This window comes from Melozone crissalis, unplaced genomic scaffold (genome assembly GCF_028551555.1).
Source record: "Melozone crissalis strain CALT ecotype California unplaced genomic scaffold, PUWL_Pcris_2 ptg000023l_1, whole genome shotgun sequence".
Lineage (NCBI taxonomy): Eukaryota > Metazoa > Chordata > Aves > Passeriformes > Passerellidae > Melozone > Melozone crissalis.
Window position 1 is genome coordinate 11,217,245 of NW_026535801.1, and position 142,698 is coordinate 11,359,942.

The 142,698-nt window shown below is 42.0% G+C and overlaps 4 protein-coding genes across 9 annotated transcripts; 2 read left to right on the forward strand and 2 right to left on the reverse strand.

The window, feature by feature from the left end:
• The first annotated feature begins 1,136 nt into the window (after positions 1–1,136).
• Positions 1,137–20,632, forward strand: CUNH2orf88 (chromosome unknown C2orf88 homolog). 4 transcript variants are annotated; one of them, XM_054277995.1, is made up of 4 exons: positions 1,137–1,178; positions 2,291–2,365; positions 13,651–13,723; positions 17,731–20,632. In XM_054277995.1, exon 4 carries the CDS (start codon positions 17,890–17,892, stop codon positions 18,151–18,153), a length of 264 nt encoding a protein of 87 aa, XP_054133970.1. In that variant the 5' UTR covers positions 1,137–1,178; positions 2,291–2,365; positions 13,651–13,723; positions 17,731–17,889; the 3' UTR covers positions 18,154–20,632. The 4 variants fall into 4 exon arrangements, with proteins under 4 accessions (XP_054133970.1, XP_054133973.1, XP_054133971.1 ...); XM_054277996.1 differs by lacking the exons at positions 1,137–1,178; positions 2,291–2,365 and adding an exon at positions 8,526–8,671; XM_054277998.1 differs by lacking the exons at positions 1,137–1,178; positions 2,291–2,365; positions 13,651–13,723 and adding an exon at positions 8,446–8,497.
• Positions 20,633–21,623: 991 nt separating this feature from the next.
• On the reverse strand, positions 21,624–59,502 carry HIBCH (3-hydroxyisobutyryl-CoA hydrolase). Its single transcript, XM_054278006.1, has 14 exons — positions 59,428–59,502; positions 58,511–58,553; positions 57,571–57,711; positions 56,598–56,682; positions 55,716–55,796; positions 53,712–53,764; positions 41,184–41,262; positions 36,830–36,975; positions 36,152–36,238; positions 34,936–34,994; positions 34,128–34,209; positions 29,531–29,650; positions 28,353–28,386; positions 21,624–23,496 (listed from the first exon to the last, which is right to left on the reverse strand). Exons 1-14 carry the CDS (start codon positions 59,457–59,459, stop codon positions 23,381–23,383), a joined length of 1,158 nt encoding a protein of 385 aa, XP_054133981.1. The 5' UTR covers positions 59,460–59,502; the 3' UTR covers positions 21,624–23,380.
• Positions 59,503–78,364: 18,862 nt separating this feature from the next.
• On the forward strand, positions 78,365–106,085 carry MFSD6 (major facilitator superfamily domain containing 6). 3 transcript variants are annotated; one of them, XM_054278000.1, is made up of 8 exons: positions 78,365–78,457; positions 86,477–88,073; positions 93,102–93,199; positions 98,688–98,849; positions 99,411–99,509; positions 101,249–101,529; positions 103,653–103,671; positions 103,892–103,980. In XM_054278000.1, the coding sequence occupies exons 2-8, from the start codon at positions 86,530–86,532 to the stop codon at positions 103,900–103,902; spliced, it is 2,214 nt and encodes a 737-aa protein (XP_054133975.1). In that variant the 5' UTR covers positions 78,365–78,457; positions 86,477–86,529; the 3' UTR covers positions 103,903–103,980. The 3 variants fall into 3 exon arrangements, with proteins under 3 accessions (XP_054133975.1, XP_054133976.1, XP_054133974.1); XM_054278001.1 differs by having other exon boundaries at positions 103,648–103,671; positions 103,892–103,940; XM_054277999.1 differs by lacking the exon at positions 103,653–103,671 and having other exon boundaries at positions 103,892–106,085.
• Positions 106,086–108,427: 2,342 nt separating this feature from the next.
• Positions 108,428–121,184, reverse strand: NEMP2 (nuclear envelope integral membrane protein 2). Its single transcript, XM_054278007.1, has 9 exons — positions 121,109–121,184; positions 118,697–118,812; positions 117,020–117,248; positions 116,774–116,846; positions 115,681–115,774; positions 114,879–114,993; positions 113,989–114,214; positions 111,579–111,755; positions 108,428–109,555 (listed from the first exon to the last, which is right to left on the reverse strand). The coding sequence occupies exons 2-9, from the start codon at positions 118,784–118,786 to the stop codon at positions 109,327–109,329; spliced, it is 1,233 nt and encodes a 410-aa protein (XP_054133982.1). The 5' UTR covers positions 118,787–118,812; positions 121,109–121,184; the 3' UTR covers positions 108,428–109,326.
• Positions 121,185–142,698: the final 21,514 nt, after the last annotated feature.

The following is a 142,698-nucleotide window of genomic DNA, read 5'->3' on the forward strand; positions in this document are numbered from 1 at the left end:
ACTCTTAGCCAAGCTGGGATGAAATAATGTGGTGGGTTAAGTTCAGTTAACAGCCACACACCCACCTGCCTGCTCATGCCCTCCCATCTCCCGCTGGATCTAAAGAAAGGAGGAGGAGGAAAGATTTATGGATGGACATAAAGATAGGCAGGTGCAGCCAAAGCAAGCTGTGAAAGCAAAGCAGAGGAGGAGGAAAAGGAAGTTGTTGTTGCTCATAATAATGTTGATCTCAGTGTGAAAATTGGAGATGCAGACGTGGGTACAACATTGCTCTGAAACACATGGCTTCCCTACATTAAGTACATTAATGTCCACAGATGTCACAAAATTGGTGGGAGCAGGGTTTTAGTGTCACTGCTCTGCTGATCCACAACCTCGCCTGCAGTGATGTCTGTCTTTATCTCTGCTGGGAGGCCATTTCCTGTTTAATAATTAATTTTAGTATAATTTTGGAGTGGGAACACCAACAGTGATTTTTATTTTGGAGAAGGAATTGTTATGGCAAGATTAAGCCTTAAGTTCCTCTTACTTCTCTGTACTGTTTCCTTTTGTATGGCAGTTTTTGTTCAGCTACTGCTTTGTTGCTGCCCTCAGGGCTCTTTGTTTTAGGCGTGTCAGCGACCATATTTCAATGTGATTCTTGCCTTTTTCCAGTTAATATCTGACTGCCACAAAGCTCTGATTTTCAGTGCAGAAAGAGGGTGGCTTTGTTTGCAGCTCCTTGTTGCAGGGAAGCCTGATCTGGTGTTGTATTGCAGTGCACATCCTAAAGTTTAAGTTTATTCTAGGAGACATCTAAATGCAAAGCATTTACCCACTTTCTCTCAGACCAGCTTCTCAGCTGACTGTAATTCTGGTGGGTGGCTTTTCAGTCACAAATCTCTTTTGATCCTCTTTGCAATATTCTAATGCCTCATGTTTGGTTAATCCTCTTGCTGTGCTGCTGCCTGGGTTTTCCAGGGCTGCAGTTTGCATGTCTGCCTAGGCTTCATGCCTTGGTGCTGTTAGGTACTGATAAAAAATGAAGTAAAAGAGGTCTTGCATATAAATCAGGAATATTCTGTGGCTGATATACTTCCTTATTTGAAAAAAACGTGAATAAGATTTGGTATTTATTCTATCTATTTCTGTTTTCCAGCCCTGCACATGGGATAGGGATGGTCTCTGCTGAGCAGGAGGTAAGTGCCTGAGTTTGTACCACAGGCTGGTGTAAAGCACACCAGGGCTGCTGCTGGGCCCTGGGTGTGCACTTTGCCTCTCATAGCCAGTGCATGCTCAGGCTCACTGCTGACCTCCTGCCAAACACAATCTGCAGTTCCATAAACTGAACAAAAGCTGTAGCTGCCTCTTCCCCAGACAGAGCTCCCAGGGGGGGAGGTTATTGCTGCTCTTTCTGTTTTGCTCCACAGTGAAGGTGCAGGGCTGCTGTGGTGATTAGCACCCAGTTTCTGTGGACAGCACAGAAGGAGCCATCATGCAGAAAGGTTTCTTAGGGAAAAACAACCCCAGTTCTTGCTGTGGCCTCGAGATCACCCGAGGCCACTGTGAGCAGGGGAGCAGGCTGCACTCCTCTGGCAGGGCAGAGCCCAGGTTGGGCTCACTGCAATCTCCCCCTGCTGGAAGAAATTCCCCTCTTCTGGAAAACTGTCATCTCCAATCAGAATTAATTCTCAATTTCTTGTCTGCTTCTGGATTCCTTGGGTGTCTTTGCTCTGAGGTAACTCAGAGACACTGACCTCACTGCCCTTGGGGAGAGTTTGGAGAGTCCCAGGGAGTCAGCACCACTATCCATTGCAGGACACAAAACCTGGAAAGCCCCAAGAGCAAAAATTTAATTTTAAAGATTCCTAAATTTGCCCAAGTAGATTTCCATTAAAAATTTTCTAATAATTTCTGGATTAATTACACAAATTGAGACAACGGGATCTAACAACTATTACATTCAGTTGGATAAACATTTGTGCTGTGTAGAAATGTGTCATTTATTTTAATCCTCTTCTTGATTAGCTTAGAAGCTTCCCAGCCTAAATCATTCTGTGATTCTGGTTTCTTCTTTTTTACTTTGATGCTAATTATAGGTTATTCTATGGGAGAATATGTGGGCATTTTTTCTATCTCATTTTTTTGAGCAGAGTGCCTTTTATAGTGCAACTTTGTCATAATTCTCTTCTTAGCACATTTTTAAGCATCTAAGCATCTGAGATAAATTCTAAGTAGATAATGTTGGGGTTTTTTCCTGGAAAATTTTGCAAATACGGTGACTTAAGCAGTTCTAAATATCTTTGCACAGGTGTTGCTGAGTGGATGAAATGAATTTCTGCAACTCAGCCCCTGTCCAATGAAGTCCTGCAGGACACACTGAAGTGTAAGTACATGAGTGAAACTGAGCATGTTCTTCAAATTCTGCTGCTAAATGAGGTATTTTATCATTAAAAAGAAAAAAAACGAAAGAAAACCAAGTCCTTCCCCAAATGACTCATTGTGATAATCACAAAGTGCTGGGAGTTCTTTAATGGGTACAGAGTTCAGTGTACACACTGATTTTGTGTTTTTCCTTTGAGTTATAACAGTATATGCACATCCAGCCAACACCAAAAGAAGTAAAACTAATAGCAATGTGTTAAACTTATTTTAAATATTCAGGATCTCTTCATACAAGAAAGTGTAATTAGACTTTACCTTTATATTCTATTGTATTTTAACTTAAATGTAAAAGCTATCAAACCTTTTTTTGAGAGCAGGAGGATGGGGCATTCCAAAAATAATCATGATCTAGAAATCAATGTTGTGCCCTAAGGTTTGGAGCAGTCATGCAATCCCCACTGTCATGTACTTTTGGTAGTAACAGAGTTGAAAACTAGGGCAGCACTGAGGGACTGCCATGGCATGTGCTGGGGCTTCCTGCAATCATATTTGTCCTTACTTTTCATCAACTTGGTTGCAAACACCAAGGAAATATTTTTAAGAGAATAAAAGCTCTGAGAAAAGACTTTGGTAAATCTTGGTTGTGTGTAGAACAGCAAGAGCAGCTGAGGGTGGTGTATAATGAGAGAAGAATTAGGCAAAAAAAAGAAAAATCCATAGCTGAGGAAAAGAACACCTTTCCCATGCACAAAGTTTTTGAAAATAGAGCCTTTATTTACATAGTGGTTCCTTAGTCTATAATGCTGTGTTGCAGTGACCTTCTTTGCATCATGGGCTTGATTCTGAAACTACCAAAGCACTTATTAGAAGGTATTCACAGCACATCAGGTACAACTTCAAGACTTTTGGATTATTGGGAGGTTTTAGTCAATAACAAAAATTTTCAGGGCTTTATACCTCTTTATACTTTATATTGATTCTTGTCAGACTGTGCAACATTTTCCAACCCATGCAGTTGGTAGATTACTGCATGTAAAAATAGATTTGGTAAAGTCACCACGTGGGATGCTGTGGGCATGCTGGGGGAGCTCCTGGGGCAGAGAGTGCTTGTCATGGCTTCCCTTTAACTCCTCAGCTGAATTAGAAATATGTGCCTCAGTAGTTAAAAAATGCATTGAGAAACAGAGCAAGTGTTTCAGCCAGTGACCTCTGACTAGGGATTGAATTGGTGGTTGGATTTGGATAAATTAATGGAGTTTTGTGGTCCTTTTTTGAATGCCACATCAGTGGGTTGTCAGTGGGTTCTTAAATGAACTTAAGCACTGCTTGGGAAAAATGGTTGATTGTGTTTTCTCTGCTTTCTGTTGGAAAGGCAGGGAGAATCTGACCCAGCAGCTGTGGTGAGCAGGACTGATGGACTGAGCATCTGAGCAGCACCTTGGCAAAACCTGAGCAGGTGCTACTGCTGCCAACCACACAGCTCAGGTCAGAAGATGTGGAAGAAAGCTGGGGTTACTGGAAATTGGGCACAATTTACAGGTGATATGGGAGGGAGCTGAGGCAGAAGTGCATGTGAGTAGTCCAGAAATGAGAGTAGGGTATTGTGGGTGTGTGAGACAGAGAAGAGGAATTGAAGGCTTGGAGAGGGGTTCACAGATGTGGAGGAACTGTGAAGGGTAGCAAGGGCAGGAACTGTGAAATTGTGTCAGAGGGAGAGAAATCAGATTTCATTTATTCTGTTACCCTTGGACAAACTCATTAAAACTTTGCCATCTGGTGCAGAGGTTGTTAAGTGACAAATTTTGACCCAAAAGAAGTAGGTTAGCAGTTTCTTACCCAGGTTCCTCTGAAGCTTCAGCAGAGCTGAACCATCCAGTCTGGGTACCATTCCAGCAGTTCCAGTGCTAACACCATTCCCTGACTTCTGTGGTTCAGTTTGCACCAGTTTCCCTCATGGCAGCTGGATTGGTGCTGCATTCACATCACTCTGGGGCGAACATGTGCACACAAAGCAGGGCATGCCAAGAATTTAGAGAGTTTGGGCAATATTATAGGAAAAACTAGCAAACTTCAATCAGCAAATAACGAATAAAAATAGCTAATAAAATAAATACCAGGTTTTATGACAGCAAAAAGTCAAACTTGCTTTAAAACTATTTCTTCTGAAGGGGAGAGTGCCTTCCTAACCCCTACAGGAAAATGCTTTCACTGGAATTTGGGAGAAGGGTGCAAGAGGCAGCATTATCTGGCAAATTGAGTTGCAGGAAAGGCTTTGATGCCTGTGCCCTCCCAAGCTAGTCCATGCCCAGCAGGGATTCCTGCACCCTGGTGCAGGGTGGGGACCTTGAAGCCCCATAGCCCCACTCCTTGGGCAACTGCTGCACCTCTGAGGCCTCCATGTTGAGGGCTGGGGCACCTCAGATTTGGGTATTGTGGTTTTCAACATCACAGCACCCATGTCTGGCCTCAGCCTTGCACACTGAAAAGCTTTACCAGCTAAATATTTCATTGACTGCCTAGCCTGTGCCTGGCTGTAGTCATTTCAAATGGATGCTCTGCATTTAAAAACACTGACTGCTTTGCCTCAGCCCAACATAATCAGCTGTCTTGCAAACTCGAAAGGTAATGAAATATTAAATCTGTTTTGACACCCAGAAATAAATATGGGCTCGAGATTCTTGTCACATGTATCTCCCTCTGTTAGCTCCCTGTCCCTGCCACATGACACTGAGGTGCTGCTGCTCAGGCCAAGGCTTGTTGTTGGGTGGTGGCACAGGAGATGAGCAGTGCACTAGACCAGACTGTTATTTATTGGGATGCAGTGAAGTGATCCAGGCAGGCACCAGCTGTGCCTGCAGCCTGTGGAATGTCTGCCCCACGGCACCAAGTTGCTCAGTGGGAGCTGCATTAATTTAAAAGCTGAAGATAAAAGTAGAAACTTGCATTAGAAACCAGGCTAGAATAATAAAGACCACAGTAGGCATAAGCCTATACAAAGATATTTATCATTTAGTTACAAAATTGTTGTTTAAAAACAGGATGTAGTTTAAAAGTCACTGTTGTAGCAATACCACTGTGTTAATGCAAGGTGACTGTGCCTTTCCAGTACTTGGTCTTGTTTTAATTCTCATGGCCAGGAGTTTATTTGATTTTCTCCTCTGGCCACCTATAGATGAGCTAAAACAGATTTGCACAAGATCTGCCCAGGTCCCAAGTCAATGCTCCTTGAAATCAGAGGGCACAGTGTCGCCAGCTTTAACAGGTTTTGGGTCAAGCTCCTCAGACCTGCCCCTGCAAACCCTTGCAGCCCCTGCTGAGTGCCCAAGGGGCTTAATCCTGCCTGGGCAACTTGTCACTTAAAAATCACACCTGTAAGGACCTGGGAACTGCTGCTAGGGTTGAGCTTTGGTCTCCTGTTGCACCCCAGCCCCAGAAACTCTGCCTTTGGTCTCTAAGGGAGCATGGTTCCCATTAGAGCTAGATGAAATGACACAGCACACACAGTGTGTACAAACCCTGCATCCAGCACTTGGCAGCACAACGCTTTCTCCAGGCCCCAAGGCAGTAATTAGTAAAAGATGAGGGGTTTTTAATTCACAGGTGGACTGTTTGCAAGTAATGAGTGCAATATTGTGTGCTGTTGTTGGGTGGTCACAACAGCTGTGGCAGCAGTGCTTTTGTACAAGGAGCTGCTGGATTTTGTTTGTGGTGTGTGCAGGGGTGGCTGCCTGCTCCTTGTCCCCCAGCTTTCCAGGCTAGGGAGGGTTTCCCAGCCACTGGAGGAGCAGAGGGATGTTGTTCTTATTTTTGTGTACCTGTCCATCCCCTGGCTCTGCCTGCCCTGCACAGCCCCTCCAGCATGCAATGGATAATCTGTGAGTAGCAGCTACAGTTACAGTGGTGCTTCCCTTGATGAATGTTACCAGTGCAGTGTTTTCTTTGGCTTTGAAAGCACTGCAAGAAATTCCTTGGCAAGGCAATGACTGACTGGAAATGTGTTAGAAACCTACTTGACAGCTGGAGACCTGCTTGGCAATGATCATTGAGGTGCTGCAGTGTGCCCAGGAGCAGGCAACAGAGCTGGGTGAAGGGGCTGAGGGAGCTGGGGGTGTCCAGCCTGGAGAAAAGCAGGCTCAGAGGAGATCTTATTGCTCCCTAAAACTACATGAAAGGAGGGTGCAGTGAGATGGCTTGGCCTCTTCTCCCAAATAACAGCAACAGATCCAGGGGAAATGGCCTCAGGTCGTGCCAGGAGAGGTTTAGGTTGGATATTAGAAAAAATTTCTTCATCAAAGGGATGGCCAAGCATTGTAACAATCTGCCCAGGGCAGTGGTGGAGGCACCATCCCTGGAGGTATTGAAAAGCTGCATAGGTGTGGCACTAAGGGACATGTTTTTGGGATGTGGTGGACAAGGCAGTGCCAGGTTATCAGTTGGACTTGATGACCCTGGAGGTCCTTTCCAATCTAAATGATTCTCTGATTCTATAAAACCTGCCTAAATAGATGGGAGACCTAGCCAGAGCCCAGCACAGGCACTGAAAGTGAGCGCTGACTGCAGTGAGGGGCTCGAGCACAGTGCCCAGCCCTGCAGCATCCCTGGCTTTTAGCCTGTTGCTGTAGGACAAGCCAGGGCCAGCATGAGCCTTGTGTCCCCAGGCTTGTCCCCATCAGGGCCAGGGGACTCCTGTGAGTCCTGGGGTGCTGTTTGCCAGCCCCAGCCAGATGTGAGCTCTGTGACAGCCTCCCAGAGGGGATGCCCAGGCATGCTCATGTGTATTGTACAGTAGTTTGGATGTCAAGAACTCCCCAAAAGCAGGAATGCTTTACCCAGGGTATCTGTGTGCAGCCTCTCTTACGAAATAGTTTTCATTTTTAGCATAGCTTTTATTTTTGAAAAATTGAAAATGCTATTTTAGTTTGCTCAGCTTTCATTCTGGAAGCTTTCCTTTGGAATGGGGATGTTTCCTAAAAAGCTTTGGTATAATGAATACTTCTCGGTGCTGGTACATTATTTGATGCTGTCTGACTGGATAAAATCAGAGAAGCATTACCCAGGCCTCTCCCCCAGTCTTTTCCACTGTTTTCTTTGCTTTAAAGCTCGCCAGTCCTTGGTGCTCAATGTGTTCTGGCACCTCAGAGCTGTCCCAGGGCTGAGGGGAACACGCAGTGGTGATGGCCCTAAGCTTTTATATGGCAACTCCATTCTTTGAACATCTTTTCCACATATCACAGAACTGTTAGGGTTGTTGGAAGGGGCCTCTGGAGAGCATCCAGCCTCCTGCCAAGGCAGGGTCACCTGGAGCAGGGGCACAGGAATGCACCCAGGTGGGTTTGGAATGTGTCTGGAGAAGCAGACTCTTCCACCTCACTGGGAAACTGTTCCAGTGCTCTGGCACCCTCAGTGTAAAGTTCTTCCTCATGTTGAGGTAGAACTTGTTGTGTTTTAGTTTGTGGCCACTGCTTCTCACCCTGTTGCTGGGCATCACTGGAAAGAGTCTGGCACCATCCTCTTGGCAGCTGCCTTTGAGTTATTTATATGTAATGATGAGATCCGCTCTCCATCTCTTCTCCTCTAGACTAAACTGGTCCAGCTCCCGCAGTCTCTCCTTGTGAGAGAGTGCTCCAGATCCCTCATCGTCTCTGTGCCCTCTGCTGGACCCTCTCCAGCAGCTCCTGGTGTTTTCTGTACCGAGGAGCCCAGACCTGGACGCAGCGCTCCAGATGTGCCTCACTAGGGCCGAGTAGAGAGGGAGGAGGATTTAAAGGAGGAGAAGCCAATGAGCGGCGCCTTTCCTGCCTGGGTGATTTTCCCCTTTTCCCTTATTTTAAATGGCAGGGCCGGTGCCGGCGCTGGGGCGGGGCGGGAGCTCCGAGGCCGGGGCCGCTCGGGGGCTGCGGGCCGGGCTCAGGTGCCGGCGGGGGCCGGGTCGGGGCCGCGGCACCGCCGCTCCCGGCTCGGCGGCGCTCCCGCCCCCGGCCCCGCCCGGCCCCGCCGCCGCCGCCCCGGGGAGGGCGGGGAGCGCCCGGCGGAGCGGCGGGAGCGGCGGCGGGCGCGGGGCCCTCCCGGCGCTACCTGTGCGAGCGCCGCGGGGCCGGGCGGGGCCGGGAGCGCTCCGGCATGGACTTTGACGGTGGGTTTGCGTCTTTGCCGTGCAGGAGCCCGCAGGAGGCGGCGGCGTCGGTGGGACGAGGGCCGGATCCCGCGGGCACCGCCGGAGGAAGGGGCAGCCCGGCGGCCGGGGACCGTGCGCGGCGGGGCCACGCTTCCAGCACGCTGCTCGCACGGACACCGCCCCGCCGCGCCGGTATGTGCCCGGCTCCATCGGCCCGAGCCGCGCCGGGGCCGGGAGGGAGCGGGGATGCGCGGCCGCACCCGCGGGGCCGTGGGCAGCGCTGGCCTCGGGGAGAGGGGAGACGGAGCCGGGCTCTGAGCTGGGGTCTGCCCGGACAGCCGGCGGTGCTGCTGTCCTGCTCCTCCCGTCCTCTCGCTGCGAGGTGCCGGCCGCCGACTCCTCCGAACTGAGCAAAGCGAAGGTGCCGCTCCCGCTGGGCACCCTGAGGAAAGGTGGTGCTACGGACAGCAGTGAGACAGATGCGGAGTGGGAAGGTGAACGGCGTGGCTGGTTCTCTCCAGGCGCTGTTCCTGCTGTGGGAAAGACGTGAGGCTGCTGTGTTTGCCGGCCGAGGTGATGTGAGGGTCTGTCAGCCCCTGCTTTGCCATGAGCATCTTTCCAGGCTTCCACACTGACTCTTATACAGAGCAGGTTATCTTCATTTGGCGTGTTATAAAATACAGATTTAATAATGCAGGACTCATCATGGTAAAAATTCTTAAACATTTAGAAATATTTTATGCTTTCTCATAGTTCAGTAAGTAGCAGTCCAAATTAGGTTTCTAAATATAGTAATTTTAAAAAAGGAAAAAATGTAGAGATTTATCCTGTAGGCTTAACAAAGTGGCATTTTTAACCTTCAACTACATACAAATTAGTTTTCTTGTGAACATCGCGTTCTGCTGGGCACGTTCTTGCTTTAAAATCACCTTGGTTGGTACAAGTTGCCCGAGGGGTTGGGCAGAGCCTCGGGACGCTCCTGTCCCTGGGGACAAGGTGTTTCCGTGGGCAGGGTCCGGGGGACAGGGCTGTGCGGGCGCGGCTGCCTCGCCTGGCTCCCGGCCCTTCCCGCTGCCAGGCGCGAAGGCGGCAATGCTGGGAGCAGGAGCTGGCACATCAGGAGGGGTGGAATTCAAGGAACCAAATACCGGGGGAGAGCCGTGAGACAGAGTGGTTTTTAAGGCTGACATAGTTCTTTGTTGCAATTTGGGGCAGCTTTTGTGCAGCTGGAGCATCTGGTTGTTTGCTCCTCACTTTGTCCTCTTACTCCTCAGTTTGTGTGAGTCAGTAGTAATATAGTTGTGATTTAAAATGTGGGGCTGTGTTTTCCTGTGCCTTCTTATGTGAGATGTGGAAAGATGGCTTTCCTGGTGCATTCCTAATTCCCATTTCCCTTTTTATAATGGGCTTCTGGAGATTAAAGAGCAGAATGGGCTTGTGTGCTGCCTTTATTGTGCTCTTCTGTGGTTCATCTTGGGCAGATCTTGACCGTCTCCTTCCTTCTGACTTTCATTTGTGTTACTCCAGCGGAGCCTTCAGCTTCCTGAGGGTGTCACAAAGGCAGGCAGTGTCCCTCATTCATACCTTATGCTCTGCAGCTCCATATGTTCGTGGTTGAATCTTGTGACAGCCGCTACAATAAAGCCCGACCCTGTCAGCCTGAGACACCGATCGGCTGCTCTCGCCGCTGCTGCTGCTCCTCAGCTCCTGCTGGCAGGATCCCCAGGCTGGGCAGCAGCCAGCAAGAGCTGCAGGAGGGGCTTTTCTTGCTCGTAAGGATTTGTGCATCCCTTTTCATTGTCTGCAGCTCTGTCTCTGCCAGGCACCTGTGGAGGACAGTGATGCACTTTTACAAACCAGGCTGGATCCTGAGCCTTAGTCTCAGAGTTAACAGCTCAATGTCTCAATGTGGTCCTGAAGACGACTGTTGGTAGGGAGGCTGTGACTGCATAATGGAGTTGTTGGGATGAAGTTTTGTGGTATATGTAGGAAAATTCCTGTTTCCACTCTAGTTGGTTACAGTGTTGCAGCACTGTAATAAACCAAGAGGCTGCTCTGTCTGGGCCCAGGGCTTTGCCTTACAGCAGTCTGACCTCAGTGTAGGACTTGGCCAGTGTCTCTGACACCTTTGCTGGTGTGCTTTGTGATTTCCCCTGCTGTGGGGATGGTCTCTAGACTGTGGATTTGCAGCTAGTACAGATAGGAAGGGCTGATAATTACAAGAGCTGTGGGCTTTGCTGAAAGAAGTGTTGGACCTGCATCCTCTGGTGTGATGCAGGGCAAGGAAAAAGCTGTACCTATAGATCAAAAACTTTATATCTGTTTCTGCTATTTTGTTTCTGTTCACTTACCAGTTTTGAGCATTATTTTGCATTTGGGATCTTGGAGAATTTTGGATCTCCTCTATCACTATTAGCTTTCCCTTCCAAAGGCATTCCTCTATAGTTTCTGTAGTTGGGTTCCTTAAACCTTGACTAAACTTCCTGCAGATGGAGTTTCTGAGAAGCCTTGAATCTTCTTCATGCCCTTTCTTCTCCAGCCTCACTCCAAGGCCTTTCTTGGTAAGGAAATCCATTGGTTCACTGTTACCCACCTAGAAAGCAGGCTTCCATCAATGGTAGGCATCCTTCTCCTGCTCCTGTGGGGGTAGTTAAATTAATGTTCCCTCTTGTCCATGGCAGAGTCTGTACTGGTGCATGCATGTGTTCTGAGAAATTGGGGAAAATCCATCAATACATTGTAAGCATTTCTGTCCAAATTTGGACTGACAGCAGCCTATACAGCTGTTTGGACAAGCAGCTGAGGTAAAATATGAACAGAACCTGTAAGAGGCTTTTAGCATCCTGTTCTCCCATGGCCTTTGGGCTGCCCCCTGAGCTGTGTTGCTGGGCAGAGGCACTCACACTGTGTGTGCAGCTCTGGTGAATAAACTGCTGCACTGGAGGGAGGATTTCAGGACAGGCCAACTGGGTACAGTTTTACTTTCATGAAATTAGACAGCTACCAAGCACACAGTGTTCTTTGCTTTTAACAAGACTTCTTCTTCCTGCATGAGGAATAACACTGTGGCTGCTGAGGGCTGTACCTACTGGCATTGCTGTTCTCTGAACTACTGGTATTTTCACTCAAAGGCTTCTTTTGGTGTTTCATCTTGGTTTGCTGCTCCCAAAGCTTGGGTAAGATTGCTAGAATAGGGCAGAAAGCACTTGTTTTTGTTCCTGGTTTCTGTGGTTGTGTGTCTTGGAGAGGGGTCAGACTGTTTCTTGATTTTGTGGGGGCTTTTGCCTTTTTTAATTTTTATTTTAAGTCAGTACTAGTTTTAGATTTCCAGAGTTTCTCAGCATAAAAACTCACATTGACACAGCTGTACTATTTAGCAGCAAAAACACCCCACTTGCACTGTGCATGTAAATCACAAAGTGAAGTAAAAAGAAACATTTTCTTCTCTCTTGTTTTTCCCTCTAGTTTGAAGATTTTCATGTTCCTTAACTGCATTGCTAAAGTGCTTGAGAGATGAAATTTGACATGGAAATTGCTTCCATTAAGTAACTCAGTACTGTGACAAAGGAGTTTGTAGGCAGGTGGGGCTCAGTCTCTTCTCTCAGGTAACAAGCAATAGATCCAGACAAAATTACCTCAGGTTGTGCCAGGAGAGGTTTAGTTTGGGTGTTAGCAAAGATTCTTCACTGAGAGGATGCCCAGGATGTGCAGATGTGGCCCTTAGGGACGAGTTTCAGCTGTGGCCGTGGCACTGCTGGGATAATGGATAGGACTTGATCTGAAAGGCTTTTCCAACCAAACCAAATTTATGATTCTGTGATCAGCTGTTCTCTCATTGAAAAAACTGTTAAAGTAAACTAGAAGTCTGCCTGATTTGGAAAAGCAAATGTATTATTCTCCCATTCATTTAGAAACTGGCTTAGAAGCCTGGAAAGGCTTTATCAATTCTGGCCATGGAGAGGGAAAAACCCAAGCCTTTGAAATTCCAGGACTTTCCTTGAGATAACCAGGAAACTTTCCCTTCCATGCTAATCCTGCACAGCAGTTGTTTGCAGTTGCTGCATGCAGCCTTTTCCAATCTGTAGCTCTTATCTCTTGTTGGCACTAAGCGACAGGAGAGGGAGGGGATGGCTCTGAGAGCAATGAGAGCTCCATTTCTGCTTTTCATGTCCTGAGCTGTTTTGGGATATTTGGGTATCAGTGATTGCCTGAGGCAGCAGAATCTTTGGTATTGTGTTTGTCTTAAAGTAACTGTAGCTGTTTAAACCTTCCTTTTCCTATGATGAGTTGTTCTAATAAACGTCAGGCAGTGCATCTCCTGTGTAGGATTTGCAGGAAGCTGGATGTTCAGGAGAGCAGAACTGAAGGCCTGGTGGGTTGGACTGCTCTGGGAGCCTCTGCCTGGGGCTGCTTTGCACAGGGAGCTCAGAGTCCTGCAGGGATGGAGGGGATGCTGTGCACTGAGTGAATGATTCATGCCTTTGCCAGTTGTGTGCTGCTGCTCTGCTCACAGCTGAGAGGATCCAAGCTGAGCCCACCTTGGTAGGGAGAGGGGTGTCCTGGGTTCCTCTCTGTAATACATGGAGGGTATCAATATTTAGAGTGATTGGGTGCAGTTCAGAGGTGCAGATGCAGGTAGGTCACCTGCCCAAACTCCAGCTTTGAATAGCTTTGTTCCAGACTTTATTGTTTCCATGCTAATGGCACCACTGTCATTGTCTGATTGTTCTCCCTGAGTCCTTGGATGATCCAGGTCTCAGTAGAAGCTTTGAGAGGGAGAAGGGAAAACAGGAGGGAACTTTTGAGGTTAGGCAACAGATGGGGCACAGTACCCTTCCCATATCCTTGCTGAAATCCCCCTGACCTGGCCTTGCTGTGGGAGGAGGTTGGCATCCTAGAGATGGTCAGGAGCCACTTGCCCAAGCAGTGGCCCCACTCTGAGCCCAGCATTAGGTGCTGTGTATAAATTGTTGCAGCCTGTCATTCAATCTAATTTATTAAGTGCTGTATCATCCTTTTACCTTTGTCAAAGTCAAGTTCTGAGTTCTGGGAGAAAAGGCAGGCAGCCTTGTGCAAGGCCAGCACCACAGATTCATCACCTTGCTGGTGAATATTGTGCACCCCTGACACCCTGGAGGGTGCTAAGCTCTGTTCCTGGGTTCCCTTTGCAGAGTCCCAGACGTGAAGCTGTCTGTGCTCTCCTGGGGACGAGGGGACAACCTGTTAGAAGCAGACGTGGTTCTGGTAAGTGGCACTCTGAGCTTCTCCTGCAGAATCCCAGGGGAAAGCTGAAAGGCTCCCTGCTGGAGGAGGAATCACATTTGAACCAAAAAGTTTGGCTCTGTCACAGCAGGAATTACTTGCTGCCTTCAGCTAGGCAAGGCTGCACATTTTGAAGCTGTTTTGAAAACTTTGGCTTATTTTTAATCTGGTGACTGTTGTAACATAAAGTGTTCCAGAAAGCAGTTTCCTATAGCGTTAGATTGAACTTCAAGGTTTTTTCCTGAGGTTCTCATGGAATGAAAACGTGTAGATGACAGCAGGAACTTACCTGCTTATGATGGCTACAGATGTTGCATAACAGCAAAACACTTGCTCTTCTGCCTGTTTTCATCTTATGCTGGTGTATTCCAGAGGCCAGTGAAACCCTTAATTTTTGATATTGCACATTTACCTTTCTTCAGTTATTTTCATTGAGTATTTTAATGCTTTTTAAAATCCTATTTATTTTTTTAAATGGCAGTTATGTGATTAATGCTTTTTTCCTCTATTTCATATTGTCTAATAGTGAATTGCAGGCATCCTTTCACCATTTTTTTTGTTTCCTTCAGTAGTTAGAAATGAATTTACCTTGGCAGGAAACACTTTGCCAGGCTGGCAAAGAGACTGCTTAGCCCTAGTGTGCCTGCTGAGTTCAGCTACCACCCCCTCAAAATTTTCTCTCTCCTAGTATTACCACAGTAAATAAAGTATTAGGTGAAAAAACCTCTGAACTTATCCTTGGGAACTTCCAATTCCAATATGGAATTGATTGTTTTCAAGACTTCCATTAAAGTCATACACAGTGTTGTGCTGAAGTTAAATGAAGCATTTAAAAACATTTTGACTGCGCACCCAGTAAAATGGAGCACAACTAGTAGCCTGTATTTTTCAGATGAATAAATCAGCATTTCACCTACTGTAAAATCTGTCTCTAAAAGGAGAAGATGAGTTCTGGTTTCTGATGGTGCTGCTTTAGCTCCTGCTTGAGGGTGAGCAGAGCAAGCAGAGCTCGCTGACCCTGGCTCCAGCTAAGCCCAGCGGCTTTGTCACGTGAGGAGCTGCAGAGCTCTTGGCCTGAGCCCCAAACCATCCCTGCAGGGATGTCTGAGGCACAGCTGGGCACAGAGCAGGGCTTGGGCACTGACAGAAGCAGGCTCCTGTCACACAGTTTGGCCTTGTGCAGTTACAGGATGCAGCAGGGAGTAAAATGAGCTGCTCTGATTTGTTGGGTTTTTCCCTCTCAGGGTATGAGTGTTGTGAGGAAAGGTAGAGATGTTAAAATCTGTCAGAACTTAACACTCTGGAGATGAGTTAGGCAGAGAGGATTTAAACAGCATTTCACCATGTGTGTGCAGGCAAGGGCTGTCAGCAAAACAAGGAAGCAGCCAGAAGGTTGAGGGCAGCTTCATTTGCAATTATTTCTGTGCCAGCAATTATTAACTCCAGTAGACCAGGCACTGTAACACTCCCTTCAGTGGCTTGGAAAGTACTGAGCTCTGTAAAGAATGAAATGAGCAACAGGCAAGAATTTAAACTAGGGTCCATAACTTGGCTTTGAAGCTCAGCTCATTTGGAACAGTTGAATTGTATTGTGAATTGCCTTGCTGTCTGCAAGCTTTAAAGCCACTTGTCCTCTGTGTAGGACAGTCTCAGGAACGTTTGGCTTGGCCCAGGTGAAGAGGCAGAGGTGGTGAGTTCTGCAGAGGAAGATGCTCACCTCAGGGAATTTCTCCCTACCTGCTTTAAGGAGAAGTTTATCCTCCCTCTACTCCCATTCTGTCCTTTCCATTAGACACTAACTCATCTGCTGGTGTCCCCTAACAGAAATCTCCAGCTGCACACGGGAAGCATTAAAGCAATGATAAAATCCTAACTAAAGATAGCTTCTATTTAACAAACCTCCATTAAAAAACTTCAAAAAAAAAAACCCAAAAAGGAAAACTATAGCTCCAGACTTGGATAAAAACATCCAAATCTGAAAAGTCTATTTTAAGGAAAGTGTCAAGGATAAACTCTGATAAAAATACACTGCAGCTGTGTATTACCTTGGCTGGATCAAGACTGCAGCTTTCAGGCATCAGCAGTGCTGGGTGGTACCTGCTGCCAGTGATTCTTTACCATGTTCTTGGATCTACATATTTGTCCAGAAAAGCAAGTGGAAGTGATTAGTATTAATGTTTTATTGATGGTAAATATTGAAATTAGACATGCACAAGATATTACTATTAAAGCTTTGAATTATTCAGCTGCCTGAATTGCTTTCAGGCCTCTCTTTGGCCTCTGGTCTGGAGGCATGGTAAGTTTGATCAGTGTATGTTATGGATAGACATGGGTATAGACATAGAAATAAATGTAGTTTTTTGTGTAATAAGGGAATCCTGCTGTTAACTCATCTAATAACAAGTTATCCATCCAGTCTTTACACATTTAACGATGAGATATTGGAATAAAAATCTGATAGCTTGGCTCTCCTCTGTGTTGGGTAAAACTGCAAGTAGAGGTCAGCCCTTGGCAGCAGGGTTTGTGTTCCAGGCCTGTGGACTACAGTGCCTGTCCCAGAGCACTGGGCACGTGCTGCACAGGTCAGTGTGCACAAAGAGACTCACTGAACTGCACTGAGCTGGTCTGCAAACCTTCCTCTGCAGTGCTGAAATGTCCTGCTACACAGCTGAAGGTGTGGCACTGTTTGTGTGGACCTGGTGGTTTCTGGAGCCCTTTAGGGCTGACTTCCCGCCAGGAGTGCCAGCCACTCCTCCTGTGCTGCACTTCAGCCCTACAAACAGGTAGCAGTGGTTTTTATGAAGCAGCAAAGAGAGGACAGGAGCTTGTCCCAGGGATCTGGTTTTCCTGAGGCAACTGCTAGACTGGGGAAGTCCCATCCTACCTGTGAAGCACCATTTGCCTGCAAATGGGATTGATTTCCTCTGCAAATATTTGACTGTGATCAGGTTACTGGATTGGAGCCCCTATTTCCTCCAGTGTATAAAGGAAATAAATAAGGCTTAACATCTTTGCCATGATTGTGTTTTCAAAGGCTATTTACAAAAAATCTTTAACTTTGGCTGACCTTAGTGCAACGTCATTGGGTGAAGCTGCAGGGAACAGTTGGTTTCTGTGCTGTGCAGTCTTTATTTTGGCTGGCAGTCTGTTAACTCTGATAAGTGGGTAAGCGCATGCCAGGCAAAGTCAGGCGTAGCGTGAGATTCTGCTTTGCCTGAGAGGAAGTAGCCCCAGAAACAGCTTTGTAGGCCAGTAAACAAAAACCCATATTTGGAGTTGACCAATTCTGGATCTTGAGGGCTCGAAAAGGACTCTGCCAGGTGTTTTGTTGGTCACTGTCCCTTCTCTGGGTGTAAAGTCGTCCTGCTCTAGTGAGAATGGTGCTCTGGCTCTGTTGGAACTGCCTTGATCACAGCAGGCTGCTGCTGCTTTGCCTACCCTCTCCAGGGAAAAAACAAAACCAGCTCTTGTTCCTTGTGAATACCTTCTGGTGGCTGCCCTGCTCCAGCCTCCTTCAGCAACAGCAGAATGACACTGGGAATTAGTGTCATTGCGCCCAGAGGGCGTGTGACAGCCATGACATTGGACTCTGGCTATGGTGGTTGTGTGGTGCTGCTCTGGGGTGGTTTTGGTGTTTATTTCCAGCAGCACCAGTCCCTGGAGAGAAACAGCATTTGTTTGCACTTTCAGGAGAAAGGTAATGCATTGTCAGCTTGGAAGAAACAGACTTTATCGTTTTTTATAAGATTTTACATTCCTAGATGGCCTACATCCCGTAGTGGGAATTGCATTCAAAGGCAGCGTGAATTCAGGTCAAACTTTGCCTACTTGTAGTAGATGGATGTTACCGATAAAAACATTTTACGCACGCTGGGCAGAGATTTACTTAAGCCGCTTCTCCAAGCGCCTGTAGTGAATTTACGTTTCCTTTGAGCTCACTGAGAACGGTAACGTATTTATTGCCTTTATATGAAACACTGTTTTGACAGATTTCCTCGGAAGAAGCACAAAAGGAGATGTCCTGTTCTTTGAAAATAACTGGAGCCACCGGCAAGAAGCAGCGACGCCGCACCGAACAAGGGAACCGCTTCCAGGTTATCCCACCATGCTGCTGAACTGACTTTTGCAGCTGCACTTTCCAATGTACCATGGGATGCATCAAATCCAAGGCTGCCTTCCAAGGTTCCAACGCCGTGCAGGATGAGCGGATCGGGGCGGGCGGCGAGGGCTGTGCCGGAGAGAAGTCGTCGCTGCTGGCGGTGCAGGCGGAGGAGAAGGGCCCCTCGAGCGCCGCCGTGCTGGACTACGCGCACCGGCTCTCCCGGGAGATCCTGGAGCAGGCGGTCAAACAGTGGGCGGTGACCGAGAGCAAGTACAGCGACATCCCCTTCATCGAGAGCGACGTGCCCTGAGCCTCCTGCCAGCACAGCCCCTGCTGTCCCCTGGGCACCGCCGTGGGGAGGCGCCTGCAGGGAGAGCCTGAGAAATCTGCCTTTCAGCCTAGATTGCTAACAAACCACTTGGATCGCGGTAGAACCTGTCCATCAAGTGTCATTCCTTGTCAGCCATGTGTTGAGTGTACTCTGTCTTTGTACATGTTGGGTGTGAGCAGAAATCAGCGTTAGAAGGAGGATGAGAAGACTGTGGCTGCCCTGCACCTCTGCAAGCACTGCCACAGAGGGGAAAACGTGGATTATTTCTGTGTTCTGCATAAAAGATCAGTGGTCTGTCTGTAGGTGAGATGAACTCTCTGTGCTTGGTGATTTGTCTGCATTTTCCTAAGGTGAAATCAAGGTGTGCATGTAGCAAAGGTTACTGCTATCATAAATTTTTTACTTTTGATTCTGTGACCTAACCAAATCTGTAAAATCACAAAATGATGAAGGTGATGGGAGGCGCTTTGCAAACCCCAGTAGTATTCAGGAAGCCATTTGGATGATGATGCTCTTCACCTTCCATTGAAGTGAACCAGTGAGAAACGTGCCAGTGTCAATAAGCAGTGCATTATCATCAACAGATGCTTCTGTAAATGCTTGAGAGCTTGTCTCTAAAACCCTGCAGTAAGATAGGTTAATGACATCTGGTGCTGTGTTCAGACCAAAGCTGTTTGGTTTTTTGGTTTTGTTTGGGGTTTTTTGTGTTAGGGTGCCGGTTTGGAAGGATGTGGTTTTGTTGTTTTACTGTAACCCAGAGAGATGTGCAAACACTGCTGCTGGTAACTGGTGAAAGGAACCTTCAGAGGTGTGGCAGTGCTTTAGGACAGTTTGCTTCACGGCAGCTCTGCCTGCATTACACTGCAATTCCACTCTGTAGCACCACCCTTGGGATAGGACACCTTCCTTCAGCTTCTGCAGGCTGCTGCTTCCCCACGGGAAAAGCTGTCCATGGCAGTGCCAGCAGGAGCCACAGGAGCCCCAGCCCTGAGCAGTGCCCTGAGTGCAGAGTTGGGGACCAAGCCTTAGGCCCAAAGCTCAGGGGCTGCATTTCTCCCCAGTGCATCCCCACACAGCTCCCTGCTTGCCCAGGGCTCACAGCCGGACCCACTGCACTCACAGTGCACCACACACACACCAGGACACCGATGGATTGTAGCATTCATCCCAAAGGTACAATGTTGCTGATGCTTTATACAAAGTGAAGGCCTTCTAACAGCTTGGCTTTTACCACTTGTTCGTCCCTTTCTCTGTGATGCCCAGTTTAAAAGACGTAGTTCTTTTTCCTAGATCAAAATGTTTTCCATTTTGTTTTCATTTTATAGAGAAATGCTTTCCATACTGGCTAAAGCTGTTACTATTTTTACAAGGTACACATAGTTCTAGTAAATGATCCAAAGCATGATTTTTCAAGCAATGGGAAGCAAGCAGAAAGAGGGCAATGTCAAATGCTGTAGAAAGACAGTCCATGAATTGAGCTCTTTTGCAAATGTTGTGACACAAACTTAGGTATTTGAAATTCACCTATATGGGGAAGTGGTTTTATCAGGAATGGAGGGTGAAAAATGCTTCTGTGTGACACAGCACAAGGCTGCCATTAAATCCCAGTGACCAGACTGGATTCCCAGTGACCTGCCATTAAGGCTGTTCTCAGGCTTTTGCTGGAAAAGGGAACAAAATCAGCTTATGCTGGCATGTCGTGCTCTTTGAAGTTACGTAGTTGTCTTCAAAGCCATTTGCAAAGTGGGACTAAGGTTTTATGGTTCACTTAAATTCTCCTGATAAGTGACACTCCTTCAAATTCTACAGCACATATTTGATCATACTGTTTACTCTAAAATACCTCCATATATTAGTGGAAGTTAGAAAGCAAAGCCCAAACACTGATCAAGTCAGTACATATCAATTGGATATTGCTTAACCTCAGTATTAAAAAATATTAATATTCTTATTAGAGCTAAAATAAAGCTTTAATACAAAAAAGAAAAAAAAGGGCCAAACTTTCTAACACGAGTGTGGGCTTGAGAATGTGAACAGTGCTAACCACAGTAATTCAAATTAAAAAGCCAAAGCTGCACAGCCATTGTTGGCCAGGCAGGTGAGGGGCAGGCAGAAAGCTGCACTCGCTGTCAGAGCACCCTGAGGTGGGTCTGCCCTGGCCCTTGTACAAGGCACTCACAGACAGTGAGGTGCTGCAGTGCTTCCTGTTGCCACGTCTCAAATCCTTCCTCTGGGTGTAGCCTTAGCACCTGACACTCTTCAGGAATATCAGATGCCCTTTGGAGAGCAGTTCCCAGCTGGCAGGCTGCCACTGCACAGTCCAACAGCAGGCAGAGAGTGTTACAGCACAGCTGAGGTTCCACCAGAGCATCCCCTGTGACCAACACTTGGCATTTCCCAGAGGAGGGGTCACCCAGGCACCCTGAACGTGCCCCTGGGGCTGCTGCCCTGTGGGGTGGCTGCTCCCCGTGGGGTGGCTGCCCTGCCTGCCCCACAGCTGCCCCCGGGGTGACTCAGCACCAACTGCTTGGTGGCCCAGCCAGTCCCTCACCTGCAGCCACCAACCTCGGCCCTCGCTGGTGCCTGAAGATTTCAGCAGCTCCAGAGTGGCCCAAGTGCAATTCCAGCTGCTTTAGGATGCTTTCCATGACACTGGCACTCCAGTTCCAGCTGCTTTAGGATGCTTTCCATGACACTGGCACTTCAGGGAAGTGCAGCAAATGGAAAGCAAACAACAGGGAGACGGCTTCTCACCAGGAAAATCACCTCTTTTACAGGATGCTGTCCTTATAAATAATACACTTACCCTTAATAGAAAATAAATCTGTTCAGTGCTACAGTCTGGTAAGAGATGGAGGGAGACAACTCCCCAGAGCTCTGCTGTATGTACATTTAATAGGCACAATACTAATACATTGTAAAAATAAAGACTTCTTCACAAAAATAAATTTATGCTAAGCTGTGCTAGAGTTTTAGAGCCACTGACAGTGGGTTTCCAGCTAAGTTACCTTTGATTCTTTGATTTCATTTTGTGTAATAAAGGCACTCCAGTTTGGGATTGGCATACTCTGCAAAACTGTTTACTTCTATTTAGGAGTTAAAAATACATTTGCTTTATATTTTCTCCAGGAAACAAGATTAATCTGAGTGGGTATGATGTGACTGACTTGGTATTCTAATAATGGTTCAAAATACATTAACTGCAGCACAACTTTGTACAGTTGACGTTTCTGGACTAAGGCACATCAGTATTCCCAAATAAAACACACTACAATATATTTTTACAATATTTTTTGTGGAAAATATTTTCTTGTGGACCAAATAAAATTCAACTTACCATCTGCTTGTATGCCTTTTATTTGAAAAAAACACAGGATTGCAAAGATTGGACAGGATCTTGTTACCTTGAGCTTGGGACAATTCCTGTTCACATGAATTCTGGAAGCATCTGAACATGCAAGTCAAAGTTTATTAACTCAAAAGTATGTTCTTCCTAAGATCTTGTACAATCAGAGCAGGCATCATCCCTGCTCCCTGGGAATTACTGTGGTTTTCATTTAATATAGTTGGCTGAATATTGCTCCTTTTATACAAAAATAGTGGAATTATTAAGATAACCAATCTTTAAAAAATAAATTAAAAATAGCAATTGTTTATGAATGTAAAACATATAAAAATTTGAAATAATACAGGGGGAGCACTTCTTATGGGACCAGCTTGAGGTAGAAAGTCTTGTGACACTTTCAGACTTACCTAGAGGTTTTAATGAAATCTCAATTACTTTTGGAACTAAACTCAAGGACAGTCCCATAACAAGTATGTCCACAGTAACATAAACTCACAGCTGAAATTTTAATAATTTTATCTTATGAGACTCTAGTGCCAAAGCAAGGTGCCATTTTTTCTTGACTTAGCTCTCCATTTGCTCACCTCTGATTTTTTGACAGTCACTTTTGGCAGTTGAATTTCCTGGGCTTTGTTTCCAGGCACCAGCTCCTAGAAAGGAAGGAGCCTTAAGCCATTGCAGACCATTGCTGTTGGTCATAAAAACTGCCCAATGTTGAAAACTCCACAATGGTTCTGCTGCAGCTCTGAATTTTTCATTCCCCACTGCTGACTATGGTATTTGAACAGAAGTTTTCTTTCTTTGTTCTTCAGAGAAGCCAAAATTTGTACTTGTGACCTGCCTGTATGTGTAGAAGTAAGCAGAAAGAAACACTGCTATGTGCTCTGATGAAGTATAAAAAAGAAGGTGTAATGTTGAAGAAAGATTAGTAGCTGTCTGTATACAAAAGAAAAAATAATTTCCCTCCCACAAATACTTGTATCAAGGGGTTCTGGTTCTGTTGTGTAACTTCATGTCTTATCAGCATCAGAACCCCACCACCTTGAATGCACTGGAAATTGCTGCTTGGTGTTCACAGCAAGGTCTGAGGCGCTTGTTTCTTCACCACTGTAAGACCAAGAAAAGCCAGCAATTTTCTGAAATGGTGAAATACTGATTATGCAGTTGAATCAGACATAATGACATTTTAAAAAGTGGGCTATGCAAGCGAAGAGAAGTGTGCTTCAGGCTCTGGCAAGATTATCACATTTGAAACAATGTTTACATCACACAGCAAGGCTGAAAAATTACAAGTGTTTAATCAATAGAACAATTTCTTGTTCTCAGACTAATAATATATCAGTCTGAGCTTTTATTTAAAAGGATATTTAACACCATGGATTCTGTCTTGCATTTTCCTTTGTAGCTCTGACTGCATTAAAGGTTTAACCATATTTTATTTTCACTGTACACAGAAGAATCTGTAGCACAATCCCAATTTACCAGATCAGTGACAAAGCAAAGAACACAAAAGGTCCCTTTACTTTCTGCTTATTAGGTCACCCCTTAAACTGTGCTCTTTTGCCCAAGGGCTCCTCCTAAACTAAGAGTTGATGCAAAAAATTAAATGTTAATCACTCTGTAAAGCAGTAAAAATAACAATTTGCCTTGAAGTGATTTTTCCCATTATTAACCAGAGATACAGATATTTTCTCATTACAGAGAATGTTCCTGAATGCAAAAAAAAAAAAAAAAAAAAGAAAGAAAAATAGACTTGTGAATCTCAGCTAGCTAAAAAGTTTTGTCCAAATTGATCACACTGCAGTTAATTTTGGCATCACAGAATTAAGCAGATAGGTAAGATGCCAATAGCTTTGTTCTTTACAGCTTGAGATCATCGTTTCCCAGTGGTTTAAAACAATTGTCCACAAATTCATCGCTGACTTCTTCCAGAGCAGCTGGCTTCCATTTGGGGGACTGGTCCTTGTCAATCAGCACTGCCAGGGGAACAGAGAAACACCAAAGTTACTCATGCACTTCCTCCAATTAAAGTGACTTAAGATTGCAGCAAGACAGATCACTGCAGTGATTCCATGGGGGAGACAAATCTGTGTGCTCTGGAGAAGGCAGTTCCTGTAACACGGATCTTTCTACTCTAATCAAAGTTCCTGAGTTGTGACCTGCCCAGAGATGTCCCTGTCACAAGGAACAGTGAATCCCTTCAGAGCAGCCCAAGATTTGAAGGACCAGCCCTGAAATGAGTAGTTTGGTCAGACCTGCCACTCGTGGCTGACTTGCACTTCATGGGAGCCTGCAAATGGCGCTTCACAGTGCTGCTTTTGGACAAGGCTTTCACACCTCTGTGCAAAATCTGACTCTGGGGAGAGTACAGGAGATGACTCAGTGGTGCTAAGTGCCTAAAGCTAATTTAAACACATCACATTAATAATGAAATAACTCACGAGGAGAGAGTAAAGCAGGGTGTCTTTGTGGGAGCTGAGGGTGTTTATTTGTAAATACTGACAGCTGCTGAGGCATGGGTACATTTAACTGTGACAATCTGTATCACCTCAGTACACAGACTTTATGCTGCAGCCTGGGAAATAGAGCACTGGAGATAAAAACCACCACTGAGTGAATCACATGTAAAAGGCTAACAAGAAAATGCCAATTCCCAAAGAACATTCCCTGTGTCACAGGAATGTTGAAGGCATGTCAGCAATGGCTGCATTAGCAAACAGTAAAACAAGAGGGAGTTAATTTGTGTGTAAAAATTACCAGTATTAATGGAATTCCAGAGCACCCTTCCAAGCACCTTTCAGGCTTAAAGAAACCCATAAAGGTGCTACTGAAAATGTGACATTTATATCATTTAAAGAAGAACAGCTGCAAGAACTGTGGCTCCCAAGGATGTACTGATTACCAATTCCCTTCAGATGAGTGAGATCAGCACCCAATTTGGAGATGCACCTGTGGCCTGGGGGAGGCTTCTGACCAACACAGCCCACAGCATATAAGAGAGGATGGGCAGGAAGAGGGGGTACATTTCTAATTTCTCTCCTGAGAGTGGCTTTTATTTGTTTGCTTTTTGACAAAGAGTTTAGAAGAGGCTGGTTCTAAAGGCAGGTGAACTTACACTCACAGATATTTCCAAGAATAACAACTATTTTTGGGTAAGTTGCTATGCTTTTCTAAATGAGTTTGTTCTTACTGAGTGAACTAGAAATATCCAAGATGAGGAGTGTGTAAGGGGGTGGAATGTTGTGTTCAGTGAAAAGAGTACTTACCTAGAGACTGTGCTTATCGAAAAAACAGGCCTTGTGGTCTGCCCACCAACTTGTAGTAAAAAAAATGTGACCTGACAACTTCTCTTTAACTTTTCTGTCTTTAGCCAATGGTTGAAAATGGCTAGAAAATACACACAATTCAAATGACAACTGCACTAATTAATATTTCTGTAGCTGAAGATACACAGGCATACATCCCCACAGAGAAAGGCAAAGCAGAGCCCTGCACCTATTTCCTTGTAAACAGAGAACTAAGGACTCCTTAGAAACAAATTGTAAAAGGTAATCCATTACATGGGAAACTGCAATTCCACTGAAAACAGAATCCATGAGGACAGTTCTGTACAAGAAAAGTCCTGTAAAAGAGTGCTTTTACTGTGATGTTCAACTGGGTAGCTTACTGAAAAGCTGTGATCTTGCAGGGTATTTCTGAACACAGTGAAAACACTGATTGGCTTGGGTGAAAAGATGTAATTATCCCAAATCAGCTATGTTTATTCCGTTTTAATAAAAATTATCTACAGATTTTCTTCAATTTTAGTTGAAGTTCAGAGTCTAATTGTTATCTACAAGAGTCAACATTGACTTGAGATGGTTTAAATTAAAGAGGAAAATGTGTCCATGTGTTAGTACAGCTTCCCCTCTGTCTATTCAAGTTCATCTTCCTGTTTGGATCTGTGGCCAGTTTTACTCTGGAGGATAAACTCAATGCTCCTAATGGTCTTTCTAGTGGAGTCTTTAATCTTGCATGAGTCAAAATATTTGTTTTCTAGTAGAACCATGAAAATATTCCCTTTCTGCACTGACCTCTTTACATTTTGCATCTCTCCAGCCTGAGATCAATCATTGAGAAAACAGAAATTCTGAAGACTTCTAAGGTAGGCTAAGAGACTTCATTATGATAAAAGTAACTGAGCACAGACATTGTGTTAAGGGTTTGTTCTTGTCTTTCACCTTTCTAAATCAAAATCCCAAACCCCTCTGTTCAGCAGCAGTGACTTTACCAGACTTCAGGTAGTGCTCTGTTGCTGAGCTTCCTCCAGCACAGTCTAAACTCTGCTGTTTCCAAGGCCCTGGCATTCTGTCTGCTGCCATAAAATCTCTCAGCTCGTGCAGGGCCCTGGGGTGCCCAGGGTACAGCTCACATCTGCCAGCCCTGCAGGGGAGGTGGCAGAAGCTGCACACAAATATCATCTTTGCAGCATCAGCAAGATGTAGGAGACCTTTCCAGCTCCATTTCAAGTGCACATTCCTGCACAAAGAGTTAGTAGGGTGAATTAACAGATATTTGTCCCTGAGATTTGCTGCTGAGATTGTATCCTAGCTGGATGTGTTTGAGCACTGACTCCAAAGTGACCACTTTTCTTAGGCAGTAAGATTTGAAAAACAATTCTTGGCAACTACCCAGACCTATGCATTTCTTAGCTGACATATTGTTCCATTAATCAAGGTGAAAAATTGATACCTAACGTGTTCCAAGTCCACAATTACCATTTTATAGGAAAATGCTGATGAAATATGATCCATGTGTTTTACAGTTTAGGAGTTTTGGCTTTTCTTTAATCACTCCAATCACGAGAATCATAAACAGGGAAGACTGCCACAGCAGATTTTCAGGTTGAAAGAAAACTGGCTAAAAATAAAAAAGAAATTTTGACCTCAGGTCAAAGCAGGTTTAAAAAGCTTTAAAACTACTCCCTAGAAAGCCTTTTAAAATTATGGTTTGAAGCAGATGAAAGGTATTAGTAAAACCTGACCTGTGGCCATTGGCTGCTGAGAAACATTCTTAAACTAAAATCTGATTGTTGTAACTCAACTTCTTTTGATGGTAGATCTTTTTGTGGTGGAGAGGGTCAAGAACTGGCTCTTAAATGCTTGTAATGTAAGGCTTTAGGAAAGAGAAAACTAATACATAACGCTTTTATCAATTTCATTCACAATGGTTGGTCCTGTGAGGTACTTAATAATCTCCCTTCCTGTTAAAAAGGATGCTCAGCACACTGATGGATAATGATTTTTATGGAATTAGACCAAACTACAAAAGTGATCTTGAGTCAGATTCTACACTCCTCTGCAACAAGAGAAACAATGCTAAGAGTGAAAATCTGAGAACAAGATCTATGCAGTAAGCAGAGAACAAAAGGGCTTCAGGAACAAATTATCATTATGAGCAATCCCCTCAGTGCAGTTAGATCTTTGATGGGTTTGTTTTTTTCCTTCTCCTGATATAGTTAAACTTTTGCTACATCATCCTGTAGAAAAGAGAAGTTTCCCAACTGCTGTTCTTGCAGCCTCTCTCTTTACAAGCAGTTTGTGCATTTCCTGGCCATACTGATAAGGGATTTGCCTTTGTACTGTACTGCAGTCCCAGATGGTTTCATGACCTTGTGTCTTGCCAGGAGAAATTCAGTTGGTGCTCCTCTGACTTTCAGAGCTGGAGTTTGTCACTTCCTGAATAACTACATTTCAGAAGCTTATTTGCTGATGTAGAATATATCCCAGGAACTGTATTTTTAGGGCACCCTTGTCCCCATTTCCAACATAATGAAAACCACTTCTCAACATGTGTGGTAAATTCTTCAAAGGAGTGTCTGCTAATGAGTGCTAAAGACTTATTAATTAAAGTCAGAAACTTTCCCCATGCTGTATGAATAAATTTTGCATTTCTCACCCCAGGCTATCTTTAGTACAGTGTTACAAATAGCAGCCATTCCAACTAATATCCATTCCTTCAAGTGGAATTCAAGCTGCTTTATAAAGACAGATATAAAACAATGAGGAGGTGATAATACTTGAGCATGTAACTGTGTGAATTCAAAGTCCAACCAAAAGTTATCCATCCCAATGCCTTGTACTGTAAGCTCCTTGGAAAAAGCCTGTGCTTTGTTTCATCTCGTGATGAACAGTACATAAATAATTGCTACAGCTCCCAACAGATGTGACTTTGGGTTTGAAAAACTGCACAGTGAATCAGCAGTAGGATCAAGGACAGGCTTCAAGTCTGTCCCCTGGATGAATTTGCTGAGCCACTGCTCTACTTTTACCTCTACCTCTCTTGACCAATGCCTTAAAATGCTGAATTAGTTTATGTTAAGTTTACATATATAGTTGTTTAGTAGTAAGATGCTTCCATTCAGAGATATTCTGGATAGGAGGGAAAGTAAATCTTTGTTCTAACAGTTTTCTATACAAACAGTTGTTTTTGATTTTGAGTCTCAAAGCATTGTGTAGCTGGCTGAACCAGCTCTGTGGCAACACTAAACCTGGACACAAGTGATGCATGCAGCTACTCACTAATGTCAATGTTAAATGTGAAAGAAATGGTGCAACCAGGTGGATAAACAATGTTAGGGAACTGAGATTGCGCAAAGGAAACAATACGGCTCTTGTGCTTTGGAACAGTAACAAATTTTGGCCACACAGAAGTCCAATAAGCAAAATCTATGGAAAGCTGGAAGTTTTTCTGGGTTGTTGCTGCACGCACTGGTAGTGGTTTCCAAAGAAGCACCACAATTGTGAATGTGTGTGCTATCAGCTTGAGGAATGTTTCTGGTGTGGGAACTTACCTGCTCGAACCCCTTCGTAGAAGTCATGGCCCTTCTGAAAGATTACAAAAAAGAAAGGTGTAACATGACAGGTTCTATTTATCCCATCTTTCCCTCTCTCTTTCTGCTTGAAATGCAAGTTCTCCAGATTCAGTTAAATCCCACTTGTACTGTTCTTTTCTAGGCCTACTTTGTCTTTACTTATTAAAGAGCTCTGTATCTTCTTGCTTAAATGCAGCCACATCTCTTAAAATCAGTCTGCTGACCTGTAGCTGTGCCACAGTCAAGTTTTCTTTGTGTAACACCTCAGATCTTTTTCTAAAGAGGGTCACATAATGGGGCTAAGGTGTGTAGTATCAGAAATTCTTTTGGGAAAGGCCAGTCTTCAGGAATTGTGATGTATTCTGCAGACTTGGAACATTTTGCAGTGAAATGGAATCCTGTAAACATCCAATTCTTTTTTGAAGAAGGGTAATGTAACACTTAAATCCCTAAGCATGCTTCATTAGTAATGGAGCCACAATCTTAGTTTTAGTCAGGCATTAGAACATCAGGATTAGATAGATTTTCACTTCTTTAAGTACTTACTTTGAGTGTCACAAATAATTTAATTGGACACATAAAAACCTTATTTTAAAATGTGCCAAAACTAATATAATAAGGATGCCATGGCAAACCCTGTAAGGCAATTGTTCAGGTAATTCAGTTAGCAGCTCTGTGCAAGGATCACTTTCTCATCTGCTATCCAAGTACTCAGCACTTAGTACAAATAGCACTAAAATCTCTTGCTGTGATAAATTTTTCATAGACAACACTCTTGAAAGGCAGTGATAAACAACTGTTTGCACCCTGCTGCTGGGAACTGAGGCACTGAGGGCTAAGTAATTTGAATAGAAAACCTGTTCAAGAACACCAGTTTTTAAAATACAATCCAAATATGAAATTTTCTACATATTAATGCTTTCATATTTTTTAATTGAAGTCTTCTACATTCCCACCTGACCATCATCAATGTAGTGTCCTTTGCATTCCATATAATAACATGAATCAAAAAAGTGACAGCCTCACCCACACACCAAGATAATATTGAAAATTAAAACCTATAAACTCTTGATGAAATCTACATAAAATTTTTAGTCTCTGATAAACTTTTTCCCCTCTGTGGCTGGGAAGGGACAAGGGGCTCAGCTGTTGCTCACCATGCATGCCTGGCTCAGTCTGTATTCCATCCGGAGCACCTCCTGTAAGCTCATGGAACTTCCTTCTCTGAGCTGTCTGAGAGTCAGCTTTAAAGATGTGGGTGACATCTTGTTAATAGTCTGGGGAAGACAGAAGACAGTAACATTATTTTTATTTTCTTCAATTTGGACACTTTTGCAAGTCTGTCTTTGGTGCATTTTAAACTTTGTGAAGTAAATGATGGCTCTCTTGTCCCTGAGCTCCCTCTGTGACACCTATTTCCTCCTGCTCCCTCCCACCAAGCTGTCACATTAAATGAACTTTCCTGCATAAGCTTTGATCAGCAAGATCTCTGGGATGTGTGCCATCACTTGTGGAAAACCTAGAACTCCTAAGGTCCCATCATTTGAGATAAAATTACTACTAGCCAGAGAAATTACTGTAGTTTGAAAGACATTTTCAAGGAGAATCTTTTGATAAGTGAAGGCAAGTGTTACAAGCAATTATACTTTGGTTTTGAATATCATATATATATTTAGTGTGAATTACTCCCAGATTTACTAGGTGTAGGTGATATTAGTATTGCTTAGCATGTAAGTTTTATTTGGTACAACAGAGTAGTAAGGTATAATAGAGAGATTGGCAACAAACTTCAAGTCATTGCTTCACCATCATTGGCAAAGACTAAACGATATGCAAGGAAGAAATCTGCGGAAGAAAATATTAGAATAAACCAAACATATTTATCCAGGTTTCTTGTATAGGATTAACAGATACTGAAGTAGTTCAGCCTTAAATTACTCTGCTGATAGGAAGCTTGGAGGTCTTGCCTTCTTTGGACTGAAGCACAGGCTATAAATATTGTGCCACAGACAGGATTCTTGTAAAGCACACAAACAAATGCTGTAAATCTGGCTCTCAGGAGTGTCCTTTGGTGAACTGCATGCCAGTAAACAGTAGGGGAAAGTGGGGAGAAAGACAAAAATCCTAGTTAAGAGAAAAGAACTGAGCTTTAAAGCTTCATGGGGTTGTGGGGAAAAGGAGCTAAATCTTACTGTTGCTTATCACTGTTTTCTTACTCTAAACACAATCCTCCCTTCTCTGTAAAGCCAAATAAAAGATATGTGTCATTCATGGTACAACAGACACTTCCTGATAATTAGGACATTTTCATCACTATTAAAAAGCAGCAGATGGTATGATTTGCCTCTTTACATTATTTTCATTGCAGACATTAGGCTCCTTACCACAGCCTGAAATGGCAGGTTTCCAGTCATCAGCAGCAGCATTTTTTTCCTAGCTCCCAATTACTCTTCATCCCTCCAGACACCAGCTGATACAGCAGTGACCCATTTTGCCTAGTTAAGCTGGAAAACATGTGATTGCTACACAAGCAGGAGTGTGTGGAATTGTGCCTTCAAAGCACTGGCTCTGTCGTTCTGTGATCACTGTGCTTGAGAGAGAGGCTGGCAAAGAATGAGCCAACACTGGCTCCAAGTGCCAACATTTCCTCAATTCTGGTCAAGCTCTCCAACAATGAGCTGCCTTTCAGCAGATTAAGAGATCTGCTGTACCTCCAACTACATCACTGTGTAGGTTCTAGGTGGGTGGCAGCTTTTAACTGGACCCCTTATTTGCTGTATGATGCTCTTGCTGGCCTCATCTTTGAGCTGGACCTTTCCTCCTTTGAGTTCCACATTCTGTCATTTAGATTAGGAAGTCTTTGCTCAGACCAGGTTAAATGCTATGCATGGTATGGCCAGATGGCTCCAGAGGTGAAATGGTCATGGCAAGCTCTGGTCAAAGCAAGCACTGGAATGGGGAAGATCTGCAAACAGCACTTAAGGCAGCTGCTAGATGCACTAGACTGGTTATCTTGGCATATCAATGAGGCTGAAGGTGGAGGAGGTACTGACAGAAATCAAGCTGGAGGAAGAGGAACGCGGCAGGAAAATGGGTAGGTGTAATTGCAGAAAAATGAGTCACCAGTGTAGCTATAAATACATTCCCTGTACAAAGAGGAGGGGATTGGTGCTAGGGAACAAGCCTAAAAAGAGACAGGATAGGCTGGAGTGGGGAGCACTAAAATGCAAAGAAGCCTTCATAGAAGTATTTGATATCTATTCCAGTATCTTTCAAACCATCTTGATTTTGACACAATGATCCCAAAAGCTCAAAGCTGAATTTGCAGTAGACTGAACACCAACAAAATGCTAACAGAAGGTGACTGAATTAAGTGGCACTGACACAGCAGATTCCCTTACAAGCATAAAAGTGGGAATAGTGACTTTCCTTCACTTAAAAACCCCAAAACCTCACAAAGGTCCATGACTCCCCTTGCAATAGATGAAGACATCCATCACTTACTTATGTGAAAACCAAGTCAAGTATCTGATGCTTTTCAGGTTAAGACCTTGCATTTACTTCATCCCACTAGAAATGGCACACCTGCCCCTCAGACTAAAGCTTTTTGGCTCATGTAAAGCCTGAAAACAAAGTAGCACTACAAAGTCAAAGGTTTGAAAACTACTGAGTTCAAAGTGTAAGTTCTCTAGCTTTCTACCTGTTGGTAGCTGGGTTCAAAGTGTGATGTAAATCACTAAGCCATTCTCAAGCAGAATTTTAGCAACTTTATATTCTTCTTCACACAATATTTCAGTATCAGGTATGTGACAGCCTGCCAAGCAGGCATGCTTTGAAAGTAAAAAGCAGGAGTACTGTAGGTCAATGAGAACAGGGTACTTGGGATAGCATGGCTCTCAGCATAATTGGATTATTGTGGAAATAGGAGTTCCATTTTATTAACCTTGTTGATCCAAGGTACAAAGTGGATGCACCAAGGGGGACCTCCAAATTAGGATATTTGCATTAAAATTTCAGTTAGGGCTTATTCCATAGGCTTGCTTATACATATAATAAATACAAGAACAAACAAGGAGGATAAGCATAGACATTGCTGTTACTGAATCAGCTGATTTGATATTTATCAGGTGGGTTTGCTGCTGTTCCTGTACCTGGACACTAAAGTGAAACCTTGGTTTCACAATCTTACCTAATCCTACTGCTTAGCACAGCATGTCAGCTGTCAGAAACTCCTCTGAAATTTAAGTATTTGTTCACACTAAGTCTTGCATCTGCTAGAAAATGTGGGATTTGTTTCATGGGGCTTTTCCCATGAATTTCTGCATGGACTGAAGCAAGTCACACCAGCAGAGTATTATCTCATGAACAGAACAGACAATTGTTCTGAAACTCTGGTCAACTCCAAGGACATTGATTTGTGAATCACATGAAAGAAAAAAGTTGTTATGAAGTCCTATTAAAGACATATGAGAACTGAAGAAGCAACAAAATAGCCCTTGTTGTTGTTTGGGAATTTAAAAAATCAGTTACACAAAATCATAACTTTGAAGTAGATGATCCAATTTAGTCATCAATAGATAAGTTTTAAGCTCTGAATTAAAACTCTTAAAGAAGTGTACTATCATAATAAGGAAAAAGAACAAATAATTCTTTGTTGTTTCCAACACCCACTTAACCTAATCAATATCAGTATCAACAGATAACATTTTTATTCTGGCACCAATTCATTTGACTGCTTTATCTGATGAAATTTGGAGTAGCAGGAGAAAAAATCAGCTTTCCCTTGTATTCAATTTTGCTATTATAAGACATATGCTAAACTTCTTGCAGTGTACTAGATGTACTGGTTGGCACAAAAATAGTCTTAGAACTTCCTTTCTCACAAACTGTTTGATAGTTCCAGTGACAATGTGTTACATTTTGAATTATTTTTTTTTTTAAAGTGACAGGGTGCCTAATGTGAATACTACCTTATAAAATTCCTCCTGCTCATATCAAAGTCAGAGATGATGGATGTTTTATTTTACTATGAAAGGAGGATTTCTTCTGTGAGCTGTAACTAAAGTTAAAACAACCCTTTTGCTGGAGGAATACTTCAGTTCTATCCAGTTGGAATATTTCACTAGCTCCATACAAAACTTTTACAAGTCATCTGAACAAAGCTATTTCAAAGGAAAAAAAGAAAATATACACATTATTTATACATGAATATAAGTTGCTTCTTGCTCTTGAGGCTGAAGTAGGAATTATGTGTGTAGCATTGCTGCATGTTTTTTGAGTAGTGACTACATCCAACACTCAGAAATGCATTAGAAAAATCAAAAAATACTTTGTGATTACAAATTTCTTTTGCTGTTTAACCAAATAAGATATCTGGAATGGAAGAAAAACAGCAACACTGTTCTGGCACTGTTTTATTCCAAGCCTTGGCAATATAATGAGAAGCTATAAAGGGAACACTTGTTCCCAACAGCCCCCTGACCATGGGGAGGGGAAAAGAAAGGAGAGTTTGGTTTTTTTTACTAAATTACAATTTTATGCACCACATGATGGTGCTCACATTGTGTGATTTTAGAGGAATGCCCTTGTCTGAGTAGAACTACTGAGAATCCCTCAGGACTGTGAGTGAGAACCTGAGGCTCTCAGTCCAAAGCCCTATAGGGTAACTAAAATCTGCCCTATGATAAGAAAAAAAGGATAAAACCATAAAACCAGACATAAAATCTCTAACAAAAATGACATAGAAAACTTTACCTCTAGCTGCTTCATGGCAAAAGGAGAACCATCTTGCTTTAACTTTTTAACAATTTCTTCCATACTATTTGCTGAAAAAAGACTAGAAGAAAAGTCAGTTAACAAGCTGCTTCAGTTTCTGTTTCACCTTTGAAGGGATGTTAGAAACAGAGCATAATCAGCTGATATGGCTTTTCTTAGCAATGTCTTCCACGTTGTTCAGTTTCAAGTAATTCAGGCATCTCCTTTCCCTTTACAAATCTCTAGTATTTCAATAAAACTTACTAAGAAACTCTGGTATTTATTTATAAACTTCAATTACTACCATCAGTCTTAGCTGTGCTTTTATAACATAGTAAATCTTTAGCTATCAGCTCCATTCTGCTGGTTTGCTGTCAGCATCTTTTATCTCTAAATGTAGTTACTGCCATCCTTCTTGCAGAGATTTAGCTCTTTCTTATCACTCTCATTTATTTCTCCTTTCCTTAAATTCCAAGCTATCATTGGCCTTTACCCAATGAGCACTGTAAATGTGTTAGGTTACATTTCCTGTGCAATGGAACAGTTACTCTCACAAATTCCCATCCAATATCTACAGAAAATGTTCATTTCAATGTGCCATTGACTATGAATCAGGTTACTTTGCCCAAGTATTTAATGTACTAATGGGTGAAATGTTTAATTAGCTTCAGATAAAGCTCCCTAAAGACAAAATGCTATTTAAACTTGGAGGTGATTTCTCTCACCTTATCTGTGAAATAACGTAACTAGATTTAACTTCATGTTCTCTACACACAAGAATAAAAGAATTTGAAAAATTACTGAATACCTGTTAATCTTCTCCATATGTTCATCAAGTGAAAACTCCTTTTCTTGATCAATTGTGCACTATTTAAAAAGCAAATATGTATTTTATTTGGTTATTTTAGACTGAAAAGTGTATCAGTACAAAAAATTTCAGTGACTTGTGTTCCAGAAATATTGTATCATAAATGAACACCTAATGTTCATAAGACAGTGCAGTTTTTAATGAATTAAAATTCTGCAGTGTGTACATATGAACTGGGCACTATCCTGTGAATGTTAAATATGTTGCCTCATACTGCAGTGCTTTGTCTGAGCTACAATGGATGCACATTTGTCAGGGTGGTTATCTTGTACACAAGTAATTCTTATTATTCTATCAAAACACTTCTGTGCAATGCACAGAAGAAATTCAGTGCAGATAAATCTACTCAAGAATCAGAGATTGTTTTTAAAAACAACCATTCGTTTTCTTTAAAAATATACAGGCCTATGTTTAGGCTTTTTAATGACCAAGGGGAAAAATGGCATTTCCCTTCCTTCTCTTTTCTGTATCATTTAACAAAATTTTATTTAGACACACAAAGTGTGTGATAGATCCATTGGCCTTCTATGGGAAGCTGTCAAATGTTTCACATCTTCTGGCATTAAGGGGTTTGGGACATAAGCAGATGTTCAGGAACAGCAGCTGAAGCTGAAAAGGTTCCCTGGCATTTCAGCTCTGATAACTAAAAATACAGTTTCCTTTTCCATTCAGTGTAGTCTTGTAAAGCAGGATACTGCAACATATAATCACTCCTATTTCACAGCATTCTGTTTTGTCAAAATAATCAGTGCTATGATGTAAATTAGCTTATCCCATTTATTTTTCCAATTAATCTTATTTATGAACTTAGTAATTACAAAACAGAAATAACAAGAGTAGACACAGCTCATTTTAAAGCTGAACAACAGCAGAGTAATTGACTGAGTAACACTGAATGCTGGTTTGACTCTAGAGGTTTCTTTTGAAAGAGAACTGCACATCAAAAGAGTTAAAATAGCCACTGATTGTGAAGGCAAAACCTTTTCTTTTCATGCCCATTGTTACATGGGGCTAACACAAGTATTATGGAGAGAGTGCAATGAGTTTGCAAACTCATTCTTTTCAAACATAGAAAAAGATAATCAGTAACATGGATAAAAAAATAATGTCTACATTTATTTAACAATTTTGCTTGATTTCAGTAATTTCAGATTACCTTCATGTGGTAAGAGTTCAATAAATCTGCAATTTTTTCTTTTGAAGGAGATTTCAGTGCTATCAGGTCTTTCTCTAAGGCAGGTAGCTGTTAAAAATAAGATTTAATTACAAGTAAGTAAAACAAAACACACTGGTGGGTTATTACTCTGGTAATAGTAGGATATACATATATAAACTCTCCCTCATCCTCCCCAACTTTCCGACAGACCCTAAAGAAGCACAAAGCAAACAACACAAGGAGACAGAGTTCATGTGTCAGTGTTGAACTACCCCAATTTAATTATGTCTGCAGTGACCAGCAAAGAACTCCATTTTAATGGAGTGTCACCTTCACTGCAAACTTTGCAGTTGTATAAACCTCTAGTTTCATACACTGTTGTTTAAACTGCACAATTTTTAAGCAGCTCCATTCTGCTGAGTAGCTCATGCCCTTCCAAGAGTGGAATTTTAAAAACAGCACCATTTACTCCTTCCTTCAAGCAAACCTGTCACCAGCTGGCAAGTGTTAGAAGGACAGCTTGAGAGTGTCCCACCACGCCTGTTTGCAGGGCACAGGCGGCTAATGGGAGTGCACCTCTGCAGACAGGGGTGTTGGTACCAGGTACTGGGGTGCAAAAACCCCAAAGCTCTCGTGTGGCTGTGGGCTGTGCCCTGGCCAGCACTGCTGGCACCTTACCTTTTCAGATTCTACGAAATGTGTAGCAATGCCAGCCTTTAGCACATCTCTTCCTTTCAGCCTGCAGCCTGTCAGTGCGAGGTAATAGCCAATCTTTCCTGAGAGCCTTGGCAGGAAATACCCTCCACCTACATCAGGGAAAAGGCCTGAAATAAACAACACAAAACAAAAGTGAAGGGAGATCTTGTACTAATCATCACCAGCAGCAATTTTTTCTTGTCTCGTTTTCATCTTCCTTGCATAGGCACAGCAACCTTGTCCAAATTTCTCCTTGACTTGGCTTGACATTTCTGGCATCAAAATCCTTCCTAAAAGCAAACTCTTGAACACCTTCCAAACTTCATCTTTTCCACTGGCACATACTTCACAAACATATACCAAAGAAGAATATTTATTCTATTTGCCAACAACTTGAGACAATTTTAGGTGCTTGAAAAATCAAGTGTGTTCTCAGCAAGGAAATAGAAGCGATCCAAAGAATTGTGAAATAATTTGTGCAAGCTCAAACTGGATGCTGCTTTTTCAATGAAATCTTTTATTATGATCAAAATATTAAACACTGATGAAGTGCCTCTTGCATAGCTTACTTTGAACAAATTTTGGGGCTAAGAATTCAATAATAGATCAACAATATTGATAGGGTCTTCCTGAAGGTTGAGGCACAAGATGCTGACTTAGTACTTGGCTCTTTGACAGGATTGTGACTAAGCTAAATTTAAAAAATAATATTAAACTCTCCAGTTTAGTAACACTCTTATATACTTTTTTAAAATCTACAGATTAGGGTAATTTTTTAAAAGAATTTAAAGCTGTGACTAGAATTTTAAATACTTTTAAAAGTTGTATTGGAAAGTATCTACCTTCTGCTATATAAATTACTCGCAAAAATTAATTTAGACATATTTTTAAACATAATTAAACTTGAAAAAAGTTTAGTTTAGCTATTGATTTCAGTATTGAGATTGGTTTCAGTATTTAGTCTTGGTTTCAGAAATATGAATGCATAGAAGCAGGGTCCAGTTACTACCTTGAAATCATGCCAATGGTGCATTCATGAAACTGTAGTCTTCTGAAGAAAGTAAAGGTGTGGTGGACTTAATTTTTTTTTGCATTTCAGAAAATGAATCAAATTACTCAGGAAAACACATAAAACAGAATACAAATGGGCAATAAGAAACTTGTAAGGCTGTTGCCAAAGAAGAGAGATTAACTGGGAAAATTCAGATGTACCTAAGGAGTTTAAATGGGGTTCTGATAGAAGATGGTAATTTTTCACTCACATGTAATTGCTTCTGTTCACAACAGTCAATGTATGTATTACAGAAAGACCCTGTTCCAAGTATTTTGAGACATGGGGAATTAGTGGTCCCTGAATAGTTCTCCCACTTGGATGCAACAAGGGGAGGTTTTTTTCAGACAGCTGCTCTTCAGTGTTTCCCTGTTAACAATCTGAATATCTAACCCATCTCAGCTTTTTTCCTCTGGTTCCCTCCTGGTTTTCTTTTTGTTCTGCTGCTTCTACTACAGCAAAAGGTTGGGTTTAGGAGTCACTGCCTATCAGTTACAGCTGTTGTGTTCTATTCCCACTGATGTGTCTGCTGTCATTAATTGATTTATCCCTCATCTCCCAGGCTACTGAGACATCCAACTCTTCTGAAATGCTGAATGCCTTGCTGATACCCTTTAAAAGCCCTAAGCTGTATTAACTCCAATTCATCACTTACCTTTTTTTTATCTGTACTCACATTCTCAAATAGCCTATTCTACATTTTACCTTCTCAGCTTGAGCTATCACGACAGTGATGCCAAGACTTCTATTTAGTTTTATGTTTCTATTCATCTGTCTCCCCTTGGATATCCTTCTACTGCAATAAAAAAAACCAAACCCAACCTCATTTAAAAGGAAAATCTATCTTAAAAATGCCCTCTCAAGCAAAAAGGATATCACATTATTCTCTCCATCCACCAGAACAACAACAGCAACAATATTTTTTTCTTTTTGCTGTACTTAAAATAATAGTGATGGTGGACTACTGCTCCCCCCACACTCCAGCACATTTCCAGAGGAAAAACATCTTTCTATTGGGATCCATAGTGTCCTTCCACTTGGCCATACACAGGAAATCAGTTCTAAATAAACTGTGAAGTTGATTAGCTTAAGTAGCTTTAGAGGCAAATAAACCTAAATTGAATGAAGGTTTCTTTAATTAAGGAATTTACAAACAGGATTATTGAAGGTCTACCTAATCCACTTTAAACTTACTTGGTTGCACAGTCTGCTATAGCTTCTACTGTATCCTTTTCAATGTTCCTGTCTTCCTTCTCCTCTTATAATTTTACTCCTGTTGTCCATGTTCTACATATTGCTCTTCTCTCAGTAAAACTTCACATGCTTCTCTTTGCTGCTGAGGTTCTCTTAATGTATTCCATACCTGATTTTGGGGTTTTTTGTTAGCATTTAGCAATCATTTTTCAATTAGTGAAGTTAGAGTAGAGCTATGTTACTGCTGGGCTGCCCAGGCCATGAGCCTGTGCCTGTACTGCTGACTTGCAGTCTGCTCTCACACAGATGGAACAGGCTCTGCTGTAGTCCCAAAGGTGCAACTCTGCATTTGCCAGGCAGGAGAAAGGCAGTGCTGCTACATTCTTATCTTGTCTGGCAGAGAGGGTTGGGAATTTATTAGTATTGACTTCTAGAAAGCTAAAAACTTAGCAGGGATATGCAAGGAAGTATCCATTATAAGTGTAACCTCACCCCAAAGCCCGTACCTTATACTTCCATCCTTTGTTCTCCCCACCAGTGGTTTTCTACACCTTCCTACTTCTGTGCTGCTTTCCAGTGCTTTATCTTATCTATGGCAAACTCCTACAGTGCAGAACAGCCTTTTCTTTCGATTTGCTAAGTGGCATATTTATCCTTTTATTTATGGTGCTGTGCAAATGCAGAATAATTGTGTGAAAACAGAGCAGCTGAATGAATGCTTTGTTTTCATTTCACAGCAAAGGTGTCAAGCCTACTGAAATAAATGAACACATGAAAAAAACAATTAATACAGTATCTAGAGAGCCAGATATTTTAAACACACCCCACAGAGATCAAAACAGCTAAGCCTTTAAATCCAAACAGATTTCAGTGGTTTTACTTTTAAGTGATCCTAAAAGGGGTTTAATTACTTTCTTTCCTAAGCAAGTTCTAAGCTTTTCCTTCACGTCTTCACAGCCTATTTTTGTTTAAATAAGTCCTTGTCAACACAATAAATCTGTGTAAAGTACATAGTTCTTGTTAATATAAAACTACTCATATCTTTCTCTTTGAAGAAGAAAGGGAAGGTGCTTTTATTATTAGAATAATTTCATACACCAATGAACCTCCGTTTAGTTAAAAAAATACAAATTGTTAACATCAAAAGGTTTTCATATACAACAACTGATTATTAACTTCAGAGCTTAGAAAACTCATGTTGTGTTAAAGCTTAAGTTTAGTTTACTAAGCTTTTCTTCAGCAATAAAACAATACTTGGAGGGCTGAAGTAGTTTTTGGTTTTTTTCATCCCAACTTTACCTGTTCAGAAAAATTACATTACATTTATCAGTTAGCAGCAATTGCTCTCATATTTCTCTCAGGAATTAAAATGGTAACGAGCTTGCTTGCATTTGGGTGGTTTATTATGCTTTATTGTGCTTGACAGCTGCATGAGGAGAGTTTCCTTTAATCCGACTCCTTTTTCTTGAGCCCCACCTGTATCTTTATGTAGCTCTGGGATACATTTCATTTTTGAAAGACATTTTGTCAGAATTGACAAAGAAACTGTAGGATCAAAAATTAGAAAACACAAGGTACATGTTGCTGTTTAAAACAAAAAAAAGGTGACACTGAAGACACTGTGATCTTGCCTAGGCACAATCTGTGCACAGTTGTAATGGGTCTACATTAATAATCTACAAGAAAAGCTGGAATTCCAAAATCTGTCTCTCTAAAATTGCAGAGCAGCTTGTGGTACACCCAGTTTGACTCATACTGAGTTCCTAAGGTAAAGCTGGTGTACCTGCACTGGGAGATTCAGACTTTATCTGTCCCCATCTGTAGCAAGATTTAGTTGTTTTTAAACCAAGTTTTATCCTGCCAGCCTTTGTGTCAGTCTACACAGTTAAGAGGCTCAATGATCAACTCCCAGAACACAGAGAAGTTTCTGGTAATTTAGCAGAAAATACTTTTCATGTATGGTCATCTCCAATTCCCTTTTAAAATTCTTTCCCTACCACCAAAGCATTCAGCCAAAGACATTTCACCCTGATTACACAAACAGTGAAGCTCTAAACATGTTAACATGTGATAATTTCTTAAAACACTTACCTATTGCTGTTTCTGGCATGGCAAAAACAGTCTTTTCTGTAGCAACTCGAAAATGTCCATGGACTGAGACACCAACTCCCTATACAGGCAAAGGACACAGTTATAAAATTACTGGTAAAAATAATCATAACCACAATTGTGGTAATGATTAATCATAAAAATAACCATAAAAATAACAATTCTATGTAGCATACCTGTTGCTTTGCTTTACAATTTAAATAATACTAGATTCACCATGTGTAGCCCAACAAAATATTAAAAGGCCTTTTATGGTTCAAACACTAATCATATTATCTTCATCATTTGGCTGAAATAGCTTTTTCTGTGCTTTGAAAGATGGGTGAGTCATACAGAGAATAACTTCAAAAAGCCACGAGTGACTCTGTTATTTCCACTGGACTACTAAGGGAGTTGACATCCTTTTGCTAATGTTACTCCATCTATAATTTTTGCACCTACTTCAAATCACCACCAAAAAAACCCCAATACTTTTGAAAAATACATAAATTTCACAAAATTGTCATCCTAATACTTTCAAAATAATTAATAATTAACTGCTCTTCTAATGTGATAATAACCTAAATTATAAACACAAGTATTTCAAGCAGAAAAAGCCTTCAGCATTATTGATTCAAATTCAAAATACATGGTTAGAAACGAATTTTTTTATCCTGGGCAGTTGTATTCACCAAGTCAGTATTCACATTTCTAAGTATCCAGCACAATTCTCTAGCAGCCTGTCATGATGAAACCCTTCCCTCAAACTCTTCCCTCAGAAGTTTCTGGTGTTGTCTATGCCATATTTTTGGATTTAGGTAGTAAGCAGCAGCAAGTCCCAATTAAAAAAAAATCATTTTGCATAAAATAAATTTAATTTAGATAAATCTTCAAGAGGCAAACTGACAAATGAAACAAAAATATTTTATGTAATCCAAGAATAGATTATGGGGCACAACCACAACATACATATTGAGGTCTCATTTCTCAAAGGTTATCTACATCATATTTGTCAATAGAAATGTGTGTTTGATCCTGTTTGGAGACAAGACCCTCTGCTGAATAATTCACAAGTCATTATTTCACACAAATACTCTCTCTTTCATCCTTTCCACCATTTCAATTTACTTCCCTTTCTCACTGTAAATTTTCCCTTTACCCAGACCTTCCAGCCATCCATGTTTCATGTTAAAACTAAAATATCTTAAAAATCATTGGCCAAAATAAGCCAGTGTCTGATGAGGATATAATACATTTTAAATAAAAATTTTAATTGTTCAAATACTAGAAAAAGGGCACTTGACCCAACTAAGGCTATTAGTCTTCACAAATATCTTCACAGTATTTCATACTTCCCATCAAAAACAGTGAGATTAACTGGATTATACTCCCTTGGACAAGCAGTATATATTTAAGGTTTTTAAGGTGAGAGTAGAACTTTTTTTTCTTTTGCTTATCTACAGAGATCTTTGGTTAGGTTTTATGTCAAATTTTTTTAAAAGCTTTCTCAATTTAATATAAAGTAAATTTCCTCTCACCCTTCCCTGGCCTCTCTTACAATTCTGCCCAAGAAGAAATTAATCTATTCCATTAGGGTGATACACAACTAAATCTGAAAACATTTTCAAGTTTCCTCTGTGTAATGACTATCTGCCACTCTCAGGTTCTAATATAGATGTATGAAGTTTTTAAGATTCCAGCTTAATTTCCTGAGAAATGCACCCATAGGGTGAGTGGTTACCAAACTCAATTTTATATTCAGGAACTAAGCCAAATGTATGCACACGAAGCACTGCTGTTCCAGGGAGGCAAATGGGATCTGAGCAAACATCTGAATCTTATTTGCACAGGGTAAAACCCTATGTCTCACCCCTTATCTGTCCTTTAGCCCTTTCTCTGAGCACTGATCAGATCTCATCTGTGCAGCAGCAAGAGCAATGGGCCTGTGTTTAGTTGTCCTGAAAATGCAAAGCTGCCTTCACTCCTAAAACAGCTCCAGAACTCTTTAATGAAATGGAAATGTGACTTCATCGCTTCCAACTTCTTTAATGTCATAACAGCATGTTTTCACTGCATTAAGTAAAGCCTGCTGTTATTTTGATGCATGTTCAGCAATAACTCTGCCATTTTTCTAAAGCTAATGAAATAACAATCATGTCCATTTTGGTCTTTCTAATGCTTAAATTAGTATTTTCTAATCCCATATCTAAAAATACAAATACCATCTATATCATAGCATTTTTTCTGGCTTGTTTTCTTGACAATCAGAATTTTGTTCACGGATTCAAATTTTTGGCTTGAGTATTAAGTACCAAAGATTTGAGTGTGAATTCCATGAAGGGAGCTTCTCTTCCAAGCCTGTTCTTTTTTTGGAGTGATAAAAATAAATGGTGGGTTCTAATAATAGAAAGTTGAAAGACATAATTTTCTGTTGAAAGAAGTAATTAAATCAGATTTCACTTTCTCGAGTGCTTTAGCCATAATTGGATTTGTTTCTAGATAGCCTCCAAGTTTTGTACAGCCTTATTTCTGATGTATATTTAAGAGACTAAAACTGTATTTTCTTTTTATTCATTATAAAGAAAGAGGTGCAAATATGTTCTTGCTTCTTTGAAGATGGTTTCCAAATAATCCAGTACTGAGATAAGATTTTGAAAGAAAAATTAGTTAATGATGCAAATCCCTGTAATTTCTTCACTGGTGTTCACGTTTTTTGTTTATTTGTAACTTCCCAAGTGGTTAGCATACCACTGCACGTTTAACCTTCTAGATCTAACCCAAAGGACAAATACTCATTAGTTTAATACATCCTGTGTAAAGAACAAACCAGTCACAGGTCTAAATGCATTCCTCTTTCATTTCTGGATTTTCTAATTTTATTTTGTTTTCATTTAGCTGAACTCTTACATAGCTGGAGTCCCCCCCTAGGAAGGCCCTTCACACCATTAAAAAATCTTTTGTGCTCACTTCACCAGGTACTTCCAGCATTTACACATACAAGTCTTAAAACTATAATATCTTTATTAAAATACACTTTATTCTGCACTTCCAAGGTTCTACTTTTCATGATCTTATATACTAAAGCCGATTTCCTCCTTCAGACTTCTCCAGGGTAATACACTCCCGTGGTCAATCAGGCTTTTACTGCTGGAATTTTTTTTTCCACTGACAGCTGAATTTTGTAAAGGGTACTTACAGAATGAGACTAGGAGTTAAGGAGAATAAAGAAATTACCAAGCATCCGATTTAAACAACTGGGCTGGCTTTGGCTGAGATAGAGTTGATTTTTTCTTCACAGCAGCTTCTTCATAGCATGGGGCTGTGTTGTGTTAGTGTCAGCATACCTCAGGGAGGCACCTCATTTTACAGGCAGTTCCGTTTGAGTTCATCAACAAACTTACAAAAAAGAATGTGGAGCATCTGAATTCTATTTCCATACAAGACTGCCCACTCAATGCTGTATTTCAAAAGTCATTATGTGACTGTGTATAGAAACTTCATCACTGATTTCCATTTCTTTTCTCATGATGGATACAGAACTTTATTACAAGTATTTTTTCTAATGAAAAACAACATGACCAGCAGATGCAGAAATTAAATACAACTACTGTGACTCTCTTGTGTTCCAAAGGCTGTATTAGCTTAAATTGAGAACGACCCACATTTAGTAAATCAGAGAATTTAGAGAAGTTATTCAGAAATTGAGGGCCACCACAACAGAGAACTACACAGAGGGAAATAAATACTCCTTTCCTGCTCACATATAGAAAAGCAGAACTGTGTCACAGCAAAACCACACATTACACTTGGCTATTTACTAAATAATCCATCTCACACTGTAAAGGAATCACTGCCTAGGAATGCTTAGGCAACACAATAAAAGAAACATAAATAGAAAAGGTCTTGAGGGATGTTACTTGTGTCACCTTCACCAGGCTGGTAAATAATTTTTAGCTGTTTGAGTAAGCAGTGTTATGATAATACCAATACTGACTGCAGTGAAAGTCCTTTTGTAACAGCTCTCATCAGTGACTTAATTTCCTACATTTTTAACTGCATGAGAATAGCTTCTGGTAGAGCTGGAACCAAAAAGAAATGTAGCAATCAACTGAGCATAACACAACAAAGGGCAAATATGTCTGCAAACAAATGTGCAAAAATAGCCAGCAAACATGCTTTCAAAGGCAGAGGGAGTGAGTGGAATTGATTCAGGAAGCAGCAGGAGCTTATAGCTACGGTGGATCAAAAATCATGGATGTAAGAGCATTACCCCCTGCATCCAGACACAATGAATCTTAAACTGAACCAAAATTAATCTTTGTTTATCATTAATGTTATGGCCCACTCCAAGGAGTATAATCCATTTCATCTGTAGATACTAACAGACAAGATGACATGGTGAGTCAGAGCAATGCAGTGTGACAGATCAATCTGGACACAGAATATCACTTTCTCTGGCTGCTGACATATAAATCAACTCTATACAAGTGTTTTAAAAATATCATTAAAACAATGGGTATTGTGAATGTTTCAATAATTTACCGTGGCATTTTCAAACATAAAATATTGATGTTATATAATTTAAATATAAAAGATTTATTTCCATATACTGATTATGTATTAGAGAGTCTCAGCCCAAATTGCTACAGAGACATAGAAGCACAACAATCTGACTGGAGACAGATCATCTCTAGTAATATCTGATGTCTCAGAGTTGTTCCTCTGACCCCTAAGTATTTAAACAAATTGAGCCAACTACATAAATAGTAATCATTTAGGTCAGGTTCTTCTCAAAAGGAAACTTGGGGGAAAAGACACATAGGCCATTCTATGCAGCAATGCTGCTACAGTGAGTCTCCTTTATCAACCAGATTTAGATTGACTTTTTAAGACCCCCAGTTTTCAGTCACCACAAACAATTTTTCCTAGGGTAGCTATCACAATCTGCACAATTTTTTATGGACACAAGACCTGTGCTGCAACAGAGAGAAATGAGAAAATGTAAGAAGACCTGGATCTGAAAAGCCTATAGTTCTCAATTGGTAAGAAGTGCAACTTTTTCTAGTTTCACATTTGAAAGTATTCTTTTTATCCCAGTTTTGCTTCTTTATACATAACTAGCCCTGTGTATTCAGAAGAAAAGATAGCAAATGCAGCTTTTTTATTGTTCCTAAAATTCTGGAAGAATTGTCCCTCTGTATCACCTAAAAATGTAGCTACTGCAAGAAATCCCTGAGTCCAGCTCATCAAGTCTTGATGTCTGCAGGGAGGGCAGGCAAGTGGGAGGGAACCTGTTCCAGCAGGTTCAGTGCATAACTGAGCTTTTAGGTTTTATTTTAAAATGGAAGAAACACTTCTTGTTCTTAAAGACCGGTACGTGCATCTGAAGTTTATTTAAACAGTGGCACAGTTATTTGGGACAGCAGGAGTGAATCCAGAGGATTTTTGTAATGATGTTCTATTTAGCTGAAAGATGTGCTTGGAAAGTGTAAGACTGATTGAAAGTCTTACAACTCAAGGAGGAAATGAGCACTCAAATTCCTCAGGAACTGAGGAAAATGAGCAGAAATATGAAAGGATGGAGAAGCAGGCAAAGATAATTCTCTTTAAAAGATTTAACTCCTTGATCTATAATAAAGGGAAGGGGAGGGAAATAATGAGATAACTCTCAATATGAGGCTAGGTAGGTACACGAAGGCCTAGAATTAGAGAAAAAGAGAGACTTTCAGCATGCAAGAGTCTGGTGTTAAATGGAAAGAACAAATCTGTGCAGAAGCCAGCAAAAATCTCAGTCACTGTAGAGCAAGGAGAGGGAGAGAAAAGGAGTTTTACTTACTGTACCAATACTGAGCTATAATTTAAAATACTTGTATTCAAGACAGTGCTTTATGATTGCTTTGGGGAATAACATCATGTGCAAATGATTAACAGAAAGAACCACTGAATGCTCAATGGCAAGAGCTGCTGCCATTCCAGTCTGATTAGCCACAGAATGAAGAGCACCATTTATCCCTGGGATCACACACCAGAGCCAAGCAGGCACAGCAGCATGGCCAGATGGCAGAGGGACTGCAACAGCAGCAAGGAGTGAACTCTTCCTTAGGATTGCCTCAGCATTGTTTTCAACACCCCATATTGCAGGAGGTAAGTGGTGCACAAGGCAATCTCAAAACTATTTGTTTGTACTTGCAAAATCTGTGTTCTATTTCACAGTAAAAGCTGCCTTCAGCTTTGAAGCACTGACAATAAAACAGGCCACAAGCTTCTCTGTGGTACACAGGCACGAGGGGGGAGGAGGACAGGCAGAGAGAGGACAGGAAAGCAGCTTATCTAGGTTTAGTATGACAATTACTTTTACTCCAGGGCAGATTTTAGAGTGTAAATTAAAACAAAACCAAAAATGTTCCAGAGCGTGATGGCTGACAAGAGGCATGACATGCTTACAAAAAGGAAGAAAAAGAATAAGAATCAGGACAAGCCCCAAGAAGTACTGACACAGATTCCAGTTTCCCAGCTTTACAAAGGCCTAAAGGGGTAATTATGTCCATTACAGTAGAGAAGTACTATGTAAAATCATAATATTTTGTGAGGTTTCATATGCTGCAGCTTGTCAGCCCAAGCCCGATATATACAGATATAGATAAATATTAACCAGTATTTCCATGATTTGCAATAAAATTTACACCCCAAATTAAACCATAAATGAATAAATTTGGTATGTGGGCAATATCCACTTGTAAATCCACATTCCTGTAATTAAAAATTGCATCACATGTTGGCAAAAGAAGTGACATTTTTAATCCTAATGTTTCCTAGTGTTTGAATGTTAGTGTCAAATGCTGCTATCTACACTTCTGAGTAAAAGTTACATACACACAACTTATATGACTAGATGTGTGTTGGTAGTGAAAGGAACATTCCTGAAGAGTTACAGCCGCACAGTCTGGATAAAAATGGGACAGGATAAAGACAGTTATTGGTCAACTCAGCTCCTTTGTGTACTAAAATTCTGTAGACAAAAATGGATGACATACAAGCTGCTTATGACATCACTACCAATTCACTTGAGAACAAATATTAATTTAGTAAGGACTGTTGACCAAATCCTGCTAAAGTGTAAATGCAGGTGTTTGTAACTATTGGTAGATGTGCCATCAGGTCCTGAGATCTGACTTACAAGGAAAGGCAGATTCCTCTAGCAATGTCAGCATCTGGAATGTTTTGCTAAGAATGAAATGGCACTAATGTGAAAAAGAGCTAAAGTTAAATACTGGGTACTGATTTTACTCTTCTACTGCAATATGGATTCAGTAATTCTGATTCTGTATTCCAGAAGAGAAAATGCACAGGTAGATGCACAATAGATTTAGTATTTCCAAACCATGGAGCAGGTTCAGGAATTTGGCTGCATATGTTTCTCTGCAGGAACACCTGCATTACCCCTTGATTAAAATGACATCACTCATTAAGCTGCATTCTGAGAAAGGTTCATATTTTAAACTGCAATGTTTGTGATGTCTCCCCATCCACATCATTGCCTCCTTTCACAAACAATCCAGGGAAGCACAGCCTAGATGTAATCTGGGAAATGGAGGGCACCATCCTCTGAAACAATATAAAGAGTTAGCAGCAGTTTGCAATAAAACTGAGAGGGTACCCCAGCTGAGGTCATGCAGAGCCAATCATCAATGAAACTTCATTTGACAGCTTCATTATCTGCTTGGATGATGAAGTAACCAGGATTTCTATAATTCACAGTTGACTTCTGGGGAAGGCAAACACTCTGAAGGGCAAGATTCAAAACCATCTCGCTTTGGAGGAACTAACAAAATGAAAATAACTACACTTAGGAAGGTGTAATCAAATGCAGAGATGGTAAGTGTGCTTCCCATGGAATAAATGCCTGGATGCTTTCAGAGGTTTACAGCAACAATGCAATTAGTGCAAATAAGGCAGTGCTGCTGTGAAAGGAACTACTGAAGGTGTCACACTACAGCAGAGCAGAGGGGAGAACACTCAGCCTGGATTCCCTACTCCTGGGCAGCCTCATCAGCACAGGGCCACCTCATAAGGCACTCAGGTTCTTGGAATTCAGAGAAAAGGAGTACTTTCTTTTCCTTTGGAGACTTTGAAGAAAAGGGCGGCTCTGCAAAACTGACTCTTTGACAAATGAGTTCAGTTCAAGGAAGAAGATTTAAAATTGGTAAAAGGTAAGCAATAAAGAAATGTACTGTGAAGGAAGTTTATGTTAGGCAAGGAGGAAAGAGGTAATAGTTTTGAGAGTAAGTAGAAGTGGTGGCCTCCTAGGACTGGATGCTTTCAAAACTGCTATTTACATGGATTATTTGTGACAGAATATCTCTGTAATATAGGGAGGATAATTATTCTGCTCTACTTGGTGCTGATGAATCCTCCAGCTAAAATATTGTCTGGTCTCTGGCAATAAATAAACTGTAAAGTACACAAATGGGAGAGATTCCAGAGGATTGCAAGAGGACTAAAAGACTTAATCTATAAGAAAGGCTGAATAGCTATCCTTATCCCTTTTAAAGAGAGAGGACTAGGAGCAAGGAGTGCAAGTATCTCAAAATGTCCACAGGGAGCTGTGACTAAGACTGGAATGTGTTGATTACACATACTGAAGACTTACATGAGACACCAGGGAAACCAAGCTTGAAAGAATAACTAAGCACTCAGGTGGCATATCTAGAAAAAACCAGCATTCCTGCTGTTGGAGAGTTCTGAGTGCATCAGGTGAAAATCAGGCAGTCATCTAGTTGTACTTGCTTAACCCTAATGCAAAGGAATAGTACTGATGTTCCTCCCAGCTCTACACATCTGTGTAGTCTAAAGCTTAACTTATTTCACATTACACAAGAGAGTAACACTCAAACAGTTCTTAAGAAAATTCTACTGTCCAACAGTCACCCTAAAGAAACTAAGTAAATAACTTAGATGTTGATTCAGTGTTAAGTAAAAGACCTTGCCTGAAAAGCCAGGTGTGGTGACAAAACTAAAGGAAAGCCACTCATGAACCCAAAGACCCAGTCACAGGTGGCTATTTTCTTCTCCCAGGCTGTACTCCTGAGGTCCTCCTCTGAGGAAAGATTAGAGGAGTCAGTCCTGTGCACTGCTATTGCTCTCACAAACTGGGCCCCACAATCTGAGGGAGTCAGAGATGGAAATTTGGTCAGATTGCAAACTATATTAAAGAAAAACCCTCCTAAATGTGATGACTGGAAAATAAGATGTTTGGAATAACTCAAAGCACAGTGCTTTGCAAAGGATTTAAGACCGTTAGCAATTCTACCAAACTTATTTCTGCACTGAAAGTGTTGTTTAAATGTAAGTTAAAGTTAAAACCTACTTCCCCCACAGGAAGATTTTTTTCATCCTAAAACTAAAAGCCTAAATTTTCAAAGCAAGGCTAAAACAAACTTAGCAAATATATTGCATAGGAGACCAGACTAAAGGATTAAATCCTGTAGAAAACTGTCTAAGGCCAAGAATTCTTATGTTTGAGCAACACTCTCTTTACTCATCAGTAAAAAAATAAGCATTAGACAAGAGGCCTGAAAGAGCAACAAGTTGCTTTTCACAAAGCACAACATTCAGCTTTGAAATGTGAGGCCTTTCTGAACAGCAAGCCTACTTATTGTCAAAAAGTATGAGATGTACAGAGAGGTGAGTGTGACCACTGATGGTTATTTAGCACTGTGGTTCTGAAATACAGCCTGGCTCAGGAAGTTTCTAAATCCTGCGTGCTCTAGAATATGATACTACAAAAAAGAGTTCTTTATTCATGCTGTTACAGATTCTTCTGTAAACTGCAAGTAATGGCCTTTCCTCCTGAAAATCTATACTTCTCATTTTGCAAAGCTACTTAAGTTTTTTACAGATTTTTGAACTGTATTAAGTCATTCCAGCGACCTTGACCATCTTCACCAACTTCCAAAGTCCATGCCCAGTTTTTCTTTTTTTTTTCTCTGTCAAATAGTCTCCTTGAATTCCAAGCCAAATCACTGAAAAGCCACCACTCAGTCTGTCTAGTGTGCTTCATTTGGCTCTGAAACAGGTTTCAAAAACAATTTTATGAATCTTTTTGTCTGTCAGAGAAAGAATCTGACGCAGTAATTTACTTTGTGCCAAAGCCTTTTTTAAAACCAGAGCTTAGGCCTGACCTTATAAATCATCTATATTCATCTCCAGAGAACTTAAGACAAGATTGTGACTTTTCTAAAACCAGAAGACCAAACTTAGGATGCCATTTGCAGACAATAATATTTTTTAAAGCCCCAAACATCTGAATTTCTTGTCAACTGTTCAGGTACTTAATTTCAAGAAAAAGAAAATTTACAGAGAGAAATCCGCTAAATCTGAACTAGTTTTTAGCAATGTGAGAGTGTGTGCCCAGTGTTCCTTCCAACAGAGCACATCCTTTAGCAGTAAATGTGATATTTATAACTCATTTCACTATTTTTCAGTAAACTGCAGTAACCTTTGCTTCTAACAAATTTGTCTTACAAATTTGAACTTACTGTTCCAAATAAGTACAAAAAGATGAAAAGATATATTTCTATTGAATATCATCAATTTTTGATGAACTACAGGAGAACAGACAAGGTGTTGAGAATAAGCTCCACAGCCCCATCTGTTGGCTAATGAAGCTCCCAACACCATCTACCAGCCCCTAGCTAATAACGAAGCAGAACCAGTTCATTTTTTGGATAAAATTCCAGGTTTCACTATCACAGATCTATGGCATCTGTGCACCAATAGCAACCTTTACTATACAAGCATATAGTAATTGAGTTTCTAACACACTTCTTTAGTGGAAATAAGTAAAAAGTGATTTTTTTACTTATTGCCACTAAATTAGGCTGCATACTTTCTGAGTTAAAATCTAATTCCCTACCCTGAAGTAAAGATGCTGCTTCTAGGATATGATAAGCAAATTAAGTTATGATTCAGATCCTAATGGCAGTTAAATTGTGTCACAATCCCACTGAAATTTGGGTATCCTGCACTAAAATTTGGTTTATCCTGCACTAAAATACAGTTTCAGGCTAACTGCTGTCTTTTCAAAGCTTGCCAGAGGAAAGAGAATTCATAAAGAATCTTAGTAATGCAGGATCATCTGACTCCATTATGTTCTTTTCAGTCCAAAAATACATTTTCCTTTCAAAGGACAAAATTCTATTCCTGCTCAGGCCACAGTCATAACAAGCCATCTGCAGGACCTTTTAAAAGATATTGGCTGCTGGGCAGTTTTGGTCATTCATAGCTTTCCATCCTATTATTCAAAAGTCCATAAAATAAATGGACTCCCTATCTCTTATCTACAAACCTTCAGGACTGCTATGGTCAATAAAGCAGTTTTCCTGCAAGAAGGGCTACAGAACAAGTGCCCTTTATGCTGGAGACAATGGATGTATGCTAGGCTGGGGGGAATGGCTCTCTAGTGAGATCTTTGGGACTTGGTAGCAAAAAAGGAAAGGGCAAGAGAGCTGCTGTGTGTTTAGATCAAAAGCTGAGAAGAGCAAAACAGACAAATGAAATGTGTAAGGAAAGATTAAAAGAGTCATGACAGGTCATGGATCATGTAGTGTTCCACTTCTCATATTTATCTTTGACAAACTTCATTTAAATAGATTCTACACCCATATCATAGGGACATGCCAGAGAACAATACAAATCTAAGCAGTGCCATGGCAGACAGGCTTCATCGTTAAACTCAGTGTTAAAAATAACTGAAGATTATTTTAATCCACTCTCTGATGTGCTGCAAATATATCCTACAGATGTGAAAATCACTAGAACAGTATTTTAGCATGTAAAAAAAGCATGGCATTGCTCTTTTGTCTACTTATGGTGCTTACAGAATTGCTGTAAAATATGGTGCAGACAGCAATTGCTGAAAAAATTATTAATGCTGAGCAGTGCTAATTTTTTAATAAATAATTATTAACACTGCTAGTATAACTAGCAATATGATGGAGTGTTCTCTGTGATGCTTTAGTAATAAGGTGCAGCCCTGGGTGAGTTGTGTGGAATCACTATCCCACAAATTATTATTTAAAAGTACTACAGAGGTGAGAAAGTAAATGCATTTCCAGAGTATTTGCTGGAAAAATACAGAACTCATGAATGTCTGTTAAGGTGTAGCTTAGAATTCCCAATTTCTCAAAGAGCTGCTCTTTAAATGTATTTTTATACAATTCTATTTTTAATACACTCAGAATGGAGAACTGTTCTCAGATTTTTATATAGTATCTGAACTCCCCCTGGGTACTCTGAGAACCTTTGAGAGGGGATTCTGCTCCTTTCCCAGAGGAAGCACTTGCACTAGCTACCAAGGAACAGCAGAGGTCCTACAAGGGCAGCAGAGTACCCAGACAAGCAAGAGACAAAGGTTCAGATTATGATGTTTGTTCTTCAATCCACAGGTTGGAAATGCCTTGTGTGTGCTTCATTCAACTCAGACACAACATGAGATGACTTTAAAACAATCAGGTAAGGTCCTTAACTTACCCCTCCCATTGTAATGCCATCAATAAGTGCCACATATGGCTTCTTGCAGGTGCCTGTAAAAATGTAAAGGAAAACAATCATCCATCTTTTTCAAGAGTGGACCTGTGCCTAGCTGCCACATGACAGGTTTCCCTACATCTTCAGCAAGAGCAGCAGAAAATAAATGGGAATTTAAGCAGTAATCACATTATCATCTTAAAATGAAGGTAGCTAATGTAATTCTTAAGTAATGAAAAGAAACAGCAGTTTCTGATTTACAGGATTGTGAGTGTTGTAAGAGAACATTATACAGCTATCAAACAGTGGATTGTTTGTTATGTGAGTACCTGACAGTTCAGCCAGCACAAATAGCTCTGTGTGATGTTGGGACACAGCAGATGCCCTTTCACCCCCTCTCACAGCCTGGATTAGGAGCACAGGGTGTGTTCCAGCCCTTCAGGGCTTCATTACAAAGCCAGAAGGATGGGTGGGTTCAGCCACAATGTGACTGTAAATTCGGCAGTGCAGGCATGTTCTGTCATGGCAGCTCTTGCACACAGCCCTGAACATGGTGCAGGCAGGTTCAGTGACAATGTCCTGAATTACCAACTTCATCTCTTGGGCCCTTTAGAAGGCACAAAACTAAACCAAATTGCCATTCATGGAAAGACTCAGAACTTGACTGTGAATGAAACAGCTGCCCTGTATTCAGTGTTTTCAGCTCAGAATTACTGCTGATACAGGTATCCCCTGCAACCATGTTGTGAGTTTTTCTGTAACAACTATACAGAGCCTTGTTCTTAAAATAAACTATTTTAAAAGGCAGTTCAATCCTTCAAATCAGTAGTTACAAAATGTTAAGAGAATTGTATTTTGAACTTTGTTCTTACATGAACACACAAGATAATGCATGGGCTGTAGATGCTACTCCCTGAACCAAATTTCTACAGCAGCAAGCCTTTCCCATTGCAATGCTGTGGCAGCAGCTCCCTGCTGTATTTTTAAGTTATGAAATATAAAATATAAATAAATATTTTTAGCAGAAATTTCAGGCTTAAAGAAATACAGTCATACTAAAGCTAGCAAAAATCTAGGTTTTGTAATTACATGCATTAGAGATATCAAACAGCTAATTATTAAAAATAAAAATATGAAAACAGACTTTTAAATTATGTGCCCTTGCAACAGAATCATCACCAAGTTCAACTGGCATGGTAATACTATTTTTTCCTCAACTATTTGAAACCTTAAACTATTTTTCTGCTTTGTATTGGTGAAGGAAAGAAAGGCACATGACAAGCATGCTCAGTCCTGAAACTGTCAAACAAAGCAAAAGTAACTTTTCAGGAATTTCTCTAATACTGTGCTCTTCTGTCAATGCAAGCAACGGCACCCCTCCTCCTGTAGTGACTAAGACAGGATACCATATTTTAAAACTCAAACTGTATTCAATTAAAATATGTTTGGAGTAGTTTCTTCTCATCAAAACCTTCAACTCTTGACTTTTACCCTAAAGAATTAATATCCTTTTTTAATATACTTCACCCAGTGTCTCTGCAATAAACTAAGGCAGCTCACTCCTGAGTTGTGCAGCCCTAGTCTTTCATGCAGTCTATTTAAATGGAAAGCATTCATATAATTGAATCTTTTGCTTTCTGACTGAATATTAATGATTTTCCACACATCTATTTTTACCTCAGGTCTTCCTTGAAGGAGATCAATGATACTTAGGGCAGAATTGCAGTGTCTACAGCTAAAACTAATTCTCCCACAGAGGAAATAGAATTAACCAGAACAATGGGATGGGATAAAGGAGCTGTCACAATAACTCAAACAAAAGAAACACATTCTGCATGCAAGGTGTAAAAATGGGATATGTCATATTACTGCTATTGAACTTGGAAAAAAAAATTTACTACTTCTCTGATGTTACCACAGTCTTTAACAGATTATCAAAGAGATAAATTTACATTTGAAGCCAGTGTTATGAGAATTGTACTGTTTCAGAAATTGCTGTTAACATACCAATGGCATTGTTCAGCCTGTATTCTCCTATGAAGAAATCTTGTATCAGTTTACCTCCAACTTTTCCCGCTTCTGTGATGGCTTAAGAGAAATAAAAATTCCAAAGATAACTGTAAGTTTGATAGAAAATACAAGTAAAAGAAAATAAAGCTCATAAATTGGGTCTTTTCTTACAGCAAAGAGAGACCTACTTAATCCCGCTTTATTATATTTGAGAAAATTTGCTCAAATTTAAATATGTGATATTTTTCACACCAACATTTAGAGCAGTCACTTAAAACTGACTATTCTGAAGACTCTAAATACAAAAAATGAGAAGTCAATTAGAGCATGATATAAAAATATCTTTTTCTATATTCTAATAACAATAACCTGTGCTGCTTTTTTACCTACAGTTTACAACCATTTTGCTAACTTTGACACTTTGGAAATTTCCTGCAGTACATAGCTAAAAAATAACCACAGACACATTCATCACCCTTGTCAGATCTGTATCTAGCCATATAAAACATTAGACACAAATTTTCCAATACAATCAGAGCTACCTGTTAGGGCCCTTCAAATTTCTTGGAAAGAGGCTAAATGAGTATCTGGGAAGAGAAATGTAGAGACAGGAACCCTCTCCTCCCAGAATGACTGGCTGCTATAATCATTTATTCATAAAAATGTAATTTTTACTCTTTTATACACTGTCCTGACAGTTGTCTCCTGACAAATATCTTGAATAGCATCTGCACATCAAGATATCATAAGAGTCAGCACAACTGATCTCTTACTCTTGTGTAGCAAGATTTTGCTTACCCAAGACACAGTAAACAAAGAAACCAACACAAAGTAGTGACTGGGAAAGACATCAAATATTTAAGCAAGGATAGTCCTTACCTCGGATGTCACCCCCAGCACAAAAAGCTTTTCCTCCAGTTCCCTTTATAATTATTAGAAAAGTTTCAGGATCTTGCTCCCATGTCTAAAAAATAAGTAAATATTTCCACATAAGACTAAAATCTGTTTAGTGTCTCTAACACACAATTCACTTTTTCAAAAAGCAAATCAAACCATACTTGAAAATAGATTGTCTTAAACTGAAGTTTGAAATCTAAATGTCTTTCTGAAATCTAAATGTCTTTCTGTCACTTCTGCACCCTATTCAACCCTGAGAGCAGAGAATAGCAAAGCTGCCTTTCCTATTTCAGAAAAACACCTGAGCACAGCTCTCAGCCTCTGGAGAAAGGCAGCACCCACAAAACAGGGCCTGACAGAAATCAAAAACTGACACCTTTTCAGGCTGTGCTTCAAAAATATTTAATAAACACCAAAAGGCATCAGACAGTTATCCAACAAATATTGGTATCTAATGAATTTGACAGTTTGCATATGATAAATAGCATCATTAAATTAAAAGAGACTATTTTCATGCTTAAAATCTCATGGTACTTCACTAGCTTGTAAGAACAGGGCCTGCAAATCCATGAGTTCTCATTTAAGGAATGACACTGACAGCCTCCTGCTTCCTAGTGGCTGATATCTTATTTTCAGCCATGAAAATGGTACTGCACTCCTGATGGAAAATGATGAGCACTGCTTGCTCTAAATTCAGTCCTGGCATTAACATGTGTGTGCATTTACCTATGAAGATGATAAATTTAACTCTGTCTGACAGCCTGTTCTTTGATGTGTCTTCTCCTTCTAACTTGCTTGACTCTGCCTGGTTTTTCCCATGCTATAAATCTGAGCTCACTGTACTCACACAAACTTTCATGCTTTAAATCACTACACTAAGAAGTGTCAAAATGCATTTTAAAACCGCTTTCAAATAAGATATGTATGCTGGATGGGTAGAAGTGGAGCTACTAACCTTTACTTGAGGATAAATTTTTTGGATCATAGGCAGATTTAGTGCATTGAGAGCCTTGGGTCTATTTAAAGTTATTACTCCTGCACCTCCTTTCTTTTCCAACAACACTTCTGCTGCTGAGTCTGTCTGCTTAGACATTTTCTGTGCATGCAAAAACAAATAAATGAAACAAATGTCATCAGTTAGGTAACTTGAGTACATATTTACAAAAGTGTTTATGGAAATATATTGTCAAAAAACACATTATCTAGGATCACAAAACGTGCATTCTGGAATTGTATGCTAACTTTTTCCTCTGTACTTCTATTTGCATTTCCTAAACAGTTCTTTAGAAACTACTTTGAGAGTAATAAAACTCAGACAAGTTTTTGGACCACACATTGTTTTACAATAATATTTTCAGCTCAGTTGAATAAAATTTACAACAGAAACACACATACAAACAAAAAAAACCCGCATCAAACAAGCAAAAATTTCTCCACCCTACTAATAAAACACAAATCCATGGTTCCTTAAAACTGACATTCTGAAAATACTTGCAAAAATTAGAACAGCATATCCTTATTGGTAGTTTGACACTGCAAACCCAAATGTACACCCTGCTTTGTCTTCAAGTAACTTTTAACAGTAGAAAAGATCTCAACTATTTTCACACTCACAGTGGGATGATATTTAAGGAATTTACGGAAGCTAACAGAGAAACTACCTATAAATTAAAGAAATATCTATAAAGTAAAGCCAAAAAACTAAGCTTTAATTTACAGTATAATAGACACCTGTAACCAAGTGCTCAGAGATGTGGGCAATAAATTGCCTGAGCAATAAATGTCAGTGTTCAGAACCAGTGTGTGCAGACACATTAGAAGTTGCATGTGCTGTGTGCCTCAGGGGAGTTAAAGAGTCCTGAAAGCTTCCAACTCAAACATGATGCTGTCCTTACCAAATGTTGAAATATTACTTGCAGCCTGTTGAGTGCCCTCAGCCTGAAAAAAAAAAAAATTAAAAAAGCAGTTAAAACCATAGACCTGCCACATGATTCCCCAAATATCTGACTGCCAGGTTAAGCAAAGCAGTGGCAGAAAAATTTGGGAACACAAGTGCTTGACATTCTCCTCATAAGAATCAATTAAATTAGGGCAAAATTTTGTTATTGAAACAGTTGGAAATTCTTTGCTTACTAGTAAATAAATAGCGGATACCAATGTCAGCTACTCATGTTTTCAAGTTAGGAGAACCTAAAGAGACCAGGACAGAGGGGTTTGGGATATGATTGACACTGTGTGTCTTTTAAAGATTGACAGCCTCTTTACGAGCTTAAACTTAAACATTTAAAAAAAAAAAACAAAACCAAAAAAAAACAACAAAAAACCTCATGTCAAAACCTTCGTCTATTTCCAAAAGCTTCAATGACACAAACCTGCCCTCGTGTGTACACATTTCACATACATTTACACAAGGTTTGCGTAAGAGCTCTTGCTTCTGTGGGTGACAGGAGAGACCCAGGCTGTCAAACTTTGTGAACACGCCACTGGTTTTGAGCAGTAATTGGGTAATTTTGAGGCTGTAATTTATTAATGACCACTGAGGAAGCAGAGCTGGAGTGAGAGACGTCACCTTTCAGCCACTTCAGCGCACAAACCCAGCCCACTCCACGTTATATGTTAGTGCCGCGGTACACTACGCTGGTTTTTAATCGCACGCTTGTTTTTGAAGGTGAAAGTTAGTGAAGGCCTGGCTGATCTAGGCCCGAACTACTGCTCGCAGCAGCTGCGGGGCTGCGATCCCCGGCCGGCTCGGCCGGCGCTCCCCTCGCTCCCCGCGGCCGCCGCTGCCGCCCCTCAGGGCGGCCCCCGTTACCTGGGCAGCGCCTGCAGCGCCCGGCCCGCCATGGCGGCACCGCTCCCTCACCGGCTCCGCGGCACGGCACAGCGCCGGGGGGGCGCATGCGCGGCACTCTCCGGGGCACCGGGAGCGGCTCCTGAGGGGCGGCCGCCCGCTCGCCACCACGAGCGGTCCTTATGCAGTGAGCAAGGCAGATTCCTTACCGGACCAGGGAAAGGGAGCTGCTCCCTGTGCTGGATACGGCCGGCTGGTCTGAGGGCATCTGGAGATGCAACTGCTTTGCCGGTGAAGCGAGCAATGCCGCGTGTGGCGGCAGTAACATCAGCCGTGGGGCTGGCTGCTGAAGGTGGGGAAAGCTCGCATTGCCAAACTGCCTTCGTGCACCGCAGCTGCATGCAGGCTGATTATTATTTCCAGCTGCAAGACTGGTTTCTTAATTTCTGCCCTCCCGGCTTCTCTTCACCCTTTGCACCTGAAGCACCAGGCACACCTATACTGCCCCCGCAGCTGCTCACATACGGGCAGCGGGTGAGGTGGGATTAAGAATTAACATCCCACCAAGAACTGCTTATCCGTGAAGGTATATACATGCAGAACATGTATTTGTGTAAATGTAAATACATGGAGAACGTCTATTTACATTTACATTTAGAGCTAGCACGTTTACTGCCCCAACAGTAGCTACAGACGACGGTGAGCCCAAACACAGCTTGTGCATTCAGCATAAATAGACTCAGAAACTGCAACTGTGAAAATTGCATTTTTTTAAAAAAAATAAAATATTAAGTCACTTGAAAATTTTTTACGCTAGGAGTCAATAATACAAAATTCACTTAGATTCCAGTAACTAAGACCATTCTGTGACTGGTTTTTTAGGCTGACACATGAGACTGCTATTGAAAAGACATGATGAACCATGGGGTAAATGACAATACAATGCATTAGGCTGAAATGTAGCTTCATCTTATCTTGGTGTAACAAGTTCTTAGCATCAGCTGCCTTGACTCATATTTGAATTTAAAAGAAAGAAAAAAATCTTAAAACCTTTTAGCAATTTTTTTTCTGAAAGAAAAAAACTCCTAGCTCTCAGAAGCACTTCTAGAGAAGTCTCCAGAGGGCAACCTTGCTCTTTATTTCTAGAATGATTCAGCCCCTGCTTACATCAGCGTCATCTGTGTTGGCATTTCCGTTGCAATGACTCTCAGAGTATATTAAATCTGGTTGTAAAAATTTTGATCAAACTAAATAGGCACACACAAAAAACCCCCAGAACATTCCTGTATTAATGCAGTCTCAGTTTTCAGTCTTGTACAATGTGAACAAAAAATAACTGGGAACAGGACATGAGGTGCTTTTCCAGGCACTGGGAGACTGTCTACTGCAAACTGATTAATTGCAAGAATTCATTAGGAGATCCTGACTATTCAAACTTTCACTTACAGGTTTATGATAATCAATGATGCAGCTTATTGGTGTCATTTTGTGTGCATTACATCAAGTGCCATGCAATTAAATCTAAACCGGGCTCAATGACACCAAATTATCACAGCTGGCAAACCTGAACCCTGACTAAATTAATTATTTTAAAAATTGTTTTTGAGGATAACTCTGCAGCTCTCATCCAGGCATTACTAATTAGAGGGTTTGGTGAACAGGTAACATTTTTGTTTCTCATTTCCTGTGACTGAAAGTCTCTACATTTTACAGACAAATACAAAAAGAACTTTTCTGTGGGATAATCTCTTTGTTAGTGATGTTGTGAAAATGAAGAGATGGGTGTGTGGAAGCTAACCTTGGGTAAGAGCAGGTGGAGGCTGTTTGAGAGCCCTGGAAATCTCCTAATAAATTCCACCTGCACATGGGCAAGGCTGTGATCAGGACATGACTACATGGGATGTCTGCTTCTGGGGGTCCAAAATAGAAGCTGGTGATCTGATTCATGTTTTACTTATGCTGATTTTGATCTCTTCTCCTCCTGTCCTCAGTGTAAGTAATGGTGTAAACCCTTTGTATTCTTCCAGCTGTAGGTCTGATTTAGGACAGAAGTGGGCCTCCTCCTTTGTAAACAATGAAGTAACAGCAAGCCTTGCCTTGAGACAACTACTGATTTCTCTTCACGGTGCTGATATTGAATTTATATTTAATATTTCTTTAAAATTTTTCCTTTTTTTTAAGTAGCTGTGAAGAAGAAGGGGTGGTAACGTAAGAGCCATCTTCCTTGAGGCTTCATTTTTAAACCTGCTTGAATTTGATGACTTGAATTTACGTATAGTTTTTTTAGGGGCAGAGGATTCCTAAGTGTTAGAAAATTGCTATTTTTTCACAGCCATTTAGCTGACTGCAATCCTGTCCAAAAAGCAACTCAGATATCATCTTATTTTTTAACAGTCTTCCTGCACGCCCTATTTTTTCAGAATATCAAAGTGAAAATGCTTTCTAAGATGTAAATACAAGACTTTTCTAAGTAGGATGTGGAAAAAGAGTGAAAATAATGGAGTTGCCTGAGAATGAGCAGAATGAGATGATCTTTAACCTGGGAGTTTATGGATTATTTTGCTGTTGGCAAAGAGGGCTGCACAATACTGGACCAAGCCAGGAACTGAGTGTCTAAGTGCAATAGCCAGAAGGATAAGCAGGTTGTAATTCCTCCCCCTGGAGAAGTTTCCTGGCAGCACCTTCAGCAGGTTTGAAAAGAGAAAACAATTTGCAGACTGTAGGAGGTCTGTAGAGTGAAGCAGATGTTTTCAGGTTTTGTTTCTGGTTTGGGTGGGTTTTTCTGGGATTTTTTTGTTTCTTTTCCAGAAAAACATGTAACTTTAGCATGTGGGAGCTCTTGCTCTCAAGAAGGATTCCAGGAGCAGCTCAGCTGGATTCTGTGTGCCACCTGTTCAGCCCTAGTTAAACATTAATTTGTGCCTCACATTTGCCTCTGAGAGCTCCCAGAGTAGCTGACCAAGACCAGATAATAAATGGCACAAGTACTTCATCATGTCCCATGCCGCTGTCTCCAGGTTTGCTGTAAATTCAGTCTTTTCCTCTGCTGGTCTAACAGCTGGCATCTCATTTCTGTAAGTGTGGGGAGTGAGTGCATCCTTACAGCCTGTGAAGGTTAAGGGAAAATGAGTCTGTGAAGGTCTGAGGAACAGAATGGGGAAAATTCCAGTTCATGCCTGCTAACTGGTTTTTACTGTGCTGACAAACAATCCTCACGTTGTTATTTCTCAGGCCGGGCTCAGCTGACAGCCCTTGAAAACAAGTGACACAGGCTGAAATTTCCTCGTGCCAGCTTCAGTACATAATAGTAAAGGCTCAGGTCTGCAGTAGAGTCTTCCAGGGACATCACTGAGAGCAGAAATAGACTTGAAATAAGCAGAAAACAAATCTGTTTCTTCACTCTCAAACAGCAGGCCAACCCAGAGAAGGACTGAAACACCTATGTAATATGGAGAAACAATTTTTTGCTTTTGTCTGTAACCTGAGTCATTTCATGTGAACAGTGTGCCTTCCCCAGGGCTTTTGGTCAGAGACCTTTCAGATCATGCGTTCATACAGCTGCAATCATAGATTTGGGATGAGGGCATGCAGCGGTGAATTACTCCTGTAACAAGAGAGTGTGAGGGAGGGGGAAAAAAATCAACTTTTCTTTTGCATCTTATCAGTGGGGAACTAGAAAGTGTTTGGAAAAGGCTGAGAGCAAATCCACAATGAAACTGTGTGAGCGAAATAGTTTTCCTTTTCTTTTGGCCTCGGAGAGCTCCGGGGGCGGCGTGGGAGTGGCTGTGTGCTGCTGCAGATGCTGCCGTGCCGAGGAGAGGATCCAGGCGAGGTCCGTCCATCCATCCATCCATCCATCCAGCAGTGAGTTCCTCTCCTCCCACCAGCCCGGCTCAGACACAGCACTCGTGCTGCAGCCGCCCTGCCAGAGCCCCCTGGGTGAGACGGGACCCTGGGCAAACACCCTCCCACAGCTTTCTTCCCTGCTGCCACCAGCAATCTGTCACTCCTCTCCCCGAACCACCCTCCACCTACGTGCCGAGCCATAACTGTAAGGAACGCCCTCTTCCCTCCTCCTTTTCCTCCCCACGAGCCTGTTCGCCGTGGGAGAAAAATGCTGTCTTCCCAGAGATCTGGTCACCCCCGACTTTGGCTTTGAGACCCAAGCTGTTTGACACCTTTCAGGACCAAAGCTTGGAAAGCCCTGCTTGCAGGTCTATTGTGCGCGTTTTTCAATTGCATATAATTGCACATGTGCAGGTGGGAAGGGGCTATTTGCTTCCCACTCGCTTCGATACGCCTCCCTTCCTAAGAGGACGGCTTCCTTCCCTTTCTGCTCTCAGCCTCCCACGCGTTTAGCAATGAGAAATGCTGCAGAAAACTGACCAGCTACCAACCCGCCCACCTGAGGAGGAGGAGCACCAGCAGCAGCAGCACATTTCTCTCGCTCTCAGCTTTTTAAACACAGTTAAAAAGAGCTGTAGCGTGGGTGGAAATAGCTGTAGTGAGTGTGTGTGGGAATGGGGCTAGAGGAAAGTGCATTTTTTCTTGGTAGGACAGTTAACTTCTAGTGGACCAAAAAAATACCCCTAAGATATCTCGCTGCCGAGGGTGTCTTTGGGTGTATAATCAGTTCTTGAGTCTCCCAGGTCTAAAAAGGATGAAGCAGGGAATGAAGCAAGTGATGGCAGGGAAGCTTGCCTTCCAGCCTTCAGGAGTCTGTTAGGAAATGAGATCTGTATTGCATCTCGTTGTGTCATCACGTCTGCTGTTCTGCTCTCAATGTGTGTGCTTGCTCCTGTGAGAGTCAGAGCTGCCTGTATGTAGGAAGAGAAAAAGGCATGTGGTTTTCACACCATGTGGGTCTGTATTTCAAAATACTGTCCCTGTTGGACCTCTTGAAATAGCACTGTCCCAGAATATCAGTTAATTCAAGATTTACTCGGTGTGCTTCTCCACGAAATTAAAATCAAGCTTATTTGTGTTAACTGGTTGTTATTTGAGGTGCTCTGCTTGTATTACATGAAAATAGCAGTGGAACTAGTAAGGAACTGTACACTGGTATGGAGTGCAAAGTGGTAGTGCTGTTTCTTAAGGAATCTCTTTGATAGACTCCAAGAACCAAGGGTTCTCAACAGCTGTGAGTTTCTGACTTGGTTTGACTTAGCTATCTGAAACACAGATTTTACAATATATAATCCCCCTCAGCATTGTCCTCACAGGAGTAACCTGCACACATTCTTCTCAAGCCAAAACTCTACCCATGCATTGGTTTTGACTCGATTTCTCACTGCATCAGACCTTCCATATATGTTACTGATGCAGAATCTTATATCAGGATGTGGTCTTTAATGATTCACAATAACAGTAACAGCCAATAATGAATTTGCTTCTGAAAGTACTGGAGATATCTGAAAAAAAATTATTGCGCAGAGCATGTAATTTTCTCCTAGTGAGGAGAAGCCTCAAGCCTGGGAACTGGGCTCACTGACTTCAGTGCCTTCCTCTACTGTCTCCTGTAGCCCTGAAACTTTTACCTTAGCATTGGAAGGCAAATGTAGGCATAACTTTTAGACTCTGAAACAAAGAAAGTTATGAATAAGCCTAATTAACACATTTCTATGTGACACAACAGACAGATCAGCTGATGGACTTGTGCTAGCAAGAGGTGGAGCCCTATCAATGGAGATGTAACTTTAATGGAACTAATTATCCTAGTGTTTTAAAAGTCTTATTTATGACTGGTGAATAATATTTTAAATATATCCTTCTAACCTTCCACTGAATCTTATGTAGCTCATAATTATAATCCACTGGAATTACATACCCAGCCTGAAGAGGAACAATATTCCAAATATTAAGTTCATGTCACTTGACTCATTTACTTTAAAACATTGCAGCAATTCCTTTGTCAGTAGCATTTTTGAAGCAGTGTTGGCTTGCTTGTAATTCTACATCATATTTAGCATTGGTTCAGTTAACTTTGGAGGTAGTGCTTTTCCTACCTTTTATATCAATGAATGCACATCAGGTTTTAAATGCAGATTATATGCTTATCTTGCCAACTACCATTAGCCTCAATTTTTTCTTGTATGATCTATCTGTTGGGGTAGAATTATATTACTCGAGAAGCAGGAAAAAAAAAAGGGAAAAATCACCCAAACATTTAGAATCATTAAAAATCTATTTTAGGAGCTCAGTCCTGTATGTAAGATTCCTCTTGGCCTCCCTGTTCTGTCTGTTGTTCAGCTGGATTGTCACACACTTTGGTCTTGAGCCATCTGCCTCCTTCTCAGGGGTCACAGTAAATGACTAGTTACCTATTTTGTCTCCATCAGAATCATAGTGAATTAAGGACAAAAACATTTGATGCAAATTAGTAGCTTTCTGGCACACCAGGGAATTGAGCACCTCAGATGTTTATTTCAAGAATTTGTTACTCTAAATTAAAGTGAGGCTCTTCAGCAGAGCAGTTTGGCTGACAGTGTGACAGTAAGTATCTTATTAAATGGATGTGGTGTATTCAAATCTTTCTGTGTTTCTAGTCTGGCATCTCACACAAGTATTATTTTCACTTTAAAATAACTGCATTTTGTTTTAAAAGTCAATATTAAGAACATGTTTCAAAATTTCTTTGTTTTGTTTCATCCTGGAGTACAGTGAAAACCGTTTGTAAAAGAATAACTTGAACATTGCCTAGGGACAGATATCTCAATGCCACAAATGATGCAAAGGACAGCAGAGCAGAATGGAAAAACCTAATAATAAAGGGAAAAAATAGGTCAGTTGAATAAACAGAGGCCTTTAAGCTATCAAATAAGCATCTATCACTCACTGCTGCAGATATATTCTGTTCAAAGTATAAATTATTAGTGTCCAATAATCATGAGTAATCATGAGTTTCAATGCAACTCAATTTATCAGCTCTGTATAATGATTAACCTGGCAGAAGGATGTGTAGCAAGTCAGAAGGAGAAGTGTTTGTCTTTGGGGTTTTTTTTTTTTTGTTTGTTTTTTGTTTTGTTTTTTCAAGGAAGAAATATGGTCACCCTGGATCATAAACAAACTTGCAGTGACAGGGACAGAGTACTTGGTTCCTTGAGCCCTTATTGAGTGGATATACTTCCCTAGGGATTTAGTGCTCAGTGAAGAAAGGCAGTGGCAGCTGTGGCAGGGCACAGCATAGATTTCAATTGTTCCAAAGGAAATACATGATTTCTAGTCTCATTAGCTCCTGTCTGTAATGTCAGTCTTGCATCTGCTCCATGGATTTCATGGTGCCACTGGTTCTCCTGTCCAGACCCAGACAGTCCATCACTCTGTGTCTCTGCAGTAGCAGGCTCATGCTGCTAGCAGCTCTGCATGGGAATATATACAATTATTTCAGAAATAACATGGAACTCAAGGTGATTGAGTCATACTTTGACACACCTCTGTCTGCCAAGAAAAATGCAGGCACTCCCTCATAGAGCTGTTGCTAAGAGCACTTCTTCAGGCTCTAGGAGTGAGAAGGTGCTTTATTGTACAGTTAGCTGCAGGAGTTAACAGCAGGGTTTCAATCTGGGACCTGCACATAATTAAAGCATGTAATTAAAGGCTGTGCTTCTGCCCAGGAGAAGTTGCACCATGTAGAATTAGTCTGAGACACTAATCTGTAAATGTAAGGACTTTGAAAAGTGATTTTATTGGCATTTATAGCTTAAAAATAAAGAAGAGAAAGTTCTGGCCAGCACTAAGACAAAATATCTGTTTGTTTTATACTAAATTAAGATAATTTCATAAGAAAGCAGAGACTTTATGTAAAAAAAAAGGAGAGAGAGAAATTAATTTTCAGTTTGAAATGTGAATAGACTTTTTTTCCCCATGACTGAGCAGAAGAATCATGAAACACACTTGAACTGTGCATTTCCTTTCCTGTGTCACCACTAGCATCCCTTAGCTCTTATGAGCCTTTTGGAATATTCACCATAGACCAGTTCCCTTCCTTGTAAGAGACAGCTGAATTTTGCAGGTACAGCTCTCTGTCACCTCAACTACAACAGCAACATACACTTTGCAGCATATTTTGAATAGTCTGAAGAAGCAGGCAATGAGAAATTCCTTTGTTGCTTTTTCACTCTTCTGTTTTAGTTCTCACTTCTGTGAAGTAAAGAAAGTCATCTGTTTCATTGTAATAACAACATTAACCTTTTAGATGACACAGTAGGACACCATACACTGGTGATAACAAATGGCATCTTGTCATTGCTCCTATTAGTGAGCTAAAACATAAATGTAGTTTATCTGTATGTTTGCAGTGCATGTACCAGTAAAAAGCCACATAGCACAATGACCCAGGATCATGGGATCCAGAGGAAGAAGGTTCAGATGCTTTGAATTTCTATGTTGCTTTACAAATCAACACATGGAATATGTTTTCCAGTTATATCTTAAAGAAAACTGTTATAAACTGATATTTAAAAGGCTCTGTGTTACAAGGGATGTATGCTTTTTCTTTCCAAGCAAATAATTTGACCATGGCCTCACATGAGGGCCTGTAACTCTGCCACCTGTTACCCAGTTCTGCAGAAGGCAATGAGCCTATTTTTTTAGTACAGGACAAACAAATCCTCCATGTCCTAAAATGTGCTCACTCAGCCACACTCCTTTCCACAGGAGTCTCTCAATTTATCTTTTCTTCTGAGGAAAATTCCCACCTAAGAATTTCCCACCTTCTTTACGTTTTAAGTAAAGAAAATAACTTTGTATTTATATTTACAGAAGTAAATATAAATACTCCAAACTCCGTCATGTTCCCCAGTATGTCATTTCAGGTGGTTGTAGGGTATTTGCAATCATCTGTCTGTTTCCCAGGGACTCATTTGCTTTTGTTAGTTATTCACAGCAATCAGTCACAGTGCTTGTAGGTACCATAATTACTCACCACAGAATGACTGCAGCAAGGGGTTGTGACTTTGTCACTGCAGAGTAACAACCAGAGCAGCTCTCTCTGGAATATGTGTCATCGTTCTGGGAGGTGAAGGAAAACATTCTCCCTTCAAGACGTGACTTCAGTGCCCAGAAACCTGACTGCAGTGACCCCCACTGTGTAACCTTCACTCTTCCAGGAGGAGGAACTCTTTGCAGAGCTGTTAGAATCTTTCACACCTATCTAAGACTTAGAATGTGAGTACTGTGGACTTATCTCAGAAAAAAAACCTATAGTTCAGGTGTGTTTCTAAAGAGCTTTAGCTCAGGAAATAGCTAAATTGGAACTGTAGCTTTGTTCAATTTCTCTCTCCCTTTCCCAAATAGGCCTGGGTTAATTAGTAACTAACTTTCCAATATCCGTTTCCTCCTCTTCTTCTGAATGAACTGTATGTACTGTGTACATTTTTTCAACCACTGTTGTTGCAGGATCACCCCCACCCTGCTCAAGTCCAAAGGTTTGCCAGTTTTGTTTAGCTCATAAACTTAAAGATGAGTAAGATAAGACAGGTTTTGTAAACTAATTGCTGCATTGACTTTAAATTTGTTGCTGCTGAACCAAAATTTAAAATATATTGCAGTCTGAAGTATTTGAAATTCTTTTCCACTATTTGAAACACTAGTTTATGCTTAAGTGACTAATTTAGGAAGTGAAACATACGAGGTAGACAGACAACCTATGTGTCACGTACATTTGTGTCTATCCACATTTTCATTTTTGCCAATGAAAATTATAAATAACACAGTTTCCTGGAGAATTTTCAAGATTAGAAGTCTTACTTGTGAGAGTGCTGTCTGAAGGGTTTTTAGGCATCAGGAGGGCTGATTCACAATTGTACTCCACAGTGTTTAGTTTAATTGTTTAACTTTTTTATTCCACTTCAACCTGAAGAACAAAACCCCCCTACAGTTCAGAGCTGATGGCATTTGCACTCTCTGTAGTTATGTTATTCAGCAGACATACTACAAAGAAAGAAGGAACTGAGACCTTAGGCTTTCCCTTAACATTCCCTGCTGTTCCTGCTATCAGTGGCCAAGGCTATGGAAGACAAGGAACATTTGAGTACTGCTTTTGTGACTTGGATACAGCTGATGACAAGGAGGGGCCAGCTGCTGGTAGCTTGCTCTGGCTTTTCCTTCTGTCCCTCAGGTAGGAAATGCTTTAAAAACATTAAAATGGCTCTGCCATTCTGGAATAGGAAAAAATCTTTCCCAACTCAGTATATCTATAAATTATTTTTAAGGCAAAGTATGAGGATTAGTGATATTTACTACATGGAAGCCATGGGAACTGGAGGGCTCATGAAACCACATGTGACCCAAAGGAGAGCTGCAAAACCTTGAAACATTTCATTCTAAGAATGTTAAGATATTTTGAAAAACTGAAATGGAAATAAATTGTGAACCAAAATTTTTGAGAAATGTTAATTTATTGTTATTCTAGGACCTTTTAGTTGTTCCCCAGAATATTACAGGTCTTGGAAACAAAAAATCCAGTAACCTGGGGATTTCTCTTCTATGCATGTTCCTTTGCTGGCACTTGACAAACCTTTAGCATCCACCTTTAGCATCCTTTGAAAGTTTTGGACAAGTCTCCTCGTAGCTTCATTTGATGTTTCATTTTCCATGTATAAGAAGAAAGATTAAATGAATTTGCCTTCTCCAATTCAGGACTTTCTAGATCTGCTATATCCCTGCTAATTAGCCTCTTTATCTGACTAATGAATACTGGACTACTCAGCTGTTTCAGGCAGAGAAGTCAGTCCAAACTTCTGAGCATCCTTCCTGGAACCTTTCTAACACTAACATATTCTTTTGGAAAGCAGGAGAACATCCTGACTTTTTTCCCTGCAAAGCTTACAAAATCCATGTCTGAACTTCTCTATGTGTGAAAAGATCAAACCTCATATTATGCTAAAATAGAATTATTCCTTACTTTGCAATTGGCTTTGCACATATAATTAATGTTTTTTCCTCCCTCACAGGTGCTTTGACAGTTCTGAACCTTCTGGTAACAAAGAGTTAACAGCATGCTGTAGCAATACAAGAAGTCCTCAGGGAGCTAGGTGGTACATCTGAAAAGCAGATAAAATCATCTAACTCTGCAGGCAACAGGCCTTTACTCAACTATTTATAGAGCTATTTATAGGGGAAGAGAAGGGAAGAATGACAAGGAATTAGTAAATGACTTTAAAAAGCACAGGTACTTAGAATTCATAGTTGATGTGCTGATTTAGGAAGTCGGGAGATACAGAAAAAGGGTAAGGAGTGTTAAAAGTGTTACATAGACAAAGACTATTTTTTTTCTACTTTTGTTGCCTTCCTGTGTTTTGGATTTTTTTATTTTCCCACCCAGCCATTTCAAAGGCATATCCTTGCAGTGACGCATCAGTTTTCTGTCTGCTTGAGGTTTAGAAATAGCTGAGCTGTTATAAATAGATCGCAATCTGCAAGAGACTAAGACAATGGAAATCCTGTAAAAGCTTCAGTGAAAAATTTAGAGGTGGATCGAGATTCCAGCTGTCTCCTAGGGCAGAAGCGCTCCGTTTGGAACGCTTTATTAGCCAGTGCAGAGGAGCCGTGCTCTCTGTGCAGCAGGGGGGAACAGCCAGGTGCAATCAGGTGGCGCTTTTGGTCACTGTGCCGAGCACAGAGCCACGTCCAGGCCCTGGGAGCTCCCAGCTCAGTGACGTGAGGAAGAGGCACTTTGCTGTGCCTCACTGCAAAGCTAAAACACCGCAGGCAGTTACTCTTTTATGCACCGTAGAGACACTAAATCACAATGTTTAACTTTTCCACCACGGCTTTTCTGGCAGTACTTGTGTGCTCTGAGTTGATAGCGTTCATCAAGTTTGCTCCCTTTTTCCACTTTGCCTCCAAAACACCTTTAGAGAGGTGCCATAGCATATGGTAGAAAGCTTGACCTTGTCTAATAAGGCAGTGAAAAATTCAGAACTGGGAAGCAGTTCAATATCCCTTTGTTTCTGTTTGAGAAATTCCTTTGTAAGGTCATTTAGATCCTGCCAACACTTCCAGACAGACTTCGGAAAAACGAGTAGCTGTCCTGCACTGAAACCTGATACCTGGGAGTGGGGTTGTCCCCCAGCCATATACAAACACCTGAGGTCCATTTTCTTATGCTTGACTATATAATTCTCTTAAAAAACCTGAGAATGATGCTTTGGTAACTGTGGGTGAAATAAGACATTAAGTGGAAGGAACAAACTTTCTCAAAGGTATGTTTCAGCCTTAAAGAGGAGCTGCTTCTTTAAACCAGGCTATATCACAGTGGCTATATCATGGCAACTAGATTAAATAAATTGTCCATTCTCAATCCTTGCCGAACACACACCACTAATGTAGCACCTGCTCTTTGCTTGAAGTCTGACCCCAGTTGTAATAGAACTTTAGGCCAGTACACACTGCACAATCAGGTCCTTCAGACCTAAATTAGCATTCTGTTGAAAACTAAACACTTTTTTTTTTACTGTCAATAATTTTGTTTCCAGGTTAGGAAAAGAAACACTGCTGTGGAAGAATCCAATGAATTTATTAATGAGCTTGGTAAGTATGTAGCTATTAATATCTTCTGAGATTTTGTTTGTCTTATTTTTATCTTCAGTTCCAGACTCTGAAATAAACAGATGTTCTGAAGCTTTCCACTGAGAATACTACAATATGCTGATTTAAATACATTGTGATAACTGGGATATTGTAGGAAACAAGTAAATAGCTGTGTACATTATTTCTGAAGCAATTTGTACCTTTACGTTAAGTACTTTATCTCATTTATATCTCTCTAAAAAGAAAACATCTAAAATATTTCTTGGATGTTATTAAAGATTTTTCTTTGCAACCAGAAAAGAGAATATAAAAATTGAAAAAATACATAACTTTGTCCTCTAATATTATTAGAGAGCATTAAATATGCTATTATTATTCCATGGCATGACTGGCAATATAGTTTACCTGTCCTAAGCACATTTTCATAGCTGAGTCCTTCAATTTGTCAAAAAGTTTCTATTTATTTCACAATCACTTTTGATCAGATATACTGCTTTCAGTGCCAGTGTAACTGAAGTCTGTGGCAATCCTCTTACTGAGACTTAAGTACTCAGGTCCTTTTTTCTTTGCAGTGAGGATATCATCTCGAATTTGAGAAGGGCATCAGTAAATTGCTCATTGTTTTTACACTTTGAAGGGAGGGACCCATTTGAAATTGATTTAGAAACTAAATTCAACTACTAGTATTGTTTGGATGTTCTCCTGTTAACCAAGAAATTAAGAGCTCAACCCATCAGTTATGTTGGAGGTCCTGAGAGGAAATACAGAACAAAAAGATCAATATGCTTTCTGGGAAAAGAGGCTAGATGGCTTGGCTAACTGTGACTCCCTTCTGTATGAAATATGACATTTACTGCTTTTATTTATACTGAGGCAAATTCAGCTCTAGAGAGATTCAGATGTGAGGCCTCTGGAATCAGCAGCTAGCCTCGGTCTGAATTTGGTGCAGTGTGTTCCTCAGTACAAAAGATTATTTCCCTGCTTGTGTCACTTAAATTTACAGGTACTAAACAAAAATGCCTTAGTCTTGGTTCAGGTTTACAAAGCTACATTGTAGAAAATAGGAATTTAAGCAGGGAGATAAGACTACATGGCTGCACTTGCATCTGATTCAAACAAAGAAACAAAAACCAGCTCAAATGAAAAGTGCTCTGAGTTATCACCATTTTTTTAAAGCCATATAAATTGTGAGAGCTAGTCCTTTTATTAAAAGAGAAGAATATGTAGTGCTGTAAAAAATCAAAAGTAATAGTCTTTCCATAAGTAGAATATGGAACTTCAATTTAAATTTCTTTTGGTCAGGGAATATTTTGCCATGCAATGGTACGGTGTTTCCTTTAAAAGTTATTGTCAGAAATATCACGTTTTTAAGAGCTGAGAACTCGAATTCTCATTGTTATTGCTCATAAACCTCATAAGTTATTGCTTATTAATTAGGAAAGCAGAGATATCTGGCCCTATATGCATTTCTTTTGTGGATGTAAAGGACAATAATAGTGAAGAATTTCTTGCTGGACTGCTGGTGTTCAACCCCTTGCTCTCAGAAGGGACAGAAGTAGTTCTGGGGATCAGAGAGAAGTGGTCAGTTTGCTGTCCCTTGGTCACATACCTGCAGTCATCAAACACATGAGGCTCAGGAGGTACTTGGTACACTCAGAACACAGCAGCATAAGAACCATACACTTGTTTTACCAAAGTCATATAGAAGTAAGGACTCATTGTGCAAGGACATAGTGGGCAGAGGAGGTAGGAGGATGTGTGACATTTTAAACTGCTTTGCCTGCCCTACTCATTTTGCATTTTAATTTTAACATTTCTAGTGTTTATTTAGAATAAGATGTACAAGTATGTGGGAGCTACCCTTTAAAGTTTTAGAAGTTGTATTTTTTTTCTTGGGACCCCAGAGAGTCTAAATAGATCCATCTCTAAGCTCTGGCCAGTTAAGCTTCCTTCCCTCTGTGAAGACAGGCCAATGCAGAATTCATTGCAGGTTCAGTGGATAAATTGCATAAATTGTCTCTAGCTTTTGCCTGGACTACAGGGTCAGCAGGGCTTTGCATGTTTCCCAGTCTGGAGGGTCATGACAGGATCAAGGACATCATATTTTTGCACCTGTTCAATGGCATTAATGTAATCAGCAGCCCAACTTAAACATTTATTCAGTGGACAGCAAAACAAATGAAGTTCTATTTCCTATGGGTTTGTATTTTTACAAATGCAAATTCCTTGCGCTCCCTTGTGTCACCACTTTAAATGTCTCACCTGTTTCCTCCTCTTCTTCTCCAGTTCCCTCCTCTAATCCCTCACCTGCCTCCAAGTTCTTCACTGCTGCTCAGGCACAAGGAGTGATTCACAAAGAGTGATTCACTGGGCAAATGGGCACTGCACACTGTGGAGTTCCTGCCCTGGAGTTTCCTCCCATGGAGGGCACTGTCCTGCCTTTCTTTTCTGCACTATGTTGTAGGAACTTGATATTTGTGCCCACCAAATTTAATATCTGCCAGTGGGTTCAGAGGTCTTGGGTTGAGGAAAGGTTCATTACTGTATAAGCAGACACCATGCAAAGACAAATCTGAATTCAAAGGGGAAAAAAAGGCTTATCTGGTAGGAAAAAGTTGGTGTCTACACACACAGTAAAGTCACAGAATGCACAGTTTCTGTCTTTGCCTTTGTGCATTGCTCTCCCTTAGCTAATGAATGTAATGCTTTAAAAGTGTTAGATTAAAATTCAGAGGAAGTGAATACTCTGCCTGCCAAACCAGACAGACCACTGCACTGGTTGTCTTGCTGGCTGTGAATATTTTGTCCTTGGTTACCATTAACATTGCTGCAGCTGTGCCTGATTTGCTGATTCACTTGGTGACTGTTTCTCAGTTCCTCTGTTGGGATTTTTCTCTAACTGATAACATAACTGCTTTTAGTCTTTGAAGAAGTAAGGAAAAGTCACACTGTTCCTCATACTAATTTAAAACCTTCTCAGATTTACCCTGGGATATGTACAAACTGTGGTATTATAAAGAACTTCCACAAGAGGAAGAAAGGAATGTCATAGCTGCCTTAATACAATGCCTCTCCTAGCAAAGGATTGACTATAAAAGTAGTTTTCATCTTATGCAAAATATATTAAAGGTCTCATGAAAGGAAAAGCTTTTCTGTTGACTTCATTGTATTCTGGAGCAAGTCCTAGCAGCATAAATCTCACCTTCACCTTATCTTTCTAATCTGACTGATGTAAATGATTGATTGTTTTTTGGCTGAGAGTCAAAAGCTGCCAAAGGACAGTAGAATATTTTATATCAACCAGAAATTCTTGATTTCAAAGTACAGTTCCAGCTCACTAAAGAAACCAGTAAGATTTTCTAATCATGAAAATTTAAGCTCCTAAAAACTATATTTGCTTTATTTCCCCTCTAACCTAAGGAACAAATCATGGAGTCAGCTGACACCACCTTGTCCTTTTCAAGCAAAGTCTCCTATTAGTCTGCATAGTCTGCTGGTAAGCCATGTGCCATCCTAGCAGGTGTTTGTAATTAATTTTGTTTATTTTACTTTTAAAAGATAACTACTTTGCTTTTTCAGTTTATTTGGTGCTTTCTTTTAGACATTAAATTTCATTCTTTTGTTCTTAAGCCATTAAACATTTGTAACTATTTCTGGCAAGCATTCTCACCATAATATATGGTAAAGTTGTATGGAGAACACAAATCAAAATCTTTATAAAATAACATGTGCATTGAAATAAAATCCCACAGAAATCCAAAGGCATGGATAAATTAATCCAGGTGAGTGTTTGTAGTACAGAGGTTTTATATGGCATGTTTATGTACAATTTATATTAATTTTTGAAAGTATTAATTCTGAATTTTCGAATAGCCAGTGGTCATGTACATATTTTGTAGTGTCACTGTCTTAGCTAAGAGAAAAAGATTCTATTTTGGTATATCACATTTTTATATCCCATTTTACTGTCGTTCAGAGTTTGAGGTTTTTGAAAAAGGGGTATTTTAAGAATTTGAATGTATTTTACACCTGACTCAGCTTTTTGTTTTGTTTCATACTAGCAACTATTTAAAGAAAAAACCCAACTTTATACTTCAAGTAACTTAAAATGACATTTCCTTTTCACTGAAGACTGCTTTGGCTAGCAATATTTGTGATAGATACATTAGGACAGTTTGTGAGCAGTGCAGCAGTTTGGCCATTTTTCCTAATCATCATTTTCATAGCTGAAAGAACTCTCTGAGCAAGTGTAGTAATTTGTAACAGGCTGCAATCCAGCTGTTTACACACAGCCTGGCTGAAAGAAATAACCATGCAGAGCCCCTGCCATGTTCAGTTCTGCCCAGGCTAGAGCAGCTTGTCAGGCTGGAATAATTCTATTCTGTGCTCAGGCTTTTCACAACACTCACCTCACCATACTTAAATGAGGATGGATTGGGCTTTTAAACTCAGTAAGAAACCATTTTTATATATATAAACATTGTACATCACTCTTTATTGGTCATATTCTATTCTCTGGTCCTCAATTGTAATATCTTGTTCACCTAGCAGGTTATGCAGCAGCCCACAAAGAAATGATATGTGTTTGGTCTTGATTCCTCTATTCAAAGAGTGTTTAAATATTTCATTTTTTAAAAATTTTATTTAGGAAATGACCCTGGCACCTATGAGACCAAGTAGAAGGACGGGGGATGATTACAATGCAAGTATTTAAAAACACAGCTACAAAGAAAGGAAAAACACAGCTGCAAACAAGGCTGCAGAAGATGGTCACATTCCTAGTGTGATGGGCAAGTGACGCTATCAGAGATTAGAGAAAAACTGCTTTTAAGACCTCAGTAAATGTAGTCTGTGACTACAAAGATCTGCTTTTCCTTTTCAGTTGACAAACAATGACTGCAAATTATTTGAATTACATGTTCTCCCTAAAAGCTTTTCTAGTAATTTGCCAGAATAGTCTCCATCAAGACGAAATAATTTTGTTTGGAGCTTAGATCTGGTTTATTTACAGTGCCATTTTGTAGTAAAAGCCCCACTACATGAGCTGATAATTGTCTGTCTCTAAATTCTGCAAGATTACAGGAGGCCTGCACTCCTGGTCCCAGACGTGGTTTCTCTTTGTGGTTAATTAGCCGTGGGGGAGATTCTCAGAGATGATGAGTTCTGAAAATCCTTCCAGAGACAGATGATAAACAAGCCTTCTCCTGCCCCAGGTCACCTCCCCTAGGAAATTCAGCTTCTGCCTCCTGCCTCCTTCAGGAGAAGCCTTTACTGTAGAGGTAAGCAGGATGCTAATGGGACGCTGTCACACACACGGACCGTGCCCCGTTGGTGTGTCGCCGTGGCAGGGGAACGACCGGAGAGAGCATTGCCTTCCACCTGCAATCCCTGCACTTCGGTGAGAACTAAATTAAGTGGGTCAAATGCCTGTCGTGTTTCTGTTCCTGTTCGTCTGCCTCAATCATGCAAGCTTGTAGTTTTCTCTCAATTTCTTCCCCTGGGCAAAATAATGCAAATTATGTTTTATTCTTTGAAAAAAAAGGGGGATCCTCCCTCAGAAAAGGGAGGTGCGAAATAAGACGCAAGTAGTGATGTGTTTGTTCTGTAGTATCTCAGTTAACGATGTCTGCAATCAGGTCACTGTCCTGGGCAGGAGCTGCCGTGCTGTGCCACTGGGAGAGCTGGCCAGTGGAGCTTGTTCATTTTATCAACCTGCTTGGAATAGGGCCCAATGTGAATTCTTGTGTAAAGAGCACCATCATTTAATCCTCAAACAGCTTCAAGACCTCCTGTTCGGTTCACGGCTGATGAACACCCCAAATCTCTGGCTGGCCTTTCACTTCGTGACTATTCTCCTTCTTTCGTTTAACATCGCTGACCTTTTATATTGCAGCACGACTCAGCTGTTGCTCAGGAGTTGCCCTCCCTCCCTTTTTCTGCCTCAGTGATTAGTGTGTGGGGAAGTTTATGTTGTTGTCATTTTAAACATTTAGGGAATTTTATTTGTGTGCAAGTCTAGAAGCAGTGTTATCGAAGAGGTGATGCCAGTGGCTGTGAAAGGCACTACGGCAATTAATTCTTTATGCTGTAATACGCGTTTGGGACTTGTGACGCGCAGGAAGCGCTGTGAATGTCATTCGGCTCCTGGGGCCCAGGACGCTGCCCAGGCAGTGTTTTTAAGCGCAAGACCCCGCCGTGTCCCAGCAGAGGTGCCGGTGCTGTCACCCGGCAGCCGTACGCGGCCCGTGAGCGGCCCGCGCAGGGAGGGCCGGAACGAACGGGGCCGGGCCGCAGCGCGGGCCCCGCGGAGGCGTTGCCGGGCGCTGCGCGGCCCCCCCGCGGCGGGGCGGGGGGCGGCTCCGTCCCTCCCCGCAGCGCCCCTGCGCGGCGGCGGCGGCGGCGCGGCCCGGCCGGGGGGGGCGGGAGGTGCGCGGAGCCGCCGCCCGCAGCAGCCGCGGCGGCAGGGAAGGGGCTGCGATGCTCCCGGCCGAGCGCCCCCCCGGAGCCGCCCCCGGGCGAGGTGAGTCAGCGCGGCCCCGCGGTGCTCGGGGGGCCGGGCCGGCAGCCGGGGCCGCCCGGCGGGGCGCCGCCGCCTCCCCTGCCCGCGCTCCGCGGGGACCGGCCCCGCGGGGCCGGCTGTGGCGCACCGGGATGGGGAGGCCGTTCCCCCCCGGTGTCTGCCCCGGCACCGGCTGCAGCGCCCTCCCATTGGGGCGGCGGGCCTCGTCCACGCAGCCGCCCGGGATGCTGCTGCCCGTGGGCCCGTACCGCAGCTTCTCCCCGGCGGCGTTTCCTGCCGCGCCGGGGCCGGTCAGCTGCGCCTTCCCGGAGCCGGCCGGTGTGTCAGCCTTGACGGGTGCCGAGCTCGATGGGTGCCGGCCCGCTTCTCCTGAAGCTCAGCATCGTGGTTGAAGCGTGCTGCGGCCGAGCCGTGTAACACCCCCTGCCCTCCCCGGTGACAGAGTCGTAGTCCCGGAGGTGGCCGGGCCGTGTCCCACGGGAGCTCCTGCACAGGCATCCCCGCACTTCTCCTTGCCGCCAGCATCCAGGCGTGGCGTTACTTGTGGCTGTCACTGGGATCCACAGCCCTTACATCCTTCAAATACCGTGGGGTTTAGTAAGCGGGCTGTCGGTTGCTCGTCTGTTTATTGGAACAAGCGTAGGAACAGATACTTATTTAGGAAGTCAGCGCTGAAGGTGCCATAGCTGCTACGGATGCCTGTGATGTTCTAAGTTAGATGGAGTTTTAAATCCCTGTCTGTTTAGTGGCTCTAAAGTTTTAGCAGCAGACTCTTTTTAAATCTTCTGTTAATGAAAAAGTGCAGTGTTGAGGAGTGATAAACATGGTTGGATAACCTAGCATAGAAGAGAACAGCTGAGTAAACATAGTGCTGAAGTATTTCAGTAAAAACTTCTCCAAACATTATTACATTACTAAGATGTATTAGGTCTTGTTGTCCACTAGTTGGTAATGTCCAAGGAAAGAGATTACAAAATGCTAGTTTTCTGGCTTGGTTATTTTGTGTGTGTTTTTTGTTTCACTGGTTAGAAATAGACAAAGGTGACATGTATTTTGTTGTTTGTATTCTCTGAAGACCCACCAAGGAATAGGTGAAAAGAAAATAATCATCCCTTTAAGGGTTAGTATTTGTGGTAGTAGTCACAAGTCCAGTAAAATTCGTGAGAAGACTTTAAAAAAAAAATCAAACAGGTGGAGTGAGAATATGAGAGTAGAAGCTGACAAAATGAGGAGCTAATGGGTGGAAGCTGTGATTTATCAGTAACAGAGCTGGTACTAGGGTACAGCTTGAATGCAGCCTAAAATTCATCTTAGTCCTCAGCTACAGTGCAATGGGCCTGAGTTTATACAGCAGTGTGGGAAATGATGAGCTGGTGGGATGATCCACCTGCAGATTGGACCCAGAGGCTGGAATGGCCAGGAAGGCCTCGCTGTCCTGCAGCAGACCAGGACTGCTGCTGCTGCCAGGCTTGGAGAGGCAGCTGGGTGCTCTTGTCCCTCCCCAGCGCTGGCAGCACTGTGCTGTGCTCCTGGAATGCCCTGGGCACTTGCCTGGTTTGGAGCTCAAAGCACGCTTGGAAATTACCATCATTAATCAAGTGTAAACCTTGGAGGCAGTTGACAGCTGGAAAACTGGTTAAAAAAACTGGAATCTGATACCAACTAAAAACAAGCTCTTTAACAAATAGAGTCTACTTGGACATCTTAATGTGCACGTATTAAATGGAAAACAAGATTGGAATGCAGGAGTCCTAAGATGTGAGTTTAATGGTTTTTCTTGAATAGATGAGGATTCATAGTGTTCTTCAGTTTAATGTTAATACTAGCACTATTGTAGTAGCTTTAGACCAATCTTAAGTGCATTAAACCTATTATAAACCTGATCTTGACATATTTCAGACATACTGTTATCTCCCAATCTAATTGACTGAATGTCTCAGTGTGTAGAGCTTTTATATCCATATTGAAGCAGAAAAACCTACAGCCCAACACATTAAGTAAGTGCATATCACCAACATAAAATAAAGCAGTTTGAAGTGCTTTACTTTGAACAAGGTAGTTTCACTTTCATGGGAACCCTAATTACGTTGGTTAATGTTACAACACTTGTGTCTTGCTTTACAGTTGAAACAAGGACATTTCCCAGCACAAATTCACTCTATGTGAGTTGTTTCTGATGTTATAAATTCAGTCAGGTGCTCATGTTGGGGCCTCACAGGAGGAACTGCTTACCTGTAATGATGTGGGGCACCCTGTGGGCGTTGTTCTGGATGGCTTGGCAGGGAGCAGCCCATCCAAGGGCTCCGCCTGGAGGTTGGCTTATCTGGGAGAGGCTTGGGAACTCTTGGTGATGCAAGAGTGAATGGAGTCCAGGCACTCACTTCTCTGCCATGACGTAAGTTGTTTGCATAACATTCTCCTCCTTTTTGGCATGGATGCGGGCGACAGTGCCAGGCTGCTCCTTAGGGGTGAAACTTGCTTGAAAATGGAAAACGTGGTCTATTATTTATGGCTGCTGCAGCAGTGCCTTGTAGGCCTGCTGGATGCAGGGCTTCCCTCTGGAGCTGCTGCACAGATATGTAGCAGAAAGTCTTTGTTCCAAAGGTTTTGGAGCTTGGATTGATGGGGCAGGGTGGCTGAGGAGGAGGTGGTGTGCATAAGCTGTGTGATGGATGCACTCATGGCAGTTTCACCAGCTGGGGGATGAGTGAGGTGAGCCTTCGTGTAGTTTTCAAGTCTACTTCTCTAGCAGACCTGTTCTTGATCAAACAATACTTTGTTACTTGAAGTGTTTTGAAGAAACATCTTTTCTATTAACAGATTTTAAAATGTTTGTATGAAAACTTCATGTGGACTTTAATGTATTTGCTACAAAGTGAGTTTTCTAGTCAGTGAAAGGCTGGAAGGGGTCAACTAAAACATGATGCCATTCTGGCTGGCTTTGATTTATCTGCACAATGCAAACAGCAAGCTGGCCTGCTCTGTTCCTACAGCTGCATGTTGTTTGAGAGATTAATTGATCATTCCTGCTCGGAGTATGTTTTCTGAGGCTGTATAAATATAAATCTGATGCAGCTAGTCATTTTTTTAGGTATTTAATGGGTTAAGGCTCTCATGATCATTTGCACTGTCTTCTCATGAACTGTCACGGGGTTTTTTTGGTGGTTTGTCTTTTAACATTCACATACATTCAAACCCAGATTTTGAGTTTCTGCTTTGTGAGTCTTAATTATATTTTAATTCTCAAAGCCTAGTGAATGGAATATTTATGGTGAATTAAACTTTATTTTAGAACAACAGTACTTTCACCTCAAATCTAGCTTTCTGTTGGTCTGCAGATGAAGTTTCAATGCCTGGTTCTGTAAGTACTGTGGTGTTTTCCTGAGAGGTTTAGGAATTTGCTACCCCGGGCTGATCTCTTGATTGACTTTTTTTTTCCTTTTTTTTTTTTTTTTTTAATCTGAGATGTAATTCAAAGCAAAGGGGATTTTTGTCCAAAGTTTTGGGAAGAGTGACTCCAAGGGGAGAGCTGAGTTTTTAGTATACTGTATTATTATTTTACTTTGTTACTTTTGTTTTGTTTTTATTCTTGTAATGTCAGGTTGTCTTGAGTAGATTAGCTTTTTATCCTTTCTGATCTTGAAATCTTGTTAATTATTAGGAGAGACAGACTAAATGAGGATCGATTTAAGAAATAAAAGCAAGAATGCCAAGAAGATACTTAACTAAATGTAGAATACCCTCTTTCTACCTACCTGCCAAAGAGGCTCATTTCAGTTTTTAAAATGACCGCTGCACTGTCATCACTGAATTTCTTGGGACAAATGGTTCTTCTTCCATTCCCAAGATAGCTGCTCAAAGGTGTAAGTCTGCAGGGAAGTTGTATCTGTTTGCAGGAGATGACTGGATAAAAAACATGTTCTAGATGTAAGGGCTTGAAAGTGGATTTTGACTTGCTGAGGAATAGGTACTAAAGCAAGTGACAGCAATGTGAGATGATGTGGGGCCGGAAACTCAGAAAAAATAATAGTCTCTACTTACATAAAAAAATCTTATCTGTGCAAATCTTGAAGGGAGAAGAGCCTTGTGGTTAACAAGTGCATTCTTTGAGGAGAAGCACACGCACTTGTGCATAAAGAGGTTGGGAGAAGGCGTGATCTCACGGAATAATCCCGCTCTGAGAGCGCTGTGTCTGCCGCGCTCCCCGTGCAGCTGCCAGCCAGGGAGGGGAGGGATGCGCGCTCTGCCCACCGCGCTGGGATCGCGGCTGGGGACGGGGAATCGGCACTGCAGCGCTCACTGAGCTCCCTTCCCATTGCAGCCTTGGAGGGGTGATGGGTTGGTGAGGAAGCCAGGGCTTGGTTCCCAGCTGTGAGTTCTGTAGCGGTTTGGAAATGGGATCCTCCGTCAGGATAAAAGCTCGTTTGTTAGTTGGAGGACCAGAGTGCTGTCTTGTGACACATGTGCTGCTGTGCTGTGCCCTTGCTACGCCTCTTCCCTTTACCCTTTGCAGGGCTTTCTCAGGGTTCCTGGAGGAGTTCTTTCCAGTTTACATCTTAGGGCTTTCTTGTATGTTTCTGAACCCTAAGTTTGGGGGTAACGCCTCCAACCCATTATTCCTGTTTTCAGAGCGATGGTACCACTCTGCAACCTCTGTGATCCCATTTGTCCTGGCAGAGCTGATTACATTCAGCAGGCCTCTACCAGAATGTTGTGTTCTCTTCAACTTCAAATGAGTTAAAATTTATAATCACTCTGAAGTCCATCTGTTAACTCTCTTAACCTTTCTTCCTTACTCCTGTTCTCTGTTGTTTGTTCTCAGTTGTGCTTGTCTTCTGTCCTTCTATAGTCTTATGCATTAGAAAAGTATTTGCAAAGTACAGATACAGTATTTGAAGGCAATGGTTAAAATAACCAATACATAACTAGTCTCTTATCACTGAGAAGTTTATTGGTTTTTCCATCTGTCTAGTTTGCTGCATGTTCAATCCCTGACTGGCACGGGGTTTTTGCCATAGGAGGAAATCCCCATTGGTTCAGGGTTTTTGTAGATTTCTTTCAGTAACAATACTCTGTTCATTTTCTTGTTTTCAGTCAATTATTTTTAGAATTTAAAACATTGCTTAATATGACTTTCAAAAACCTGACTCCTAAACAAACTAGTGATCAAAACAATAAAGAATGCCATATGGCTCCTACCACTCTTGATGCTGTTATATTTCTGAAGAGTATATTCTGTATTATTAATAACATTCAATGAAGCTCTTAGTGTGGGGAAATATTTACTGAAATTATTATGAAATAGACTTTTCATAGCCTTCTAACCCAGAATGTTCCAGTCAGAATAGCAGGAGTGGATCTTTTGGATTATGCAAATGCAGTGCATTAGAAGATGGATGCTGAGGCAAATAAAAATTGTGGAGGGGGGAAGAATATGCAGCAACTGAAGAGTTTAAAGATTAACAGTATCATTATTTGTTATGTTCTCACTATTCATACAACATATGGAATTGAAATTCCACTTCAAGAGAAAAGGGAAACAAAATTAATAGTAATTGCTCTAAAAGCTTTCAATATTATTTGTATGAAACCAGCTGGATCAGAGCTCATATACAGGAATAAACTTGTTTAAATGAGGATAATTTTAAGCCATACTTACAAAGAAGTTCTCCTAAAATATCCACGTGGTTAAAATGTGAGTTCTATCTTGTCATGTCTGGGGAACAGGAAATCTATTCTTCAAAAGTAGATGCTGTAAAGCTCTGATGCAGCAAGCAAACAGATGAGCCTATACTGAAAGCTCAGTTACATCCCCTTGACATAAGTGGGGCCCTGCACAAGATCTGGAGTCTTTGTTGTCAGAGAAAGGGAAGGCATAAAGAAAATAAGAGCACAGATGATGACTGATCTAATTTACTCATTAGAAGGGCTTGTTTTATGGTTATAGAAATGAGCAAAAACCCCACAGTTCTTCCACCTGTCAGGTGGATGTGGTTGGCTGAACCAAAAATTGCAAGAGCTCACTAGACAGCTGCTGGGTTTTGGTTCATGTGGCTTTTGATGGTAACAGGTAAGAGCAAGAAAATGTGCTTTCACATTTGACTGTTCTAACAACTTAATTAGGGCTGTCTAGTCTTTTGACAGTTGAAATACTTTTTAAAAAATTTAATTGGATTGTCTCTGAAGAAACTGGAGGAAAAAACTTGAATCTCTGTGTATATGCTGGCATGCTTTTCATTTACTTCTGACCCTGAATACATGAATATTTAAGGTTCCAAGATTTGTATGTAGCCTTTTCTCCCTAAGTGAAACCAGAGATCCTCGTAGATAGTATCCCATAGAAATGACATTTGAAAGTGAAAAACATAGACAAACCTTATGAGTGTTTGGGATTTTAATGATGGTATTTTTAGACTTGTCTTTCACTGAACTGTGTAAGGTTTAGATTATTCTCATGAACTGTTGTTTTTAGAAATACCCATGGCATGTTGTCAGCTGTTTTATATATGTGGAATCAATAGGGCACAATTAATTTAACATACTACTGAATGTTAGTCTCTTCTCTCTTATTAGCCTTTGTCAGTATTAAATAATCCATTCCAAATCCATTGTCAGTATTAAATAATGATGAATTACAATTAATTTAAAGGCACTGAATATACTGTTGCATGACTAATTTTAAAGGGATGATATTGTGCTTTCAGATGAGTAATGAAAGACTTATTTTATTGTCCTCTTCTACTTGGAATAAAGTACAGAACTGCAAAAAAATACTTATCATAGAATGATATAATATCCTGAGTTGAAAGGAACTCTGTAGGATCATCCTGTCCAATTTCAAATTCCTTGAGCAGGTCAAGATCACAAATGGAGTCCTGTTCGAGAAATTTCAGGTTCTTCTGGTTCTCCTTGCAAATATTGGTCCTTGAAAAAGTTACTCTGTGATAGTAATACTAATCCAAACAGGAAAGGATTATAAAACCAAAATATATAAAATATTTAACTTTCTCACAATGAACATGAGGTGATCTTATTAGGTTAAATTTAAAGGTACCAACAGAGCAAAACCAGTTTTTTAATAATGATTTGGAGCTGATAGCCTGCTGGCAGAGCTGGTTTTTGTACTTTGAAAAGGAAGCTTTTCTTAGCTAGGCTAGTTTATTGGAATAGGTTGTTTTTAAATGTGAAAGCTGACTGGTCACTCAAAGTCTAAGTGTTTATTTTTTAGTGTTGTTTATCAATTTGGCAGGCACTTCTGCAGAAGATAAGTGCAGGCAGCTGCAGTGCTGTTACCTCCCAGTCCACCTCTTTTCCATTTCAGAATTTGACTTGAAGATAGCTTTATAGGCCCTGTGTCTGTTTCTTTGCTCCCAGGTCTTTGATGTCTTTGAGATTGTTACCCTAATTTTGATCTTTAAGCCCCATCCCAATTCCAACCTCTTCTCATTCAGTGTAGAAGCTCAAGCCTCCCATCAATTTCTGCTGCAGCTGTGGAGTGCTTAGAAAAATGTGTTTCAAGAGGAGATTGCTGAGCCTTTTGAAGGCCATCATGAGGCTTTGGATAATACGTTTTGATGGTCAGAATAACCTGGATATATGTGGCTGCATTGCTTAATTACAAAATCATGGCTATCCTTTGGCATAGGAGGGAATACTGGAAATAAAGCAGTTAGCCTTGGGGGAGAAAAGCTAACTTGAAAGAAGAGAACTTGCAAATACTAGCACTTAATTGCCACAGTAACTCTGAATATATAGGTTATTCTCACTCCTAAACATGAAAGATGTTTTGTTGCACAATATAAAAGCTGATGTTGGGAGAACTTCACAGAATTGGTCATAAAACTCATTTTTATTGATGCTACCATGTACCACTAGTCTAGACAAATGGTCTTCTCCACCCTGAACACTGCATTTATTGCTCAGGAATGTTGCTTAGAAGAAAGAGGCTGTCTTTGTCCTTGATGGCTGGCATTGCAGGTCCTGCTCTCCTTAACCACCTTATGTTTTATTTGTTCACAGGGTAGCCCTAGTTCCTTGAGAGTCCACCAGATCCTGGATGCTTGTGGTAAACCATGGCAGCTGATGATAAGGTGGCCATTCTAACCGACGATGAAGAAGAGCAGAAGAGAAAGTATGTGCTTGCAGATCCTTTCAATGGCATTTCCAAGGATCAAGACTTGCCACCCAATAATGAATCCCCTTCCACAGAGACAACCACTGCCCCAGATGAAGAGCTGGATTGGTTAGAAAAGCACTGTGTCAAAATCAACAATGATCTTCTGATCTCAAAGGTCTTTTATTTTTTCTTCTATTCTGCATATGGCTCTCTCTACCCCTTGCTGCCCGTGTACTACAAGCAGCTGGGTATGACCCCCAGCCAGAGTGGACTTCTGGTGGGCATCAGGTACTTTATTGAGTTTTGCAGTGCTCCCTTCTGGGGAGTGGTGGCAGATCGCTTCAAGAAAGGCAAGATTGTCCTTCTGTTTTCACTTTTATGCTGGGTTCTGTTCAACCTGGGCATTGGATTTGTGAGACCAGCCACCTTAAGATGTGTACCAAAGGGCCTTCCCCCTGCACATCCCACCAACGCAAGCAGCCTTTTAACAACAATCCTGCAAAACACCTCCATGGCTTCTCCACTAACCACAGTGAGTGCTGCATCCCCGAAAGTTCGTGGGAGGAGAGACCTGGTCACTTCCAGTTCAGCCACTTTGGAAACAACAGGGACACTGAATCCTGAAGTAACATTCCCGGTACCTACACAGAGCAATGGTGAGGATGTTACCTTGGAGAACAGTACCCATTTGATTTTGCAAAGCACCACCACTAGCCCAGCCTCACTAGGGAACACAACTCTGAGCACCACCCCAGCTTCCATCAGCACAAAGCCCATGCCTTCTGACCAAGTTGTGCTCGTTTATGACCAACAAGAAGTAGAGGCCATCTTTCTACTCATTCTGCTGGTTGTCATAATAGGAGAATTTTTCAGTGCTTCCTCTGTTACCATTGTGGACACCATAACCCTGCAGTACCTCGGCAAACACCGGGACCGCTATGGATTGCAGCGTATGTGGGGGTCTCTGGGCTGGGGGCTGGCCATGCTCTCCGTGGGAATTGGCATTGACTATACTCACACAGAAGTTGCCATTGAAGGCCAAGGATGTAAAGCTCCAGAGTACAAGAACTACAGGATCGTTTTCATTGTTTTTGGTGTCCTCATGACAATGGCTCTGATTGTGGCCACCCAGTTTCGATTTCATTACACGCACTTCAAGCAAGATGAAAATAAGAGAAAAGAGGTCGAGATCTCACAGGTGGACAGAAATGCCTCCAATGAATCTTCAGATAACACTCCTACCAGTATGAGCCAGTCACAGTCTTTCAGTTTTTGGGACCTAATTAAACTGCTGTGCAGTATCCAGTATGGCTCCGTGCTCTTCGTGGCCTGGTTCATGGGCTTTGGATATGGCTTTGTGTTCACCTTTCTGTACTGGCACTTGGAAGACCTGAATGGCACCACCACTCTCTTTGGAGTTTGTTCTGTGCTCAGCCATGTGTCTGAGCTGACTGCCTATTTCTTCAGCCACAAACTCATTGAATTGGTTGGTCACATCAGGTAAGATGGCAGCACTCATTAAAGAGCTATACAAAAAATGGTGACTCTCAGGCTCAGCCATTGTGCTACAAAGTGAAACTCAAACTAATTTTTTTTTTTTTTTCAAATTCATGCGCAGTTATGTGGCTCACATGATGGATTTTTTTTGTTATTTTAAGAGTTGAAAATGCTCTGAAATGCTTGCTTTGCATTTGAGCTGCATGTTAGTATGTGCTTTCTGCCTGGCACCATAACCTTTTGCAGATGGTTCCAGAAGATAGCCTTGTTCCCTGATGCATCGCTCTGAGATCTTTACAAATTGCCACCCACTCAAGGGTTGTCTGTTTTGACACACAAATACCATTAGTTTTTCACTTTTTTTTCCTGTGAGTAGCAGCATTCTGCTTTAGCCTAGTTCCCCTTGCAGGGCAGTTCGCTGCCCCCACGGTAGCCTGGAAAGGTGTCAAGGTGTCAGCTGCAGGCTGAGAGGGAGAAGCTGAGCTGAGGAAACGAGGTGAGCACCTCCTGTGTACATGGCCTCGTAATCAGACTCTGGGTGTTGGCAGAATGAGGTTGCAGCCTGGCAGTGTCACTTACTAGTTCAGGGCCTGCTCTCCTCCTTCAGTTGCAGTGTGTGTGTCAGCTATGAAGTGAGATGGCTGCAGGGCTTGTCCTGTTGTTTTTGCCTTGTCTAAGTGAAAGCGACCGCTTCCAGCGTATTAGTGAGCATTGGTTTCCAGTAAATTCACTACGTTGACTTAATAGCCTTCTAAATCCCTCTTCTACTTTTTAAAAAAAAGCACAGGGGAGGAAAGATGGGGAAAACCTGAGTTAATGAAGCTGCAGAGGTGGTTTTTTTTAATATTTACTCAGGTATTCTGTGCATGTAAGTTCAGAGCTGTGTGTTGTTAGCATCATATCCTTTCCAAATACCCAGTTTATAATCATACAGGCATTGAGATGTAAGTATTTTTAAGCTGTTTGCACTGTTCTTTTTGTGTATTCTGTTCTAAGGTCTTGCTCTTCGTTTTGCTTTTATTGGGAGGAATATTTTTATTCATTTGCCCTCTACTAAAAATGTTTGAGATGTTTAGCACAGTAATTTGAGAGATTACTTAAAAGATGGAATTCTTTCTTACTTGAAACTGAGGAGGATCTCTTTACTTAGAGTCAGTCCTAATCTCTGAAATTGACAATAATTAGTAAGAGAAAATGACACCTTGCATGCAAAGCCTGGAGGAAGGATATGATGATGGAGGAGTGGTGAGAACAGATCACAGTCTTCATAGCTAAAGATAGCTTGGGTATGCTCTTTCAATGTATATTATAGTACAAAATTCAGGCTTAGACTTCATCTAAAGAATGAAAACTGAAAGAGTGGTAGGATTGTGAATAAGATTAAATGGAGGGGATGGGAGCATTGGCCCATTGGGCAGTGAAAAGAAGGATGATAAGAGGGGATCAGTTCCTTTTTTTTTTGGTTTTTTTTTGGTACTGCTAAACCTGTGAAGCCAAGATGGGATCAAGATTGAATTGTTTAAACACTGGTCCCTGTTTGCTATGAAACAGCGTTCTACATACCTACACCTGGGAAATGCACATTAGTCATATTTTAGTGTTATCTAATGCTTGTGTTTAGTCATCACAGTTTGAGATGACTCCTCCTGGTTGCCTGCCACCTTGTACTTTCTGATCTTTGTGTGTTTGAGAGGAAGCAAGCTTTTCTTTTTTTCTTCCCCAAAGAAATATGGATAGGAGTTCATAGATCATCTCCTTTGACAGTTCTGTGTATGTGTTGTCTAGTGCAGATAATAATTTTCCTATTAGGAATAAAGTTCCAGTAGCCTCCGACACCATATCCTTAGTCAGAAGCATTTGGTGTGGATATTTTATCTATTTTTTAATAGCTCAAAATTCCTTTCCTCTGGGTTGTTGGACTTCTAGATGTAGACTTTCTTTCTGAAGTGTTTCAATATTGTCATTCAATTTTTCTTTCTGTGCCAACAGGCATGAGTACCAGAATTGCATTCATTGTCACAGTAGCAGGAAAAAAGGCTGTTGAATGTCCTTTGTGGAACTGCAAGGAAATGGGCTTTACACCTTATCAGACAGAAGCTCAGTTTCCCTTTTCAAGTCTTAAAAATCTTTCTGTTTCTACCATTGTATGTGGTGGCATATAAAACCCTTACAACAGTTTGAAACCTCCTATGTTTTCACAGTTTTTTAAAACTAATGTTCAGGTTATTGTCCAAGCGTTTTATGCACGATCGTATTAAATATTTGCTGATTAAAATGCCCAATTTCTGACTTCATTAGCTCTACTATTCATACATTTGTGCAGTGCATGTGTGCTTCTAGTGTTTCTTTGAGAGGATATTAGGAAGAAGTTCTTTAAATAAGTTCTTTACTGTGAGGGGTGAGGCCCTGGCACAGGGTGCCCAGAGAAGCTGTGGCTGCCCCATCCCTGGAAGTGTCCAAGACCAGGCTGGATGGGGCTTTGAACAACCTGGCCTAATGAATGGTGTCCCTGCCTATGGCAGAGGGGTTGGAACTAGATGATCTTGAAGTTCCCTTCCAACCCAAATCATTCTATGATACTGTGAGCAAAAAAAGTGCAAAACTGGCTATGAAATATTTAGATCCCACCTGGTGTAGAAGCACTCAGAACTGCTAGTCACTTAAGAAGATGATGTCAAGCTCTGAAAATAACTTCCTACTTGAGGTTAAGCTAGAATGTGTTTGTCTGACCACAGTTCCAGCATGTGAGCTTTTATGGGAAGCAGAGACTGGTAGTCATGGCTGTAAACAGCTCAGACTCCTTGTCACAAATATAGATTCAGGGCTTTAAATGTGTAACCTGTGAAGTGAGTATGGTGTCTCTGTGGGTGCTGCATATAGGGTTCATAGGGAACATCTGTTTACATTTTCCATTTAGGTCTGATAGGCAGCTTAAGTGATTATTATAAATTCATTTTTGAAAAGACACTGTAAATATACAAAAGTTTTCGTGTGACCTACCCCTCCAAAACCATATTTATAGAAATCTTCATAAACTGTAATTTACCTAAAATTCTGTACATATATTCTAACAAATTAAGAGGTAGAACCTGACTAAATTGCTGCTCCTAAACTCCAAATCCAAATCTTTCTGCAAATGTAACGTGTTGGAAAAACACAGGTAGGTGAGTGGTTAGTGATGATGGAAGAGCTCTGAAGCAGCAGGAGGTCACATCTCTGGTCTGGCTGTGGTAGGGAGCAGCTGAGATAGGAAGACAGTTCTTGGTGAACAAAGGTTTTGCTAGACAAAAGTGCAATTAAGCTGTCTGGAACTCATCCTAAACAGAGAGGTGCATCTGTACTGCTGCTGAGGAAAAACAAATGTATATGTGAGGCCATTCCTTTGTATTCCTGAGAGTATGCATCACCCTGGACCTTTTTAGTACGGGAGTGAAGACAGGAGCCTGGAGACCTTTTGAGTTTGGTTACCTTTTGAGGCTGATGTGTCCTAATACATTTCAGAAATGTGGTTTTACATAAGAGCTATGTTAAGTTGTGGCTATGAAAGGAACTGAGTTATTGGTTTGGAACAGAAGGCATTAATTAAAGGATGAGATGAAATTTATGATTCACAGCACAAAGAACAAGTTTGTTCTCATTATTGTATAACAGTGAACTTTTTCATGGCTTCCCATGTTTTCTTCCTTGAATGCTTGGGCTTTTGTTGCCTAAAGGCAGCTTAAACCAGCTATTCATGGACCTCACATGTATCTGGAAGCAGCACAGCTTGGTTTGATCTATGACTGAGGGGAGATGACTTCCTGCCAGCTTGCCCTACTTGTTGAAAGTAAATTCATCTTGTTGTGAAATGCACAGGCCTTTTTTGATATCACTGACATGATAAAAACTCTGGTAGTGGATTTTTCACTGTCAACATGTGTATTTGGAGACCTCAGATGTTGGCAAGATGCTGTGTTTTTGTGATGGTGCCTCACTCTAGATTTTCCAGTGGCTCTGTACCATTTAATTAATCATTGGTGTGCATTTGTAGAAAAACTAACTGAAAAAGCACCACAAAGAATAAAGAGCCTTTTCACAAGGTCAGTGCTTCACCTTAATTACCAATTGCATTTATTTCACTTATGCCCAACCAGGGTTCAGACAACAAGCCCTGTTGGGACAACAAATTATCCTCGTCCCTGAAAAAAATCTTTAAAGGTTGCAATAGCACCCTTTTTCAAGCTATAAACATGTTTTCAATTAAGTCTTTGTTTCCCAAGATCTATCTAAAAATAAGAGGAAGATAGCTGGATGAATGAGCACCCCAGAGGGAAGCTATGCTAAATCTAAAAACTGGAAGGGAAGAGTCATCAGGTTAAATGTGCAATGGGAAATGCACTTCACAAATAGTCTTTGTATTTCATTGTTTAAAAGCTGTTGTAAGAGTTTTTGTTGGTTTTTTTTTTTTTCTCTAAATTCTGAGATGCAGCATCTGCTGCTTTTCAACAGGATGGCTAACTTTTATCCTGAGGCATGTTATTATAAACCATATTGCTTCTGTGGGATGTGTTTTAGAGTAGTTCTGAGCAGTTTGCAGATACTGGGACTATAAACTTATATTAATTGGGTTAAAATTAATTCCTTTAATACAAACCTGCTCCAGGCTTTCATTGAAATGGCAGAATGAATCTCTGGATGATTAGAAAAGCAGGTTGTTTGGAAAGGATGTTGAATGCACTCAGAAATTCTCTCTCTGAAACATAATCCCATTTAGAGTGTGGCATAGAACTACAGACCTCAATTAAAAGCTCAGTGGGTTTGCTGTCTCTTTGACTTATTTCTTTCTATTAGGATTTTGAATGTGTTGAATGGGCAGGAGGAGAGTTTATGTTTGGGAGTAGGACTTGAAGGATATATTTTCTGTTGAGCAAATGCTTTAGACTGGCAAACCGTATGCATCCAAATAAGTTCTAAATCAGTAAGCTGTATTATAACATACCAGAAAGGGAAAGTGCAGACTGTCCTAACTTCTCCTTTCTCTGTTTCCTTTAGAGTGCTTTATATTGGCCTTGCCTGTAACACAGCACGATACATCTACATCTCGTACCTGGAAAATGCCTGGACTGTTCTTCCGATGGAAGTGCTGCAAGGTAAGACCTTCCAGGTGCTCCCATTACATTGTTTTCAAGTGAGCTATGATTAAGTAAAAAATCTGGTATTTCTCTGTTGTTTTGACCACAAATACCCCAGAAGATGCAGGTTCATAAAACACATAAACCATTGCTGTATATCCTGGGAAATATTTGACGTCAAAAGGGTGGGTGTGCATTTGTGCACAGTTCTGTGTTTATTCAAACAGAACTGTGTGAGACCAACACACCCTTTAAATAAACAAAGAGACAGAAGCATGAGCTATGAGGGTACACACCTACTGCAAATCCTGTTTGGTGATAAATGTGAATGTCATTAAATGCCAGAGGTTGCAGTCCTTGAAAGGATGCCGCAGAAAACCTCCAAGCATAGTCTGGGTCATTCTGTCTCTGTTAAATATTTCAGTTCCCTCAGTGCTTTTAGATTATAGAATTTTTGTTTTAATAGCTAGAGCAGCAGTTCTCAATGCTTCTCAATGCTAAGAGAACTTCTTTAAGAGACATGCCCTTTCACAATCTTATTTTCAAGGATAGAGGTGTGGTCTATTGACAAGTAACTTGAGTCCTGTTTTCAAATCCTGTTGCAGAAGTCTGTAAGAACTTCATTGCAATGTTAAAGTATACATTGTTCTAGCTTAGTTTTATGACCTTTTTTGTGTCTTTTTTTGTGACTTTTTTTTGTGTTGGGTACCATGAAAAAGTGGAACTGTTTTACTTTGTATTTCTTCAATATTTGAAGAGTACCATTTTTTACCATCTTTTTAAAACCAGTATTTTGGTTTTATATAATAATATTTAGAATGTTTTCCTCAGATTATACTTAGAAGTTTTATTCTTCTGTGTGCAGCATAACTTGAATTTAAATTAACTTTTTCTACTATACTTACAGAAATCTTTGCAAGGTAGACTTTGAGTTACAAAATGCCATTAGAGAGCACTGTGTGGATCTCTACATACACACAGAGATCCATTTGTGTCCTGGCTCCTTAAAGTTCTGAGCTAACAAAACACAGTTTATCATATTATAATTGCCACATCAGCAAGCTTCTGAATTTTGTTATTAAAAAAGCCCCCAAACCACAACTATTGAATTGATGCTTCATTGTTCATACCAAGTGTTAAAATAGGAACATGTTTAGAAAGAACTTGAAGAATGAGTATGTGTTATACTCCCACCTGCACAAACATCTAGGGAAAACAAATGATGAATACAAAGCTTTAGATGTTGCCTTTTAGGTAATCCTGTTTTAAAGATATCCCATATCAAAATACAGGGAAAACCCCTTTTGGTTTAACCTACACAGCCATAAGTTTGTGCCTGGAAGAATCCTGTAAGTCATGGCTGAAAAAGAAGTTTCTTGTACTTTGCATGTGGTTTTTATTCTGCTGAAGTTTAAATATGAGTTGCACAATACATAGGTTTGCCTTTATACAGAGCAAGAGTACACAGTGCACAAATCTGGAATAATTGAGATTTGAAGAAAAAATTAAGGACCTTCAAAATAATACTTTGTCATAAACGTATCTGCCAGATGTTACCATATTTAGCCACTGCTGAATCATGGGCTCCTTGGTTAATCTGGCTATTTGCAGTTATTTATAGTCAGCAAATGAGAGAGCTAAACCCAAACCAAGCCCACGCACAGCTCCCCCACCCAGCCCCGGTTCTCTGTGTTCTGTGTGCCCTTTTCACACGTCATTTGTTGGTCCCTGATGTCCATGGGTGCCCTGTGTGTGTCTAACCACTGCCCTGCATTTGTGGGATTCCAGTCATCCCATTCAGGGTTGCCAAATGGGGGATCAAGGTTATCTTTTTAGAAGTACTGCTGAGTTCCCCCCCCATTGATTCATTTCCTTTCTGCTCTTACCAGTTTTCCTCTTTTCTAGAGTTCTGGTTTTTTTCTCTGCAGCAGTTCCAAGTCCTCTTTCTTTGGGCTCTGCTTTCTCTCCAACATAACCACTGTATTGTCAGTGGCAGTAAGAAGTGATACCTCAATGAAATTTGGTGAGGTGGAAGCTCTTATTTTTAAGTGAGCTTGTTGACAGAGGGAAGCAAGGGTTGTAGCTGTTTTCTCTATGTAAGGATTGTATTGAGAACCAAAAAAGAGTAGATTGTGTACAACATGTGGGCACCATGTGGGCCATCAAGTTGACAGGTCTTTGAAAACCCTGGTGAAGTCCTTGCTCTAATTGTGCAGAACTTTTTTCCAGGAAGCTGTCACAATCTATGTAAACTCCTCAGCTTGAGGGGTTTTAAGGCTAACAGAACTTCTAGTTGACTTCTGTAAAAAATTTACTTTTCTGTTTAAAATGTTCCTGCAGTACAAGCAGGATTATCCCCATGTGCTGTTGCTGGAGGGCATGGAGACCTTTCTGGGAGATGACTCTGCAGACTGCATCTATTGATTGTAATAAGAACCATGCTGTGTTCCAGCTGCTGTTTGTAGATGGGATGAGGACAGCTCTCATTGCATTGCACTCTCAAAGGAGTAAATGAGGAGATTTAAACAATTCACTTCTCAATCCAAAGTTTTCAACCACTATGCTGTATTGACTTGCACAGGCAATGTATGAAAATAAGAGCTAAGGCTGAATCTGTAATAACTGAAGATTTCAAGACATCCTTGTAAATCATATACATCTATATATATCACACACAAGCAATCTTGTTCATTTGGCACTTAGCAGATAAAGTTTTGCTATGCTAGTTAGCTGCAATTTATTGTTCCAGGGCACTGGTCCAGGTTCTCTGATAACAGCTATGCTAGCTCTCCAATTTGCGTGACAGGAATTTTTTCTAAATTACAAAACCATCTTGTTAACCTGAAAATGAGCTGTTTTCACTTGGCAGTTACTCAGCAAACTCCAAAACAAGTACTATTCTAAGAAGTGACTCCTACTGATGTTCCAGCAACACAGTTATGTCTAGAGAGCAAAGAGTTTGGCCTTTGGCTGACAATAATTATGATGCATATTTCTCTTGAAATAAATTTGGATCCCCAAATCTTCAGCTCACAGTTTACATATGAATTACCCTAAATTCACTAAAATTACAAGCATCACTCTAGGGTTGCTGCACTTGTTGGAACTGTTGTGCACATGATGAAATGGTGGTTAGTGGTTTTAGCAAATAATGTCACAATATATATAGTGAGCAACTTCTTTTAAAAAGAATTGTGGTTAGCAGTAACAGTAATCCACACCAGACTTCTTATGTGAGTTGTGGTAAAAACTGTTTCAAATAGCTACTGTTGTATAAATAATAAAAATCACATTAATAATGTACACATACTAAAATAAAAAGGCTGTGCCTTTAAAGGCAAGTGTAGTGAGCTGATTTAAAGTATGGATTTGTTTTCAGAGAAACTGAGAACACTGTGTTCTAGTGCTAAAGATGAAAACATCCAAGAACCTGTTGGTTAAGTTATGGCCTTTTGTGTTCAAACAAACTCAGTTCAAATAATTTCTGATGTGTTTTTTATTTGCCTGGCTTTAAGAATTGGCTTGCTCCTAACAGCCAATAAAACTGAATGTTTTATGTTAATTGATGCATTTTCTAAACCAAAACCACTTTACCTATATTAAATTAGCTTTGCTTTGTTATTGGGACAGCTCTTGGTTGCTATTTGCAATGCACCCATGGCTCTGCATTAAAGAAAGTAGAGACTCAGTGAGTTTTAAAACTCTTTAGCTTTTTGCATAGAAAATCTGTGAGTTTTAAAGCCTTAAACTCTAAATGGTAAGGTAATACAGACTCAATTTAATGCAAGCTTTTTGTTTTTCAATACAGTGATGTACTAGTACCAGAACCTTGAGAGAGAGATACATGCACATATATATGTGTAATACCCAAAGCTTGAGGAGTTTTGAGTTTGATTTTGAGTGAATTTGACCGGGATAGCCTGGTGGACATCTAACATGTGTGTACCTGCACTATATCAATTTCATATAGCGCTATTGCTTATTTCTCCTAAGCAAAATCCACATTATTCTGTATGTTACAAAAATGTGTTTTCTTGCTCTTAGGAGTCTTCAGCCTAAATGCCTAAGTAATTATTGATTGTCCAACTGTTCATTACTAAGTCAAGTGTAGAGGACAGAAACATGTTGACTGAATCATCAGTTGTGCCAATATTTGTTTAAAACTGAGGCAGTAGAGCTTAGGAATTGGTAAACTGTGATGACTATTTTTAATACCTCTGAAATAAGGAAAAAAAAATCCCACTCAATCTGAGGGTGGCAAAACAGTTCAGGCTTATTTAATGTGTAATGAACTACAAAACTGTTTTGTTTTTCTAACTTCTCCACAACCCTGCCTTTTCCTGTCCTTCCCCACTCCACACAGGCCCCCAGACAGGTGTTCTAAGGGGAAGGTTCTACCTACAGCCAGCCTCCCACGCTGAGGGCCCTGTGCTGGCTGTCCCTTAGCTCTCCTGCAGGAGGAAAAAGTGTCCCCAACCCCAAATCTGCTGGGTAGATAAACCTGAATGTGCTGGGTAGTTAAACCTGAATATGCTGTGTAGACACTTGCACAGTTTCTGCTGTAGGCTGGGGCTGTCATTGGACTGTGGTTGGTGGCAGTGAGAACTGGGGCTGTCATGGGGCTGTGGTTGGTGGCACTGAGGACTGGGGCTGTCATGAGGCCATGGTTGGTGGCACTGAGGACTGGGGCTGTCACTGAGCTGTGGTTGGTGGCACTGAGGATGGCTGTTGTAGGAGTGGGTGAAGCAGTGGCAGCACCCACGCAGGATCAGGCCCATCAGGCACGGGGCAGGATGCAGCTGCAGCAGGAGGGAGGCCCAGTGACTCTGCCTCTCAACAGCAGCCATGGAAAGTGATGTCTTTGGCCTAACCTGAGAAGCTTGTGTGCTGTTCTCATCTGGACCATTCCATGCTAAATGCAGAGTGTGTTGGTGTTGAGTTCAGAAAGAGTTTGCTGGGAAGTTTTTGGAGGTTTGAGGGAGTTTGCTGGGTTTTTGCAGGGAGTGAGAAGGGCAGGAGGGGATTACTTCTTGCCTCTGAGATGGCATGGATATCTCTGATACTGTCTGGATTTGTGCTGCTTCACTGTGGTGGTAAGGAGACTGCTGAGAGGCATCAATGCTTTAATTGCCTGCAGCTTGTGAAACTGGGACTGTGTTCCAAAGGCCCTGGGTCACTGTTGAAGGCACAATGAATCTGGCAGAGAGACTTGTCTCCCTAGGGACTGTGTCTCCAGAGGAGAAGTGAGGTCATCTTAGAGGGAGAAAGAGCTTTTGACAGGCTCTGCAGGAGGACTTGTCCTGTCTCTCTGTGGCTTGGTTGTCCTGTCTCTCTGTGGCTTGGGTGCCAGTATCACAGTACCAAAAGCCAATTTGTACTGCACAGCCATTTGTCACTGGAGGGTTTTTGTAGTTTTTCTCTCCACGTGCTCCAGTTGGTGAGTGCAGTTGCTCAGATGTTGTGTTGGCCCCCCTGTGGCCTTCCTGCTGATGTCTCCTTTCTGCAGGTGTCACACATGCAGCTATCTGGGCAGCCTGCATCTCGTACCTGAGCGCGGCCGTGCCTCCGGAGCTGAGGACATCAGCACAGGGAATTCTGCAAGGCCTGCACCTGGGGCTGGGCAGAGGATGTGGAGCCATGGTTGGAGGGGTTTTGGTCAACTACTTCGGTAAGCAAAAGTAATATTCAAAAATTTAGTTTTGTTTATTCTGGTTTTACCAAACTGTCGGCTTTAAACTTATTTATGCTGTAGGTATTGTTATATGTTAAGAGTTATACACTTTGTATACAGGATCAAAGAACTTCTCAGGCTGGGGAGGGCTCTGAGACCTCCAGTCCAGGCCCCTGATCAAAGCAAGGTCAGCACTGCATTCAGACCAAATTGCTCATGGCTTTGTTCTGTCAGTGTTCCAGATTGATTCAATATGTTACACCTAGATATTTCATTATTGTGTTGCATACCTAACCTCATCTGAAAGATGAATGAATCCTGTGTGAGAGAATAGCTTGATACTATAAAGCCTCTCGATGAACAAATGAGAATCTAATTACTTGCTTAAAAATCCTTTACAAAGCCTGTTGAAGAAGTGATGGGGGAGGAAAATGTTATGAAACAAGCTAATAAGAGTCTTCATGGGCAGTATATAGCCAAGAAGCACATAATGCTGACTCATTTTATTTTATTAAATAAGTAGGTTCTCAATTAAGGAAAAAAAAAATCTCATTACAGGTCCTGCTGCCACATTCAGAGGAATAGGGATGGCTTGTTTAGTGATTCTGCTTCTGTTTGCACTGATCCAGTGGATGTTGGTTCCTGATGAAGAAGAAGGTAAATATTCATGTCACAGAGACACTACAGAATTAGAAGTAGTGAAAAACAGATGTCTCTGTAGCTGCTCTTGCACCTTTACTTTTGTATCTTTGGTGTCTTAACTTGAATTTGACAAAACAGTTCATTTTCAAGTGGGAAGTTTTTGTCCTGAGCAATGAAGATATTGAAGTGGTGTGCTGCTGCTGGTACAGGAAGGGCAGCATTGAGTGTCCATAGAAGAAAAGCATGATCTGTTTTGCTGCCTCTGTCCTCTCAGTTCTGAGAATCCTTAGGTTAGTCTTCACAGCTGCAGTGAGTCATTTCAGTTGCATCAATTCGTTAAGGTCACCTCAGTCCCTCTTTGTGCTCTCATATTCTGTCAAAGCCACCTGCTAGAAATTGTAGAGATGGCTTCAGAGGACAAAAAATTTTATAGATTTTTTTTTTTTAAACTGGAGATATCTCCCCTCTGGGGGAACTTGAACTTCTTAATCTCCATCTTTATCAATATAAAGGCTAACCAGAAACTAAATACTTGGAGCAAAGTTAGGGGTTTACTGTGACTACAGTTCTTACAAAGACAATAAAACTCTGGCTAACTGTGAAAAGTCATGAATTTTTGAGCTGCTTTTTGCCCAAATACTTTCCAGTATGAGTTTTGAGTATGAAATGAAAGTTAGTTTTCTTTAGCTGGAATATTAAATTAAGTTATCAAGCTGCCTGTACTGAAGTGTTCAAATATATATTTTGCTAGTATTTTCCTCAATTGTGTTCAAATGATAATGGCAAAAAATGGAAAGGTGACAAGGCTGTTTGCTGCTTCACTTTCCCATCAGCAGTCAGTTAATTACACATGAAGCCACAAAAGGCCAGTTTGTTCATAGTGGCCTTGTTCTCTTTGTTTCTGTCTTTGGTTTTCATTTAATACACACTACCCATTTTAACAGTGTGTATGTTCATTTAAAGCATGACAGTAATTAGGCTGCTTTCAAGCAGACCAGTTGGATGAGTAAAATGAAGCATGTGGTCAAGTATGTGCAGGATTATTCTCCTCGTTTCTTCACTCCTTGAGAACATCCAGCCCTTGCTTAAAATATCCAGTACTATCTAGGAGTTTGTAAAACAAATGTATAAGAGTAATTTTATAATTTTGAAAGAAAGATCTTCCTAATCTGTAAAATATTTTTTTTGCAAAATTTTTTTTCAAAGTTCACAGGATGTGTTTTTTACAGAGAGCACAGAGCTAGTACTGAAAATAACCCCCAGTTACTAAAAATCTGTTTAATTATTTTTTGTATGAATACTATGGCTCTTCAGGATTGTAAGGCACGTTGGGTTGGGTCATGGCAGTCATTTTATGGATGACATTTCAAGATAGTTACAAAAACTATTACAGTTTATTGCAAAACCTGAGATGTAAAGGTCTCTTGGGAGGATTTCTTCCTTTACGTGAAACCCTGACAGATTACTTTGTGTCTTCCAGTGTGTCACCACCCTTAATTCTTGTCTCACTAACTGCCTAACTCCATAGGAACTCTTTGCTGGGCACAACTGGAGTTTTTCATGCTCCAGGGCCCAGCAGCCACGTTTCCCTAACCAGACTCTGCTGGTCTGGCTCCTGGTGGCTGTGCCAGTGCTCTGCTTTCAGGGCAGTGATAACCACAGTGTGAAAGCTCATGCTCATTGTCTGCTTCATCAGGGTTGTTCTTTTTTAAGCTTGTTAGCTTTGCCAGTGATGGTTTTGTTTTAAACTTCAGAAAAGACAATGCTGGCGGAAAGGATTCCAGTGCCTTCCAGTCCTGTTCCCATAGCAACTATTGACCTTGTGCAGCAGCAGTCGGAAGATATCATGCCTAGGACTGAGCCCAGACTCCCTCCAAAGAAAACTAAACACCAGGAAGAGCAAGAGGATGTGAACAAGCCTGCCTGGGGCATCAGTTCTTCTCCGTGGGTCACCTTAGCTTATGCTGTCTACCAGATAAAAGAGATGGTTAAACTATCCAAAACCAATCCCACTCCTGAGAATCAGCCTTTACAGGTAATCTTCTAATGTTCAGGAAGCTCTTATGTAATTTTAGCAGCTTTAAAATCTTTATAGCTCTGTAAATCTGTTAGTACCTGGTAGGTATTTTCTGTCAGCTTGTAGTATAACTGGACTTGTGACACAGTAGTTGAAATACTGTATGAAATAGAGTTGTTTTCTATGTATAATGTAGCAGGATAACTTTGCAAGTAGTATCTTCCTGAAGATGGTAGGAGAAGAGACATAGAAAGGGACTTTATTTTACAGACTTGGATATATTTGTATTCTCTTGAAGTTTACATTTCTTTTCATGTTAGTTGGAATCTGCAGGTTATGCATTTGGTAAAATTAACAAGGTGATAATTGAACAGGAAGATGCACAGCTGCTTAACAGACTGTAAAATTAATTTTATTTAGTTTTGCTTCCTTAGATGATGTTGTCAGACATGTACATGGCTGCTGTGTTCCAGACAGCTGCTGATTGGATACAAAACCTTCTTTTCAAGTGAAGTGAATCTCTTTTTTACCTAGATAAGAGCTATCCTGGGACTTAAAATATCTGGTGGCTGGTGCTTACTGTGCACCATTACCCTTCTGTTCAGACTCCCCACAGAGCAGCTTGTAATAGCTGCCTCAGTGGTTGGATGGGCTTGGATCTTGAACTTGTAATGCTCTGGCCATGCCTTTCCAGCTGGAGCTGGAGCACACTGCTAAGCCAAGTAGGGAGGTGCTGTCAGTCAGGGTTGGAACAGCATGGGCAGTCTCAGCCCTGTGTTTACCTGCCTGAAGTTCAGGGTGGGTGAGGTTCCTTCTTGCACCCTGTAGGCGTAAACACAGAAATGCTTTTTCCACAAGTGCTGTCTTTAGAAATGGGTAATTTGGGATGTGAGTGTGAATCAGCAGAGCTGGGTGTAGGAATTTCACCTGGTCAGTGACCTCCTGCCTTTCTTACTTGACTTTATTCTTGGAAGTGTGTGAGAGGCATGCTTTAGGTTGGCTGGGGTTTTTGTTTGGTTTTGACCTTTCCAGAGTCAAAGAATGTGAGCTGAAGATATCACAAGTTCTCTGACATCAAAGTAATGTGTCCAAACAACTGCTCAATTTCCCATTGCAAATGTCCTCAGGGTCTTGGTTAATGTAAACTGCCCTCTGTTAAATCAGAGCAAAGAAGTTACACAGAACTCAGGCAATGGATATGGTGAGAAAATGATGTTTTGCAGGTGTGTGGTGTCTGAGAGTGACTTGTCCAGCACTGCCAGACACAGCCCAGCTGCTTCTCTGAGCACTGCAAAGTGCCAGAAGGGCTTTTGTGCCTGTTCTCTATGGCACGTTCTCTTCACAATGCTTTTACTCCTGTAAAAATACAGTGCTGATACAAAAGTACTTGTTAATGTGCCAAAACTCAATGCACCAAGAAAATTATATCTTTTTCTTCATCATGTGTATTCTCCAAAATTTCTCATCCCTCCTTCAGTGCTCCAAGAGGACAAATTTGCTTCAAAATATTTCAGGTTTTCTGCTCAGTCATTTATTTTAGGCTGATGATATTAAAATACTGAAACCAGGAAAAGGCTGTCAAGCTCTCTTACTGAATTTGTTAAATAGCTTCCTTAAAATGAAAATAGATCATTTGGAAGGAGGGTCAGTGCACAGAGAATTAGTGACAAAAATGATTCCTCCTTATTTCATTAAGATTTTGGATTAGTTTTGCTTCTGCTTGCTCGTAGTCCTTCAAACTAAAGGACATACTAGCCTTATTTTCTTTGCTTCAGTGCAGAACAAATAATCATAGGCAGTGCATCACCTTCTAATGAAATGTGTTAGTGTGGACATTTGCTGTTTTAGCCCTGGGAATGTAACTGGTGTTTAAATGTGCTCTTATGTTCCCTGATAAGGCTTGATTGAGAAGACTGGATAGATTTGTACATCAATACAGCAAAAATTCTGCCAGTCTGAGCAGTATCTTGGGGAGGGTGGGATCAACTGAGAAAAACTGTACTTAAAAAGTATGAAAAAAAAAGAGTTATAGACTTGCTTAGTCATAAGAATTATCTTGTCTAAACACTGAAGACCGGTTAATTGCTTTTTTCCCCTTGAAACACAAGTTTGTTTTTTGCATGCTTCTTGGGAAAGTGCAGTTAGGAAAAGATATGGAAGGTAAGCTGCTGTCTGCTTGCTATTAGTGTCATCTGGATTTAAATGTACCTCTTTTGCTTTGCTGCTTTAAATTTGACTCTTTTTTTATGTTGTGGGCATTCAAAGCAAGTGCCTTGTGATGTTCCAGCAGTGCCTGAATGCATCTGGGGGGTGCCACTGGGGACAGTGTCCTGAGTACTTATGTTGACTTTTGCCATGCAATCCTTTCCCCTCTTTTTAGAAAACCAATGAGAATTGCAGCGCTTCATCAGCCAGCTCAGCAAGACAACCCCAAAATCCACGAGATGCTGAGCAGTCCAGAAACTGTTCAGCACCGACAGCTGCAGCACCATCAGATTGCCAAGCAGGTGGCAGCCGCGTGGTGTCGGATGGTGATGCTCAGCCCGCTGCTGCAGGGCCCTGAGGCGCGCTCATCTTACCAAATCCAGTGCATGGAATTCTGCTTCTCACCTGGGAAACGCTGGACTAGGAGCTCTAAAGTAGGACTTCCTTCATCTTAACAATCATAACGTGATGCAGTGCAAGCTTTTAACTATATAAAGAATATTCATATGACTACACAGAGCAACATGAGCAGGGAAGCCAAAAGGTCGGATTCTTGAGGGAAGTGATGTGGCCAGATCTAATGGTAGGGAGAATTCTCAGCTGCTTTGCTAAAGCTGAGTCAAGTGCTATGAAATTTCTTTACCATCTGTGGAATAAAGGGAGTTCACTCCTCATTTGTTGAGGCACAGTGTGTCTGATTTGATTGGATCATTTTTTTTTTCTTTAAATTTATTCCCAAATCAAAATTAAATTAGTTTTTTAAGAGAGACACTGAATTTCCCTGAATAGTCTATCAGAAAATACCAGATCTAATAATTCTAGCAATGTCATGAAAGTATCTCTGGAAAGATTTCTCAGAAACAGAGTAGCTTAAGAAAATGTATCTTAATATCATAGTGAGGTATGAAGTAAACCATATGCATATTCAAATAATATGTTTTTGAAGCTAATGTTCAGCTATTTGAGATGGAAGTTTATTTCTGCAAAGCAAAGGTTTTGAACTGGCATTTTAGTGCCACACAAAAGCTGGAGGAAAGCTTCTGAAGAAGTTACCCTCTGTGCTTGCAGCCTTGCAGGTGGGCATAAGGTTGTGTGCATTTGGGTAATTTTAGGTTTGATGTTATATTGACACAGGAGTCTTTGATCTAGATTGCACAGCCTGAGATTGATCAGTGATCTTTTTGGGTTTTTTATTTCCCCATCTATACAGGGGTTTATTTAATGCAGTGTAGTTATTATGGTTATTTATTAAGAAAAAAGTAAGCTTTAAGTGCCTAGGGAATGTGGGGGGGTAGGGAGGAATCACCTAAAAATCTTAAATGTTTAGGATTATAGGGGCAAAGTAGTGGATGCAGAAATCAAGTAGAGTGAGATTCTCAGGAGGAAGCAAATGTAACTCAATTGCAGTATGTTTAGGAAGTTACTTTGCCCAATGTCAAGACACTGGAGGACTTTGGATTATGTTTTGTCATGCTTCTTAATACTGTCTGCAGCCAGCTCGTGCTGGTGCATAGTGAAAATTGCTGCTGGAGGGAAATCCTCGGGCTCAGGGAAGAGTCAGGGGATTAGTCAGGACAGTGTTTTGGCCCATGCTCTTAGATGAGCAGCTTGTTCCCGGGAGATGCTGAGCACTCTGCTCCCCTGGGACTGAGGGAGCGCTGCCCTCCTGGAAGCCAGAGGTGTGTGAGGTACGAGGCCTTCCGTGGGGAGGGTCTGGGGGGCTGAGCTGAGCAGAGGCAAGGCCAGCAGGAGCCCAGAGTCAGGGAGAGGAAGGTGGCAGCAGCTGAGCAGGAAAGGGGGTGCACAGGTTTACCCACTTTGACAACTTTTAGCTTGACTGAAGGGGTGTCCCGTAGCTGTGCTTTAGCTGTGCTTTTAGAACAACCCACGTTCTGGCAGTGCCTGGGACCAACACCATAGACAATAAAAAGAAACATCAATGACTAGCCACTAGTTACTTTTTTTGCACTTGAACTTAAATGTACTGTACTCACATAAATCCTCATGACTTGTCTAAGTGTCCTTTAAAATCAGAAATGTATTTATTGTATGTTTGTATAACTTGGGGGAGAACTAAAGACTGAACAGGTGACAAGATAGAAGGATGCTAAAAATCATCTTGAGGCTAACCAACCATTTGTTGAGTTCATGCTGTATGGTGTTACCTCAGCTGCTACTGCATAGCACCTGGATTGTGAAGTGAAGAGCTTGTACACTGTGTTTACACTTCAGAATTGTGTATTTGAAATGCCTGCTCTTTTTGGAATTGTATAGTCATTCTATGTTGCAAAATGGACATGTACACCTGGATTTTGATATTTGTGAAACTGTAAAAACTGTGGTAAGAAATATAAAATATCCATAACATATTTAATAGTATCAACGTGAACTTTTATTTTGTTTGTTCATATTAGAGTCAGCAGTGAACATAACCAACCTGAAGTGAAAATAATTCAATGATAATGACCTTTTACTAAAGTCACTGGAGGATGCTGAACCAAGAGCCTGGGAACTACTCTTGCACTGTGTTAAAATAGTATTTGATAATAAAATCTGACAGTAGGCACCAGTTCCCTTCTGTGGGGCACAGGGGCTGTAAGGGACACAAACCAATGTGTGTTGTAAACTGGTCAGTGTGAAAGAGTGCAGGGCATCACTATGAACACTGCAGAGAACTGAGGAAAATGTAACATCCTTTGTTAAGGGAGAAAGGCTTTTGTAAGAGGGCAATGGATTAATGCCTAGATTCTGTTCCTAGATTTTCTAGCTGTAAACCAAAACAACAGTACTTAACAATTGTGTTTCAGTAAGGCTGTGTCATCTCCACATATCACAGGAGCACTGTGCAAGTGGACAGGGCTCCAGTGACAGCAGCTGCTTTTGGTGGGTTTTGTTTATGAAACCCTTTCAGTGTTGGAACAGGCTTGGGAGGATTTTTAAGGTCACCATTTAGCTACCCACTAAGGTAGCCATCATCTTTCTCCTGTTGCTGCCATTCTGTTTTGCATGTATTTAATAGTTTCCTGCTCTATTTTGGATAGTATTTACCCATCCCTGCCAAACAATGGATCTCACAACTACATACAGCGTGAGTTGATTTTTATTTAATTTTTATTGCTTTTTAACCTTTTTTTCTTGTTGAAGTAAGTGTACCTGGTATTCTTCTAAAACATGTAATTACCTAAACTAAGGGGGGGGGGCATTTCCATTTAACATATTGCTTAGGTAAAATGCTACCTTAATGTATAATCTGGGCTATTGTATGTAAATACATGTTATGTATTTACATGCCTCCATATTATGGGAGGGTAATCATCACTACCTCACTAAAGAGAGGACATTCAAAAACCTGTTTAAGCTCAAACAAATCTGATTCTCTTCCTTGGCCTCAAATTGCTTGGATGGGAGTTCTTGGCTAACTGTGAAGTACACTGAAAAAAGCCCTGTACTTCAAAACATGCAAAAAACATTAACACATTTCTTTGAGTATCCTTTGCCTAATCTGTAATGATTTTAAGTAATCCATTTCATGATGGTGACACAAAGATAAAATAAATCTGATTTGGTCTATGGTCATTGTTCAGGGGGGAGTTTTCACCCTTCTCCCAAACCAGCCAAGATAATGAGGCCTTCCTCTGTTTTCACAACTGCTTGTTGCTAGTGCCAGAGCCCCCCAAGCCAAACCTGACTTCCCAAGTGTAGGTGGCAATTTAGCTGTGGATTTGGTAGCACCAGCCAAAGGTGAGTCTTGCTGCTAGTAGCCTTCCTAAACAGAGCCCTTACTCTATTTTTGAATGTTCTTGATTTAACAGCAAGTGCATTTTGGATCACCTGCTTGACATGGCTTTTCTCTGCTAAACATGCTTTAGATTCTGCATAGGTACTTAAAACTTTATGGCACCTAAAGGATGTTAAGTGTCTCTTTACTGTAAAATGGAAGTGTTTTTTTTAAGCTGAAGCAATATAAAGGAGAAAAGACCACATCAGTAAGGCTTTAAAGCTTTCAAGCACCAACTCTGAATCCTTTGTTACACAGAGGAGCTCCTGGATTATGATATGACCACACTTAGCACCATTGGAGGTAAGGGGTTTTGTCCCTGCTGCAGCAATGGACAAGGAGAACCCAGGACAGCACCTGCACTGCTGAAGTCATGCTGCAGCACTAGGCATGTCACAAAGGACAGACAGCCCTTTTAAAGCACATAGATCCAGTCTGACATGCCTTTCTTGAGCACCAACTGCTCCCCATTGCTCACAGTTCCCAGTGGCTTTGTGAGATCAGATGGTGAATTAATCAGAATTAATGGTCTTCTGTCTTCTGCAGTTTGTAAGACAGTAAAGGAAAACAGCAGATTGAGAACAGAAGAATACAGGGAGGGATAGTCTAAAGAACAAAAGAAAGAAATTACATCTGCAGGTGGGTGAACTGAGGTACACACTGCTCCCTAGCCTAGGACTGTGTAATACATAAGCTGAAAGACACAAGACTGCCTAAATTTCTCTCTTGTCCTCCCCACTTCTCCTGTGAGAAGCCCCACAGACAGCTGAGAAAGGGAAGGTAAAAGACAGATTTTACTCGCATTGTTTTCCAGCAATGATTTTCTGCTTCTTACTCAGTGAACAAACTACTGGGTACTCTGAGGCCAGTGGAGCTGTGTGGGTTATCTGCATTCCCAATTCCAGGTTCATAGCAGCACTCTGGCTCTGCTAACAGCAGCTGAAACAGCTTCAGCCTTTGTAGCCTTTTTGGAGCTCTGCAGAGGCCTGGAATGGACAGCAGCACCTGCCTGAGGTAAGCTGACACTGAAACTGAAGGCAATAGCAAAAATGTTTAGGGATGGAAAACCTCTCCCAAACCACTGTCAGAACTGGAGAAGTAGAGAGCTAGAGAAAGGTTAGCAGAAGATCTGTACAAGAGGGAAGAAAGTATGTAAGTAAACAAAGACTTAGAAAGAACAAAATGCAGTGTAACCACAGCAGAGGTCAAGAATGGAATAATACGGGCAGAGGGTGAAAAGTCAGGCAGAATTCTGAGCAGCAAGGGGAGCTCAAAACTAAAGGCAGAGGCAGGATGAAGCTAACAGACCAGCCCAGCCAGAAGGGGAAACAAACCTCGTTCAGCTGCATCAACTCTCTATAAAAGTCTGACAAACAACAAACACAGTTTATCGACACTCTAAAAGCATTATCAGAAGTCTTGACACAGAGGGTACTGAATAAAAAGGAGAGTATTAAAAATGGCTTTTCCTCCCTCTAGTGCTCAGCACAGAGGACTTGATGGAAAGGGCCAAAACAGATTCTCTGTTTACTAGAGGTAGTGTTCTTTGTAAAAGAAGGCATCCTGGTGGACAGGCTGTCTCCAGTACTTGCCTTGGAAATACACAATGTTTGTTTCCCTAGTGAAAATACCCATAGCATGAGATTCCTCTTCACTTGAACAGCCTCTATGGTAATCAGGTGACATTGGTGATACAGGAAAGAGTTTTTTTTAAAAGATCCTTTTTTGTCCACCAGCAACCACAAGAAAAGGCCAAGTGTGAGTTCTCATTCTGTATCCTCTTTTTCTAGGAGAAGTGTGTTTTCTGTCTCGTTGTTGCTATTTCTCAAAGCTCAGAGCAGCTCAGTAGCATATGGAAATGGAATTTGTGAATGCATTTCATTTTCATTCTCCTCATCTTCTTCTTCATGGACAGAATTGGCTGGCTCATCTTGCTCAAACTGTGCCCTTGTCTCAAAGAGCTGCTCTTCCAGGAAGAAGCTCCCAATGCCATACTGCTTATCATGCGCCTTTGTCTCTGCAGCTGAGACGTGGGGAGATCCCAGAACAAAAGCTGCAAACCTGACAAATTTTGAAAGGGAGAAGTTATCAACTGAGAAATTAAAAGAAGAAATACTGTAAATTCTAGGGGTATTGCTATTTAGGAAGGAGTGTTGTAAGGACATCCCCACGGGCAGTGCAGATGAGGGGAAGTCCCAATAACGGATGGCAACAACCGCAAAGATTGGTTTTCCCAGCTCATCTTTTCAGTATTTCTGCAGAAGTAACTTTTGCTCTTCTGGAAACCATCTGCAAGGTCTTGTGACTAAGCAAGAAGATCTAACTTCGTTTTCACATCTTGTCAGTACTTGCAGGGTAATCCAGACTAAGCATTTGTACAGTGGGGTAGTTGGTACTTTAGCTCCTAAAAATAAATTAAAGCTGTAGCATATTTGAGACAAAGGCTGCAATAATTCAGGTGTGTTGATATTGCTAATGAAAGGAAAAATTGAAAAATTCTGCACTCCTATGTTGTATGTAGTCACCTTGTTGCTGGTGCTGTGTGTGCACTGTGGGCAAGCTGAGCTCAAGTCTTCCCAAAGAATTCCTGCCTCCAGTGAAGCTGGAGCTGCAGACTGGGAATTCTGCAGCTGCTCCAACTAAATGCCAGAACAGAGCATGAGCTTAGCACTGTCCCTATACTGCAATCCCCCACAAATCCTCCTTTCAGTGGGCAACTCCATTGAGGAGAGAGAATGGAGCTGGAGGTTTCTGGCAAGAGTGTGGGAACAGACGGCAGTTCTGACACCTGGGTAAGTGTCGACAGCATCAGAGAAATGTATGAAAAAGGAAATGCAGCTACATTCTGGAGTTCTGGTAAACTGATCAATAATTTACATTTCAGACTTAACATTTCTGTGAGATGAATGTCGTCATCTCACTGTTCTTGGAAGGTCTGTTAGTCTAAATGGGGAACAGTTTGCCTTGGGATGAACCACAGTCTGATGCTTAATGGGAGCTGGGAGGGGTTCTCCAAATTGAATTGCTGTTGGTTCTCCTTTTTATTTCCCTTTTCACAACCAGAGAACAGTCTATAACACCTCTATTAATGAAATGATGGCTAGAAAATACGTGTGTCACAAGTTGTTTTGTACATTTGGTGGTGTTTAATTTTACAATACAACAGTAAGCTTTCACATTTTTATCTCTCCACTCTAAAGGCAAGGAGCTTAGAAAGTAAGACTGTTTAACAGTAAATCCATAAAACCTGGCAGAGAGGCTGTCTGTGTGCCAGTCCAAGGAAGATGAAGGTTCTGAAACTGGGTTTAACTTGTTCCTGAATAAATTCCAAACTGACTGGGGTTCCTTTAAAATGGTGACACTTGGTTCTGTGGCAAGGACTAAGTCTTTGTGGCTGGCTAACATTTGAAACTCTGCTTCTGATCTCTTCGAGTTTTTGTTTTGATGGGAATACACTGTTATGATTTATTTTATACTCTACAGGGTTTTCTGGCTTTGCTTGCTTGACCCTTCCTGACCTATATTTGTCTTAGTTTTATCTCTTAAGCTATACACTGCACAGCTCTTCTACCTGTTCTACTTGCTCGTTGCAGGTATTGATTTCTTTCTCTGTATACTTAGTCTTAGATAGTGATACTTCAATAATAGGATTCCCTGACTCTGCAGATTTGCAGTTGGAGAGCTTAATATAGGTAATATTTGAGTATGTATCTTCACTGTGCCCCGGTTTTACACCACAGAAAAGGGCACTGCTCTAAAAGCTGAAGCAGGGCAATTTCACTGGTTAGAGAGGCACCAGGGTCACTGCAAGGGCTTACAGAGGCACTGTAGGAAGCCTGTAAGTTCTGTGACCATGAATCAGCTGTCAAGGTCTGCAAATTCCTAAGAGTAATTTGTGGTCAGGGAGGAACAAAGAGAAATTCAATGCCATCAGCGAGCAATCCCCTCAAGAGGTGTGGCTGTGGTCCTGAGTGGGATATGCAAGATAAACACACCTGGAACAGTGCCTGCAGTGGCATTTAGGTCTGCAGTGTGTTTAGGTGTGCAATGTGTTTCCTGTTTTAGAGAAGCCAAGGTTTCTTACCTGTGTGGAGCCTGGAGTTTGGATACAGCTATCCATGATGGGAAGTCAGGGCTCCTGCAGAACGAGCGCAGCTCCTCCAGAGCTCTGATCGTTTCACTTTCACCTTGTTCTCGATACTCCTCTTCAGTAAGGTATTTAAACACCAATTTTTTTGATTTAAAGTGATGCTTCATTTTTCTAGAACAAAATGAAAATAACCAGTATTTATAAAGTCTTCTGCCATGTAATTATCTGCCCTTTTTCTCTATACCTGCTATTAAAATGCATTAGTCACCTCTACCCTTTTAAGAGAACAAGCTGCATTCTTACATTTGAGGGCAAGGCATGTAATGTTTGCTAGCCTGTTTACCCTAGGTCTTAATCAAAGCTGTAGAATTTCACATGATATTTAATGAGCTTCAGATGAGCTTTAGATCAGGTCCTTATTGTGTATGCATGGACTAGAATCTCACAGAATTAAAGAGATGGCTGCTTGCTCAGCCATTTTAAGGTGCAAAATGCAAAATGTGTCTGTGCAGAGACATGGGCTGAATCAAAACTCAGTCTGCATATGTTACATCAAAGATAAGCAATGCTCTAAGCCTGTTGTGAGTTGTTCATGTTGTTTACTAGCTAGCTTCTCTTAAATCTTGCTCTGAATTACAAAACTGAGTAGTCTGAGGCCAAAATGTTTACAATCTGATGGTTTTTTAGCTGCTGCGTAGTGATGTATAATATAATTAGATATAAATTAGAAAGTGTGCCATGTTCTGTTTCCTTCTGTCAACTGCTTTCAATTTAAATGTTGTGATGAGTTAAGATAAGCAAGGGCTGGATGCCCATAAAACTTTCAGCTCTGTATAAAAACACCTGCTCCAACATCAGCAGCATTTAACTTTCCTTCTTTTATCCCTTTAAAGCAGAGAACTGTAGTAGTTGTTTAGGTCAAATGGTGAAGGGTCTTGCTGGCTCAGTGAGATCGACTGTTCTTAACAATAAATACTGCAAGACTTTAAATTATTTTGATATATTTGCTGCTCTGAACTGTGTATCTGGCATCGTGGCCTCACAGTTTGGTGCTGTGACTTAAGGATTTTGAAACAGAAAAATTCAAAAGCCCTTTTCATTCTCCTAAGAGAGATTACTTGTAGAACTGTATTTCTTTATAGAAGCATCAGTTCATAAAAACCAAAAAGAAAGAACTACATGAAGAATAAACTACAGTGTTTCAGAGTAAAACTTGAAAGTAAAACTTGTGGCCACATCATACTGATTCCAGAGCATTCTGAACCTGTTTACAACAGGTGCTGATCTTACATGTTGCTTTTGAAACAGCTGTTGCTTCTCAGCTGCAGGCAAAAATTGGTCTACAACAAATGACAAATTCTACCTAAAATAAAACCAATTCAGGCTGCTTCATACTTCAGCATGTAAAAAGAGAAGATAAAGACTAAAGCAGTATGTTTTTCAAAAGTAAACAGTGTGTATATAAAAAAAAAAAACAAAACCCAAATTATTTGTTTTTTATTATTTTGGTTATGCCAGTTCCAGCCTTTGCCTCTTCCTACTTCTCTGTGGTTCAGCAGAGTCCACAGCTATGGAACAGTCTGTACTAAAGACTCTGAAGCTGGATGCCATCCATCCCTGAAGGTAAAAAACAGATGTCAATTGGCAAGGCTTTTTAGAATCTTCATTTGAGCTCTGCACTTGTGCTAAAGCATACTTCAAATTCAAGGATGAGCAAACACGTTGTTCCTGTATTGCTACTGCAAACACTCAGCAAGTTAAGGTGTACCTACTGCAAGCAGTTCTTGTTCAATTCCAAAATGTAAATGGGCCTCTAGGAATGCTGAGGAGTATCTCCATAGTTCTGACAGATTGCTTCTATGAATGACAAGGAGAAAAACTAAAATCATGGAGAACGCTATTTTGCGGACATGTGATTTTAGTCTCTGAACTCTCTTCAACCTGCAAGGACTGTCACTTTTGAACAGCTGCATCCTTGGTGAGGGATCAGTGTTTTATCCCTAGGATTCCATATGAGTTCACTGCAGCTTCTCTCACTACACATCAAACCAAGGCAGTACTGCTGCAGTCTCATCAATCAAACAGAAATGTTCAGGTTGCCATATGCTGTGGACTAGAAGGTGCTACATTTGCCCTTAAGAACACAGTCACACTTCTCCATTATCCACAGAACAAAACTCGTGCTTAAAACTGCCAAGTGGAAAATCAATCACTTCTGTGTCTCTGGACCTTAAACCTTTCCTAAGGCAGTTTTACATATGGCAAAATTTTGAACTAGTACTAGAAATTCCATATATACACCATTACTGGTGTATATGTGGTATAAGTCTAGGGTTTTTTTATGATCAGCTTCCAGTATTTCCTGGTTCTCCCAGGACTTGGACATTCACAAACAGACACAGACCTGGCAATGTGACAGGCAGCACCCAGGGGGTAACAGAGGCCTTTGGAGCAGAGGCTGACTGCTATGACTGCATACGCAACTTGAGGGATGGTGACTCCAAAGTAGATGAGGACAAAGGCTGTTAATTGGAGTGTCCATGTGAACAAGGTTATGCTGAGCTCTGTGGTCAGCGGCCCATGCTGATAGCTAATGGCAAAGCTGGTAATCCCCACAGCCAGAAAATAGCCTGGAGGAACAGAAAAGGACATGGAGAAAAAGATGCAAACTACCCCTACAACCTTTACTTTGCTTCCCAAAGCTGGCAGCTCCTGTGAAGTGTAGCCTGCTGATTCTTGTGTTGTGTTACAGGTAACTGCATGATGTTTTATGTGCTTTCTATTTCCAAAGTGTGCCAAGAGTTCACAAGGTTATCTCTGAACAGCTTTTAGCCAATGCTGTGGGCTGCACATGAATTCTCCTCACATGACAATGCCGAGGCAGGTCTCAGATCAATAGGTCTGTCAGCCCCTGCAGCCACATCCCATTCCCAATGTGTGCATCCATTTCCCACATCCAGCAAGCTGCAGACCAGAGGAGCTGCCCTTTTGCTCTTACAGGAAAAGTACGTAACAACAGCAAATAAATGAACAAATAATGCAAGCAAAATCTGCTCTTAGAACTCTACATCTCTTACAACTTTACAGTCCTCTACATCAAACTCTTTATTCAATGATACAATGTGAGTAAACACTCATTTGAGTGGATTAGGAACCTAATATTTCAACATCTGTGGCTTAGGAGAAAATAGAGCTCTATATGAGTCACTTGATTTTCTTTTTTTATGGGCAGGTATTCATCTGACCACTAAATTAAACCAAAATCTGCAGCACATTTCTTGGTAATTTTCTTACCCAACAGGTAGATTTTGTGTTCAGACCACAACCACTGTATATTCTCTTTGAGGCAGTAAATAAAATAGAGAGAGACCATCCAGGAGCCACTCATTAAAATCCAGAAGGTACTGTGCTAGAAATTAAAAAAAAAAAAAAAGTGAAAAAAAACTTCATTAAAAAAATCCAAGCCAGAATCAGGACCATTGTTTCCAAAGGAACTCACAGGCAAAAACACATGTGAAATTCTTTAAACCTACAGGGTTTTAGACTTGCACTGCACAGTCTTCTGCATGCTACAACAACACAGTATCAATTCCAAGCAGAGCAACTGCATCCCTGTTTTTGTGCATGGTGTCCCAATGTCACAGTATAACCCTACTGACGTGTTCCCAATTAACATATCTCAGCAATATTATGGGAATGCACAGGCTTTAGAAAACTAAAGGAAAAATTCCCATCTGCCTTACAATGAATGGTCTTTGGTGAATGGAAGAGAATCTGTCTCAGCTGCCACTGTATTTTTATTTAAATTGATTCACAGATTCAAAGGCAAGTTTAGCTCCAGTTCAATGAAAATAATTTACGTTTCAGAACGAACTCTTCTTGTACATCACCAATGCCTGCTCAGTTTAAACTCAGGAGGAAGCTAAATAGAACTTGACTCTGACCTAACTCTGTTTACTTGATTCAAGCAATGCTGCAGTCATTTCAGTGCAGTTACCTGGCCTCAAAACCAGAACAAGGTCAGAATCTGGCTCTGTACTGTCACTTCTTGTATTATGATGATTACTATTATTTTATTTTATAAATGTAGATTTACCCTTGGAATAAACCTTTTAAGTGTCAACAGGACAAAGACTAGCAGAGCAAGAACACCCAGTATTACTCCAGAAAGGTAAAAGAACTTGGCACTCCTGTAAAGAGAACAACAGAGAATATGGTGAGATGTGTAATTTGTAATTGGTTAAAATGCCAACATTTGTACAAACAGCAGTGATGTTCAGTAAGAACTTAAATCAGCTGTAAGTTAGAGTTGTAGTTATATGGTAAGCAGGCCCAGTTCAGGTATTACATCTGTGTAAGGAAAAATTCCCAAGAGATACTTAAGGTCACTGGAGTTGTTAGAGGTTAAGAGACTGTGCTGGGGTTTTTTAAAGCTCACACTACTTCTGATTGCATTGCCCTTCTATTCTCTAGTACACAGAAGAAAATTAAATAACCAATATGGTTCTGCACTGCAAGAGAAGTTTTATTTTAATTTAAAATGCAGAAAACCCCCCACAAACCCACAAGTTTTTTCTCCTAAACATATGCATTTATAAATTCCATCTTCTTAATTCAGAGTTAATGCTATAAAACCTATTGCTGCTCTGCTTGTTTCAGAGGTGCCTCCTGACAATTATTTTGTGACTCACTTTGCTTTGAAGTTGTGGGCACGTATTTTGCTGTATCAACTGAGTATCCTCCCTTACATGCTATGAAAAATGTGCATCAGAAGAAAGGCTGGCACAAAGGTGGAGGCAAAAGAGGCCCCACATGACTTTGTCCTAAATATTTCTAAGGAAAAGCATCATTAATAATCAGCATTGTTTAGCATTCAGCTATCCTCAGTGGTCTACAAAAGGGAAAAAGGACTTTTCTGATCCACACACTTGCCCACTGAGGATTGACTGTCTTGGTGTCCCCCAGTGCAGGGAGCCTGGATACAAAAATCCTAACACAGCTGATTGATAAACAGCATTAGGCACTCCAAGATATGTCACAATCTGTCCAAACACAAATGGTATGAGGAAGTTTTAAATATATATTCAGTTCCTTATTTCACTTTCCCAAAGAACTGCCTCTTTAGCTTAGAAAACAGACCAAAGACGCACAAGCTTTGGGAAAGAAGGTCAAAAGCAGCCAGTACTCACCTGCTCAGGCTGTTTGCAAAATGGAACAGAAAAATTCCAGCTACAAACAAAAACAAGAGCTTTCCATCTAGCACTAAAAAGGGGGGAAAGAAATAGAAATTGACTTTAGAGTAATTCAGTCTGAAATGCTGATTATATAAAATATCAACAGAAAAGCCCCAAGCTTCTTACAGAAGAGATGGTACATTCAGTAGCACTGGCAATACCAAGCCATCTGTAATATGAACTCAAAGATTTGGTACTTACTTTCTCTTTTCACCCTCACAACGTATGGTTCAATTTTGAAGGGTTGTATTTTGAAACAAACGTCCTCTCCATATTGTTTTATGCTCAGAAAAGTTTCTGTACATGTCTCTGGCTTCCAGAGGATTTGAACAGCACATGCAACAAACTCAAAAACAGTTTCTGAATTCCGGCAGTTGTTTTTTTCTGAAATAGGCTCAAACCGGAACCTTTCTCTGCTGTTAACTTTTATCTAGAAACAAAGAACAGAAAACACAGAGAAGCAGCTCAGAATCACTGTGGGTTTTTGTGAATTATACTGCATATCAGCCATGCATGTGGTAATGAAAATCAGTCTTAATGGTTTAGTATTGGTTATTTATATTAAGCAAAGATTAATTGTTTACAATTAGTATCTCATAAGATAATTCAGAGAACTCACTGGCAGCAAAGTTCAGTGGAGGGGCCTCAGTCCATCCAAAAGCACAGTGACACTTGCCCACACACAAATTTCTAACAAAGCTAGTGATATCTGACTGACCACAGTTTGTTTTGTGAATGTTCATACTCCTCCTCCTTCCCCTCCTGAACTGTAACAAATTTGACTTGCTTTTCTTTATAATGCAATCTTCATGTTGGGGACATAAGAGGGATGAGGAAAATTAAAGATAGCATAACCAGAAATTTAAATAGAAGCACATTCCTGTTGGGTATTTTGGAGTTTTTTTTCTGGGTCCCAGTGCCCTCTCCCACCAAACTGATCAAAGATCTTGTCCATCTTCTAAGCTGAGGTGATTTTCCTGAGGACTCTGATACATTCTTTAGGGCCTACTAGACAACAAAGACCTATGTGCAAAAAAGTGATGTAGCGGATAATAAACCAGGTTTGTACTAGGGAAGGAGACAATGTGTCAGCAAGCAGTTTGTTGTGGAAAAAATCTGAACTTCCTGCTTTTAAACACTGACTCCAGGAAAGTTTGTGGGACTGATGGAGGGTTCTACCACCTGAGCCTGCTACCATTCATAAAAACACCTGCAACATATTCCTGAGGAAAACAGTCCTGGGAACAAAGAGATGTTCCACTTTTGGATACCTGAGAGAACAGTCCTCCAACAGAGACAAAATGAAACTATTTCCTTCCTTTGTCTGGAGACATACTTCTCAGGAAAGAAAAGGAGCCATGGAGATGGTTAGCTCACTCCTTTAGCTGTTGAAAGGATTTTCATCTGCTTCAAGCTAATCTCTAAATGTGTGTCTTGTAAGATGACCCTCTGATAACTCAGGAGAACAAACACATTGCTGCTGCTGTTTGTTCATTAGTCACAATCTAACGAGCCTTTGGTTCCTACACTTTGGTGTGCTGTGGTGAGAGAGCCACAGAACTGCATGTAGTCCTCAGATTTAGAAGTTCCATAAAGGCAGCTGGTGATAGGCAGAAGCATTTGTTGCAGAGGTTAACAGTGATCCATCAACAGAACATGCAAGAAAATAATACACAATTCTAAATAAATGTTTTTGTGGCACCATCACACTCTAAGCCAGAGACGAAACCTCACTGCATCCCAGCTGGAGGCTCATAATGCTGGATTTATATCATGGTCACAGCTATTTAATTCCATAGAACTGCTGCCTTGATCCTGCTAACTGGCTGGGAAAAGCTCACATGAAATGTACTGACTGACCCCAGAACAGCCTCTCACCTGGATAGTTGACCACAGGTACTGTAAGTGAATGGTTCTGTTCTGCACATAGCAGTAACAGTTTTCATCCTGCTTCTGGATGACATCCATTTCTTGCAATAAGCTGCAGTTTTTATCTGGGGGAAGCAAAAAAGTTAATTTTAGGCATGTGTCAAATACAAATGTCTAATTGTAGTCCATTTCATTGTTGTAAATCCTGACAGAAACATGTTCAATATGATTTAGATGGAAATTCAAATTGGACTTTTAATCAAGTCATTTAGGCTCCAAAGTAAACTGCAACACCTTTGGAAAAAAAAAAAAAAGAAAAAAAAAAAAAACCAAAACAAAAGAGGGTGGTATTTTTAAAAAATGTACTCCAGAAAAGCTTGGCTTCAGCGTCAGTGTTTTGATGGCACTGGAACAGGGCCTCTGGGCCAAATTCACTGCTGCCATGAGTGGGTGTAACTCCACCAGAGTTCCCTGTACCAGTGGTGAATGCAACTGTGGGAGTCTGAGCAGGTAAACAGACTTACATATTAACACAGTCATTTAGCACATGACACAGCTGCTGATCACAAAAGTCATACTCCTCTCCCTCAGAAATGTTTGTGATGTTAAATCACACAAGTCTTCTTTTTAGAACATTTTTTATCCTGTCCCAGTCCAGCCATGGCATGTAATAAGGGAACTGCACTGACAGCTCACCATAAATTGTTGAATTAGAGATGTGAATTGTTCTAACCCTCCTGAAACCTTAGTGAGCCCCTATGATCTTCGGAATTAAGATTGCACTTTTGAGCAGAAATGGACCTAAAAGATTAATGGAGCAAAGTTTCAGACACATTTTGATCTATATACATGTGTAAAATATATCCTACAGTGCATTACCACAGTGTTTCAAGAACATAATTAAAGAGAAGCATAGAGGAAATAATTACACATCCTGACAGAGGGACTCATCTAGCTTACTGAATAGAAAATGTAGGTCTCAGCCAAGCTCAGTAATAACTGCTAACATGCTGTCATGCACTCAGAGCAGCAAAATGGGTATGTGCAATCTCAACCCAGACAAGGAGATGCTGTTTGCAGGTAAAAACGTGCTGTGTCTCTATAAGGAAGATGAAATTAGGCTAAATTATATTCTAACAAATTTAGTTAAGCCAGTGAAAAATACTGTGTGGATGTTCTTACTCAGGTTTATTATAGTTCTTACTTAGGTTTATTATAGCATTACAGAATTATTGTCCACACACGATCCTACTAAACTGGTTTAACCTTAAAATTTGGGCATTTTTTCTTGTGGAAAAATTACCCATCAGATTAATTTTCATCTGTGGCAAATCCAGTGGGAGGGAGCACAACCACTCAGACAAGCACTGGCTGTACCTTTAGACGGGCACTTTCACAAAAGCCATGGCACGATGCTGCAGAACGATTATTTGTCACTGACGCAGCAGGGAGGTGAGGCTGGGCACTACCCAGGCCTAAAACCAGGATAATCCAGCAACAGGAAATGGCAGGGCCAAAACACAGCCCAGTGTCCACACCTCCCCTGAAGGGCATCTTAGGATTTCCTGCCACCACGGATAAAGTATCCATCCGTGTCAACGGCCATGTCATCCACGGGCAAGGCTGGCAGGTATTTTCTTACCACCCACAGTTTTAAGGCATTTTTCTTGAGAAAAAACAGCTGCTTGAGATAAGTAACTCTGTATAAGTAACTCTGAGGTGGTGCTGGGTTTAGCTATTGGAAGGACGCACTTGTAGAGTAACTCAAATTCTAAGACTGCAAGCAAAGAAATTCGAAATTATGAGCCATCAGCATTTCCTGCAGAATCCGGAGGATGCCCAAGACTCGAGAACGGCAATGCAAGGAGGAAGCCGGTTCTAGAGTTCCTTATTGCTACTACAACTGAGCACAGCCTGTTGGGGTTTGCCTGTCCTCAAACATGTTAATAAAAGACCTGTTCTGCACCCTATTCCCTGGCCCGAGCTCCTGAGGAAGCCAGAGGGAGCCGCACACCCAGACGCAGCTCCCGGCCCCGCCGCTGGAGCGGGCGGGACGCGCCCGCCCTCAGTGCGCCGCGGTTCCTTTGTCCGTGTGCGGGCTCCGTGTCCTGTCCGGGCCGCTTCCCATTCCCTGTTCCCGGCCACGGCGCGGGGCCGTCCTGCGGAACCCGAACTGCGAGGGAGGGCCGGGGCACACGGCAGAGCGCCTCAGGCCGCGGCTGCCCCGGCTCCGCTGCAGCTGCCGGCGGGGCGAGCGGCCCCGGCCCGTCAGCCGGGCAGCGCCATGTTGGGCGGCAGCGGGGCCGCGGGGCCCAGGGACAGCGGGAGCGGAGCGAGTCCCCGCTCCCGAAGGGATGGGCTGAGGATTCCCGGCCTGTGAGCACCCGCCCCGCCCCGGGCCCGGGAGGGGACGGGCAGTACCTGCTGGCGGCGCCTCCCCGCTGCCCGCGGCCGCTCCGGGCAGCGCCAGCCGGACGAGCAGCAGCAGCAGCCCCGGCCCCGGGCGGGCCCGCGGGCGCTGCCGGCGGCGGGGCGGCCACGCCGGACCCATGCGGCCGCCGCCGGCTCCGGGCTCGGCCCTCGCGGCCGGCGCAGGGCGGGGCAGGGGCGGTGCGGCCCCGCTGCCCGCTCCCCCCGCGGGGCCGCCGGCGGCCCGGGGCTCCACCCGCGGCACCCGGAGCTTGTGCGGGGCTGGGGGATCCGTCTGGAGGGGGACAGCCCGCCCTGCGCTCCTCTTCTGCCCTCCTTGGGGTTGAGGGGAGGAGGAAAACCATCGTGGCTTGGAAAGGAGGAGGAAAAGCATTGAAGGTACCGCTCAGCCCAAGCATGTCCTTGCCTTGTGATCCCCTCAGAGTGAGAGTGTTGGCTGCCCAGTAAAGGTGTAAAGCAGCTCCAAACCAAACGTGAACAGCTTGTGACACTTGCAGACCTCAACCCAGGCGGTCGCCCAGATGAACGGGGACGGTGGATGTCCTCCTTACACACCAGGGAGGACACCTGGTGACCTTTCCCTGTTCCCAGCCCCAGGGAAAGGTCACCAGGTCACCAGGGTGCCCTTTTGGCAAGCAGCGGTGCCTGAGCCAGACAGTGAACCACACATTAACCAGCCCCTCTGTCCGCCCAGAGGACCTGCCCGAATGAAGTGTTGTTGGCTGTTGCGATGGAGGTGAACATGCACAGCTATTCTGTATTTCCTGGGCAGCCACAAGGGAGAGCCAGGAGCAGGACACCGCTCCCCTGTCAACCCTGTGAAGACGTGAGCGAGGTCCAACTCAGCTCAGTCCCCGCTTGCTCACTGCAGTCATTTTAGATCGCTAGTGAGTCACAGTCACCAGTCAGGGGTGGAAAGGGCTGGAGCTTTTTTCCCTATTCTATGAAAATCAATAAACACAGTTTTGCCAAGGCATTCTGGCATCACTGCTGTCTATTTTTATACCGAGCCCTACATTTGGCTTTTCCAACCTACTTGCTTTGCTCCAGTGCGTTCCCTTCCTTGTTCTTAAAACAATGCCCCTTCCCTGCGTGAGGGTTGCTTTTAGTTTTAATTTTTTATTGTTTAGGGCTGTATCCAACTTCTGGGGGTGCCAGGATGGGCTTTTTTAACACCTGAAGGGTGCTGCCCACTGCCTCGCACCTTGTCTGGGCGCTTACATCTGCAGGGAGTGGGTGGTGCAGGGCTGTGGCTCTCCTCGCCTCACCTCCTACGCCCGCTTGGTGCTGGCTGGGCTCACATCTAACTGTGGATTTTTCCTTGCAAACTCTGAGGAAGTGAAGGATAAGGGCAAAAATAGTTGGGATTTGATAGCGTGTGCAACATCTGACAAACTTGAGTCCCCAGAGGAAGCAGTCATTGATTTATATCTTTGTCTTTATGTAACTTGGGTGTTGTCTCTATGTAACTTTCCAGGCACTTCCTCTAGCACATCTAATAAAGAAAGAAATACTGGGGTTTGTTCCTTGGGTCCTGATAAACCCTTAGGAATGTGTTACCTCTCAGCTGTGTGTCTACACAACAAGGGACCATCACAGCCAAGTTATTAGAGGAATCCCTCTCACATTTTCAACCTGGAATATTTTTTCAGCTATGTTAACCTTCTTGACAGTATTTTTTCTGGGAAGGGAGACACTCTGCATTCAGTTCTCGCTTGTATTTTCATTTTTAGAGCTCTTAGCACTTCACCGCTAATTAACTTTCAATAACTGTCGTAGGGTTACAGTTAGTCAGCATGAATCAGACAGAAAATGTAGCTTTAGGGGACCACACTCTGTCAAAAACTATTAGAAACCTTTGCTTGATTTCCGAGGAGAATATACTCGCTCAAGCAGGATATAGCAGCTATTAGGCAGAGTTCTCCTGCAGTAAGAAATCCTCAATAAAAGAGACTCAGTGGTTTTGGTAACAGCCCTCCTTTCAGGGTGGCTCTCAGTAATTATGCAGCATTTTTCTTTCTTCCCATTTGTCTGTCCTAAATGGTGGTGGTGCTCAGGCCAAAGCTGGGGTTCTGAGCTTAAAGGTGGTATTTTTATCTGTTGGCTCACAAATATAATTCAAAATAGGGGGAGAAGAGGGAGGTCACTTATAGGTGCAGGCCAGCTCTGCCCCTCTGCCCTTCCCAGGCGTTTTCAGCTGCGGAAAATTGAGAACTGCTTTTGGCTGGGAGCACTCATGGGAAGACTTGGCTGTGGCAGGCAGCAGTGCTGTTGGTCCCAGCGATGGGGGACATTCCTGGGATGCAGCGTGCAGAGCTCTCAAACTCCATGCATGACAAATTGACACTTTAATAACGGGGAAGGAGGAAGGGGAGCAGTGCAGAGCCACGTCCACAGCATGTGTTTTCCTCCTGGGCTTTTGGAGCCCTGCCACCCCATACACTCTGACCCCTAAACCACTCAACATCATCCACAATGCCCTCATCTACAGCTGGCTGTAGTATTAGATGGGATACCAAATCCTCTCAATGCTATTAATCCATGTTGTTCCACCAAGGCCCCAGGTGCTCCCTGCTGATGATTTATTTGGCCTGTGCAGCAGGGATAGGCCACAGCTGTGTAAGGTGGGGAGGGAGCTCCTCTGTGCTCCCAAAGCCCTGCCTGCCTTGTGTCTCATGCTGTTGGAGGCAGCCCCAGTTCCCTGCAGCACCTGCGAGGCCAGGCTGAGCAGAAGGCACTCGAGTCCCATTCCCACACCACAAGGTAATGCTCATTGCCCACTTGCAGCCTGCTCTTTACTCTCTAGCTAGAGCTTATAGAGGCTTTCAATTTCCAGGTGTGCTGTTAAAAATCTCAACACGTTGCTCTGGATGACTAAGGATGCTTCCTATGGTTTATTTAATTTTTCTTTTTTTCCCCTTTGCCCTCCCTTCCCCGTCCTTACGTCAGCAGTGGGTATAATTTGTTTGCAGAGTTCCAGGGCGTTTCATCTTTCTTTGGCTAGCCCCAAGTGCATGGGGGTTTGTTGAAGCAACAGCACTCTTGATTTCTTAGAGCTGGTATGTGGGTGTTGGATTGTGTCATTCGTAGGAGGTGAACGTCAAAGGAAGCGGGATCAACTGCTGGAGGTTTGTAAGCCAGGTACTTAATATTTGGTTTCCGGGAAAAGCAAGGAAAAATAGCAAAACAGGCAGCCTTTGAGTCTTTAGTTTTCCCATGTAATCAGATTAACACAATACCTGTGCGTGCTCGAGAACAGTTTGGGTTGGTTTTGGTTTGGTTGGGTTGGTTTTTTCCCCTTGGTTCATTCAGGATGCAGGATGACTGTATTTTCCTTTAAATAGTTTCACTTGTTTTGGTGGATTCTGTTGAATGTTTATTCCAGTAATACAAATAATTTGTGTTCTGTTAGGGCCCTTACAAATAATGCAATTCATTATCAGGTACATTATGTTGTCTTTTTATTTGATGTAAAATGGGGCCTTTGAGTTAAATTTAGATAGAAGAGCTATTTGAGACTATTTTGTTCATCTCCAACTGTTTTTTTCAGAAGTGCATTAGTCTGAAGTATTTCATGGGCAAAATACTGAGTTATTTTGGGGACAGACAAATTGTCTACAAAAGAAAAGTATAGCTGCTTATTTTTACAGTAGTTTTAGGGTAATTGCTGTTTTATTTGACAAGTGTAGATACCAAGGTAGATAGAAAATTCCAGCAGAGTGCTTTCTCCTAAACTGCTCTAGGGAGCAGGTATCTCTTCCAGTCCTTGTTCAGGCTAAGCTTAAAAATTAAATAGGACAGAGGTGCCCTTAAAAAAAAAAATTATTTATCCATCCTATGGATTAGGCAAAAGGACTGTAGCAGCTTTCTTGGCATTTCCCCTAATGCTTATTTTCCTATGGCTGTCAAAGGGATCTGTAGGTCAGGGGAAGGAAAGCTGATGGTGAAGTGTTCATAGAAGGACTTTTCTGTAATCACTGCAAAAAACAGTCCTTCTCTCTGACTTCAACAAAGCATTGTGGTGTGAATTTATGGATCTCATTGATATTTCTCCTGATTTACACAACAGTAAGCAGTATGTAAGCATAACAGTAAGTTAAGTAGCAGTGGGCCTTAAATATTTATCTGGTTTATTTTTGGAATGGCAGTTGCAGCTATTTATAGAGCAAGGAAGCAGTGATACAAATCTGACTGGATTCCTTCTTTGCTTTGAATCTGTGAGAGAGAAGCAGTTTGGGCTTTTTGACCACGAGCTCTTATTTATTATGTTAAATTTGCACTGATTAATAGGTTATAGGCTTCCTTTTTCAAGAGCCTCTGAACCTCTCTGCTTACAAGTATGAGGGATTTTGTTACCTCTGTGAAGGAGCCTTGATGCAGCCTAAGAGCAGCTGTGAGAGTGCCCTGAGCTGCTGTGCAGCACTGATACCTTACATGGATTTATCCATGGGGAATAGTCCCAAGAGAAAACACATTTGTGGTGGGTCACTGCTTACCCAGAAAACCCAGAATGGAACATGTTCTCCTGTGGGAGGCTGTGCTGGGTGTGGGAGGGTGGATGGGGGTGCTGCTGTGAGGGAGCCTGTGTCTGTGCCAGTGTGCTGGGGAGGGACATTCCCTCTGGAAAGCAGAACTAGGCTGGTGGATGGAGATGCCGGAAGAGAGCGTGCCAGTAGTACATACTGACTCAGAAATCAGCACTTCTGGCTCTTAGGCCACTGGTTGATGCATGGCTTAGCTTAGTTGTTACCTAAATCTGTTATTTCCTTTTGATTCCAGATGGTTTGGAATCCACTGATGTTGACATCCTGACTGAATCTCAGACTCCTGGGCTTCACTGCAGCTGGACAACCCTCACCCCATACAGACAGGCAGGTCAGCACCTGGCAGGACCAGTTTTATTGCTGCATCCCTCCTGTGGAGAAAGAGGGCTTGCCCACTGTCATGAACTTCAAAACATCCCTCTGTCTTTCATTTAAAAACTAACCTTGAGAGCCTGGGAAGGAAAGAGAACTAACAGAAGTAGTCAACCCCCTGTGTTTGCTATGAGAAACCACAGAAGGTGGTATGGTTCTGTAAGGAGGCCATGGGAGCAATATTTATTTATGGATGAGTGCATGTCTGTCTGTCTTGTGCCTTCAGATTTATCTTTATACTGACTGTTGTTTCCACATTTATACAGTAGCCTTTAGTAATTGTCCTGGGATTTGACCAATCACTTTTGGAAGAAGGAATTGCTAGTACTGTTAAACAAACGTGAAAAGAATTATTCTCTTTCCAGCGTTTCTTGAAATTAAATTTTAGCCCTGGTGTGCTCAACTACCTTCAGGATTAATCTCTGTATTGTCAAAGGAGCCTGTCAAGCCCTTTTAGATCAAAGGAGGCTGTTTTCTATTAAGAAGGTTCTGATGATGTTTTCCAGCTCTTGGGTACAACACAAAGGCAGCCTGTGGCTCCCCACTGCTGTTTGACCTGTTAAGTTTTTGAGTGTCTTGCTGCTTTCTATTTTCTTTGTGTGAGCTCTGCCAGGTCCAGCTCAGGCAGGTGGCCACTGGCACAGCCGTAACCAGGCACCTCTAACCTACCTGAAATACCTCCTTGCTCTCTCAGAGCCTGTCTGGTCAGGGTTGTTGATGGTTTCTTTTCACAGCTCGCTGTTCCTTACAGCCTGCACCCGAGTGGAATCCACCGGTGTGCAATTCCTGTGGCTGGCAGAGCATGCTGCCTTGGCATGCTTCCCTCCCTTCCCAGGATGCCTGGCCTTCTGAAATTCCTACTTTTCCTGCTTTCAGATACAGTCCTCTGTCATTACACATTTTCTGTGCACTTCTGAACACGCTACTTAATGACTTTTTTTTCCCCTCACCAACTCAGAATTTTTTGACTGCTGCATTTGTTCTATTTGAATACAAACATAGGAGAGACAAAGAAATAAGTGCTATGGAATGATTAGGTAGAGATATGTCAGTGGCTTTGCCTGATTAATGGATTTACATTGTACATTACTCACAGGCAGCTTTCCAATGTCTTTCTCTAAAACAAGGTAATTTGTTTAAAGGGCTATCTTTTTGTAAAATGCTGATAAACAAGCCATACTTGGTGCATGTACGGACATCTAGGCAGGGAGAGCCAGCATAGGATGTACAGTCATTTTGCCCCTGCTAGTCACAGCCATTCCTGCAGGTACTTGAGGAATGCAGGATGTGCCCCAAATAGATTTTAACAATTATTCCCTGATGGAGTCATTTCAGCCTCTCCTGACATCCGTACCAGCTCCTGCTGGCAACAACAGGATCTTTGTGATGGTGACTGCAGCAGAGTACAAATGCTTTTCTTCTCCTTTTGTGCCAGACAGCAAGTGAAGGTAAAGACTTGCTGTGCTGACTCAGAGGAAAGGTTGAACAAGCCTGGGCTCCTGCCTCTGACAGTGGCCAGAGAATCTTCAAGAAAGTCACTTCTCCCTGATTCATGCTCTGCACAAAGTGAGTGTTTCCAGCTCTGGCATCTATTCTGACAGGATGAGAAAGGATAACACAAAGAAAGAGTGTGGCAAGGTGAGGAGAGAGGCTTACTCTTCAAAGTACCAGCAGGCTTTAGTTTCCTGATCTGGTGCCAAATGCAACAAAGGTACTTGCCAAATGCCCTTGCAGTAGGACTTGTCCAGGGGCTTTACAGATTTGCACCTCTCTCTCTCTGTGTCCTGTTGCTCTGATTCTGTTGGAGTCAGTGGGATTCCTCTGCTGCTGATCCTGTGTGAAAATCTGGCTTCTCCTGGCTGCAGGGCACATCTCCAGAGTGTGAAAGAGCAGGAGAGGCCAGTTCATGCCATTAGCAGGGCAAGGTGTTGGTGAGAGCTGTAAGTTCTTCTTGGCTGTTTGGGACTGGGGAAGGACACGTCCTTCCTGCTGAGCAGGGAGACAGCCTGGTTTATCTGCTGTCCAGTTTACCACAGTGTGGAGTGAGAACACCTGCAGAAAGTGAGGGGTGATGCTGGGCTGGTCCTTGTGGTTCCTACCCTCTACTCATGACCAGCCTTGTCTCATGCTCCAATTTCCTCTGGATGTGGAGCCACGATCAGTGTTGTAATAAATCTGCCAAAGGTTGTGGCATCAGTACCTGAGGCACAGGTGCCTGGAGGAGGATTAGGATGCTGGATTATATGTGTATATAATGCTGAAAATACACAAGAGATGCAGGGACAAGAGTGACCCCAGGTTGAAAGTCAAAACTCCTTTTCCAAGCACTTTCAGCTTTTTTAATTGCACAGCATTCCTCTGGCCTTTGCAATTCTATACTATGGATATGAATGCATGAGGATATAAAATATTTATGTCAAAGTGTTGAAGTTAACTGGGGACTGAGCTTCTGGCTTGGATATTTTCTGTCACTCCTGAGGAAAAACAAAAACTTTTTAAGCTGTTAATTTCAAAAGCAGCATGGTCTGGAAAAAAGAGCTTTTCTTCTGTGTCATTACACTTTAAGTTTGTTTCCAGGACTGCATGTCCAAAGGAAAGCATCCCTAGGCAGGTGTTGTTTGCCAGCTGACTTGGACCTTTGGCACCTCCCAGCTCTGAGCAAGCTTCCTTGGTGTGGAGACATGCCAGAGTGAGCTTGCAAACACAGTTCCCTGCTTCAAAGGAGTTCCAATAGCAAACACACCAGGAGATCCTGCCAGCTCCATGAGCCAAGCAGGCTGCAGTCTGAAGAGGTCAGAAACAATTTAGACACACCTGGAAATACTCATAAAGCCCTTGGGCCTTGTCATTATTGCTCAAGGTGTCCAGCAGCTCTGCAAATATTCAGAGGGTGTCTGAGCCAGGCAGGTGTGGCTTCAGCAGCTTGTATGCCCAAATAAACTCAGCAGGCTGGAATCACACAGCTAATGCTTGTCCATTTCTTAATTTGTTTTTATCTAAGTGTCTATAATCCTTGTAGGGAGATAAGATGCTGGCTGATGCTTTTCCACACGTAGAGAGGACAGGGATAAAAATATCCACAGTTCTGTTCAAAGACAGCAGGGAAAAAGCAGCTCCTGCTGGCATCAGGCCAGGGCAGGAACCTCCTACTGCACAGGCAGGTGGCCACTGCCTGTGGCACAGCTCTGCTCCTGCCCTTCCAATTCCAACACTGCCTTTGTCAGCAGCAGCAGCATCTTCCAGCCCAAAACACTCATGCTCACTGAGCTGATTGTGTGTGGCCATAGGATGCCTTAAGACAGGGTATTGCCACTTGCTGAGCATCAAGAAACTTCTAAAACATCCCCAAGTGGCCAGAACTTGCAGTGCTCTAAATCATTGTCCAATGTTCTGTAGGCATGTATTGCTCTGCAAATGTTCCCTGTTGCTGGTTTTGCTTCCAAGCTGTGCATCCAAGCCAGGTGCTATATTAGTTTCTTTTGCTGTGACTCATAGCACCACAGCCCTGAGAGAGACCATTGCTACATCCACTGAAAATGGGAGCTTCAAACATTTGACGAAGAAAAATGGGAAGGTTGTGGAAGGATGACCCATCGTGTGCATAGAAGTTAAAAATGGGGGGGAAACAGGAACAGGGGAGCAATACCTGGGGTGTTCCTGAGCCCTTCCCAGCAGAAAAGAACATATTTGGGTGCACTGACTCCCTTTATTTGAAGGATAATGAGCTGTTGAGCTTTGAAGTCTTACCTAGGTGGCTAATGTGTGATTGGGATGCCCAGCAGTGGGGCTGAGTGCTGAGATGTTCCACACTGGGTCTCCACTGTTGTGGAACTCAACCCTCTGGGTCTCCACTGCTGTGCTGCAGCTGGGACCAGCTTTCAGTGGGGAAGCAGACCAGCTGCTGCTGCTCTTGTTCTGAGCATTCACAAATGGAATTTTCTCCCTCATGAGAAATACCGATGACATTTAAAGTGTATTGATGCAAAGCAATGGTGTTACAGCTACTGTGCTGTTTCTGATTTAGTAGGATTTATATTTGCAGTGTGGCTAACAGGTAGCCAGTGCAAACCTTGCTGTGGATTGTTTGGTGTTCCCCAGAAGCAGATGTTCTTCAGTCAGGGTCTCTTGTTCCCTGATGCTGCAGAACACCATGCCCTTCCCAGTCCAAAGGCAGCATTCCTGCTTTGTTCACTGCTGGCATTTTCAGGAAAGAAATTCTTCAGTTTCAGGCTGAAATAATTCCTCTCCAGTTGTTTTCAGCTGTATGTTTTCAGTGTATTGGGAGCAGAATGTCAGACTGGTACTGTGTGGGGCATGGCACGTGGATCTGCAGGACCTTTTTTGTATTAGAGGCAAGTAGAGATCCTGAAAGCCTTAAATAGCACCGAGAGAAGGTGATGCCAGGACTAGGCAGACTGAGGGTCAGGCAATGCAGTGCCAGCATGGATGGGATATGGGTGAGTTGGGCTTAAAGAGTCTTGGTTTGGCTATTGGTCCCCTCAAGTGAGGCTTGACTATGAAATCATGACCCTCGGGCAGTTTGGAACTAGGATTTCTTGCTTAGAGATGGAATATTCCCTGCCACAGAAACTGCATTAACTTCTTTAGTGACAGTTTGTAACACACATCCTGGCTGTTTAATTGGATTTATCATGGCTATTGGGAGCATAAATGTGTTTACAGATTTGTTTTGAAAGCTTTTTTGTGTGTTTTTCTCATAGCAAGTCAACTTCCATGTGGTGCAATTATGTTCAAGATGTTCCCTGTAGCACTGGAATAATGTCAGATTATACTGTGTGTGCATGTTGTTCTTCGAAAGGATTTTATCTGAGGCATGATACACTGTGGCAGGAGGGGAAAAGGAGCTTAGTTTTTATTAAGAGAGGTATAAAAAGCTTAAAACACAAAAAATTCTGTCAAATCCTGTTTCCTTATTATAGGAAATATTTGACTCTATTGAAATGTGAAACTTTTTCCCCTTTAACTTCCTTCCTGCTCCATCCAGCTCTGCCAGAACTCAGTGCACACAGCTTTCCACTGCTGTGCCACAGCCTTTCCAGCATTGAAAGGTTGAGGCAAATGTAGCAAGACATTTCAGAGACAAGCATTTAGGGGAAATGAAAGAAGAGATGACTTTCATTTATCTTGAAAAGTGTCTTAGGTTTTCTTTGGTTTACTGTGTGGCCTGGAAACTTGCAGTGTGTTTCATGCAGTGGTACAGGAGGCCCACGTGAAGCCTGCTCACATCCCCAGCCACAGAGCTGGCTCCAGAGGGATGCTGTGGTACAGGAACCACCCTTGGGTGTCAGGGGCTACAGCACACAGTGCTTATGTTAGATCTGTCTTATTTTTTCCTTTATTTCTTTCATTAGTAGTATTATTAATTTGGATAACAATGCAACTTAACGTGCAATTTCCTGTCTGATGGCAGTTCAGATATTAAATGTCACATCTGCCTGCTACTTTAATCCTTAAGTATGACAAGTTTTCCCAGCACTTCTAAAAGAGACAGTTGTGATATGTTTCACTCCCTGCTGCATGATAGTCAGAACCCCAAATTTGTTCCATGACCCATTATTATTATTATTATTATTACTACTACTCCTAATTGTTGTTATTAGTAAGCCTTGTAAGAGGAGTAGCTTGGAACAGCAGCACAACACCTCTCCCCACCGTGGGAAAGGGTTTTCAGATGTCACTGTTTGCAGCCTGTCACTCTGAGAAAGGAAAGCTGTGACCAACACACAAAGTTGCCCTGAAGGATGACTTTGAGACATGTCTCTGCTCTTTCCTGCTGCCTCCCAAGTCCATCCCCTCCCTACAGAACCTCTCTGTCCCAGGGAAAGCTGCCAAGCCCTTGGCTGAGGTCAGCAATGCCATAAACAATGCAGGCATTTGAAAACTAGAAAGCTCAAAGCTCCTGTTGTGGTGACCAAAGGGATGGATGGAAAGATCAAAGGAGAGGACACACAGCTTGGGAGGGTGCAGTGGGTTTTGGAAGCAAGCAGCAGTCAGGCTCAGTGCCTGTAATGCACAGAGCATTGCTGCTGTGCCACAAAAGTGCTGATGGAAAGGCACGAGGAGCTTGCAGCTGTGCTTTGCTTCTCAAGGAGCTCCAGGCAATGACCTGCCTTTCTGTCACAAGCTCTAATGAGGTAAGGGAGTAGGAGAAGGGATTCAGGCACAGCAGAGCTCAGTGGAAAGGGAAATCCATATGGCAGTTGCTCACTAGAAACAAAAGCTGAGTGATTTTTGGCAATCACATTTCTGGTGGCCCTATGTGGATTCCCACCCCTGAGAGTGGCAGCAGAGCTGAGAGCAGAGCAGTGTAACCCCATGCAAGCTTCAGGTAACAGTTCCCATTGGCTCAGCAAACCCCAATCTGCAGATCTGCTTTGCCAGTTGAAAATTTGGCCTTGATTTTAAAGAAGGGGAGGGAAAAAGATAAAAGCCTGAAGCTCTGGGCAGGTATATAAGAATGTACCCGAGAATGTACAAACACACCTCTGTGGGCTTAATCAGGTAGAGATTTGTCAAATTTTCCAGAATAGTTTGTACATTCGGAAGAAAATCACCTTTAAAAATCAGCATGCTTTGCAGAAACTTGGCGTGCAGACCATTTTACAGAATTTGGGTTTTTACCCTGCTTCAATCAGGGTAAAAAGCTTGAAAGATGAGCTGCTTGAAAGCATTTCACAAGACCCATGAGTCATGCAAAATCCTATCGCATTTTTCCTCTGGTTGAAATCACACAAGTTACGAATGCTAGAAGAGTTATTAGATCATAGATAAAGAATGCTGCACAATGGGTTGGTGAAAATAAATAAATAAAACCCCCTAATTTTCCTCCAGCTTCTAATTCCCTGGGGAAGACTTCAAGAGGCAAGAGTGGAGTATCACAGCTCACCTTCAAAAAGGAGTGGCATGCAGCTGCATCCCTTGCAGAGCTGCTATTCCTTCTCTTGGTTTCTTCAGTGCTCCAGGCAAAAGGAGATTTTAAAACCACTCCTTTATCTAGCACAGTTAATTTCCCCACCCTGTACCAGCTCAGCTTCTCTGGCAGGTATGTTGGGGGATGGTGGACCCAAGCTTTCATCTGCTCCCAAGTCTTCTGCTAACAAAATTGCCCATTTGTGATCCCACAGAACCTGCTCTGTACCCAGAGAGATCCGGGCAGGCAGGGAGAAGGTGACACTGTGTTTATGTAACTCTACCAGTGCTGCCACTTCTGTCCTGTTAGGATACCTGTATCCCCCAGGTATTTTTATTACTAGAACAAATCCTGCCTGGAATTACTGCTGGGAGCTGTGGGTAAGTGCTAGGCTGGCCTTCCAACTTTTTTTCCCCATATTTATCTCTTATGCCGCTGTCACTTCTGAAATCCTTCTCCTTTTAGTTTCTTTTCTCTGAAATGCTGTGGTTGGGCTTCCCAGATGTGTTCCTTGTTGATCAGGAATTTCTAAATGCTGAGAAGGAATTGCAGGAAAGCACTAGACAGTGGGTCTTGTGTGACCATAAACCATAAAAACATTTAATCAGATGGAAAGTCTTGCTTTCTATTTCAGTCACCACTTTTTGGAGCACGTATTAGAGGTCAGAAATTAATTTTGGCACAAATAGAGTAAATTCAAGCAAGAGGAGAAACATGTGCCATTTTTGTCAGTATTTTGTGGGGGAAAAAAAAGCAACCAGCTGAGGGAAAACAATTATTTTTAATTGCTTACATGATTGAAATATGTATGATTAAGCTGGTATTTAGCTGAGGGAAAACAGTGTAGTTCAGTGACTTTGCACATGGCACAGAGAGGAATAGTTCTGCTTCTCAACAAACATGAAACATTCTTACTGTTCAAGAGTTTTCTAATGACCTCTCATTGCTACCTTTTCCAGGTTCCCTTTTTCACACATTTTTTTCTTTCCCACAGTGATTTCATCCTCTCTCTAAACAGTTCCCTCTGGAGAAAAGACAATGGAAAAGAGAAATGCAGCGGCAACCTTTGGGCATTCAGCCTCTTCCTTCTTCCCAGCATGGTGTAGGATCTGCCATCTGATCTTCCCTCTAGCAGAACATGTGAAGGGTCAGTGAAAGCCTTGAAACAGGTAAAATTAAACCTGTCCTACTTTTGGAAGGTTGCAAAATTGCACACGTTGTAAGGAACAGTGATACTAATTTACTGTAAAATCTTCTGTGTATGTTAATGAGCTAGGTCTTGCCAGTGCTAAAAATAAATCTCAGTGTAGAAAAGGCTGCAGAATGAGCAGAATTGCTCATTACCAAGAAAAAAGTTAATCTGTTGTCAAAAACACTTGGTCATGTTAGATCTCCAGCTGTTTCTTTTGGGTAACACCAGACCAACTTATCCCTGCTCCTGAAGGTAGTGGGTGTACAGTTTTAATGTCTTCTACAGTGAGGGTGGTTTTGCAAGACTTCTCAAAACAGGTAAGAAGATGCATCAACTCAAGGTAACTCAGCCTAATTATTTGGATTGAAATTTTCCATGTCAAAGTTCAGCCAGAAAGTTTCATTACAGGAAATGTTAGGTAAGGGATGAAGTTCCCAGCCCTGATAGTATTCATCACCTTGGGATGGATCAGCACCTTAACCAGATCATATACTCTTCTGTTTTTGAAAAGATAGCAGTGAATTTTGGAAAGAGAAAGGCTTATAAAGTGATTATTGGAGTCAATTTTGCAGCCATTCACACAATACTCAAAGGTGACCATGTCTTTTCTGTTTTATTTTCTTAGCAAACCCTTTGGAAGCGGTTCTATTCTGTGTGTATTTCAGCTGTATTTCAGTGTATTCAGTGGGGTTTTATTTGTACGTGACCTTTCTCAGTGGTGTCCAGCTTGCACAGAGGAAAGCAAAGCTGCAGGCTTGGTTTTTGCTTGCCTGTTGCTAAAGCCCAGGTCTCACATGTCTGCGTTGGCCAGCAGTCACTTTGTGACAGATCACCAGGCTAGGCTTTGCTCCTTTCATCCAGCTGTCACTGCTGCTCTCTAAGGCACCACCACCTAGGCTGTATGTCAGAAAAAGGCAAAATTTGCTGGTCTGCCTCAAGGAAGCAGCTACAGGAAGAAAGCAGAGGCACTCCTTACTCTAGGTCCCACAGAGGTGGCCACTGGTGGCACTGGGGACAGCTGCTGGAGCTGGTGATGTGTGCTGTGTGTTCCCAGCTGTCCCAGAGGGTGTTGCTTTGATGCAAGGATCTGAGGTGATCACACATGTCTTGGTGGGTTAGAGAAAGAAAATTTATGGTTTGTTTATGTTTTATTTATGTGTCAGTAGCACCAGGATATCTGACAAGGATGGGTGAGAAGCCCCTGGTGCTGCAAGACACCCCCAGATTCAGGGGATTGGGAGTGAATGTGTGAATTCAGCAGGGACAGAATCACAAAACTGTCTAAGCTGGAAGGGGCCCACAAGGATCATCAAATCCAGCTCTTCAATGCATCAAAACCAATACAGTGGTTTTGATGAACGGATACAGAGTTCAGCAGAAAAAATATCACTCCCCCTTTTCCAAGGAGAGTGACTTGTAGGCATTGAGTCAGGGCTGCCTTAAAAGACAGCAAACTGCCTGCTTTATAGGTTGGGACAGATGTTTTGCCATGTGAAGAGCACTTTGTGTAAAATGCAAAGTGTGTGTTTCTTTGTTGTTGTGCAGTGGATGTTCCCTGTGCTGGTGTGTCACCATGGTGCTCAACTGGGGAAGCTGAACATCAAAAGCTTTAGGGAGCTGTATGGCTCAATTGTTTCTGCTTTCATCATCCATTAAAAAAATCTAAATGGAAGATGAGAACCTGCCTGCCTTAGGTTCATATGGAAGCAATTGCAGGACCAAGCAGCAGAAGGGCACTTTCTCAAAGATGAGTAGATGGTTGGGCCTCTACAGGAAATCTGCAGCAAACAGATAATTCAAAAATAACTTTTTGAGACTATGGGATGTAAATGAAAAGAAATAGCTAATCAAAAGGAGAAAACACTGAAATGAAACATCTGATGTCAGAAGCTCTTGGCTTTCATTCTGATCTTGTTTTTTTCTGTATACAGCTTTTAGAGTGCCCTTAAGTCTTCTCAAAAGGTTAGTACTCTTCCAGTGGCATTAGAGAGGCTGAGATGATATTTGCAATGAGGGTAAGTGACTCTCTTGAGGTTTTGGCACCCACAGCTCCATATTAACTGGAAATGCAGGCATTTAGTAAATCTGAAAATAAGTGCCTCTTGGCCCTGTGCACTTCAGAGAAGTCAACTGGAGTTTTGTGAGAGAGACCAGAGCAGGAACACAGTATATTTCACATAAGGGATGCATTTTTAGAAAAATTAGGCCCCCCCAGAATGAATGCCAGCTCATAAGGTAGTGGCCTCCGTTCTTTTTGTCCAGACTATCTCATCAATGGAAGTCTGGGAAGCCCTGCTGTTAGTTCCATTGATGGGAACAGCGAGATTTCCCTTTCTGGTATTAGTTTTGGCTGACCAGAGGTGTAATTCTTACAAATTTCTGTTATTCAAAATTTCCTTGGGTTTCCAGGGTAAGAGAGCTCCATTTGAGGTCCAGAGCGGATTAAACAGTGAGTGCTAATCCAGACCTGGTTTTTGAGATGCTGCACTGGTAGGGAGATGGCTTCAACCAGGATAAGGTGGAAGGAGGGACCTGAGAATCAAAAACCAGCACAGGAGACAGAAGGATAATACCAATGAGGCATATCCCATATACACAGCTCTGTCTCAGTTGTACATAAATGTTCCCTGCCTCCCCAGCAGTCACTAACCCACTGGTTTTCTTCCAGAAAGTAAATCCTTGACAGACTTGAAATGATGAGTAATGACTCCACTTCTTCCATTCCAGCTGCCACACAGGCAGTACGTTGGTTGCTCATTGACCCAGCAAAACTGAATTTGAATGTCTTCCCCTTCTCCTGTTGTCCCATGTCTACCCTATCACTTACCAGCTGCTTGCTGTCACGGCACAGTGGGACCACCTTCTCTCAGCAGGCACTGTAATTGTTTTTTACAAGAAAGAAAACGCTGGTAGGCAGTGGTACACATCTAGGGAAAATGTCAGCACTTAAACCTGAGCCTTGCTTTTCCCTCTGAGCTGTCAGAGCTGGATCCTCTGCCCTTCCTTACAAGTGGGTTTGAGGAGGTGGTTGTTTTGGCTGGAATTGGAAAGGCACAGGTGGTACCACCAGCTGTAAATTGGAGGAGGCACTTCCTGATTATGACCACTGCCTACACACAGATCACTGCCAAGAGAGGAGCTGGAAGGCACAGAAGCCTTCTCCTTACTTGGAAAAGGAGGGTAGTCATCACTCCCCTCTCCTGCAGGCTTTCACCTGTACACTTTGGGCTTCTTTGTCAGTGCTTGGCTTCCTAAAATGCTGTGGTAGGAACAACCCTCAGCCACCAGTGGGAGATGGATAAACCGAGGCACAGAGTATTTAAATTCATGCATCTAACATTTAGGTACTCGGGTCTGTATATACCAATGCACGGCATGTTTGAAAGCCACTTACTTTTTAAAGAGGCTTCAGCATGGATTCAGATGTCTACTTAGCCATGGCAAAGTAAGTGGTGAAAGACTTCCTGACCTCTGCAACATCAAGATTTTGCCCTCTGGCTCTGAATGTCAGTGGTGAAAGGCTTGTACTGAGCTGCAGAGCAAGCACGCACCAGGCTCACCTGTGAGGTGTTTGGAATGTTGCTCTGGGAGTGGGGGGAGGAATTTCAGAGGGCACCAACAGCTCCCTGGTCTCAGCTGCAAGAACACATCCCCATTTGCACTTATGTATTTTTATTTCCAGGTTACAATTTTTTAATTATTGCCTGGTGCTCATGTCTCCACCGTCACATCATGGAGACCTCTGCTAGCTGGCCTTGACTTGCCTTGTCTCCAGGAAAACTGGGCTGCCTTGTCACCCATGTGCAGAAAGCCCTTCCCCTGAGCTGATGCCTTGGTCTCTTGCACCCTCAGTCTTGGTTTCCATTTCTTGTCCTAAACGTGGATCCACAGCATGGATGGATCCACAGCAAGGGAGGGAGAGGCACCGGAGGGTTCACCCACCGCCGCACGCTCCACGCCCACGAGCAGCAGGAGAGAGAGAGCCAGATTAAAAGATTAAAGTCCCAAACTGCAAAGCCCCTTGGGCTCCTGATGAGATCTGAGTGCCTTCTGCGAGGCCAAACTCCCACTCCGGGGGTGCAGAGCTGTGTGTGCTGTCGCTCACCAGCTGCTGGCTCCCAGCATCCCCTCGCTGGATTTACAGACCAAGAATTAAATAACAAACCCATTTTGCCCTGAAGGAGGGTCCTGAGTGATGCCTGGGCAATACCCAGGGGCTCAGGGGGTGGCTTTATGCTCCCCTCGTTACACACCTGAGTTTTGGGGTTGGTAGCTTTCACTGGCACCTTGCTTGCTTGTGTTGTGGTGGCTGGATTGCTTTACTTGGGATGTGGGATGGGGCTGAAGAGGGAGGGGTGACAGTCAGCAGCATTGGTAACCACCCAGAGAGGGTCCTGAGTCCTTTGGTGCGAGCTGGTCACCTCTTAGAGGTCTCTTACAAGCCTCACCCTAGCAAAACTGCCACTAGGTGTGTGCTCACAGACAGTGTATTTCCCCCCCCCCCCCATTATTTTTTTTTCCCCGCTCTCACTTGATCTCTATTAGGACTGGGCAAATAATTGCCTTTTTGGATTTATGGCTGAAAGGTACAGAAGTCAAACTGCCACAAGCACTATTACTGTGTTTCTGTCTGTAATTTTTGTTTGACTAAAGCAGCGAGTCCGAGCCAAAATTATTCCAGCATCACCACAACACTTAGCATGCTGAGCTCTCAAAAGCAATTTTTTCCCAGTTTTTCTTTTTTAATATTGTTTTTATATTTTCAAGTGCTTTTTTATTAGAAATGGGTCATTTCAAAATAAAAAGTTCAGCCCTGCTATTTTGAAAGTGTTGAAATAGTACATTTTAGCTTCTCAGGAGTTGTTCCTCCTTCTCCTCCCCGTGCTTTTCAGACGAAGCTCTTTGTCAGACACAGGCTGAAGCTGTGAAGATGTTCAGTTCTGGAGCTCCCTGTTTCAGCACATTTCCCAGCTCTGCTTCAGGTGACACTGAAGTACAGTGTGTGCCAGCACCTTCTGGCCCTTGGGGCTGCGTGGTGGCCACACAGCAGTGCCACAGTGGCCATGAGCTGCCCCTTGTGCAGCCCTGCCCTGTCTCCAGCTGAGGAAGCATTGGGATCTGTGCCTCCAGGGAGAATGGCAGCAGGACCTGTGTTTCCCGAGCTGCTGAAACCAAAATATCACACAGGCACAACCCTAAAATGGAGTAATTTCCAGGCTTCTGCCTGTTTTGGGGAAGACTAAAGGCTAGGTTTTATCAAAGTCTTTTTGCATTAACTGTATGCTCATAGGTCTTTGTGATGCATCTGTATCTTCCAACTGATTATAATTAGTGCACTGTTTTATTTACATAGGATTAATGTAATTCAAATGACTAGATGAAGTTCTTTGATCTCCAGGGTACAAGAGGTGAGATTATGATGATTTACGATTTTAAACAGTTGCTTCTGGCCATAAAATCTATTCATTTTAAAATCAATAGAAAGATATCACTTGCCATGTTGATGAGATAACTTCCTCTGCCACTCAGCCCTGACCCTACTCTCCTAGCTTGCACCATCCTATCAAGTTTGGATACCTTTTTTTCCTGGACTCTCTTCTCCACCTGATCCTGCACAGCCCTTCTGCGTGTCTGGGGTACTCTCCTTTTAATTTGAAGCCACTTTCAGATTTATATTCTCCAAGCATGCAAACTCTTCTTCAAAGCTCTTTCCCAACCATGCATTCAGTCAGATGGTGTAGCTGCCAAAAATATATGCATCTCCATATTTGTTCTTTGTTGCATTGGATGAATTTATAGGTGCAGTGTATGAGAGACTGTAAACTTTCTGATCTCTAACAAGGGCTGTTGTCTGTTCAGCAAGTCCTGCCATTGCACAATGGCATGAATATTTATGATGCTAAATAATAATGCTTGCCTCTGACCCTCTTCATCAGCAGATCTAGCATTGCTTCACTGAGGAAGCAGTCGAATCATTATCCTAATATCCAGATGGGGAAACTGAGGTGCTGCAAGGTGAAATAACTTGTCCAATGTCAGCAAAGGAGAGCTAGAAAGGGAATGCAGCTGTCTCTGTCCCCAGCTACACACTACAGCCACTAGACCCTGCAGCCTTCTCAATGACAGCTCATGAAATTTCTCTTTTATGCAATGCATTCTTCTCTATTAACAGCAAGCAATTCCAGTGTTTTCTTCCCAGGTATTAATAGCCTCCCTGAGAAATATGCTTCAACATGCATTTTCAGCAGTATTTGTGTGTGTTGTGCCCCAGCCAGCAGCTGTGACCTGCTGGGAGGAGAACAAACTGGGGCAGGGTTGCACCCACACCCCTGCACTGTGCTCCTGTGCTCCAGCACCCCTCCTCTCCTCCAGTGGCAGTCGGGGAGGTTGGGACCGACCACGGAGATGTTCTGCAATACCAGCTGCTGTGTTGGCAGCCTTGGAGTTGCCTCTGGGTCTGACTTACTGTCTTGTCTCCTTGAATATAATTGCTCACTGCTGATGGGTTTTTTTTCCTTTCCCTTTGATTCTGTAGCGCTCGTACCCTACTCAGATTCCTCATCAATCTCGCAATCTGGGGAATCTGAGGAAACAGAGAACTGATCATCTGCAGACTTCTTCTGTACATTATCAAAGTGTCCCTGTGCCATGTGTGATTGCAATCTCTTTTTCCTTTAATCAGACAGAACATCAGTGTGTCAGACTGCACCAGCCAGGTCTGTGTGCTGGGCGGGGAAGGACGGAGCCGCTTCTGTGGAGCTGCTCCCGGCTCCCTGGAGGTGATGGCACATCTCTGGCTTCCCCCTCCCTAACCCTCCACCTCCCCACCCTGCTCAGCTCAGCCTTGCAAATGCTCCATGGCAGGGCATGTTCCATGTTCCATGCCCGCTGGGGCTGGCTGCCTGAGCAGCACTGGCTGCAGGGAGTCCTGGAGGAGCGGCAGAACGCGTCTGCCTGGCAGCCTGCGTGTGCCGCGGGTGAGCCCATTCCTCGCTCTTTGGAGGTCCCCAGGGACCAAATCACTCCATGGAATTGGCCAGAATTGTAATGATTCCCACTCAGGTACCTTAGCACGGCGGTAGAAAAAGCATGGGTAGAAGGTTGGGTGGGTTTATGTGGGTGCAAGGGTGCTCTTTATACATTACACTGGAATGGTTCATCACAAGCTTTCCAGCATTCTGTAGGGCCTCTGTCATGAAGATCAGACTAGGCAGTCCACACTAGGTAAGGGCATTCAATTTTGGCATTTATTCCCTAGCTTGTAAGCATTTTTGGAAGGAAAGGAGATCTGAAATAGAAGTGAAGTTCTGCCACCTTCATCTTTTTTTAGTGTTTTATTCACTTAGTGTTACAAGTTTTTGCTTTTACCTACCTGTACTCTTAGTACGTTACAACCATTTCAATACTGAATGGAACAGCTATAAAATTAACACAACTCTATCCATCCCTCCCTTCCCATTTGTGCAGGGCAACATCTGAAGGACACTTTTACCTCCAGATGTCAGGACATGTGGGAGAGGGAGCAGACTCAGAGCTTGTGTGTCCTCTGTGGGATGTAAGCAGAAACAGTACCTAGACAGGAAAGTGTTTGAATGTTAATGATAGGACAGTGCTAAAAAACAGTTTCGAAACGCTTCCCTGCTTTTTTTTTCTGGGGAAATCTCAATTTGTTGGCCGCCACTGGCTTTTTGCCCAGCATTCTCAGATCTGCTGGTGAAGGGAGACAGCAGAGCACGTTTGTCCTATTCCTCTTCCCCAGAGTGAGATGCCAGACTGGAGCAGATATGCTGCTGTTCCTAAGGACACGCTTCAGTGGAGACTACAGTCTGTTCAACCCTTTCCTACACCTGCCTTGATATATTCAGTAGCCCAGGGCAGGGCTGAGTTACACCTCACTCACTAGCAGCCCCTGGAAGCAGAGTTAAGTGCTGTGAGAATCTCCACAAATCCATTGGGATGCTCCAGGAGCAGTGGTGTTAGTCTCCCTGTCCCTAGGATACACGCTCACAGCCCCAGGCATGGATTGTCCCTGCATCACAGCACTGCCCTGGGTGGACTTCAGTAATGTCCAGGAGCTTCTTGTGGGAGAAGGGATTAGTGTTGAGCACCCCTGGTTAAAATTTGGCTTTTCACCTTGATGTGCATTGTTCCTGCTCCTTTTCCACAGGAGTGGCTGAATTTCTGTAGCATGGTCTATAAAGCATTTAGGACGGAAAGTCTATAGAAGTGTGATACTAATAATATTTTACAGCTTTAATTACCATGACTGTAGTGCCTAGAGGCGTATGCAAAAACATTTTGAGTGGGTGGAGGGGAGGCAGTGCTGTGAACATTTTTGTGGTTTTGCTGGGCAATGCGCAATGGAGTTTTCTCATGGGAACCACAGCATGCCAGGGAGAAGAGCTGCCTCTGCCTCCTCATCTGCCCTGCTGGGATACTGGGATCTTTGCGATCACACCCCAAAGACGAGGAGGCAGCCCCACTCACTCCAGTTCTGGGGACAAGCTGTGCTGATGGACGCTGCTCTGCAGAGGGGCTCTGG

Excerpts from the sequence above, each read along its gene's own strand:
- CUNH2orf88 (XM_054277995.1), top strand. The coding sequence starts at position 17,890 with ATGGGATGCATCAAATCCAAGGCTGCCTTCCAAGGTTCCAACGCCGTG.
- HIBCH (XM_054278006.1), bottom strand. The coding sequence starts at position 59,459 with ATGGCGGGCCGGGCGCTGCAGGCGCTGCCCAG. Across the intron at positions 53,765-55,715 it reads CAGGCTGAACAATGCCATTG|GCACCTGCAAGAAGCCATAT; the intron begins GTATGTTAACAG and ends ACATTTTTACAG. Across the intron at positions 41,263-53,711 it reads ATGGCATTACAATGGGAGGG|GGAGTTGGTGTCTCAGTCCA; the intron begins GTAAGTTAAGGA and ends TTGCCTGTATAG.
- MFSD6 (XM_054277999.1), top strand. The coding sequence starts at position 86,530 with ATGGCAGCTGATGATAAGGTGGCCATTCTAACCGACGATGAAGAAGAG. Across the intron at positions 93,200-98,687 it reads TCCGATGGAAGTGCTGCAAG|GTGTCACACATGCAGCTATC; the intron begins GTAAGACCTTCC and ends TCCTTTCTGCAG. Across the intron at positions 101,530-103,891 it reads CTGAGAATCAGCCTTTACAG|AAAACCAATGAGAATTGCAG; the intron begins GTAATCTTCTAA and ends CCCTCTTTTTAG.
- NEMP2 (XM_054278007.1), bottom strand. The coding sequence starts at position 118,786 with ATGGATGTCATCCAGAAGCAGGATGAAAACTGTTACTGCTATGTGCAG. Across the intron at positions 116,847-117,019 it reads TGTGAGGGTGAAAAGAGAAA|TGCTAGATGGAAAGCTCTTG; the intron begins GTAAGTACCAAA and ends CCCCCTTTTTAG. Across the intron at positions 114,994-115,680 it reads TTAAAAGGTTTATTCCAAGG|CACAGTACCTTCTGGATTTT; the intron begins GTAAATCTACAT and ends TTTAATTTCTAG.